Here is a 144,179-nt window from a genome sequence, read left to right as displayed (position 1 = left end):
CTCAAGTTTTGGAACTGTTCTCTCAATTCCTTACTTCCACAAGATAAAGTTCTAACCCAACCTGCATCTAATAAGTCTTTGCCTAGTTACAATTTTTTTTAAGTATCATCCATGCAAGCAAGCCTACAACACATCCTAAAGGGAAGAAAAAGCACATATATTTCCTGAGGAAAATGTTGCAAACACACACAAATCTCTTTTTTACAGATATTTAAGTGAAGGACTGTGGCAAGAATCAAAGACTCTAAATCAAGGTACCAGCTTCATTAGGTCACAATTTTCTATCAAGCAAGCACATGAAGCAATGAATTAATTCTACCCCCATTGCTGGAGATGGTGCTCCAATACCTACCTAATAAATTAGAGGTCTGTAAACTTCCAACTTAAAGCTAAATGAAAACGATTTGGATGCAGCTATCTGTGTAGAGCTCTGCAGTGAAGGGCTCAGGGTACAGTGGCCTTACACTAAGCACATTAATGTGGACCCACCCAAAGTGTACATTTGCTTTTTGGAGCAGTAGTCTGCTGGCTAACAAATATTAAGCCGTCAAAACAAGACAAGAGAAATCTTTACAGCTACGCACAGTATGCTGCAATCCTCCAGCTTCCTGCTGGACCAGACCTGTGCAGTAGCCACAGGCTGACGTGGGTTCAACCGCAGCTGCCAGGCTTCAGACAGGAGCATTCAGGATGCTAAAAGTGTGTTTGAGTCCAAGACTCTCAGAACAACATCAAGCCTTGAATGAACACACTCAAAAGATTTTACTAGCTAAACAAAGCTTAACTTGGCTTTTTGATAACTGATATCAAATAAATCAAAGTATCTGTGCTCACATGATGTATGAATGACTTTACAATGGAGTCTACTTCCTTACTAATAACAGAAATTCTTTCAGAGACCACATTTTCCTACACAACACTCCAGTTGAAAGCTCTTTTCCTTGAACCTGATATTTATTTTGTGACTGCCATTAAATAAAAGTCAAATTAAGTTTGAAAATAACATTGAATTGTTTATAATTGTAAGACCTTGTCATTGCTTGTGAATTTATAGTTATGAAGAAGCATAATTCAAGGAGTAGATGTCTCTTCCATCCTAACACTAGATTATTCAAAGTTCATTTTCAGCCTTAAATTACAATAAGAAGTTTTATACAAATGTAGGACACCTATGTTAATATGATCCAGCTCAAGTAAAGCCAGCAGAGCTTTGGTTATAGAAATGCATTTGCTTTTAAAAATTAAATCTTTCTAAAAATTTTCTTTGTAGCCATCAGAACAGTTTATTTTAATTCTCATATTGCTACCAACACCATTTCTAGAACACTGCTAACAATAACATATCACCTTGAAAGTAATAATATTCTTTTTGTAATTTTACTATGATTTTTTTAAATAAAAAATAAGTTTAAGTATTTTAAATGGATATATCTGGAGATGGTAGACAGAAATGACCTTTAGCAGGTTGATTTACACATAAAACCGATCCATTTACTATAGTTAGTACAAGTAAAGATTTATTCATTTACTATTGCATCTCATAATATCAAATAAATTATCACTTATGTAAAATAAAGCCAGTAAAGTTTTACTCATCAATAAAACAAAAAAGCCTTATTCACAGCAGGAAAAAAAATTACAAATTTTTCTCTTACTTAAAAGTAATAGCAAAGCAGCTTTTAAAGTTGGTGATCTCCTGAGCTGCACTTCTACTTAAATATTCTTTTGTTGGATCAGATTCTCATTGAAAGAGCCTGGGAATTTTTTTAGAAAAATATGTGGCTGCATAGTTGATAAGAAAAAAAATATTTTAAATGTTATTTAGATGAAAGAAGAGTTTAGGGCATATCTGCAGAATAAGAAACCAAAATTAGCACAGCACTCCCCTGAATAATACCTTCTGCTTCTCAACAGGACTATTTATCCCAAAGATTATGTGCTGTGATGCATCTCTAACAGTTTGATCATCTAAGCACCCTCATTCAAAGCTCTACAGGGACAGTGCCTCATGTTATGTAGATGCAGCCTAAATGTCAGCATCTGGAAAAGAGATAACACAATACAGGTGTTTGTAGAAAGAACAGCAGCTTCATCCACTGTGTTTTTCTGATAAACCAACACAAGGTTTAGACTGGAAAATACTTCTTTTTAAGAAAGCTGCAAGGGCTAAGCATAGCTATAGTCTCTGTTCTCACTAAAACTCCCAGTATTTATCATAGTTTTTTCTGTAATTATGCATGATGTAGCAAACAAAGTTGTAGGTTAACAATCAATAATTTTTCCAAATCATAAAATAGTAGAAAGACTGTAAGGCCTTTGGACATGAACCATTCAGAAGCAGAACAGTGGCTATACTCCAGGAGCTTTAAGACACCATACACAGCATTCCATTTGTGGTAAGAGAGCAAGGAAAACATTAAAACACATTTGGTATACTAAAGTATAAACAAATCTACAATAATTATGATACTGTCCACAAACAGCATATTTATCACCATGACTGAAAGTCATACTACATTACACTTCTTTACAAGCTCCTTTGATCAAGCTTATTTCTGTGACATCTTCTCTAACAGCCTGCAAATTGACTCAAAGCCATTAAATTGAGATCAATAACACAAGACCCAAAAATGAAGATATTTAGCAACGTTTGCATGATATTAGCTTCATGTGACAGGAAAAGCTCACCATTTTCCTACTCTACCTTCAAAGAATAGCAAATTTAATGTATACTTTCTAAAAATCATAGTATTTCCTAAATAGAAAATATTTTCTACCTGGGACAAGAAGCTATTTTGTAACTCTACATTCACTCTTGATGTTAGCTTCTGAAACAAGTATTTGGAATACTCTTTCAATTCTAGTATACATCTTTACAAGTGTGGCTAAGAAAAACAAAACACTTTTTTTATTGGGCAGAGAAGTTGAGGATTTCTCATCCTTAGAAGCGTTCAAAGCCAAGCTGGATGAGGCCCTGGGCAACCCTGACTAGTGGAAGGTGCTCTTGCCTATGGCAAGGGTGTTAGAATTAGAATCTTTTATCTCTTCCAACCCAAATCATTCTATGATTCTGTTGATGTACTTTGTGAGCAAACAGTTCACTGGATGCCATTCCCGTAAACCACTAGGATCAGTCATCAGTTTCTGAAGGTTCAGTCTGAACCTCAGACACAGTCTCTGGACATTAATGTAGCACTGGAACAGATTCATTAAGGTGGTCATGGAATTTCCAGTCCTCAAATTGTCCTGAATGATACCAAGATTTGGCTTCACCACGCAACAACTGAGCTGACCTAACACAGCACAATCCTACCCTGAGCATGAGCTCGGACCAGATGACCAGGTCCCTTTTAACAAGTCTTCCACAATCCTTCCAAAAAAAAAATAATTTGATGCAGAAAGGTCAATTTATGACGGACCTTATCCATGTTAAAATCTACTCTTGTCTTTAATTTCTGACCGGGTACATATTTTCAGCACAAGATTCTGCTCCCCCACATTAGCTTCCAGGCCTCTCAAGGGCACACAAGCCATTATCTCTTACTGTTCCAGCCAACTGTTTCTCCTAGTAATAATCATCAAGCTCCAAGAGACTGTTCACTATATTGCTCATAGTGTGAGTCTCAGTGGCCTCAAGGGCACGGGACTCTGAAGGGAAAGCACATAGATCTCTCGAGGGAAAATTAGTCAAGTGTGCAATGTTGCCTGGAAAAGCCTGTCTGGCACTTTTGCATGGGCAGCTAACCTTCAAATTCCACTTTGACGGGCAAAATACTTGAAAGAGGCTTTCCAACAAGCCACCTTCAAAAATTCTTTATCCTCTTTGAAACAAAGGTCATGAATCCCTTTCAAACCTCAGCTTTGATGGCCCTAGTCATCACAATCAGCACATCCTATTTTAAACTCAGAAACTGATAACTAAATGTACATGCACTCAGCTCCTCCATGTGAAGAAATACTGAATTTCAATAATTGCAAAAAAATACCAGCACATCTCAAATAATGCAATGTTTTTAATCTCTAAGTTAACCTTTACTTGGCCTACATTAAAGACTTGCTTCTACTATAAACAGGATTCATTCAATCTCTTTGTTGTTACCATCAATCATAAAAGCAGTCATAAATAAAACAGAGGTCAAAAAATTCTGTGTTAATTACATAAAAGAAATCCACTCATCCCTTTCTTTCAGAAGTCAGCTTTTACTTTTACAGAGTATCTCCAACACAGAGAAAAACCTTACATGCCAAGAGGAACATGGAGAATGTCAATCAGTGCTCTAGAAGAAATAGGCAGGGAAACAATACAGTTGTTCTACAAGTATTCTTAAGGCTGTATTACCCTTGCTGCCAGTGACAAAGAAAATTTTCAGTAATCTCTCGCTAATAGTGTGAAGAATTACATGAATGTAAAAGATCTGGGGAACGAGTATCACTTGTGTACCTGCTTCCTCTTATAAGTGAGCCTGCTGATGTGAAGCCAAAACTGCACAGGTCTGTAACAAGCTCAGAGAGACCAGAGGGACACTCTTAGCTGAACTTTTTCCTTTAGGCCTTCTAGCTTTCATCAGTTTAAGATAGCTAAGTGTCTCAAAACTAGATAAATCTAGAATCTTCCAGTTGCAACCTGCAATCCTAGAAAGATGAATTAGCATGACAGCATTCAAATAATGCAGATTTACACAAGGCTGGAATGAGTTCCAGCATTCAAAATTAATTACATCTCAACTATTACACTCTCTCTTTTTCTTTCTCCTTTTTGCTAAGAATTGCAAGACTATGAAAGAAAACCGCTCTGGAGCATTTAGAACTTGATAGATTCAATAAAAACAACCCTGTCTTCAAATAAAAATCCACTAACATTGTGAAAGGCAATGGCTACAGACTAGGACTTAAGGAAATAGCTGCTTAGCAGTATATATAGGCTCTTTTCATCATTGCACATGGGAAGGATTTTGCAGCCTAGCAGTCCAGATACTCACACAGAAGACCTATTTATGCTTATATTTGAACTGGCCTTGCATGGCTTTTAGTGAACATGAAGGATTTCCCTCAACTTCAGGCAATTTGTTGTTCAGAATCTAAATAGGGTAGATAAACTCAGCACCATTACTCACTGCCTGATTTTAAATTATTGAAGAAGTAACAAATGTCATCAGGAACCCCAGAGTGCTTTCATGCAACTAAATGTCACCTCTTCCCATGCAGTTCACACTCTCTCTCCCTCATTAGACAATCTGCTTTTCAGAAATGTTTCCTTGCTTTGTAATACCATCACTGCTAGCACCTCATGCTGTAGTTGCTTTCAAAAAATTGCTTTCACTAAGCCCACTCTTTGATGGCAGTCACAAATTAAGAAAGGCATTAAAAATAGGAAAAGTGTCACTCATCCAGCCTATATTTATTAGGGTCTTTTTCCCCAGTGGACATTAAGAATAAAACTCTAAAGAGAGCAAGGAATATGGTGTCTTCAAAAAAGATATCTTCTCTCTCTATGAATCAAACAGGCTTCTGGTTTAACTGGACTTGAAATTGTGGATTAAGTTACTTCTCAGTTAAATCTCAGTTTTTTAATATGAACTGCTCCCTATTTCTTCTAAGACAACTTTCCAATTCAAAATTAATCAGAACTAGGGCATCCATAGCAGGTGTTTCAGAACTGTATCTCACAAAGGGGAAACACTAAACTTCATTCCAGAGACATAAATAAAGCATCTTCTCTGATAAAACTTTGTGACCTAGTTCCTTCCCTGGCTAGGAAAGGACTTGTGAGAGGACATGCACTTCACTTTCTCATTATGAAGACAGTAATAAATTGTCAGTCAAGTTTCTAAATTAACAGATTTTATTAAGTTTGTGTATTTGCATTAACCCTTTGAAATACTTACCTGTGCAGAAAAAAGTCCTCAAAGCCTGACCCGGACTTCCTTGAAAAATAGTATTGAGAAGGGATACTAATCTTTAAAAGCAATAATTGCACTATTAGAAAAAGACCCAAGGAAAGATCAGCAATAAGCATAAAATTGAGGTTTTAGAGTATAAAAATGCTAATATACACATATATACATTAACTATATATATGGTATACTGATGTAAAATGTATATTAGACAAATAGAAAGCCTGTGATATAAAAATGCCAGATCTCAATAAATAGTATATTATAGTTACAATACACAATTAAACTGTGTTACAATGAGATCCTGTGTGATCTGTACCCAGACAAAACCAACTGAAAGAGCAACAAGATGTTTTTGGCAGGGTTTTATTTGAGATTCAACATCTAGTCCAGTTTTTAATCCTGTCACACTTTCAAGGCTCAGATACCAACTAGATTTTCAGATAAAGGTGCCATTGATTAGTGAAAACTGGTCCTTCACATATGTCTCAGAAGTCTGCTATAGGTCTTCTGATATCAGCATCACAACACCTATCTCTGTCACCTGACAGCAAGTCTATCACAATGAGAGGCTACAAATACTTTAAAACACTCCATTGATGCCTTCATTCACATTTCTATTGGACTGATAGCACATCTTTAGCATTTCCATATAATGCTTTTACCTTCTGGATAGGACAGTTGTAAGGGCTTTAAACCACTTTTATGGTTTTATTCTGGAACTCCTATGCACTTGGAATTTTTTCCACTTGTTTTTAACATTGTTTTCCTATTTAAACATAGCCAGTCAAGAAATGACACTATCAAAGCATAAAGATCCCTTCAAAATTCATTCAGTACAGATGAAAAAGCTTATGAACATACAAAACAAAAAATTAGTTCGGGAGCACTACAGGAGATCTGCAGATCCAAAGAATAAATCTTGGGACTGCCCTCCCCCAGTTCAGCATGTTCAAAAGGATTTCCTGCCTTTGCTCTCCATCTTATAGCAACAATCCCAACCCCTCTGGAGGAGCTCTAATTTTGCTGACAGCAAAGGGAGACAGTAGAAGGAAGACAGCAGGAACTTCAGTTCCCATTCCCTGTGCACAACTGACCTGAGCACCTGCACACCAAGCAGGAGAGGCAGCAGCTGCTGTTTCACAGGTGGCCTCTCACCTATTTCACTTTTTTACTGCAACACATGGTGAAATAACCTCCAGGGATTCTTACACCTTTAGAAAAGGACAGCATTCAAGACCAAAAATATTAAGGACATCCTCTAAGACTTCTCTGCTATAGCACATGCTTTCCACCTCAGTCTCCAGTTCCAGACATTCCAGGGAGAAAACTACTCACAGAAGATAAAAAGCATTTTGGGGGAAAAATTTTTTGTGGATTTTTATTTTCTGTTGTTCTTGGGTTTTTTGGGTTTTTTCCTAAACAAAAACTAGAAAAGTGAAAGCACAGATACAAGACAGCAAGTCAAGAGAAAGGGCAGCCTACATCACATCCTCACCATCCTTCCTTATTCATACATTCATAATGGTTTTAACATGTACATCTGAAAAAAACTGCACCAAGCAAGTTTCCTCCTCTCTAAATTATGTCTTACAGTAACACTCCTTCACTATACTAAAAGATGAATCTAAAAGCATTTCACACTCTGACTCAAGCAGAGTAGTGATGCATTTTCTACATTAAAAAAAAAAAAAAAGCTAATGGAAAGAGGCAAGCCTGCTGCTTTTAGATAATTCTATTTTTATTTCTTCTAAAAGTCCTTTCATCCATTTGACCCTTACTTGACTTCCACACAGCCAAGGTTTCTCCTTTCTTCTGCCTCCATGTCAAGTAGTATTTGTAAGTACTTTTGGAGACATCCCAGCCACAATGCCATTAGGCTATAAACATTTAACAGTTGCTCATACATTTCTGAAAAGCAGAATGCTGTTCTTGTTACCCAATTCTAATGGGAAATTTCTATCACATCACAACTTGTAATTAATCACAAGAAGGCATGAAACCTGCATTCAAATGGGAACTTGACCATTTACATTTTCTGCAAACTCAGTTTGCTTGCAGAAACACATTACACGTAAACAAAATAAAAACACTTTTTGAGATCACAAATAGAACATAAAATGACCAATATTTGATCCTTTCCCTGACTAGGTGTCATGGTTTAACCCCAGCTGACAACCGAGCCCCACGCTTGGTATGGTCTATGAGCTCTCAAAAAGAGCACAACCTCCTAAGAATATGGTGTATACATAGGATATCCAGCAAGAAGGAAGCTTCTTCAAAAACTGTCATTTAAAGAAATAATAGCAGCTGCAGTTGTACTAAGGATATAATGTTACAAGAGCTGATCATATCTAAAATTAGGTCATGAGCTCATCGCAACCAAGTCATAAATAAGTTCTTGGGAAAATATTGCACACAGTCATGGGTACAGCAGAGGCAAGGAGAACTAATTGCTCATTCAAAAGCAGCTAGGCATTGCTACTTAATTTTATTAGTCTTCAACATGATTCAGGACACAGCCATGTTAGGAATCCCAGACACAACTAAATAAACTCACCAGAGCAGGCAATCCACAGCAAAGGGAGTTGCTAGCTGCTAAGAGGGACTTGGCAGTAGTTATGGGGAAGATGTCATTCAGTTTTGACTAGAAAAATGCCAAAATTGTCATAATACTTTGTTTAGATTTACTTACATGCTGCACAAATCACTTTACATGAACACATGCAAACACTGCTACCTGTGAAGACAGACTGCAAACTTACCCAAAGCAAGAACTTACTGAAGGCAACTGTGGCAAATACCCACTAAAGACTACCAGGTGCAAATAAATGAAGGACCAGGTTCATGATCTCTAGTAATACATTCTAGGAATTCTGCAATACTACAGTTCTCCCTTTGTCATCATAAACCTTCAGTGAGCTCTCCTTCCAATTCCATTTTCAAAACACTCAAGTCCATGGATATCATCTGTGAAGAATAGCTTTTAGGTTAAAGTTAACAAGTCCGGTAAGAAAATAATTCTTTGATATAGCTTAAGAGAAAATGAGCATGAATATGTATAGCATAAATATAGCTCTTCACAGGTCTATAAGGAGAAGAATTTATGTTCCAATAAAAAAAAAATTAGATACAGCAATCCAAAATCTCTTTAAATGCATTTCCTGGGGTTTGATTCAAACCTAATAGTTAGTCCAGAAATTGCTTCATTCCCTATTTTAAAATGTGAATTCATCTATCCTTTCAAAAACAGCAGAAAATATCAGGAAGAGGTTTAGTCACTGGGAAGCCATTTCAAATGTAGAATGCAAGCACTGCTTCATACAACCTAAAGATTAAACTTGCATGATATTCAAATGCTATATATAACTGTAACAAAAAAGTGAAAAGAGAAGGGACACTTCATTTTTTTTTCCCCACACCTCTTTTTTAGTGCCTAAAAAATTGGAGGTTTTATGACAAAAAACAACCAACATGGAAGTTTAACTTTAGTTCTACATTGATAGGGACAAGAACTAGCCTGACAACTGATACTTCTCATGATTATAGGCATAATAAAAACTTAGTTAAAATATTAATTAGTTCTCAGATTACTTTCTTTCATAATGATTTGTTCTTAAGACACCTATCTTTTCACCCAGACAGTGTGTTTTGCTGATTTTTAAAACAAAGTCCTGACTATGCTGGACTATAGTGATGCAGCAGCTCCCAGTTGAAAAACTACAAGTCAAAAATATGCATTTCACTGTAAATAAGAGTATAAGTACTTCTCACCAGTTTATTTATAATGTACTAGAAGTGATAAGTGATTGCTTTTCCTGAAGAGGAACGAAACGCTAATTAGCACTTTTTAAATAAGTGTTTCAGTTTATACAAGTGTTTACTTGCAACAAAAAAGGATTAATATAACTCTCCTTTTCTACAGCTGCATTTAAATTTTCCACTATATTGTCTTTATACAGAACTTGTTTCTTCTTGGAAAGCCAAGTAGTGGTGTATGCAATAATCCTTCTAGATTCCTAACTCCTGAACAAAATGAGTCAGTGAAATCATGAATTATGCAATAGAGCTTAAAACCATTCATTCCTACTGATCTTCAGAGTTAAAATTCCCATTTTTTTTGCTTCCTTATCCAATAAATTGGATTGATTTTCATATCATCAGTTAAATAAGCACACAACCATTTTGATCTCAAGCATATTTTTTTTCACAGAAACTGCATTTATTTCCACAGCTATGACATTTTTCATGCTACTACATCTATAGCTCTCCTCCCTGTTCATGGACAGTTTTATCCACAAACAATTCCACCTAAGTGACCTCTTGATTGATATCCTGTTAAATATAGAGTGTCCCTGTCCAAATGTGCTACTTTCCAAAGTATGTAGAGCACTAGCTTCTCGTTTCTTTTTATTTCCTTCCTCCTCTTCAGCTCAGTAGGTCACTGTATTCAGCTCACGCTTGATTTGCACGCAAGCCATGTGCAAGGCACACACCATTTTCCAGACAGATGCAGACGAAACAATACAGGCATACCCCAAATTAACAATCTGCAGTCAGTATGGCAGGTGGCTTTGGACCAGCTATCAGAAACAGAGCTCAGCATGGCTTCCAAACCCAGTTGGTTTGGCTTGTGACAAAACTGGGGTGTCACTGGTCTACCACCACCAAGCAGCTGAAAAGTGAACCCCATTGCAGTGCCAGCCAGCACCCCAAATTCAGCTACTTACAACGTAATCCATGCAAGGTCAGGGAGGACTACTGCTTCAGCTCCAATTTGAAACAACAAAATAAAGTTATAAGGCTCTAAACCCTCTCAAATCCTACCTACAGAGATCTCACATTTATTTGGAGGCCCTGGCAGGACTGTGCATATGAGAGCTGTTCTGTCAAGTCTGTTGTTCTTTCCAACTCACTTCCACAGAGATTCCAGTTCACAGCTGACAAACCATACATGCTTTGGTAATCTGTCTTTGCTCTTAATCTTAAAAGCAAATCAAATAAAGTAACCCTTCAGCTCAAAAGTACACTCATTTGATCTCATAGGTTTCCCTACAGACAGGAATACTCTTTTTAATTTTCTAGTGGCTGCAGAACATTAAAGAAAATAACCCACCTACACAGCTTTCAGGTAGCAGTGTCACTGAGGCAGCATTTCATACTGAATATGAAATGAATATGGCTTTAAGATTAAGATTTCACCCTCCCTATAGGGAGAGTTAGTGAACTATCATGTGCAGCATGAAGCTGGTTATTTCCTCCTTAATGCATCCTTGACGAAAATCAGCATATCTCCCAAGAGGGAATAAAACTAAGCCAATATACTTAAAATTTTACTCCCAACATGCATTACAAGGCCTTAGAAGATAGAAGAGGTAAGTTTTAGATCCCAAGCCAATTTCAATTTGACAAAGACCACCTGTCTCAGAAAATGCAGGTCTCTTCAGGCTCAGGGAAGAAAGGTAAAAATCCAATTCTGTGCTCACCCTCCTTCCTCAGACACTAGGCTGACAAATTGAGGCTTAAACTCTGGTAGTTCCAATTCTTATAGGATTTTCATGCACTACCCCTTTGGAACATAGAAAGAACACTTTGGAAGGCAAACCAGTTAGAGCCATCAGGAATGAGCATTCACCAACAGACCTGCATAAAGAACTCACAATTGCATTTTCTCTTACCAATGACAGAAAAACAAACCTTTTCATTACAAACTCTGGATTTGCTGCACAGGACATGGCATACTGAGCCACAGCAAGGGCAAAAGTGTCTACGTTCATGAAATCTGAAGAAATAAAATCCAGACTTCACACAGAAGAACAAAAGAACACACAAAGTTGAGAACCACCTGAAATCCACATTACATCCTTGCAAATTTCTTTCAATTGTTTACCATAAAAATATTAAAATAAAAATCAAACAGTAACTACAGATTATTACTGTTGTAGTCCACTGTATATAGCATATTCATTTCACTCTTAAGTTGAATCTCAGTGCTCACATTTGCAATAAAAACCCACTTAGGCAAACAGAAACTCTGTTTTACCAGCTAGAATTCTAAGAACACACGCCAAACTTGAAAAATCAGAAAATTTCCACCAGTGAACTTGGCACAACATGAAACACACAAAGTCAAAATTTCAATTGCTAGAAGTGTGAGCACACCTACTGTATTCCAGCTCACACAAAATCATTTCTTTTTGAAGGAGCAGCTTTACCCTCAGTTAACTCACTGTTTAGCAAACAAGGTAGTGTATATTGGAGCCAGCACAATTATACCCTTCAACACTTACTCAAGATTTATATGCCCATTTATATCAAGACTAATACAGCCCTTAAATTTTCATGACTAGCTGCTTGTGATGAGGGCCTATTTTCTCTCTAGCTACACCACAATTCATGGGCTGCCATCTGGTCCTGTTAAAGCAGACTTACAGAGACAGAAATAACACAAACTTTCAGAGTTCATCCACATAGCAAGAATAAAAGTAAAAAACTGCTTATTCTACTCCTGAAGCTATTTTTAAGACTACTTATCCCAACTTGCAAGTTACTTATCATTTGCATGATACCCAACAGGCTTTATGCTGAAATGAGATTTTACTCTGTATTAGTTGATTTCATCTTATGCAGAATGCTTGCTGGCTACCAACAATTGTTTGCTATTCTGCTTTGAATGCTTGACTCAGTAACTGACATCAGGAGCATCAGTTTGACAAGAATATGTAGATATGTGAAAATCTGTGCTCAAAACAAAACAGACTATAATGAAAGGTCAAATTTGACAGCTGGAAAGGAGCCTTAAGGCTCCTCTTCAAATCAAGTTTAAGTTTTATTCAAAGGTCAATGTCACTGTGACCTATTTCAGTTTTCTTCACTAGAAGGATTCAAGAATGCTTTGAAATACAATTGGTCTATTCATTTGGAGAAAACTTAAAAGTTATTAAAGATTTATCACTGCATGACCAGCACAATGCCTGCTCAGCACGTCTGTTCTTGTGATTTAAGGGGCTTCTCTATATCATACATTTTTGCATCAAAATTTAGAAGCACTTTCAGTTTTAGAATGTTGCAAAATCACTCTATCAAAGTGGTCAGTCTAGTGAGTACTTCCTCAAATACAATATGCATCTTTCTCATATAATATTACTACAAGTAACTTGATTTCTTTTGTTTCAGAAAAGTCAGTGATTTTTGTACTGCTGGTGAATACCTGTCAATGGTAATTAGAGCTCTCCCATGAGAGTGATCAAAATGATACCTACTTGTGATTTTTTTCTCTCAGGAGACTTCCTCCAGTATCCTCTAAAGATGACATATCCTGTTTGTTCAAGTCTGATGTGACTACTGCATCAACCAGCACTGCAGATAAGATCCATAACTACCATCTAAAGGTACTAAACAAGACATTTCTTAAAAATGAGATGTGAGTGTATAGACCTGTACATTGTGTAAGACCTACACAAATGACTATATGAAGCTCATTCTTATTTCATATTTCAGGTTATTGCAGCTTTCAATTTAGATCTTGGGGTCCCATTTGATTATAGATGAATCCTCTAACTCTTTTTATTGGAGTTACTAACTGCATTGAAAGTATGCTAGAGCCATTGCTTTCCTTTAAATACTTTGCATTAAAGACCAGAAAAGGTTTAAGGGTAAGCATGCATTAAATGTCCAGCTTTCCCAAACAAAATTTTGGTCTAGCATTTTCCCTTCCATGGACCCTGTTTGAGAAGGCATCTAGACCAGGCAGTATTTCCAACTAGTTTCACATCTTGGAAGCACACAATGTCATAGGAGAGGCTATGGCAAGAAGCAAGATACAAGTTAAAGGGTTCTCACTTCACTTGTTGCAAAAATAAACAAATCTTGATAAGATAGCAACATATATTTTCCTACACTCCCTTCTCAGTACACAAAAAAAGCCAAAAAAAAAAAAAACACCACCACACACTTCTATGGCAGGTATCCCCTGATAGACCTAACATTTTCTACTTTGTTCTGAAGTTTAAAAATCATACAAGCAAGAGTTTAATGGGAAAATAATCTTCATATTGGAAGACCTACTTTTTGCATTAATTACCTCCCAAAAGCATACATGTGGATTTTCAGGGGAAAAGCCAAGTTTTGTATTATCAATATCACTACACATCACAATTAGATACCTTAATATAAGAAAATAAATGCAGAAATAAGCATCTTTCCAGATGCACTGACTGTGGTTCACCTCTGACTCTTAAAAAAATGTTAGCACTGCTTATACCAAAGTACTTCAATGCTTTGCATCTTCAGGGCAAGAGATGAACAAAGGGTGAAACAAATATTAGTTTTATGGGTAATTTAGCCAAATACAACTTAATGCAAGGCAGCTTTAGCATAATCTAACTCTTATAGACAGGGTGATATCTGAACAATGGCATCGCTCCCCCTCTCAGTGAGAAACTGGTTCTTTCAGCTAAGTACATCCAGAACACTTGGAGAGAGAACCTCTTTGCATCAGCACCTAGCTAATTTCAGTGCAAATCACAGCATTAAACACATCTTCACAGCAAGAGCATTTGTCTGACACCTGAAAGAGAGCCCAGTTTTGCTCTGCTCCAACACCTGTAGGGCGTACAGAGCTATTTTGCAGCTATAGAAGAGGTGTGGGAGAGGGCTGGACATTCACAGACAAAAGCAACTACGAGTCAGTTTACTGGAGCTGGAAGTTCTGCTTGCAACTCCCAAAATTCCTAAGTGCTACTATGTACCTTAGGGTTTCCATTATACTCACATAAACAACTTTCAGATGTTGTTAAGTCACCAATTGTCCTTCCATCAAGGGATGGTTTAAAGAGTTTTCACTGCACAGATGTTGAGCAACTCTTTCATCCAAGCACACTGTTACTCTATGGGGGTGTACCTTCCACAAAAGCAGAGGTCAGTCTTCAAGGAGCTGCTGCAAAAGGTAAACCACTATCTCTGCTCACTCCCCCAGACATAAGCTTCACTTGCTGTATGGCTGAGCAAGCAGGACAAGAACAGCACTTAGCCAGGATATTCCCCTTTCCAGTCTATCTCAGGGGGAAGTTAGACTTCAACACAAAGCAAAATGTGCTGAATTGAGAGAACAGTGAGAAAGAAGGACATAGAATTTTTATTTCCACAACCAGGTAGACATAATTAGCCCATCAACACAACTCAATGGTTACTAACTAACTTAAAAACCAAGCAAGCCCCCATTTCCCCTCACCTTCTCCTGACAAACGATCTGCTTTCTCTCCTGCCACATGCAAAGGCAGTGCAACCATCCTGGAGAGCCAAATTCACTTCACAAACCTCTCTGGTAAAAGGATAGAGACATCCAAGTTCACCTTACCATACTAGCAGCAAACCAGGATGCATGAGGTGTGCATACAGAGGAGGAGGAGATGGTTCAACACCTCACAATTTAAAGATATTTTCAATCATTAAAGACAAGTATTTTGCACATTAGCAAAAAGCACATCCACAGGAAAGCTTTTTCAAATTTGACTCCACTATTAGTGCTCTAGCTGCTGTAAGTAAAAAAATAACTACCCACACAAAACAGAAATATTACTCAGACTGTATTGCACACACCTGTATAGACTCTTTTTTTCTGAAGTAGAGCAATAACCTCTAAGCACAATCACCTGACAAAGGTATCAGACATCCCGTTGAATGACTCCTCCTCAGTAGCCACTTTACAAACCTTACAACACATGAAAGCACTTCCTCAGCCTTTGCATATTCCCATTTGACACCTGTGTACACCTGTAAAAGCAGGGCATTATGGAGTGAGATCATCCCAAGTGGAAAATCATAAAAACTTTACCCAGAAAGCTTTTTATTAAGCTCCCTTTCTCCTCCTTCCTCTTTTATTTCCATGGAAAACTCCTCATCACAAGACAGTAGATCACACCTCCTTTATCACCAATAAACTACAACTTATTTTCTCACATAGCTATACACTTAATTATATTTCTCTCCAACTTCTCCTAGTGGAGTCATGAAATCCCTCTCAATTTACATAAACAGCCAGGAACAGTCACAGAATATCTCTCCTATGTTCAGAATTAAAAATCCAAATATGCTGAAGCGCTGTATAACACCACAAACACAATCACACCTACAAGATTCCTCTACTCTTTTTTTTCTAACCCTACTTCCTAGAGCTTTTCTCAAAAAGAAATCCAGAGCCCTTTCCTAGGAACATTTGTTTGCCTCTCTTTCTTCCTTAGCTGTTGGAAAAGCAAATCACTACTTACCCTTTTATCCATCAATGTCCAGGGAACAAGCAGACAGAAACTTATAGCCCACTTAAAACACTTCTCATTAAAAAGAAAAACAAAAACATCAGTATCAGCTAAACAATCCTCCCATTACCTTTCCTGCTGCAAGAGAGGCAAAGAGCACAAAGTAAACCAGAGAAAAACACACGAAGAGCAGCCAAGCTTTCCTCTCCTTATTTCAAGGCACAGGTGTCCCTTGGCCTGCCCACTTCCCCACTGGAGCTGGATGGGGAACACCTGCTCCATGGGGCAGCAGGGAGGGCTGACTCTTTGCCATCACATGCCACGAGTCTGTGGCAGCTTTTATAGCTTAGAAAGAGCTGGAATGTCAATGGCTTAGTTCTTTCTAATGAAACCCTGCCCAATTTCCATTTTTACTTAAAGCGAGCTAATGGCACTGTTTTTTAAATAAAATTCTTGTATTGAGGAACTACTTTTCATGAAGTAGCAGCTCAGAGGGGCTTTTTAGCTTTCCTCAAATGATCTATGAAAATTGTTGTTTTTTGCAATCTGGAAAATATTTTTTTAAATCAAATACTAATTCACATTCATTTGTTAAAAAAAAAAAAAGTCTTCATTATATCTTCTGGACCAAATAAAAACAGGACAGTTATTCTGTGACATTTTTATGTTCCAGGAATTGCTGAATACTCTTCTTTTACTGATTTAAGCCTTTTGCAGATTCTGAAAAGCCAGACTGGCTTATAGTTTATGAATCTTGAGATACCAGAAAGGAATTGACTGAATAAGTCTCAACTACCAAAACATGATGTGCTAGCACCAGGGAGAGTTAATCCCAACCAAGACTAATCTTCTAAAACAGATGACCTGAGCCAGCTTTAACTTTAGCTGGGCATGTATATTATAGTCTCAGCTGAATTATGACTTTGTAGTTTCTCTCTTTACCCAAGGCACTAAAAGGGTCACATTTTATTTTGTGGCCTTCTCAAAAAGAAAAAAAAAAAAAAAAAAATTAAAAAAAAAAAAAAAGCTGAAACGGCAATAGAATAGCAGGCTCATGTTAAAAAAAAATTAAAAGCTTAAAAGCATGATGCTTGAACAGTGTGTGTTCCTGTCTCTGCCCCAGTTGTGCTTTGCCACAGGGGACCACTCTGGCTGCTGCTGCAGGTACAAATCCTTCACCTCTTGTCACCAATCCCAAGCATCAGCCCATCCCCAGCCCTGCAGTACAAACCATATCCCCTACTCTGAGCTGTGAGAACAAAACACAGCCCACAGGGGATCTGAAACCCCAAATCTGTCCCATAGCTGACAAAATGGGACCACCCAACAGGTGGGAATGAACCCATTCATTATCTAAGTGCTGGATCTCTCAGCATTAGGTAACATATATCAGGGGTTGCTGGGAAATGTTGTTTCTTCACTTTCTTGTAAGAAGCCTAGTTACTGTGTGTGCATCAAAGTTCTCTCACTGCCAGCAGCTGAAGAAATGTGGGTGCCAGTGTGTGAATGCCAAATAATAACAGAATCCCCAGGAGACATCTGATTCAATTTCCTCTGCAGTACAAGACAAACATGAAAATTAATTGTCTTGATTAGCTTTAGTGCAGGGAAACAGCTTTCACAGCTGATTGTAAATCTTCTGAATGATCTCATTTAGCTTTTAACCTTCCTCTCCTTTTCATCCCTACACAGACTATTTCAGCCCAGACATTCATTTATTTGAATAGCCTAAGACATGCATATGTTGTCTGCAGTCAGAATAAGAAGCCTCTAAAGTGCACAAATAATACTAAAACCATTATAAACATCTTTCTTAGTACAAATGCACGGTTCAGATCTTATTCTTAGAAATAAGAAAACTACAAGGAGCATCACCATCAAAGATAAAATACATCTACTTTCCTCAAAACTGCTTGTGTTAAAACTGGGGAATGGGCAAGCAGTTTAAAAACTGGCAACTGCCCCCTGTGTTTTAAATCACCTTTACAAGGACCTCCAGAATGACACGAAAGCCAGTAATGTGTGATAACAGAGCATCAGGGGGGTCACAGAAACAGGGGAAGAGTGTTGGGATCTAATGAGATGCTGGCAGCATACCCACATGGCTGTGTTATTCTTACAGTCACTGCCTCTGGATTATCTGTGCCAACTCTTCTGCTCCTCCATGGCTTCATCTGTGATGTTTCTGTTTCAGCTACCAAAGGAATTCTGCAAATGTCAAGAACTGTTATGACCAAGAGAGAAATCATTCTCCAGCATGTTTTTCCAGAATTTTATTAATGCAAATGATGATGGAAATTACTTATCTGCTTCCAAAAGGCATATGGGAGATTAAATCACAAACAGAGCATCATATCTCAATCTGGTTTGCATCAGTATTCATCCTCATAGGTCAGAAAATCTAAAATCAAAGCTGTTGCATGTTTCACAAAGCAAAGTATAAGAAATCAAGATCTCACAATATGTAGTCATATCTCAGATACTCTTTGGCCTTAACAACATTTTATAAACTTTATTTAGCTATAAATTCTATGGAATCTTCACAAAAAAATAAAAAAAATGTCTTCTCAAAGGTACAAAACGTCCATAAAAAATGGGATGTGCTTTCTCTCACCATCTTTTCCTAATGTAAGTAGGAGGCAATGAAGATCAGCAGGATTATGTTGTTTAGGTTTCTTTCATTCATACACATGTCCACAAGACCTTGGAAGAAAAATGAAAAGTTATGCTTGCCTTCAGATAGAATTTAAAGACACAAATATTCAGGACATCTCACTTTCAGTCTTCAATTTCAGACCTACTCTTAACTGTTTACCTCAGTTTCCTCCTCCATGGCCTGCAGGGAGAGATGGGCATGTTTAACCAGCTATTCAATTCATGCATCCTAAAGACTCCCAGGATGCAATGTAGAGGAGATTTTCTCTCATTGTGAATTATGACAGCCCAAATGATTGTTTAAACTGAATATCTGACTTTTTAGAAAACTACCCCACAAGAGTCCTACCTAAAACTCTTCCAGTTAGATTGTCCATACAAGCTGCACAGAAAACATTATAACAAACAAGAGCTGACACACATTATGTCCTTTCCCAGTTATTATCAGTCAATATTACAGAATAGCAATAGCAGAGAGTCTGAGGACCTGTCTCAGATATTCACCAACCACTGTACACCCTTGTCAATGCCAGACACACATCTGGTCAACCTCTATCAGGGAACAAGTCTGGAGGGACTTGAGTGAAGGCTGCCACCTCTTGGTGAACTAAACAGCACAAATTTTGGCTTATCTGCTGGTAAATGACACACCATAGGTATTGAGTTGAAATTAATTCATTCAAAAGTCAGCAATAGATCCTTTATGTCATACCAGTGTATGTTTTAATGTATGTTTGTATGACACTAAAGAAAAAACTAAATTATGCAGAGTCTTCTACAGAGGCCAAGGTCATAAAATTTAAACAATAAAAATAAAAAAGGTTTAATGAGTTTCAATTCAGAAATACACTTAGATTATCCAAGAGTAACACCAGTTTGGGTGGTGTCATATATTCTAAACAGATGGTATATCATGAAGAAAATTAAAATGTCCCCTTAAATACATAATGTGTCAAATAAATACTGAGACATGTTAACACCCTTTCCCCCCCCCTCCTACCCCTCCTACTGAAATGTAATATTGATTTGTAAAAAGTTGCCATTTTCTTTTTATTTTCTTCTGGTGCAATATCACAATTTAAGTACTCCAGGCTTTTTCTCTTCCTTGGCAATTGTTCTGTAATATTGCTAAAATCCCCAAAGCAACAAGAGCATCAGTGCAAGAGTTGCTGCTGTTGCTGTTGCTGTTGTTTTTATCACAGACCTTTATATTGAATTAAATCAAATGATGACTCTGCAAGACCTCAATAAATATCAGCATCCATTTGAAATAACATTTGTCTCGTAGTTTACAAATATTATCTTGTCCAACTTGTCCTCATGTCTTACATGGGACAGCAATCTGACAGTGACATCATCCACATATTTTTCTTCATGTAAAATCCTACAAGGTAAATATAGCATTTTGAAATGCCATTTGTTCACTTCTGTTGAATTTCTGTTTGATGAAGAACAAATATATTGGCTCCTCTGGCCAATACTACAAAGAGAAAAATTAAATGAGGAGACAGATTTAAAATGATGCTTGTATTTTAGTATGAAGCAAGCACACAGTGCATTTATTAGTATGTGAATACAATTACCAGGATGATGCTACTTTTACTGACACTCTGTATTTTATTTTTTAAAATCAGATAAAAGTAACCTTCTCCTGACCATACAAAGTAATGCATTTGTATACCCATTGCATTTCTACCATTGCAAGAAAAATCAGGAGAGGCCATTTTCTCCATGTGCAGTATTTAGCCTGGGTTTCAGGTGTTAGGCATGAAGGGAAGAGATGAGGTACTTTCAGACTTTGAACCAACATCCACTGCACTTAATGAGATCTTCTCAAAAGAAAGTCCCCTTCTTCCCCTACAGAGGAGCCATGGTTAAGTGGACAGTACATACCTAGTTAGTCTGTAATTCTGTTTCAGGTAAGTCTAAAGGGCACAGTCCCTGCAGAGGCCTGTACAGCTGGGGTTTGGGGTCAAGGCACAAATAGTGGGTGGATGAACGCTCAGAAAAGTGCTTGTTCTGTACAGTACCATATTCGCTGTTCTGCTGGGATCAGCACTGCTGAAAGTTCCTGAAACTTTTTTAAAATACCCCATTATAGGCGTTAAAGCCAACTACAGGAATCAAAAACTTTTGCCAGGTATCTGCAATGCTGACAGATCTTTTTATAAGCCCATAGAATGTGTTTCTAAAAGTTTTATCACATTAATTGCTTTGCAAAAAGCTCACTTTGACATTGCCCATTGGCTCCAAGTTTGTAGCTCACTGTCACCTTAGGCAGTATATCCACTTCAGTGGTACCAGATATTTATGGAATAAAGAAAAATATTTTAGTATCAAAGAAGTATTTAAGCCTTTAACAGGATGGATTACCAACTCTGTCTCTGAAGGGGTGTACAGACACATATAAATATTGTGGCTAAATTGACACTGAAGAATTACTCCCACAATAAGCATATCTCAGAGAACAGGAAATTAATTAATTTACTCACAGTGCAAATAATTTTTCTTTCTACTACAGACCTAATTTAAGGAGCACAGTAAGTTCTGGAGCCAATTTTTTACAGATGATCTGCACAGTATGCTTTAGCTTAACAGCATCAAGTTTGCCAATGCCTTTTTTTTTCCTCCTATCTTCTGCAGAGCATTCTGACTTCTAAACAAAATCCTCAAATCCAAAATTTTCTTTAGAGTAGAAAAATCATGAAAGAAACTTGACTGTCCACATGAAGAATTTGATTTTATAATAGCAAATGCATTCCTAGGAGAATGAAACATTCTTGTGGTGTGATGGTGTTCACAGGAGTTCTTGGATGAGGGAAGAGATGAGAATGTTGACTCCATGTTCAGAATGCTTGATTTATTATTTTATGATATATATTATATTAAAACTATACTAAAAGAATGGATGAAAAGGTTTCATGAGAAGGCTAGCTAAGAATAGAAAAGAATGATAACAAAAGCTTCTGTCTTGGACAGAGAGTCCAAGTCAGCTGACTGTGATTGGCCATTAATTATAAACAACTCTATGAGACCAATCACAGATCCATCTGTTGCATTCCACAGCAGCAGATAATCAATGTTTACATTTTGTTCCTGAGGCCCGTCAGCTTCTCAGGAGGAAAAATCCTAAGGAAAGGATTTTTCATAAATGTTGTCTGCGACATTGTATCCTCTTAAACTCTGCTTTTGGGACTTCTATGTATTAATTACTTCTAAAGACTGAATATCTCCCTAGCAGGCATTTTCATATTATATATGGATGGCTTGGTCTGTCCTGCTACAAACAGAACATACTCCAGAATATATTGAAGAAACACATTTTCCTTAGTGTAGAGATTATACATCCTTCCTCGTGGCTGATCTCTGAGCATTGTCTGTACCCCAACTCCACGTTCATATGTACCTACCAGAGCACGCAGTGTTACCACATACTAGATTTGGAGTCATCCAAGTACATAATGAAAAATATGACACAGTAAAAAAACCAAGTTGGGATCAAGCCAGGTTTTCACCTGGCCTTTGGCCTCCTTCATATTTGTCACTTGCTCTCTGGACACTAAATAAACCTTTTCCATCCTGTTCTGCTACCTCTTAATAAGGCTGACATTCTTCTCATAAAAAGCTCAAACACTTTTTCCTCCCACAGGAGAGCTGCAACTACCCTGTAAGTATCTGTTCTAAACAGATTGACATATTAGGGGCAATCTGAAAATGTGGCAGCCAGGGCATGCGTGTAGTTTTAGTCTAATCACTTCCATCAAAATTTTGCTCCAGTGCATGGACCTGTTCCATCTGGAAACAGATGATTTGAGTTTGGGAGGAATGGGTTGCTTCTAAGGGGTCAGCAGGTTCCTGGGTGGAAATGGGGGCATTTGGTGATTTGACAGAAGGAACTACTTTTATCTTCAGAACAAAATGAGTTTTCAGTGTAGAGATATGAGGAGTAAATGTATCATTCATATCTGAACAGGTGTTAAAAATCTTATCCCTCCAGCAATGCAGTAAAGTAGCTGTACTGTTATGTCACTGTGCTCCCACAGCAGAGTCACATCCATGGATGGTACGTCTGAAACGTTGCTATCTCTATTTTAAAATAATCTAGCATGGAATCAGAGCAGGAGCTCCAGACGTTGTCACCAACAGTTTGTGGTGTCTAGGTGGGTGAGTCAAAGATAATCCATATGGTGCTGATAATACAATATGGAACTTAAGCTTAAATCCTAACAAAACCTACAGTTATCTACTATAAGAATATTTTTAAAATCTGATTTTAGGTTCTTCAAGGAAACATGTTTAAATTATGGCCCCCACCATTTATAATTAAATCAATAGAGAATCATCCTTGTTCATAACATTCAGATATTCTGAATATCTGAGTAATCTGAATACTTTTTGTTGGACATTTCAAGGTTACTTTTCTCATAAAATTTGCATTTGATTCTGACTAGACAAAGGCATGTAAATAATAGTCATAGTACAGTGGCTTTCCCTATATAAAATATGTAAGTTGATTAAGTAATAACAGAGTCACCTCATGTATCAAGATAATTACATGATATACCAACACATCTCTGGTTGTCTTAGCCACTGCTCAGTAATTTTTAATATCAGCTTATCTCGTGCTTTGACTAGCTATGAGATGCCTGGACTAACAATAGTAGAGAGGATATTAATTTAGCACTGGAGATGCATGCTGTAGTTTGACCCAAATACATTCTATTGTTGAGGACTGCTTGGTGAAATTTTATGGCTTCTGTTACTTAGGAATTAAATTCAGTGGAAATGTTTGGATGAGTATTTGGCAGAAAATGTCAATGTGTGGAACACAGACTTTTATTAAAAATATCTTGAACTTGACAACCTTTTGCCAAATGCTTGAGTGTTCTAGGTCGTAGAGACTATAGCAGAATCAAAACCCCTCCATGGTGTGCCTATCCCCAGGACCTTCCCAAAGACAGGAGCACAGCTCTTTCAAGGTCCACATTTTCAGAGTGGATCTTTCAATAAACAACCCAAGACTGGCTCTGCAGTGGAGCTGGGAATTCAAACCCCTACCTCTATCCAACACAAGCCCTGCCATTTTAGATCATTCCTCAGTGAATTCAGCACCTGGCCAATATGAACTAGACAAGGGTTAGAGGTTCACAGAATATCTCCAAAGTGTAGCAAGCAATTTTAATATTGAAAAAAGCACAGATATTTTAAAACTATTTACTTTGTAACTTTTGAAAACAAGACTGCTCCAGTCCAGTTCTTATCTGAAAAAAACCTTCATCATCATATGCTTGCAGAGGGTAAGGACCCAGTCTTGATCAGTGACCTTGCTCACTAACACCATATTAATGCCTGCACATCTGTGCACGAGCAGCACATCTTGAAAAGCCTACATTTATGCCTACTTATCTGATGCTAGAGCTGAGAGCTTAAAGACAGATGTTTCCCACTAAACAGAGAGAGAGAGAGACTCTCCCTTTCTTCAGAGAAATGTCAAGGAAGTTCTTGCTAGCAGACAGAAGAGAAGATTCTTTAAAACTTTACAGCATGGATGTGGAATGGAAACATTGATCATTCCCTTATGATTTCATTGACCTTTCTGTCAGTAAGAGAGCTCTTAAGATGGAGATACACTTTAGTGAATAAAACTTGATTAAACTCTTTTCAACCCAACTGAAAAAAACGAAAGTAGAAGGCACCTGCAGCACCTTTTCTACCTCAAACAAGCACAAGATAATAGAATAAGTTAAGCATATTGATGCACTGAAAATATTACTTTAATCTGATTCATGTAAGGAAGTCAAATTGCAATTACTATGGTGATCCATCTGAGCAGTGACCTGTTTATAATGTGCATTTAAAATACTAGTTTTGGATTTGAAATCTGGTAGTACCTGCCTCTAACACAGACTTTCTCATCAGCTCGAGCAAACTAGTTGATACATCAATATCTCCTGTGCAGAATGAGGAGACTTACAGAAGTCACAGGAGCTCAGGAAAATATTCATTGAGAACTGCAGAGTGCCCAGGAAACTTAATAAATCAGCTTCTGAGTTTTTAGTAAATATGGTGGGGTTTTAATGAAAACTATCCTCACCAAGTATAATATGCAAGCAGTCTTACCAATAGCTCTTGCAGTTTTCATGTTTTCTATATTTAGAAATAATGTATCAAATTCAAAGATATTAAAATTTTAGGAAAAAACCTCAGCATTAGAAAAGAAACATAATGGAAGTAGCAATCAAAACAGATCACTTATGATTTTTACTTTTTCCCCAGTCTCACTGAGAAGCTCTGAAGACTTACTATATCTTATTTGAGGAATAAAAATGAAGCCTTTCTTCTGTAATTAAGTTCTGTTAGGAATAGCATTACAACTGCTGTAATAGTTTAAATACACAAACTATGTACATAAAAAATATTTCTCAAAAGAAATAGTTATATTCCACCTCCTCTAGAAGATCACAGTAATCACTTGAGGTTTGCTTCAGCAAACTCAATCCAACAAAAGTCTTCAATTCACTCTCCATCAAGACCAGATGTGCCCCCTCTGCAACATCTGGATGTTCCCAGGTTAGGTCCTCAGGCTCCCCTCCACCTTTCATCCTTCAAAGTGCTTTCTTTGCCTCACATCCCTCTGTAACCCCTCTCTGAGACCCTTCCCTTGGGAACTGCTCTGGTACCTTCCTGAAACTGCCTTTTGCTGCGACGTTTTTCAGCAGGGAAAGGAAAATTGTCTCAACCTTACCAGATGGGAAATAGTGGTGGGATCAGGACACGGCCTCTCTGCAGTTTCCTACACTGACTGTCACTGTGAGAGGGCGGCTGCTACATCCTGAGTTTCTGAAGGCAAAATACCTCCAGGAAATACTATTATAGATCTGTCAGATTTAAACAAGCAACAGAATACATCATTGACTTTCATTCACAACATAAGGGCTGTCTGTAAATAAGTTAAATGTTTCTGAGTCTGGACTGTGCAGCTCTTCCTACTCCTGTGCATTCAACCATCTTTCTCCTGCCACGGCCTCCTTCCTCCTCCATAACCTTCTCTAGCTTGACTTTGCTTGCTACTTTTTCTCTCTTTTTGTGTCTTGCCTTCTCATTGATATCCAAGGAATTGGTACTATCTTATGTGCTCAAATAAAATCCTTTAACTCTGGATTCCCTCTTCAGCCTTTGTACCTACTACTATCAATGAGTGTGACTCCTCTGCAAAAAGAATCAACCATACCTTTATGATTCCCCTTCATTTAAAACTCCTTCAAAAGGGTAACCTCTACTACTCTCCTTTATGTTGTTTTGGAACTTTTCTGGAATACATCAAGCAGACATTCAAGTTTGGTTGTGAAGAGCCATTACTGTTATACAAAATCACAGACCTCCATTTGATGAGCACTCAGTGAACATGTGTAAATACCTAAATGCCTGTACAGAAAAAAGTTGTGCAATGAAAATATCCTCCTCACCAAAATATTAAGTGCAAGCTTATGCTTGGTAGATCTCCTTATAATTTTATAGATATTTTTAAAGAACTTTCAGGAGATTCTGGATGAAAAAGCATTAAAAATTCCAGTTCATGGAATCACATAATCACAGAACAGGAAAGGTTGGAAGGGGACACTGGAAGTCATCCAGTGCAACCTCCCTGCTCAAACAGGGTCATTCTAGATTACGTTAGTCAGGACTGTGGGCAAAACCTGTCTGGGCAACCTGTGCCAGTGCTCAATCACCTTTAAAGGTGACTTTAAAGAAGCTCTTCCCTATATTCAGGTGGAACTTTTGTTCATTGGTTTGTGCCCACTGTCTCCTGTCCTATTGCCTGGCATCTCTGAGCCTGGCTCCATCCTCTGGACACCCTCTCTTCAGACACTTACACACGTTGATGAGGTCCCCTCTCAGTCATCTCTTCTCAGTGCTAAACACAGCCAGCTGCCTCAGCCTTTCCTCACAGCAGAGATGCTCCTGCTCCTTAATCGCCTTCACAGCCCTTCACTGCCTCTTAGACTCACTCTAGGAGATCCACGTCCCTCTTGTGCTGGGACCAGAGCTGGATACAGCACACCACATGAGGCCTCACCAGGGCTAAGCAGAGGCATCAAGCCCTCACCAAGAGAGGCTAGTAGCAGACACAAATGCTTTAAGAAAACCTGCCACAGTCAAGGACATCAAATTCACTTTGCTGAATGGTTCTCTTTATACCTGCTACCACAGCTTTATCCCAGAACTCCACAGCTGACAGAAAGCTCAGCTATCACACCAAAGGGAAAGGCAGCAACACACCCCAGCACATGGCACACTGTGCCATTGCTACTGCTGCGATCACCCCATGGGCCTGGAGAGCTTTGTCCAAGACATGATGCTATCTAGAGCTGGATGTAACTGCTGCTTCCACCCTCTCAAACGAGCACATTTAACTGTTCCTCTAGAAAACTTCTTCTATAGAAGATAGGACAGCCTGTGATATGACACTTGTTAAATTATGACTAGAAATTAAAGGAAACTAAATTAAGCAAAGTGTCAGATGAGACAGTAATCCACAGTTTGATCAAAAAATGCTGGAAAGGATCTTCATTCTCCCAGTCAGAATATGAAATAATATTATCTACTTAAGCCCATGACACAGAGTTCCAGAATGCACAATTCAGAAAACAAAAAAAGCTTGCTCTTTTTATTTTCTTTATTATTTTTATTTTCTTTATTATTTTTATTTGTTTTCTTTTTTGTTTATTTTGGACAATTTTGGGTTTTGTCACCCAGTTTGGTGGAACTACTGAAGCTTATGTTCTGTTCAATATTTGCCACTTTTTTTGGTCAGACCTAAAAATTACCAGCCTTCTTTGCAAGTACACAGGCTCCTTTGTGACCACCAGGACATCCAGGAGGGCAGTCACTCTGTGAAGGCAAGTGTCCAGTGTGATATCACTCATTCTGCTGTAGGGTGTTTGTTTCTGGAATGCTGCCCAGATACTTCTGACAAACTGGTTATGTTGCAAGCCCAATAATGTGTAGCGACACAAATAAAAATGAGGGGATTTTGTACCAATTTCTATTAATTTAAAAAGACTGATCCAAGTTGCTGTTTTTGTCTCTAAGAGAAGTGCATCATGAAGTCTACAGATTGTGCTGCTCAAGCAGTAGGTTTTTCCTTTCCTTTGGGCAACTGGCCAGGCAATGAAGAATTTCTTATCCAGAAGAACTAATGGCTGCCTCTGTCACCTTTTCCCTTCAATTATTTAGACTTCCTCCACACTTATGCTGGCTTCCTGCTGGCAGCAGTGTGGACTGTGTCTATTAATCATTAACTGTCATTGTGCTTTAAAAGAAGGAAAGTGAAAAGGTTTTTAAGAACAAAAATAGACCTTTTTTTCTCATGAAAAATAAATGACAGCTGTGTGCTACCTGGATTTACAATGTCTTCAAATACATTTTCTTTTTTTTTTACCCTTAAGGAATAATTAAAACCCTGGACAAATGAGCAGATTGGCTGATCCAAGGAAATACATATTCCAGGGTTTCCTTTTCCCTGTCATATCAAGCTCCAGTAGCCTCTGATAAAGCAAAAAAGTCATCCTCTGCCACCAGCTCCAGACAAACATCAGGAGAACAGGACTATTTCTCTATGCAGCACTGAAGGCTTAGACCATTAAATCAATGGAAAGCTGTCTCTTCCCAAGGACTCCCTTCCCTGCTTCTCAGGAACCCTCCCAACAGCGTGTGCTCTTTGTCCTCCTGTATCAGACTTAAAAAAATCATAATTCTTAAACACTGTTAAGATCACCAGAGGACTTTGCCCGCTGCAGCAAAGTGTGCAAAGAAGGAACAGCTCACTTGCACCACCAAAGCCTCCCCTCCCTGGGGTGTATGGATCCAGTGTGCCCCCTGGATTTTTGGGAAATTGGACTGTGAGCTAAGCCACCTGACAGGAACTTGAGATAAAACAAAGGTGGTTCTGTAGTCCAATTATCTCAGGTCTAAGAAGACATAAACAAGGCTTGGGGAAGCTAAAGCCCACAGACTCATTTGCTGAGTCTGGGTTTCCACACTCTTCCCCACAAAGCGAGAGGGAGCAGGAGAGTTTTCAGGGTGATGGCAAAACCTTTAGTCTGCGTAAAACAGAGGAAGTGAACATCCACCACCAGAGATTACAAACTGAGTTTTGGGCCAGATAAGAAGCAGAACCCACTGATGGTGCTTTTTATGTGCCAATTGTCTTCTCTTATACCAACTAGCTTTGTTGTATAACTCATCATCCCAAGGGAAGATGACATTCACATGAGAGGCATCTCTCATGTCTCAGAAGGGTGCACAAACCATCAAAGACCCCTGAAGGGTTCCTCAGGCACATTTCTGAGGCCTTCCTCCAGAGGACTGCACACAACCCACAAATGTTACAACAGATCCAGTGTGGTAAAACACAACGTCAAACTACCCCCAGGAAAGGTGCTTGGGCATTCCCACCTGCACCTGAACATATCCTAACTCAATGAGCTCTGAGTTTTGTGAGACTCTCACCACTGAGAGGACAAGAGGAGGACCAGTGGAACACTACTGAAACTACAGAAGCGGGAACTATCTTTCAACTTAATTTTGCTTTCTCTCTCTCTACCTCATATTTACTGTTAAATAACATCCTTACTATTGGCATATGGTCTTGTTTGCACCTTAATTTGCGTAGAGGCATCTCCAATACTTGCAATAATTGGATCTGAACAGCTCCAGCATATTCCCTGTCCCTGATAGACAGGATCCTCCCCTGCATGTCCTCCCAAGTGGCCTTCTCACTGAGGAGTCCACAAGAACATTCCAGGCCCAGATGATGTTTCTCTGAGCTTGGATTCCCCACAGCTTGTTTTCCTAGCTGTTCTTCCTCTTCCTCAGCTGTGTGCTACTCTGGAAGCCACAAGCAGAGCTGAATGCTGGCCTGTACCAGGCCAGACAGAACAAGAGCATTCCCCAAGCCTTGAGCTTTAAGAGCACATAAAGCTCAAGCCATGTTTGCAAACAGGAAAACAGCCCAACATCCCCTTCAATACATACTCTCAATTTTGCTTCTCAGAGACTGAAAAGCCACTACAAGCAGAAAATCACATCAAAATGCTGCTATTCACTGCACACTGTTCTTCACTGTTTTGAAATACACTACTGCCACATACCTGACCCAGTCACTCCAATAAATAATTCATTGTATCTCTCACTCCAGTGCTTTCCTACAGGGTCCAAGAAAAGAGGATTTCAGAGAAAATAGCATGTCCATTGAAAAAAATGGCCATTTGAGTGTACATAATGAAAATCCCCCTTGAGTTGTAGCACATCCTGACAGAGATAGAAGTCGGCCCCAGCTGAAGAGAGAGAATTGAGGACTGCAGAGAGCTGAATCTATATGGCAAAAAAAAAAAGTCATTGATCACCTTAATTTGTCCTGAAAACACAGCAAGACTCTGAAATGTAACAGCTATAAGGTGCCATCTGTTTCTATACTGTTTCAAAATGTCCCAAAAGCCCTTGAGAGTACAAATGTAAACAGCTTTATACATTTCACTGTGATACATAATTAAGTTTGTGAGACTTTACTATTGTCAGACATTTTCAGTGCTGTTTTCTCTGAACAATCATGATATTGCTGCACTCTGAAGGTACAGACAGTCATTTGCTCAACAAGTCTTTCAGAACTGTGCTTTTATCTTCTGAACAGCTCAGCTGCCCATCTCCTTTGGAAAGCAGCAAGCAACCTCTATGACACCTTCTCTATGAAGAATGAAACTTTAATTCAATCCTAAATACAAGTCAAGAAACCTCTGTGCTGCTGATGTCCCAAAATACTGCCAAGCAGTATTACTTACTCCCACATTAGTTGCCAAGCAGTGCTGCAGAGGTGGACAGAACGAGCAATGCAAATAGCCCCAGCACCTGTCTGAGCTGCTAATGTTTCACACCTCAAGGCTGTGTCTTCAAAGAGAAACATTCAGTCTTAAAAACTCAGTTTTGGTGTTGTACCTTAAAAGAAAAATTGAAAAAGGGACACAATACAAACACACCATTCCAGGATGCAGTGTTTGTGAAAAATTCAAAAGGTACTGCTGCTGAAGGGAACCATGAAGTGGAAATCACCAAGGAGGTGCCATAGTAACTTGTAACACCTACCTGCTCTCAGTGATTCAATGTCACAGGTTGAATTTATCAGAGAATGTGGATCAAAATGCCATTTTCCAGGCAAAGAGTTAAATGACATCTCGTGCAGTTGTGTTATGACAGTACCAAAAGTAGTCCTCTCAAGACTAGTAGACTCAAGTCCATTGTCCTGGCCAAAACCTGACTTGGTAAATTAGGTTATTTCATTTTCTTTTAAATAAAATTCTTGCATTTTATGTATCACAACTAGTGAAATTTGCAATGGACATCCAGTGCAACCTGGAGGGTCTTATGCTTATGTTTTTCTCATGATTTCTAATGCTTCCATCATTCCTGTGAGGCAAGGAGATACTGCAGCTTGTATCTTAGCTCTCTCACAGCTTACTAATGAGGAAATGATGCATATAAACTTACTGCTAAACCTAGTCAGTCATCAGCTGCAGCTTTGACTCCCTAGCTTCTGCATATCCCTGGAAATAATTATTTTCTAAGGAAGGAGGCTCTCAGAAACCATAAGGCTGAATGACCTAAATTAGCAATTATGGAACTAGGGATTCAGCAGTAGCCAAAGACACATCATGATCACCTGGAATTATATCCTTAAACTTCTCAGATGAGTTAATTAACTTTTTTAGTCATTTCAAATGTTGACAGGCCTTGGAGTTGAATCCTGATGCCTTGACCATACCTCATTCAGTAGAAAATTCCATCAGCAAGTTGAAGAGAATACATAACACATATTTGACGTAAAAAAACACCCACCCTAAAGGAAAACCATTGTTGCCATCTTATTTCAGGGGTTCCATACTGCTATCTCCTTATGGCAAAAGTTTCAGACCTTCTTGGTGCTTCTCCTGGGCAGGTCCTCAGAGCACTAACTCTTTCTTCTTCACAAAGTGACCAACCGACTCCAATTCCCTTCCCAACTAGCCACCCCTCTCTTTTATAGCATCTTCTTCTCATTGGTCACAGCTGTGGCCTGTTAAGGTCAGGCCTGTTCCTAGTCTTTGATGATTGGCCCAGCTGCAACTCCTTAGGGACAAGATTACTTTCTACACTATCTTTATTTTCTTATATTCTATCCCCCTACAACCATTTCACTTAGCAGCATATTATAATACACCATAACACATTTCAACACCCAGTAACAAACTGAAGCCTGCATACTTTGTCATGCATACAGCACTACAAAGACATAAAATTACTGTAGGCATGAGAATTTGTGGGGTAAATACATTCAATGCCCTGCCTGGCCTAGAGGGAATCATCTTCCTGACTCAGATTTAATAATTTGTTTAACTGTATGTGCTTCATCTCAGTTCTAGCTCTGCTCTGTCTCCAACTGAAATCACCAAGTGTGAGCACTCACGTCCTCAAAGGAAGGCACTTCTCATCTTTCATATTTTTTTTAGGCTTTCATGAACAAATTAACTGGGAGGGTGATAAAATACTTTCAATTGCTTTGATTCCTTTTTTTTTTTTTTTTTAACAGAAAAAGAGTAAAAACAGCCACCTCAACTGATACTCAAGGAGAATTTGGGGTTGGGTTCCCCAAGCATGCCTGAACTGTCCATTTCCATCTTCAGGCCTCACTTCTGTCAATAGAAGGCAGCTACAAAAAAGGCAATAAAGCAATTTCACACACTCTTACCGGGAGAACAAGCTCTAATTCTGAAGAAGGAGGAATTTATTATTTTTAGATTTTTTTGTGGGTAGTTGGACACCTTAAAGCAAAGCTTTTACATACTTGTTTTTATAAAAGATTTAAAGCCATCCAACTGGTTTCAGTTGGCATCCAGACAAACAAGAGAAAACTGTGTCTCTTGGAAGAGCATCTGCCAACTCTCTTACACAGGAAAACTAAAAAAGGAGAGATTGCACCCTTCAGGCAGCTCAACTGATAGGAAATATCAAATGGCATGTAAAGCACACTTACCTGCTCACAGAGAACTTGGCAAAGATTGAGTCAGAGGTTGGTGCCACGGAGTGTCCAGGCACTTGTCTCTGCCTGGTGCCTGCTGCTGCTCCCATCGAGCCCAAGGCTAGCAGGAACATTTTCTTCCAAAAAAAGGAATGCAGAAAAGGGGCTGGTACATCATCTTACCCTAGCAGCAACCTCGAGGACTTTAGAGCTAGGAGCCCTGATGTATTTTTGGTGTTCCTCAAAGGACAAAACCTGTCCTGTGAGGAGCAGCTGAGGGAGCTGGTTTTGCTTAGTCTGGAGGAGGCTCAGGGTGAACCTCTTTGCTTTCTACAAGCACCTGAGAGGAGGGTGTAGGGAGGGGGAGGCTGGTCTCTTCCAACATACCTACAGTGAGAGGAGTGGAGGAAATGACCTTAAGCTGAGACAGGGGAAATTCAGATTAGACATTAAAACAAAGGTTTCACTGTTTGGGTAGTCAGGCATTAAAACGGGCTGCCCATGGATGTGGTGGAGTCACATCCCTGGAGGGGTTCAAGACACATCTGGATCTGGCACTGGGCGCTGTGGTTTAGGGGTTACAGGGGCAGTGCTGGGTGGATGGTTGGACTTGATGACCTTAAAGGTCTCTTCCAACCCTGACGATTCTGTAATTCTATTTTTGCATCTGCTGGTTTATACACACCTACATTGATGAAAGAACAGACTGATGTAATTCCCTACAATAAGCAAGACATAGCTCATGGAAGAGAGTTACTGAATTATTTAAATAGCTCAGAAAATATGATTAACTGCCAAGAATAGACTTGGCAGTTATAAACTATTCTTGCCTCCATTAAAAATAAAAATTAAATCATTTTACTGAAGCAAAGAACCAAGTGACCAATTCTTTTTTGGATAAAGATTATTTTGAATTAAAATTCACCCTTGGATGATGATAGCTGTCTTCATGATTCTTCAGCAAATGTTTTTACATTGAAGCTGCCTAAGGGCCTTCACAACACTTCAGAGCACAGCACTGTACAACTGTGACATGGCAGGGATTGCAAAACATGTCTGTGGAGACATTTGGTAATAAGGTACTCTGTGCTCCATCAACTTACAGAAATCACTATTAGCAACAGCAGACTAGACACAGAAATCCACTGCCACCACTTCTGTGCCAGAATAATCAGATTCATGCAAAGACACTCCCTTTAGTTCTCACTGCTTGCCTCCAAGATTAGGTTCATTGTTCTGGACTTGGAAAGGTGGAGGAGGTTTCCTTTTCCTCCAGCACAGCTGCAGTATCAGTTCAGGATCCAGATGAAAAATGATGGCATATACTAAATAAGACTTTAAAAAGTGACAGATGCTTTTCCAGAACCCCTGCAGGTTAAACAAAGCTTAGCAAGTTTTTTTTTCTTTTTTTCTTTATTTTGTTCTCAGCACTAAGAAGACAAATTAATTTTGTTATTATAATCCTACTCCCCCAGGCCTTCATATGTCTAAAATAAACTTGCAATGTCAATAAATCCCATAAAATCACATTAACAATGGAGTGTAAATGGCATCATTTTCTATTAGTGCAAACACATCAGAGAGCAATAACTTTATTCTGCATGTAATGTGCACAAATAAATAAATACATACACAGAGACACAAATGCAAAATCAGATTGTTAAATTTTATTCACCAGCAACTTTGCAACATGAATATTTTGACTTATGCATCTAAAATCGACTTGCCACTTGTGCAGTAGGTGAAGTTCACTTAGAAGCAGAAAACACTCATGAAACCTGCACAGCAGATGGGCTTCTCTTAACTCAGCTGCAGACAGGCACATTCTCCCAGGCTCAGCTCTCCCTAATTTCTGTTTCAGATATGATTCCAAGATTCCTTGCCACAACAATCTATGCAAAAGCAGTGACACAGAAACTTGGACAGGCTCTCAGAGAAACATCTCAGCCTTCTGTCCCTCCTCTTCCTTTACTTTCTGGTTTGTATTTGGATTACATTTCCTCAGAGAGAGTGCAATGTGTATCTTCCTTGTTGCCATAAGCAACTTGTAGACCCAGGTGCCTTTAGGTCCATCTCAAATGTCGTCATCATGTGGGACTTTACCATGCTTGTCACCACTACCAGTACACATTCCAGAGGGCTAAAGCTCATTTTCACTGTCCTAGGAGAAGTCAGGGAGGAGCAGGGGCCACCCCACTGCCCTTGGTGAAAAGGAAGAATGATGTAAAACAGGGAACTGGGGAGAAGAGAAGCTCAAAACAGCTAAGGGAATCAGGAACTCCAGAAAGTACAGGGAGAGATGAACTAAAAGTGAATGGTTGGCTTGGCCAAAAACATGAAGACAAGGCAGGGAAGGGAGGGGGAGGAACAACAGACAGACACTCACAGAGCACAAAAAGCAGACTTGTAGCTAGAAAAAGGGAAAATCAGGTGTTGGACAATGGAAAGAGACAAACACATTGGACAGGAATCTGGGAGATGTATGAAAGAGCTGGTTAAGACAAGCAGAATGGAGAGTAGGGTAAAGTCCCTGGGGAAGCAGACACTCAGAGGGTGGGCTAAGGAGGGAAAGTGGGGCTTAATGAGTAAGTTAAAAGCACTTGGGTATTACAGAGACCTGGTTAGGGTCTCCATGGTGAGAGAGAAGGATGAGAATCTTCTTTCTTGATCAGAAGGCTGGATTTATTGACATATGATATATAATGCATTATAACTATACTAAATAGAATAAAGAGAGAAGTTGCAGAGGCTTGCTAAGCTAAGAATAGAAAAGAATCTATAACAAAGTTCTGTATCCAGGGTCTCTGTCCCCAGCTTGCTCCTGTGATGGGCCCTTAATTATAAACACATGGAACATGAACCAAACACAGGTGCATCCTATTGCGTTCCACCACAGCTGATAATCATTGTTTACATTCTTCTTCTGGGGCCTTTGCTTCCCAGAAGATGAACAAATCTGAAAGAAAGGATTTCTGTGAAAAAATGTCTGCGACACTTGGGAGCATATTTTGCCTATTTTATTGTAACTACCTTTAAGAATGATGCAGGACCATAAAATAAAGCAGATTGCAAATTTATTTTTAGCTGAGGTTAGGAATGGGGCAAGGAATTAAAGGAAAGAACCACTTTCACAGCTAAGAAAGTGAATATTGCAGAGGGGGAGGGATTGACATTTTGTCCTGGCTTCTACCCCAGACTTCCTATGATGCGAATTAAGTAATTTAAATTTTAAGGGGTGGTCATTAATTCTAGGTTCTTCATTTTCTGGGGACCTGACTTGGAAGTCCTAAGGCAGATACACAAAAACACTGAACACTCTCAGCTACAACTAAAGCTAATAAAAAATCATGCCTTTTACTCAGTATCTAATACAAGTTACTCTGAAAAAAATGCAGTCCTTGCTGTCTCAGAGAGGGCATCCAAAATTAATTGATACTTTAGGTGTTAATTTTCCTGTGCTTCAGTGGAACAAGTTTGCTTCAATAATGAAACACAAAACTTCCTCTGGCTTGGGTGTTACTCAGCTTTTGGAAATACTTATATACTCACTAACTTAGGAAATTATATGGGACACTTCTCAAGTTAAAATCCTGCTTCTAACAGGGTCTTCACAGTGACCTGCAAGCTTGCCTCCAAACACACCCTGACAAAGAACTGAAAACTGTTCATTAAATGAACACCCCTCTTTTCTGCACTGAGATATGAAAAGAGATTGTAAAAGAGAATGCTGGGTCAGTTCATTATAGGTTGCTATAACACTTATGTGCAACAGGGTAAATTTAAAGGCAAGCAGGCAAATTTGAATTTATTACTGCATACTCCGTGTGAATTTAGTTATGCATGTGTTCTTGTGTGCCTTTTGAGTGTGTACATGTGTGTATGCACCTATGCTTGGGGAGTGTACATCTACATACGTGTGCAAGAGAACTCTAACTCTGCATGAATTAAAAGGGCTTCTTTTAATCTTCCAGTAGAAACTAACACACACCCAAAAAAATTAATCATGTTATTTTAGGTCTGAAGAACCTTTTAATCAAGCGTGAGATGAAATAAAAGCATAGATGTGCTGTAGCCACTTACAACATTAGAGAAAAGGCTATGTTTGCCTTGCCCAGTTTCAAAGAAAACAGAAAATTTCCACAGGAGATTAAAAAAAAAAAAAATCCACACCAAAAAAACCTAAAGAAATAAACAAAAAACCTCAGGGTGCAGACCTCTTCAATTTCCAGTCTGTTGTCAAGCCAGGGGTCAAGGCAGATTCCCAGATGCCAGGATTTAGAATAAAATAACTGAAATTTGAAGGTGGGAATGAAGTACAGCTGTGCTTACAAAGGTACAAACCCAATCAGGTATAAACCTCTCTCTTCTCCTTGAATTATAGAATAATCTATGTACTGTAGAGGTGCATAATCACATTGCTTGACTGCTCCTGAAAGCCAGGATTGCTCTTATCCCTCCACATTGTAAATCATATTCTAGGCTGGAGTCCTCTCCTTAGCATTTGTGAAAGTGATTTGACAACCTAACACATATCCATTATTGCATATTCAAAAGCAAAATAACAAAAGTGAAAATTAAAAAAAAATCTTTATGAAATTGTACAAAGAACACAGAGAAGTTAGCAGAATTTTATTACGGGCTCACCCACAAGAAAAATGTATTCCTGGATTAAAAATACGGAAACTCAAACTTATCCCTGTTTTATGAAACCCAAGTTTAGCATCCTCTTTTGGATGAAGTAATGTAGATGTTACACAGCATAAGAACATTCCAATGGGCCAGCATGGGATAATCTGCTGCCCATAAATCTCCTTTTGATGACACAGTGACTGACTAAAGTTGCAAAGTCTAACGAAATGTGGTATGTTTTCCAAATTCTTATTATTTCTGATGAGACTAGATTGTCTCTTTTTTTGTAATCCATACACATTTCCTTTCTATCTATGACAGACCTCGATGTGTGGTGAAGGCTGACCTAGCAATGCTTTCAGTGCATGCCTTTGGATGGCACAACAAGCCAAATGTGAACCTAAAGCAAACCGATACAGTGTCACCTCAGCCCCTGCAGTCAGCTCACAAATCTCTGCTGCTCCAAGCAGCTCCTGTAAAAAGCAGTAGGGCAAAATGACTGTCATTCCTGACAGGGTCTCTGTTACAGCTTGTTAACCACGTGGTCAGTGGCACTGAAGTCTCCACCGAGTCTATCAGCAAAGCCTGATACAGCAACCTATTCGCAGCATGGAAGAGATCCATCCCAAAAGTCTAGAGGTGTCAGAGCACAATCAGTGGAGAAAAGGATGGAAACATTTTTAGCACCCAAAACTGGATGGAAAATGGAAAACTACATCAAGTAGTGTTAACTGAACCCTGAGATGGCACTAAAAGGTCCATATAGCAATCCAGTACCCATGTAAGATTTACTAAGACATGTCTTATTTCTTGCAATCAGTTTCTTGACATAAATATAAACTCAGTAAATCTCAGCAGGTTGTCATTCCTAATTTGCAAGGCTAATAATAACAAGGGGATATTTAGTGAAGCATGAATTTTGTGAGCTCTCTAGTCTCAGCACATCTGTCCCTGCTCTCCTGCCAATCTAACCATTTTGGCAAAAGTAATACAGCACTGTCAAGAAAAAGGAACAGAGGAGGAGCATGTAAAGTTTCTGCACTTCGTTTCAGCAGCAGCAAGTTGAAGCAGAGACAAGCACAAATAGATGGGATGTTCAGACAGCCATGGCCATGGCTCCTGTAGTAAGGAGTTTGCTCAGTCTCAGCACATCAGCACCTTGAGGGGAATGGTGCCTGGGGAATGCACTGAGTCCTCATTAAGCTGCCAAAAACAGGCACAGAGTCACAGGGTCTCGTTCTTGCTTAGAATGTGATTTTATTGCCTCCTTCTGTCTGTCGCTCTAGGCAACTGCCTTCATCGCCTGCTCGTAAAACTGGGCCAGCTTGCTGGGGAGCAGCAAAGTAACACTCAGCTCCGAGTTACTATCTCACCAGATGATGTAACTCTACACAGGAATCTTCTAATTTCCACACAAAAGATGAGATGCTGGTCAATTTGCAGGCCCTTAAACCTTGATTTTTGACCTGATCTTAAAACTTTGCCTTCCTGACTCCTGCAAATAGTTACTGGTTTGGAATGAAGACAATAGCAAGGTTGCACATGCAGCCCCTAGCAGAACCACGCTCTAAATATCTGAGAAGAACTGATGGGTATTTTAGGTATATATCACAGTGCCTGTATTTCAGTGCAAGGCAAAACACTTTACTTGAAAGATAAAAATAAAACTCCTCAATTATTTTGGCCTTGTCACATACTTGGTATAGGTTTTTCCAAAAGTGCCAGCTACAGGTATGGCTTCAAACAGAAGTACTGAGCCTGTCTCAGCATCAAGACTGAAATTGAACTACTACCAAGTGCTTTTGCACACTCCACAATATATATTAGAGTATTAGAACACATATGAACAAGAACTTAAGTTTAGCTTGCAGACAGAATAATTGTTGCTCACAGTTAAGTTTCCATCACAACACTACCTGTAGCATATCATTCAGGTTACTTCCCAAGCTCTTCAACATAGTAGAACTGATCTGTAATGCTCATTTTCAGACAACTTGACTCGGAAAGCTGGTTTTAATTTGCAGACCCTTATCATGCTGGGTTTAAGCCAAACAACTTGGTGCATTTTTTACTGACCACAATGGATGTGAATCAGGACTACGGAACTGTTCTTCCTACCTTCAGTATCTTACCATTTCCTGTGGCACTACTCAAGAAATAAAGCACCACTCTGTTTGAGTTACAGCAGGATCAGACCATCAGGAATAACTAGACTTCACTCATGTGTTTTACCAAGGAATTAATTCTGTAGCTCCACTTAAATGTAACTCAACTTGGAGCAATTAAGCACAGAAGGATAACCAAGAAACGTTATGTTGAAAGGGAAAAAACATACACCAAGTGCATATGGGCAAAGATTCCTTGATACTATGCAGATTTATTGTATTTCAGGATCAAGCCATGTTTAAATGAAGTGATTGCAGAATTATAGATCTGGTTTTACTCCTATTTTACACATGGAGATTTCCTGCGCTAACTTTAATGACAGATGCTGTAGATCTGCTGCAAGTAGAATAAAGTCAGGGTGAAAGTTTGGGGATCATGCCAACAGGCAATGCTCTACCATCTTCCACAGGACAAGAACCTCTGCCCAGGCAGCTTCCACATAACTAATGTGGGGACTCAAATACCGATTTTAGCATATCACTTCTAAATGAACAATTTAAAAAACTTGTTATTCAATATGAAACAGGGTCATTTTGGTGTATGCTTATAACAAACAGAGAAGAACCCTAGACACAATTTTTATTTTGTTTTACATAATGTTTTTTTGATACTGTTTTTATTTTCTGAATTAACAAAGTACGTATTCCTAATTTGCGAAAAGGTACTAACTAATCTCCCAACTGAGTTCACCAAGAGTGCTTTCATACTGATAAAGTCTCAGGTAAAGCAATAAATTAGTTTCTCTGTAGTCATTTCTTTATCCTCTCCATTTCAGCCTCACTGTACTTCATTCCCAGCATTTTATATTCACAGGTGCTAAAGCTTAGGACATTGAGCCCCAAACACAAACAGATTGACGCTGGGCAGCAGAAGAGATTACCACTCTGAGGCATCTGTCCATTTCAGCTTTCACAGAGGTGGCAGCTACCGTGACAGGAAGCTGAGTCATGCATAAGGCAATCCAGTGTACGGATCAAAACAGTAATATAGATCAGCACAGGTTCTGAGCTGCGCCGTGGCAGCCTGCAAGCTGCACGGACTACCTGCTTCATATGCAACACAGCTCTGCCTGCTGCCACCAGCCCAGCACCAGCCAGGCAGCAAACAGACAGGGTGAACAGCTGGAACTGATACGCCTGGTCCCATTGCATTCAGCCTGTGTTCGTGGAACAACATATTCAGTTAAAGCTGATGTTGTTGTCAATGCTGTCAAAGACGAAATTTCAAAAGAATTCAAATTATGCAAACTCAAGTTTTCAACTTAATAAAGATGACTGCCAAAAAGTCTTAGAAAAACGACCACATTATGGCTGGCATGGTAAAGGGGTAGATCAATGAGCCTCATCTTCCAAAGAAGCTGTCTGAGAAAATGATGATAACACTAAGGCAGCAGCAATATGAAGTGATAGTCTCTGCATCCTTATCAGGAGCTGCTTCCACAAGCAAATTCCTACCTAAGAACTGCCTAGTAGTTTATGCAGGAGAAGAAAAGGAGGTGGCCCAGCTGAGAGTCAGTCTCAGCAAAGTAAGTAAGATGTAACTCAGCCCACACCATAAATCATTTCCTTTGTGCACTCATTAACTGTCTGCAGCCTCAAGGAACTGCTTTTCATCTCTGTATTACAGAAATTACCTGTTCATGACACCAGCCAGAAAAAGGCACGCCTAAGCATATTGGCTACACAAAGGCTAAGGGAAGTGCAGATAAGACCAACACTCTTGTAGGCAGCGACACATATGAAGCCTCATTTCCTAGGGAACTGCATCTCATGACTGTCAGATTTTTAAACCGAATTATAGCAAAGCTTCAGGCTTGTCTTAAACAGAGCATCAGAGAATCCAGAGAGAAGATAAATATGCATGTCTACCATGACAGGCTTCAAGTGAGATTAGCTCCTTATTGGACACTGCTGAATCCTACAGGAATACATTTGGATTAAAAGTGGGATTTTTACAGTTCCTGGACATTCAGTTCCCAACAGTCCCACGACCCTTCCGCCCAATGCTGACATTTCAACATTAATGGTTGAAATATATCCTGCATATTTTTTCCTTTTTGCATGTAAGCACATTCTCCCTTGCCCAGCTATGTTCACAGAATTTAGAGGAATGTTCTGTCTTTGAGAACTAATATTTCAAAATATACCCTTCTGTTTCATTTGTTTGCAATCAGCCCAAAATTTATGGGGTGCAGAACTAACAAAGCAACAGCAAGCAAACAGCACCAAATTTACTCCCTTACACTCACATGCAAATACATACGGGATGTAATTCTGCATAAGCCATATTTCTTTAAGAATTCAGGATTTTTTTTAAACAAATCTGCTCATCAGTACTTAAGGAGCCCATCTGGCTGTCACCTTCGTTTCTGAAGCAGAGATGAGCAGTTTGCTTTCGCCTACTTTAGCAGCAGTGCCTCCGCGAAAGCCAGCTCAGGCTCCCCTGCTGCTGCCACAGCGGGCGACTCGTCCGCCGGGGACCACGGCAGCGCAGAGGGGAACGCGGGCGAGTACGGGTCTTAAACACGGCGTTTAAAAACACAGTAAGACTGTTTCGTGTACATTGTACATTTTGTATTGTATATCTGGAAATAGACAAATCAGCTTCGTATCAGTTACAGCGCATGAAACAGCGCATGGTATAAATACCACCCGCGTTAAAGACTTTTGTCGCCAGCCTTTCAAACACGGACAAACACCTGCAGAGTGTTTGACAAATCCCTCCGTCGAAGTCTCCATCCTCCCCCCTAGAAGGGATTCCCACGGCCAGCAGACCCACCAGGCTGTCGGCAGCCCCGCGCCCACCCCTCCCCGGCCCCCAGCCCCTCCTCTCCGCCGTGCTGCCATGTCCCTGCCTGCCCGCCCCTCCCGGGGAGGTTTCTAAACTCCGCGGCTCGCCCGGGGCCCGCCGCTCGCTCCGCGCCGCCCTCCGGCGGGGACCGGCCCGCCGCCCCCGCCCGCCCCCGCGCTCGGCGGAGCCGGGCCCGACCCCGCCGCCCTCCTGAATATTTCATCGGCGCTGCCCAACGGGATGCCCCGCCACTGACTGCTGCAAAGGGACCGCATCCCGCCGGCGGCGCGTCTCGCTGCTTCCTGTCTCTTTCATTCTTCAAACCGCAGCTTTTCATTTATTCCGATAAATAAATAACTGATTAAAAACATAGGAAAGAAAAAAGCAGCGAGAGCATCTCTCCTTTGTATCTGAGCAGATGGGACTCCTGTGCAGGAGATTACGGAACACAACGCAAGAAGGGCTCTGAACTCTTCCGAGTCCAAAGGATGAGCCGGCAGCAGTTTTCCTATAAAAATCCGATCCCGGGGCTGTGACACACTCGGAGGAGCGAAGGCGCCGTCAGCCTCACCGGAGGCGTCCCCGCTTTGGACACCGCAAACCCTCGCTGGCGGAGGGGGAACCGGAGCGACTCGCCGGCCAGACCGCGCTCCGGGCGCGCAGCCTCCGCCGCTCTCCGTCCGTGCTGGCCGCGCCCGGCCGGGCGGCGCTGAGGGTCCGGCTGCCGCCGCCGCGCCCGGCACCGCTCCGCCGCAAACTTTTCCGCCCGCGCCCTCCTCGCCGCCGCCCGCTGCAAGGGAGCGGCGCGGGGGCGGCCGGCGCTTCGTCTCCTCGCTCCCGCCGCGCTCCGGCGCCGGGCGGCGGCCGCAGCCCCAGCCCCCGCCGCACCGCTGCCGCGGAGGCAGACGGCGGCCCCGGGCAGCCCGAGGGTCCGCATGGCCGCTGCCCTTCAGCCGGCGGCGAGAGCTGCTGGCGCCGCCGCGGCGCTCCGGGGGCTGCTCTGAGCCGGCGGCTCGCCCTGCGGGATGTGGCCGGCCGGGGCGGGCGGGAGGCTGCCCTGCCCGCGGGACGCGGCGCTGCGGCGGGCGGCGTTCTCCGGCAACCTCTCCGCGCTGCCGTCCCACCTGGTGCCGAGCGGCAGGAGCGTCCGCGTCTTCATCAGCGCCAACCCCGAAGGTAACCGCGGCTGCCGCGCCCGCACCGCAGCTCCCCCTGCCGCCCGCAGCGCCCGCGCCGCGCCCGGGCAGCCCCGCTCCGAGGAGCCGCCGCGCCCGGGCAGCCCCGCTCCGAGGAGCCGCCGCGCCCGGGCAGCCCCGCTCCGAGGAGCCGCCGCGCCCGGGCAGCCCCGCTCCGAGGAGCCGCCGCGCCCGGGCAGCCCCGCTCCGAGGGGCCGCGGCGGGGCCGGGACCCGCTCCTGCCCCTCTCCGAGAGGGCGCCGGGCCGCGCCGGGGGCGAGCGGTGCGAGGCGGCAGCGGGGTTGTGGGACGGGCTTTGCCGGGTGTGGGTGTACGACTCGGAGCGGGGTTCGGAGGCACCGGTGTAGGTCGCTCCTTAAGTTTTATGTGTGTAAATGACACGCCTGAAAGGCACCGGGGCGCGGGGCATCCTCTCATTTTTGCGCTGTCGGAGCTGCAGGGCACACGGAAACGGGCTGCCTTCTAGCGAAGGGGAGCTTTCAGGGGGGATGTGTTGAAGAGCTCTCCTGGGGGGTCTGGTTAATAAGAGTTTCCGGTATATTTCGCAGCACCATGAAAGCAGGTCTTAGGCGGCTGAGGCTACGGCTAAGGTGATCCTATGATCTCGGCTATACTCTGCTTCCAAGGAAGCAAGCCTTGAAACCTGCAGTTTTAGCTTAATAAAGTCGGGGTCGCATACCCAGTATCTGAATTAATTAGGCATCCTGCTGTTTAAAGCCTATTTTTAAAATTACCCTTTGATTCGAGGAATTTGCATACATTCAGGAGGTGTCGTTCCCACTTGTAAGATAGGAGTTGCTGAAGCATATTCCCACTTGAAGCACGGAAATAATAAATTAAGCGTTCACACTTGTGACGTTACTTGTCTGTAAAAAAATGAGCCCACTGTATTCACAATTATCTTTCACACCACCACCCACCACCTTCCCCCCAACACTTCTAATTCAACAATACTGTCGCCTTTTATGCAAACATCAGAGATCTGAAAATCATGCCTGAAATGACAAAATAGTTTGAACTTTGAAGTGAAAATTGTCTTGGCACAAATACTTACAGGAGTATGAGAAATAGTGCTCACAAGCAAAAAAAATTGGCATAGTGCTGCTTTGAAGAACTCCCACACCTCCAGCACTTCTTAGTTTCTTTCAACACAAGGAAACTCTCTGGTCTCATATTCAACATCCCTGTTTGTTTAAAAAGATGACCTTCTTTAAGGAGGGCATGAAAATGTTTGCAGTTTATTGCTGCAATCCAACCAAAGAGATATAAAAATAGTGATAATTGAAAAAAAATCTATTTGGCTCTGAAAGAAAATTACTGGGGATTTTTAGTAAAACTGAAACTCTGGAAGAAAATTACTGTGGATCATTAGAAATGGATTTCTGCCAGCGTTGCCTTAACTGGGAAGCTGCTGATGCCTCTGCATTTGATGTGAATGGCATTTAGGGTAGCTTGGTATGTTAGCTAGTTATTTCCTAAAATAGAAAACCCACTAAACTCATTCTGAAAGTTGAGATTTAAAGCCATATATATCCATTTCCAGGATTTTTCCCTGGAATTGTCATCTGAAAATATCAGCTTTAAAAAAATCCCAACACTGAAAGAAAACAATTCAAACGTTTTAGGATTGTTTACATTATCTTTCTTGTAGTCTCACATGGTCACAATGAATAACACTCCTCATGCCAAGTGTTTTATCTGTGACATTGTTCATGCTTTCAAAATTAATTTAAAATTTAAAAATTTCAGAGTGGCTACAGGTTTTGTTTATGAACATTTAAGGACTCTCAATGACAAGAAACACCATTACTAGTTATTGGTGACAGCACTGTTGTTGAAGTATCACTGACTAAATGTGACTTTTGAAAAAGGAAACATGGGTCAACAAGAAATTAGCCTATAATGGGATTTAGACATCATCTAGTAAAGTACTTTGAAATAGAACTGTTGTTGGTAAAACATTTGAAAAAGTTCACTGTGCAAATATTCTGGATGAAAAGGTTGAAGTATTCCTACTCAGTAAACCTTTTAACACATTCAGCTACAATTTATATTTGCATGACTAGGGCCTCTTGTTAATTTTCAGCGTATCTACAGTTTATACCCATTCGTCTTGATGCAGAGCATTCCTGAAAAGGGCAGTGAGCCCCCAGACTCAGAGGTAGATTTGAGCTGTGGTGTCAGAGAAGCATGTGGATTAATCCTGCTAGCAGTCACAAGAGTAATTTATCTACCACTGAAAGTGTACAAGCCTAAAATAAGTTTTCTTGAATTATATTTAGTAAGTGTGTAGGGGAGAACTCTGGTAATCAGTGTTTGGTCTGTTCTTTGTAAACATACTTTAGTATGACTGAAATACATTATGTTTTTATTATGCAACTAAGAAAGTGATTATTTGAAAATTTTCTTAACTAGAAGTCCCTGAAAAGAAAAACTGGAGACAGTGAGCATGGGTAGTAGGAGCAAGATTGCATAATTTTGCAGTTTTGTTTTCTAGAGGAAATATTGTAGATAAATGAAACTGTGTTTCCCTCTACTAGTTAGCAGCATTGTCTTGCTCAAGTTGTTGTTATCAATTAATCCATCTTCACATCACTTAAAATGACCAGATCTTTACAAACGTGGAAGTTGTTCTATTATTTGAATACAAATAAATCTGTTTTCACATTTCAGTAGATATGAGCAATAAGCAATATTTTGAATATGCATTTAAATAGGCATTTTGGCTAAGAGAAGTTGAAGATTTTTATTGATTTTGGTTTTCTCAAGATATTTTCAGTATTTCAGAGTGACAAGAAAAGTAAGCCATTTTTGCCTGGTTATAATGAGTGCTTTGCTGTTCCATGCAGCAATCTGTGCAAGTCAGCTAATGACAGTTTCTCTGCTGCTCAGTAGTGCTTGTGTAGATGCCTGCCATGAACATACAGTTCATGTGAAAAACAACAGGTATAAACTCCCATATGGCTCCTTTACATGGAACTGTGGTGTTAGCCCTATATAGGTTCAAAACAGTCCAATGATTCTTGTCACTGCTTCAAACATAAAATCATTTGTGCTGCAAAGTTAGCTGTTTTGAGCTTGGTGGTGTAAGGAAATATTTTGAGCTCTCATGGAAACTGGTGCCTAAAATGGAGTTAGGAATTTGTCTTGAAAATGAAATTCAGTGAATTGAAACAAGCAGTCAAAACTCTGAACACTTTAAATCCTATTGGTTCTCCTAAAAGTGGGAAAATCAGCCCTTTGCTAGTTTGACTCAAAGTCTTGTTATTGTTTCAATTAGTTAAGGCATGGATAATTTTTTTTACTCTGATCTCTTGGAGTTTTAGTTGTGAAGATGCCTTAGTAATCAGTAGAAACAAATGAATGCACTGACAAGGGATGTGTATAAAGCCAAGTCCTGCACACAGGTGGTTCCATTGCAGACAGGATGATAATACCTTTATATAGAACCTGAGTGTGTCCTGACATAGGTGGTGTTAGTCAGCCTGATCTCAAAGTGTAAACAGGGTTGCACCTGGCACTTCACACGACAAGGATGATCCCCTTCCCCGCCACTCTTTCAGCTACACACTGCACTCTCCTTTGAGCAGCACCCATGCATACTTCCTGAGTTCCAGCACTGGATTGTTGTTACTGGATTTTGCTGGTTAATAGTTTTTAGCCAATTTTAGCCTATTAATACTCTCTGTTATACAAACAAACAGCTTTGATGAGATCATGAACAAGCTTTGTTTTAACAGCCCTGTTTAATTCCTCATGGTTTCTGTATCTTCAGTACCCATTTTTTAAAACCATTAAACCAGCTACTAGTTTTGACATCATTTACAGTCTTAAGTATGAAGTCCTATGTATACATGCAGAAATATAAAATTAAGATCTGATTGTATTAGAAGATACTACTGATGTTACCACCACTTTAATAATTCCATTGTCCAGCACAGTATAAAACCAACCTGTACAGCTGGAACTTCACCAACTTCCCCATGAATTGCCAGAGTGAGGTTTCCTTGTCTTACGCTGTGGAATGACTTTGAGTTTTCTTGATTTACTCTTCAGTTCTTCACCTTGGTTCATTTCCATTGACATGCATCATCCAGAACATTGCATTAATTTGAAAAACACTCTGTTTTGTGAAGTGTAAGTGTTCAATGCCAGCTTTTCTTATGTTCTCATGAAACTTGTAAAGCAAAATTGCCACCAGCAGTTAGTTCTGTTTACTAGAGAAGAATTAAATAATGACTGCAAAAACAAGTCTTACCAGTGTTTTCATTTGGACCTGTTGTTGTAGGCTGCTTTGCAGGAATTACATGTGTTTTTATCTATGTTATGTACATGTGAAAGAAAAGAAATTAATGTGAATTTGTAGTTTAGAACATGATGGTAGATAAAACAGACGAAGAATTATGGTTGCTTTATTTACAAAGTTATTGCCATATGTGATAGGCATAATCTGGCATTCTTAGCATGTTCAAGGTCTGTTATATTATTTTTACCTAAAATATTGTTTTCCTTAAAGAAAATATAATTGAGGAAATGTTAAAGTGGAAAGATATTCAAAAGCCAGAATAATGCTTAGTTAATGATGGTCCGTTGTGACCAGTCCCAAAATACCATATGGTGTCCCTACTTGGATACGTTACATGAAGATCTTTTTATAAAGACAATTTTATATAATCTGGGTGGAATTTATTCCCTAGCTAAAGAAAACCACAGATGTTCAAGTGTATGAAATTGCAAAGGAGGTGTTGCGGAGATGTGGAGACAAATAACTCCAGGACTTTTTTTGTGCTAAGTGTTAGTTCTGGTTACCTAATTTTGTACCTATTTATGGGTTTGTGTGACGCACATCACTGTAGTGTTTAAGAGTCAAAAACCAAGCTACCACTTGGGGAGGGGGGAAGGAGTTCAGTATCTCAGAGTCTGGGGGAGAAAAACCATTAAAGTACCCAGGTTTGGTGTAAACCTTGACTTGAAATATGTCTTATTTCAGAAGGTCCAGAGGTTAGAGATACCAACAGTTTATTAAGTTGGAAAGCAACCTGCCATTTCCAGTACTTCTGTTCCTATGTATAATTTTCTCTTTCCTCTTGTGCTATGAAACAACTCCATTGTTGGGGTAATTGAGAACAAAGCAAGATCTGACTTTCCTTGAGACTGTATGACCAAGTTCTATGTAGGCTTAAACTTTTTTTGCAAGGCAGAGCCAGCCAGTACAAGATGGTTTTTTGCTAAGTAGATCCTCAAGCCTTTGTTGCTGTTATTCTGTCACACAGATGAACTTGAAAAAATGTAATAATCTGACAATCTGTATGAAAATATCTGCTCTTCGTGTCCTCCTGTTCTTCATGTGAGTTGTTTGCTTATGTGGCCTGTGGACTGGGCTAAGGATTTCCTCTAAATGTACCAAATATGCAAATGGAAACACTGAGAACTTTTGTTTCATTTTCCACAAAATTTTCATTCATGTACTCAAAAGGTAGGATGTGCATTTGGCAACAGTACTATAATCAAGAGGTGTTGGGTGGGGGTATTTTAGTAAAAGAGCAAGTTATGTAATTTGTTGGGTTTGTGACTACTTCTTGCTATTTAGAAATAAGCAAAGTTACCTGAAACTCCTGGTCATCAATCATATTCCTGGTAGCAACACCTGGAGTTATCAGCTTCAAATGAATTAGGTATTTACGTTAAAAATTTTTGACCACATGTCCATTATTTTTAATATCAAAAATATTATAACTTTATGTATCTACAGTTGTCTGTACCCACATATGCACACATATATAAATTATGTAAAATACTCTAAACTGTACAGCATGGTATAAATGGATGTGTGACACTCTAGTCACACTGTCATAGAGTGTATTCAAACTTGCTGGTAGAGCTCAGTTCTCTTGTGAGAACTGAGTTTTTTCAAAGGGTATCACTCAAGGTTGTATTTCTAGCAGTACTGAAGAGCTGCCTAGATCCTGTTGACTGCTGTTGTAAAAGTAAAGGCTTTGCAGAGGAGGATGAATGCTTTACATAGCATTGAAAAAATAATATTAAACAAAGCAGAACCTACCTACAATTTCTTTTTTTTTCTTTCTAGCTTGGCGAATATTGCTTTATTTCTTTGGATGTATTTGCATGCTGGACCGTGCTTCATTCTTAGGGGCAGTGGCTGTCCTTCAGTGATGAAGGGGAGCTTCTGGACCCTTGACAGTTTCTAAGTACAGTGAGGGACAATGAAACAAGTGTGCGAATTTCATGTGATATTAATTTCTCAAATAATGTATTAGATGACGAACAGCTGTGGGGTTCAATCAGGTCTTTGTTGGGAATTGCTCCCTCAGCAAGGTATGAGACCCTTAAATGAGAGACAGCACCAAGCAGGCAGTGTCCCAGAGCCTTCTCCAATCAAGAGAGGGGAGCTTCTTTTCTGCCTGCTCAAGGGCAGTGGGGTGGCCTCTCAGCTGAGCAGCAGTCTGCTGAGCAGCCAGCTGAAGAGGATTTCCAAGGCTGTGCTTCAAGGAGGCAACGTGTATTCTGTGGTGGGATTTGTGTAATCACATAAGAGCAGTGGAGTACAAAAGGTACTTGACTGCATAACTTGGCATCCTATCTCTAAGCTCATGCAGCAAAATAATTCCTCTTAAGAAACTTGCATACAATGACTGTGTGGGCATGTGTCCACAGATTTGTGAACATGCAAGAGAAAATCCTACCTTAGACTTTAAGATTTGTTTGGACAATTTTAAAATATATGTCACATAAGAAAACTTCAAGGAGTTACTAAACTTCTAATTCAAGATATGAGTTCAGTGCCCAAGTGGTAATTTTGTCATCTAAAACAAATGAAATTTCTTTTAATTTAGCAGCTGAAAGAGTATTTTGTGCGCGTGCTTTCAGGCTGCAGTAATAATACATTAGTAGTATCTACCTACAGTAATTTAAGGTTTTAATATATTGAAGGTGGTAGATATAAATAGAATATCATAAATAGTCATGTGCATGGATTACAAAGAAATCTGGCAGATTTTAATATAGGCAGCACTGTTCAAGAAAACTGCTTTAGCTCCTTGCTGGAATTTTAATTAAAGAAGGATAATAATAGATAGAATTAGAGAACACAGTTTAATAATGGTTGTGTCAGTGCTCCTCTAAAATAAGGCCTGACACTATTCTTATTAATATGAGGTTTGCATCAGAGAGAAGTTTTTACTTAGAAAATCTTTAGTCAGAAGGGGAGTAGGGATAAATCACAGGTAGCTGAAAACAAGCAGTGTAGCAGAGTAAATGGTAAGAAGAGTAAAACAAGCAGAGTAAATAGTAAGGAGGCCCAAATCAGTGCAGCCTGCCATGTGCATGGTGCTGTGCTGGGTAAGGAGGCCATGTGCCAAATGCAACTTTTGTAAGCCGCCTCACCACCACCATAATTAAATGGCTCCATCTGTCTTTGACCTGGTCTTCAGCTCCCTCTGTCACCACCTGTTACTGCCCCCTGGAAGGGATGGGACACTGGGCTGCACAGACCGTAAGCCTGAGCAGCTACAGTCATTCTTGTGCAGAATAGAGAAAAAAAGTCACCTTTAGAGACTAGATTTATCAGAGTGTTCAAAATATACTTCCTGCCAGAAACTGGAAAGACTAGAAAATGGCAGGACTTCCGCACTGAACTTCATCCAGAGTCATGCTGTTGTGTGTATCAATAATTGGGACCGATCAAATAGCTGAAGAGGTCAGATTTCAAACTGTCAGAGCTGGTCAAATACTCTTGTTCAGCCTGCTCCTAGCATTTCCTGGGGTGGCAGAACTGCATTCTTCAGTACAGTAACAGTCCTCTGTGGAATGATTAAACCCTTAAAAACATTTATTAATAAGAGCCCATTTCACCCTCCTAGCCATTGAGTACCTTCACAGTCTCATCTAGGTTTTATGAATCTCCAAACTGAAACAGGTGTTGGGATAGATAGTTATTACAGTACATGTATAATACCTAGCAATGTTATTTGTGAAATTTTTACTTAGTCTCTAACTAGTAATGTTTTACAAAACATTAAGATGAAAGGAGAATTCATGACTAAGATCCTTATCTGGAAAGCTTTAGTTTCAGAGTTTAACTAAAGTTTAAAATACTAGATTAAGATGACTTTTAAATGATTGAGAACCAATGAGTAACCATGTGGGTTAAATGTTTTTAGATGAGAGGAGTTATCCATACTTGAAGAGTTATGCAAATCAGCTGTTACACACAAGATAAAGGAGAAGCAAATGCAGTAAAATCAGGCTTAGTGAGTTGGACCAGAGGAACCCAATACTCCTCTCTGACGCTGGCAATTTCAGCTGTATGATGAAAGAATAATAAATCACGGGAGGGATAAAATGATGAAGGTGATGTCTTTCTGCTTAATAACCTGTGAGGGCCTTTGCTTCCATGAATTTATCTAGTTCCTTTACTAATTAGTCAGTAGTCTTGGTAGTTGTGACAACCTTTCCAAATCTTGAGATGGATTATTGCCCAGTAAAATGCCTAGTCCTGCTGAGTTTATTGGGAAATTTTTTATGAACAAGACTGTGCACATTCACCAAAGAGGAGAGCTCAAAAAACAAACACAGGAGTATCTGTGGAGAAAGGGTACCTAGAAGCAGGTCTCCCTAAAAGAGTAACTTTATCCAAAACCATCATTGTAGTGATCCATTTTTGTGTATGTGTATATAGAAAGAGAGGTTAGCTGTGAAGGCCTGGGTACCCAAATGTCCTTATTCCTACAGAGTTATTACAATGGAGCCATAATAAGAAATAAGGAAATGACAGCATTCAACAATCTAAGGAGCATAAGGTATGAAGTCTGATCCAAAGGAGTGTTATGCAGGACTCTAATCTGAGGATCACCTAATTATTGAGAAATTTCCACACCTAATTAGGCCAACATGACACATCTAGAGGATCTTGCTTTACTGTCATAATTAAACATAAATCTTGTATGACCACTTTATAAGTGATTTTTTGAAATTCAGGACTTAATATTTTTATTTTTCCATACCTACTGCTGTGTAATAAAGGCCCCACAAATTCTAGAAAAGGAGATCAAAAGAAAAATATTTTCTTCCTTGATAATAGTTGTGGTGGCTAGATTCATAGCCTGTACTGTTCTGGCAAGACAAAATAATAAGTTCTGAAGAAAATTTCTATTTTTCACTCTATAATATTTCTGATAGCTCAGATATCAGTGAGCAGTAAGTGTTGATCTTTTTAGGAATGGTTGCTAGAAAACACTAGGAAAATTATAGGATCATATTATTATTTGATAATGGTCTTGTTTTATCTATATATGTATTGCATTACATTTAAAAGTGATGAAGAATTATGCAGTGCTCTTGAAACAAGTTATTGAAGCATTTCTGTTTGCGTGATCCCTGATTTGGTACATCAAAATGCAAAGCAAAGCAAAACACAAAGCAAAATTTGGATCATGATTTACTTTGAAATGCAGGTCATCTCTGACATGGGGTTATAAAGAACGGAGCCATCTGTGGTGGGCAGAGTTAGTGCCATTGAGTTCCGTGACATGGCACCTAGAGCAGGTGTGTGTGGCTGGCACAGAGTCCAAGGCACATTAGACAGATATTTCACTAGTCATTTTTTGTTGTGTAAATCACAGACTACAGGGGGTGCAAGGGACCTCTTGAGGCTTTCAGATCAGAGTGCTCCTGTCTGAGTCAGGAGCAAACTTACCTGTGCCATTCCTGGCAGATTGTCTCACTCTTCATGAGCTGCCTCCAAACTGCCTCCAGATAAGAAAATCCACACAAAAGCAGACTTTACAGTAGCAGTGGTGTGTCTTCAGTGGCACTGTGGTCATGCTTACAAGCAACATACAGACACAAAATAAGCTCATTAGTCAGTACAATTACCAAAAGTAAAAAAAAATTATTGAAAACTTCCTTGTTTAGAATGAGTTTCAATAACTTTCAGTAACTGGTATGTAATTATTCACAAATTTCTCAGATCCAGTTTCTCCCTCCTCATCCTTTTACCGTGTCAGGAACTCAATCTGAGCATCTGTACAAAAGATAGACAATAACAATCAATAAACTCCTGTAAGGATAACTTTATCAGGGATGTATGTCCTGCAGCGGTCTGCTTGTTTCAGGTAAAGCTTTTCTGGAAATGAAGCATTCATGAAGTGTCTGTAATTTAGGGCTCGTGTTACAGCTTTTGCTTTGGTGGTTTGTTTATGAATGGGAGACTCATTTATAGGATTTCTCTTATTTACATGGTGATTTGTAGGTCTGATTTGTTTAATGTCAGTTAATGTGTTAGCAATACTTTTCAAAAACAGAACAGAAGACATGTAGAAAATGCAGTTCATCATTTATTCCTCCTTTTTTTTTTTTTAAAAAAAGGAGATTAAAATGCAAATAATCTCTTTACACTCTACCTGTTTTAATTAAAACTGTTCTATTTTACACTTTCTATAATCAGCCATGTATAATATTATATAATTCTATTAAGCAATTCCACTGCTGGTATATTGTTCCAATGTTAATGCCACAGTCAGCTCCTCACAGTCATTATGTAAATTCAAAATAGTTTCAAACAAAATCTCCAGTTATAAATTCAGTTGCCTTTAACTGTGTGTGGCAATTAAAACATTGATTTTTTGTCTCTATTCTGTGGCCAAGGGACAGATACCCTTGCAGGCACTGAGAAAGACTGATACTGTCTGGCAGTGCAAGAAATAGAAATAAAGTCAAGTCCACCCTTTCAGCCAGGTTCTACACTGCCACTGAGACCTTAGCAGCACAGAAGATCTTTATCCTCCTTTAAAGGTAATTATAATTCATTGGGTATTATAATCAGGAAGAGTAAAGAGTTGGGGAGGTTGGTTAAAGTAATTTGAAAGTGCTAATCTGGGAAACATTCTGTAGTTCAGTCACTGATTAATGAAATTGATATGCCATTTGAAAGTTTTCTTTAAATATTATTTTCTGTATCATACTTGTATCAGGTATTTGTGAGAAATTAGACTTACTTGTTTCAACTACATCTGCTTGTCGAAGTGACTAGAACGTGTGTTGTCCTTTTTCAATTACTAACTCCTCAAGATTGTTAAACTGCAAATTTACTGGTACATGTAATGTTACATGTTTACACGTAATCATCAAAATGTGGTTAGCAAGCAGAATAAAGTAATCAAACCTAGAGCAAGAAAGCAATAGGAAAATCAAGACATGAGAAAAATAATTGATAAAAACAGGTATATTTTAGAATATCTTAAAAATAGCCTTTTCGACTGGATTATATAAACTTCTCTAAAAATAATGCTTAGATGAATCATTAGAATTGGAAGGGTAAGGAGAATAAGGTCTGATAAATCACTCTTCCTTTACATGTCAGTCACTGTTTGCCTCTCAGACATTACATAATCCATCAAAACGAGCCAGCTTTGTAAATTATTTGGCCATGCTCAATGAGTTTCAGTGCAGGCCCTACTTGGAATTCTCAGTTTAAGAACTGTTGTACCACAGGGCCTGTAAGTGGGTGTTAATACCTAGGTTGAAATTGCCTGCCACTAAGTGAAGTGGTCCTTAAAAATCAGTTGAGATCCTCTTCTTCAGGCAAGGCCTAGTAGAGTATCTGGCATCTCTCCCTCATGTAGTTCCACTGTCCTGGGCTTAATGCCCTCTTGCAGCTGCTCTCCTTTGCTGGGGTTGTCGTTTCATTTATTCATCTTTGATGGCAGTTTCTACAACAGCCATGAGCTGTTCTGACCGTTCGATGATGTTATTTAATCCTCTCCATTTAGCATCAAGAAAAAAATCTGTTGCAAAGAAAACTCCTACTGTATTGATGCAAACTTACTGCACTGATAGCAAGCAGCTGCTCTTATTCTTATGTGGGTGCTTCTGCACACCCAAAAGTGTCAGGTTCGAGGCTTTTTCATCTTCTGGCATAAAAGCCTTCACATCATTCACTTGAAGCCCACACATTTCTCAGTCGTGCTTTTCCAGTTGGCCCAACAGACCTCACCAGTTTTGTAGTGTCACTCAAATTGTGGCTGTATTGCACCAAATTTAAGGAAGAATGCAAGCTGGATTGGAACTACATGGCTAGTGCACTTAGAGCAGAAAATTTAGATCAAGAAAGGGCAACTTTATCCAGGAGCCAACAGTGCTTGCAGAGCTCTCCCATTGTTTAGCCGTATTGCCAGATGAAAAGTTAAATAGGACTTTTGAATTTCTTCAGAATGAGGTGTATGTGATGGTCCTGTACCAGGCTGTACTGTGAAATAAATGTGTGCTTTTATGAGACTGGCTTCCTCGTGGTTTTTTAGGGCTCTGCTGTGCTTTAGGCTTTCTCAAAGCCTGCAACATACTACTTCATTCTCTTCCAGCACTTGAACCTGCAGTTAGGATGAAGAATGTCTGTGACATCCTTTTGCTTTATTGACTGCCACAGCCTCATTACCTTAAATGCCATAACACACCCTGATGGTTTTCTCTTTGGTCTGTGAGGTGGGAAAAATAGTAGCAAAGCTCTTGCATTGCACATAACTTAATTGTTAAAAACATTTTCCAGTGTTGTAAGCCATTTTTCTGTTTTCTGGGAAATCCCATAATTTTTTGAAGTGTGAGTTGACACCTCTCAATGAATCAGTGGGATTTTTGCTCATAACTTTTGTACTGCACTGGTCTTTATTTGTGTCATCTGTTACTCATTTTCCACAACACATTCAGAACTCCTCTGTTACATTTTACAAGTTTTTTCTTTCACATTAATTTTGATCATAGTAGCAAATTCTTGTCCTAACAGGCCTTGTTGTTTTCCAGTGCTTATTTTTCATAATCTTTGGTGTTCTGCTGAGATAATTTTCAGACTTAATCTTGATGTTTCTAAATGTGCTGTGTCTTCAGTTTCTCCCGTCACATCATTTAATTGTACCACAATAATGGTTTGCAAACTGTCATGTTTTTTCAGGAGCTTTTCCTGACTGGCTTTATTACATGAAAGAATTAGACTTTTTTGAGTCCTTCCACCTGTGCAGTCTGCGGAGTGCCCGCAGCTCTTGCCCTGCAGAGGTGCAGCCTGGGTGTCGCTGACGCTCCTGAGGTCTGCGCCATTCCCGTGTGTGCCTCAAATCGCAGTCAGGGGACACCAGGACACCTCTGCACCCAGCAGCACTCTAGGGGCAATGTGCAGGTTTGCAAATCTGCACCTATGCAGGCTTGGGGCAAGATTCCAGGTCAACCTAACTCCTCTTGTTTTATTTAGGAACATCTATCTATAGGGGTGCTGTGTTCCCAAGGGCTAATGTGAGGTTAGTTAATTAGGACACGTCTTGTGAGATAAAATTCTGCTTCAGAGTTTTCATCCATGTCATCACCACTAGAGTGACACAGGAGTGTGTACTGTTTATTTAATGGTTGATTGATTTATTTATGGATTAAGAGATTTCATGCAGACTGTGGAAGTCAGTAAGGTATCAAAAGATTTAGGCTTTCAATGCATGCCAAATGTAGAAATTCATTTAAAATCTGCTGAGATTAGCAGATCTTTCCACTAACTTCACCAACTTTTGCATCCAAATCCAAATTTGTTTCATGTAAGCATGCTGCACATAAAATAGAACTGTAAAAACCAACATTTGTTTCAAATTGGGAAGACAGTCATGAGAATAATGAAAATTTGAATCTTGATATTTGGATATAGGAACCACTTTTCCCCTTCTATCAGTATAATACTGATGTTTCCCCTAAATTCTGTATTTTAACATGGGTCTGTATCTCTCTGATTTTACTATCCAACCATTTTTTTTTTAATTGTTTGGGTGTTATTGTTAAACCAATAGGTGGCACTGGTTAAGCATATTAGTAGTCAAGATGCAGAGTATTTTATAAAATGACACTGTGAAACCTGGCCATTATAACTTTAGAAACATAATTTTAAAAATACACGTTGGATATGATCACTTAATGTATATGTGTTTTTTATATTTGTCATTTTACTGAACTGACAACATGGAACATTTCAGAGAAAACTATGCCTCATATTACCTCATAAATCAGGTATTGTTTGATTTGGGGCTAAAAAAGAAGAGGTAATTGCTGCAACTAGAAGTTTTAGGCTTATAATTACACCCTACATTTTGAATTCTGCCTAGTTAGGTCTTTTGTTTTGAAAGTGAGTTTGAGTGTTCTGGTGTAGATCACAAATTTGTAATCACATCCTGTCATTTCTTCCCGCTTGAGAGACACATTTCAGAATTGCTTACCATCTTAATGTTATTTTTCATTATTTCTTCTGACTTTCATGACAAGCAGACATTCCTTTGGGCTGAAATGCTTAGTCCAGTCTTGTATTTATGTTTTTTAAGAACTGAGAAGGTTGAGTCACACAGACTTTGTGCCCATCTCCTGAGAGAGCTCTGACCATCAGGTGGAGTAAGGACACGCAGCTCTGTTACATGACAGTAGCAGTGGTTTGCTAATCAGGATTTATTTCGATGGTTAGTTTTTTGGGGGGTTTAGTTGAATTAATGAATGTCTTCAGACTGTCCATTTTCTTATTTGCCTTCCAGAGAGCCAGCAGAGACCTCAAGGTTGGCATTGTTGTTTGGGGGAGGGACACTGGGAGAATTGACTCTGACCAACCTGTTCCCATTCCTGGTCTAGCTAATCTTGGGAGGCTTTGGATGACTATTCTAATGCTCTCTCCTAACAGAAACTCCAAGGGAAAAATGGCATCACTGTCTATGGAGCTCATTTTCTAGGAAGGCAAGGGTAGTAGGGAGTCCAAGTCTTTTTTCCCCCTCTCTTACCTGCTACATGATTCTAACTCACTGCTTGCAAAATGCTCTGAGATGAAAGGCACTATAGAAATGAAAATTACTTCTTATTATGGTATTATTTTCAGAGACAAGTTTTCCATAATATTTAGAGACATGTTAGCTGCTAGTATTTGAAGTTTTAGCAGCACAGTGCTGTTGTGCACTATCAGTGAAAAGGGCAGTTTAAGAGGAATAATTCAGTTGAACATTCATATGAGTCAAGAACATACTAGCATTAAGAGGCTTGGCAGCCACTTCTTACTTGGCACTGCTGCTAAGTAATTTTTAACCTTAGATAATTAAAGTGCAGAAATTCTCACTGCTGTTAACAGACAATGGTTATAAAATACCCACATTTTTAAATATTGCAATGCATTAAAAAAATCCTACGGTAGGAATCTGTTCTACTCTTCTATCTAATCTAAGTATTCAGAAAACTTAGAGAAAGCAAATAGCTGAGTATCTTAGTGGACATGCATTCAGGACTAGATGAGAAGTTCACTGCTCATCCAGGGCTTCCACAGTTGCACAAGAGACTCCAACATTATGTGCTAATAAATGTAATGATGTGAATTGGGCAGGAGACTTTGGCAGCAGAGCAGTGGGCTGAAAGGCATGAGGTGAAAACCTCCAAGTTTTCACCTCATGCCGTGTCCTGACCCACGGCAAAGCACGAGATCACCAAGAATGGAGGAGGTGATACAGAAATTGTTTCTTCTGCCTGTGCTGGGAGGAGCTGCTCTTTCTTGGGTGACTGCCTGGAGATGGCACCTGTAGACAGCTCTGTGACCCCATATGACATTCGTTTCTGTGGTGCCTTGAACAGCTGCAAGAGCAGCTTTTTTCTTTTTTTCTTTTTTTTCTTTTTTTTTTCTTTTTTTTTCTTTTTTTTTCTGCCTGGGTTCTTCCAGGTTCAGCTGCCTGCCTCAACTTGTTATGTCAGTCAGCAGTTTTCCTGCTGGCTCTCTCAAGCTGGGTGTTGCAATGTTCCTCTGTCAGTCAGAGTGGCAGGGCAAACACCCTCCCTGCTTAGGATTTTCCTCTGCTTGAGGGCCTTAGCTTGCACCATGCATGAGTACTCACAGGTTACTTTTCCATGAGCAGGTTGAATGTTCAACTTGAATGTGCTGCTCCTTTGAGCATGGTGAGCAGAACCCACATTGGCACCTCCTTCACAACACACGATAGGAGAATGGGGCTGAGCAATCTCCTTGTTCTGCTGCATCAAGCCTTGACTGGGTAGAGTCCATGTGTGACTCCAACCCACATACATGAAAACAGCCATCCACATCACTGTGGCTGAACTCAGACCAGTACAGCACCAACAAGAAGATAAACTATTTGGTTTTAGGACAGAATAGCTGGTGCTTGAAAATAGGCAATTTCCATCAGGCCCATGTTAACTCTTTCTCTTCACTCATATATACATTTTGAAATTTCTTCAACAGGGCTGTGTTCCACGACTTATCTTATACCAGAGATGAATGTTTGGCAACTTTTTGTAAATACGCATCATCTGTTTACTAATACAAAAATGAAAAATGTATTTGCTCTATTGAAATAAAATAAGTGACTTTAATAGCAGAACAGCTTGTGTTTGAAGGTCAGACTTTGGCATGGGAATAGTTCACGCTGAGAAGCAGCACCTTGGCACACTCTAATGGAAACTGGCAGTGATTTGACTGAGCCACAAGCCTTCAGAAATCACACAGCACACAAACAGTTCTGTTTATTGGACAGGATGGATGTAGATGGAGATGTGACTAATTCAGTTCAGTTCTCAGGATTACCCCTGGGAGCAGGACGGTGGGCTGACATTCTCTGTCAGTTCCAAGTGTAGGGGTGTGCAGGACAGTGTGGGTATGGAATGGCTTAGGAGGGAGCCATCTGCAAGAGATGGCTCTTGTATGGAAGATGTGCACTCAGCGAGTCCCTGGCTTGTGGGTTTGGGTTTGTTTAAATACTGGAAACAAGTTTAGGGTTGGGGGGGATTTTAAAGTTTTCTCTTATGTTTTTTCAGATGTAGTTTCATTCCCAGAGTTTGTGAACTATTATTTGTATTTCTGAGTATCAGAATTAACATTAAGAGTTGTAGTAAGCTCATCTCAGAACTACTGTCTCATTTTCACTGCTAGAAGAATGTAATTTAGTTAATCTGTTCATCTGCGGCAGCAGCCTGGAAGGTGGAATTTGCCTGTGTGACGTTGTTAGGAGCTGCCAGCTTCACAGATTTGCCATCACTTTAAATCAAGTTTAGATTATATTTAATTAAAGCAGCTTATCTGCCACCCATACTAATTACCAGAGTTCATCTTAACTATATACACTTCTGTTTCCTTAAAGTTTCAAAGCTGATTCCAAATGCAGGAATTCTTAAAATTAATTAATATAAGCACCAGACTCAAATTCCAATTAGATAAGCACACTCCATTAGATATGAAAGTAGCAATAAAAATACAGAATGGATATGCCAAGGGTCTTATCCAGACCACAGTTCTAGTTGAAGTAATGTTTTATCTATTTCATTTCTAAGATATTACTCCTGCAGTGTGTTCTAAAACTAGAGCCAGCAGGGGTCTGCAGTATAAATCCTATGGGCATAAACAAAAAGTAGGAGAACATGGTTTTACCTGTTGTAAACTTCAGGCAAAATATTTCTATTTATCATTTACAATTCTGCTTTTTTCCAGAAAAACTTCCTTTTTGTTGTTGTTTCTGCAACTTCACCTGTTTTATATCCCTAAGACCATTCTGTCTGCTGTCACATTTAAGTAACTGCAAACAATAACGGTGGATTGTTGCTTCCTTAATAACCAAGCTGTAGTCATGATTGATTTCCATTTAAAAATGCAAGAATCATTTTGGTTTATCTCAGTAATTGAGTAATAACTCCGTTTTCAACAGAGTTTATTCTACTTGATCATGAAGATATGATGCTCTGTGTTTTCATAAACTTGCATGCCAACATTAACATGTGTTAAGGCAAAAAAAAATAGAAGGTAAAAAAAATGAAGTATTTCAAATAAGGCAAACTACACATTTAGCTTTTATCACAAGGTACAGCAACACCATTGCTTTGGAGCCAAAATAATATTGCTGCATTGGCATTGTGTGACCCTCTGACTAATTAGCCTTGTTAGCTGTGTACTACATTCTGCAAGGAAAGGATGACTTAAACACTAAAGTATGAGAGAAAATTAATGACTGTGGATCCTAAGGAGGGAGCAACTCATCCATCCCCTTTATGTACTGACACAGGCAGCTCTAAGCTGAGAGTGCTGGTTTTTTTCACTCTATTCCTAAATATTTGTCTGTTTTCAGCCAGATCTGCAAGTGAATCTCTTGATCATCACTATGTAATACGCTTTGACTCACATCACAGGGGTGTCTTGGTGGGCATGGATTCTTTTTTGATAAAAAACAGGAAGATAACTCTAGGTTCTTACCAAATGCATTCCAAATGTTTGTGAGGTTTGAGCTCAATGTAAAGTAAAATGCCCTGAAAAATATATGGCATCAACATTGGGTCCTTGGGACCAGCTGCATTCCTCTACAGCTTTGCTCCCACCAGCCCAGACAGGAGCCAAAGTCTTTCCAGGCAGTGTCCAAGCAGCCTGGATAACCAAGCCAAACCTGCACGTTCTCCTGAGGATTGCTGCAGGTTACTGCAGGGGAACTCAGGTCAGGTCATGGGCTAACCTCCCTCCTGAGTGCTGTCAGCAGAAACTTGGTCAGCCATGAACTTGCCTAGTTCAGTCTTGAAGAGCTCCAAGGACAGAGGAGCTTCTCCTGGTGCCCAGCCCGAACTTCCAAGGTGTAATATGTTATCCTTGTCTTTTTTGTACTCTCTGGCGTGAGCACCTTGGCTCCATCATCTTTGTAAATGCCTTGGATGTAATTGTAGGCTGCGCCGGCTCCCTCTTACACTCTCTGCTGGACTAATCATGCCCGGATCCCTCTGTCTCTCTGTGTAGGCCGTGTGCTTCTGGCCTCTGTCTCAGAAGCCTCTCCAGTTTCCTCCCCATCCTCCTGATTTGGGGTGCCCAGGGCTGGGCACAGCGCTGCTGGTGAAGCCAGGGGGTGTCAGGGAGAGGAATGACTGCCCCAGAGAAACTGAGGCTGCACTCATCCAAATGTAGCCCAGAGCAGGGTCTCTCATTAACAGTGTTCAGATTGGATATAAAAGAGATCTACACTTTAGATTTAGAATCTCACTTTGCATGGCGTGTGGACAGTCAAATGGAAAGCTTGTGATGTAGCAAGGACTTCAATGCTGCTTAGAACACATAAGCATAGTATATTTTAAAACATTAAAGCATAAATGCATTGTATTACATTATTCCACTTAGAGGGGATGTCTTCTGAAAGCGTCTCTGACTTTTTTCCACACGAAAAGTTTGTGAAGGAAGAACTGTGGTAATTCAGAAAAATTGAATTAAACCTGACTGTACTTTTGAACCTTTTGTTACAGACTTTTTTACCTTGGTGAAGATTTCAGGAGAAATAATTCCCTGGATGTTTCTGGATTGCTTTCTTTCATGAAAATAAGTGGTAATTATACCACACATTTGTGTAATATTTCTGAGATACACTTAAACAGCGAGAAGGATATTCATTTGGTATAATAAATTAAATTACAGATTTCACACTTTCCTAGATTTTTTAGATGAAAACAGTATAAGTCTGTGACCATGATTCTATGAACACACATCTGACTCAGGTATGTCAACTGTGGCTCTGATTGTGGCTCTAAAGCATTGTTAGATTTGCATATATGTCTCTTCTTTTCAACAATATGGCAAGCATCAAATCAGTTGTAATCCATTGTTTTGTTTCAGGGCAGTTACACAAATAATGCATTACCTGCAGTAGAAGTTCCCCATCATTTATAAGTTAACACTTCATTTTTCATCACATGGCACTCAGAGTTAGGGGTTTACAACAGTTCTATTTTTGGAAATAGCTTAGCAACAGTGCTATCTCTGTGTGTTCTCAACTCAGTTACAATGTAGCAAAATCCATCACATATCATAGTCTTGTGAAAGATAATTAAATTTGTTATCTGTACAAAATTTCACTACTAACTGAATTTACTTCACATTTGACTGTATGTGCAAGTGGTATATTTATATAAATGTGTTGAGATTTACTTGGACATACTGAACTTAATAATAATTTTGGTGTCATTGCCATATGGTACTTAATTATCAAAACATGTCATTTTGCATGGTAAGAATTACATGATATCAGAACTGGGTATTTGGTATTATAGGAGGAATTACCTGGGCAAAAGAAAAATAATGCTAATAATGATGAATTATGCTTTCAGGATACTATTAGATTAAGGATGATGAAGAAAGTGATACATTTGTGACAATGTTGTTAGTTCATGTTATTGATTTGTTTCTAAGTCATGTGATCTCTTTCATCTTTGCTATATCTCTTTTTTCCATGGTGTTTCTTATTTGTAAAATTCAGCTTTCTGGAAACTAAATGGAAGTCAAAACAATAAAGAAATTCTGACTGCTGAATTACAAAATGAATTCAGCTCCACTGAATTATAATATGCTGCCACATTAGAATGTGTATGAAGCATAATTTTGACACATACAAACATACTTATGTGATTTTACACATATTTACACATGCTAATACTTCCCTGTGTTGTACAACATACAGTTTGGGGATTAGATCCCAGAACCTGATTTTCATTGGCGCTCTGTGTGTGTCAAGGATTCATTTTTAAGTGAAAAATCTGTATCCCTGACTAGAAGAAGAGTTTGTATAAATATTGTTAATAGCATATTTTTCCACAACACAGATACAATAGCAGAAAGGAGAGCCTTAAGAGAGCATGTGTATCCTAAGCTGAGAGAATTCTGCAGAGAAAACTATGGCCTGGAATTTCAGGTAGGTTTTGTTGTGTTGAATCTTCTATTAATTTGCCTTGAAATTAACTCTATTTAGAACAGATAACATTTTTAAATATAATTGGTAAAATAGAAAATTACAAAAACTTTAGTTCACATAATCACATGCAAAATTGTTGGGGTTGGAAGGGACCACTGGAGGTCATGTAGTCCATTCCCCCTGCTAAAACAGGTTTACCTGGAGCAAGTTGCATCAGATTCCATCCAAATAGGTTTTGAGGACCCCCGGAGAAGAGGACTCCACACCCTCTCTGGCCAGCGTGTTGCAGTGCACTGTCACCCTCACAGTGAAGAAGTTCTTCCTCATGTTTAGGTGGAACTTGCTGTCACCAGTTTCTGCCCACTGCCTCTTGTCCTGTTGCTTGGCTCTATCAAGAGGAGCCTGGCTACTTCCTCTTGACACCCACCTTCAGGTTATTTGTGTGCTTGGATAAAATCCCCTCTCATTTGTATCTTCTCCAGGCTAAACAGGCCTAGCTCTCAGAACTTTGATGTACTTATTTTACAGCAGATTTGAGGTAAATTCTGAACAGACGAAAAAGCATCACCTCTCTTTTAGGTATTTAGAGTACATAAGAAGAAATAATATTACATCTGAATTACTGTGTTGTGTTTCTAGAAACCATATTTAAGTTCCACTGTAATGTGGAAAATAATTTAACCAGGTGAATGCCAAAACTGATTACCAAAATGAATTTAACAGGGTGTCTTTTTATTGTGATTATATACTACGGAACTTGCTTTCTTTAATGTCAACTGTAGCATTCCCATTGCTTCAATAGGTTTGTGTTTTCCTCTCTTTCTATGAAAGACATAGGCTCATACACATCTTTGGCAGGAGCCAGTTGGTAATAAGAGTTGTATTTGATTTAAAACAGGTGTGTTTGGCATCACTGTTAAAGTCACTGGTACTTTAAATCTGGTATGTCCTAATTCACAGTCCTTCATATGTCTGCAGGCCTGGAACCATTTCTCTGCTAGTATAAACAAATACAGCTTGTGATGTTGCAAAAATGTTGTTCAGTCTTCCAAAAATTCTGGCTCTGCATCCACAAATTTTCCTTGCATACTTAGTGACCCCAAAAATTCATCTCTCCAGAGTGTAGCTTGGGAACAGCTAATGCCTTTTATGCAACATCCTGTTCCTCCCAGTGTATTATTCTTGATGCACATGCAGCTGGTTTTTAATCAAAATAACAAGTTCTTAAATTAGTATATTTGGTTTTAATTCCCTGAGTCACAGTGGAGTTGCTGAATCTGCATGATGGTAAATTCCAGTGATTTTTGATTATGGCTATAAAAGAATTTCATCTGAAGGTCCTAGCTCATCAGCTGATTGGGAAGTCCCAGCTGCAGTGGTACATGAAAAGAATAGCAAAAGATATTTAAATAATATTTTTCTTGTATTACTACCATGTGGCATTCATCAAAAATATCAACCCCTTATTTCTGTTATCTTTGAGGAGACTTCTTGGTGAAGCAAATGTCTCTTCCAAGTAGATCATAATCTACTGAATTCTTTGTGAGGGGACGCATGTCTTTCTTCAAACAGATTGTAATGTAGTCTCTAGGGGACAAACAATTAACTTTACTCTAGTTGATATTCATACTCTATTTGATATTCATGGAAGCAAATTATTTTATTATATAGTTTCAACACCATCATCTTTATGTGATATGAGGTCTGAATGACAGCTCTACTGACACAGTTTGGAAAACTGCTAGAAAGCTATCACATTTCTGGGGAAGCAAAGTAGGAAGATGTACAAAAATAACCAAGGAAAAGTAGCAAAGCCTTTTGAAAGAGCCTCTGAGGTAGACTTTAGTAAGACCTTTATTTTTTCTTATTCCGATACACTAAATTTCTTAGCTTAGCATGCAAAGTCAAGACTACAGTTTTACATGCAGTGTTAAAATATTAGGTAATTTTCAGATACAGGGGTAAATTTATATTTCTCTGTACGGAGCAGAGCACATAACTTTTCATCCTGGTATGTAATCTTCTACAGACCAAGCAAGGACTACCTCACGTGTGACTACCACAAATGCACTATTCAGGACACTCTCTACCTAATAAATCATGACCCAAATGAAAAGCATTTGAGTACATGCATTACTGCAAGTTTCACTGAGTCACCTGGCTGCACTCCAAACTGTTTCAGTTGTTGCAAAGCTTGAGATCTGTGAGGTGCCATCAATCTGGTGGGAGCTCTTACTGGACATAATCACCACATGAGTGGAAGCAGAACTGGCTATCCTCAATCACACTATGAATTTGTTAGCTTGATGGCCTTTTTTTTTTTCATTGTAACAGAAAATATTTCAGAAAAATACGCAAATATTGGCTAAGAAAGCAAATAAGCTGAGAAAAATCCTTCCAGAGCTCGTGGTAGTTTTGACGTGAAACACAGTACTTTTACAGGAGAGGATGGAGAGGTTAAAGAAAGCAGTTGTAATTGAAAATTCTGGGAGGCTAACCAAACATAGTTAATTAGCAACATACTCTTCTTCAAAACAATGAACTGTTTCAAATAATTTTCAACAGCATATATATGGTAGAAGGAAAGTAGAACTCTGCATGAATGGAAATTGTAGTTCTTTTTTAAGCTCTTGGAAGTGATAAAAATGAAATAATTTTATCTCCTAAGCAAAATCTGTGAAACTGTGGGATTGGTAGGACAAAAGCTAAAGTAAGCAAAAGGAAACACTGAATTATGAATGAAGAGTCTCTTGTTAGGTGACTCGTGTGGGACTGAACCAGAGCAGTGTCAGTCCACGGTGGGTAAGGAACTCTTGCAGAGGGCTCTAGTTGTCATATGACCTTGGCAGCCTTGCTGAGAGTTTGATTGAGTGTTTGGCACACAGTTCTCCAAATAAAAGTAAAAACATGCTTCAGAATCAGATATAACTGCCTCCTTGTTCCATTTCTTTAATTTTGTAAATCCTATTTATTTTAGTTAGCATAATGATCAACTGATGAGACCTTACTTAGAAATTTTTGGTGTCTTCAGGGGTTTGTTTGGTAAAATATTTACTCTTGCAGGATCAAATTGTATCATGTTAAGATACTATGCACCAAAACTGATACCCCATAAAATAGCAAACAGCCGCTGAGCCCCTGCAATTGTCTGGTACTCCAGGGAGCTTCTTCTTCACATTTTCAAAATTAATGTGATTTCTGAACAGTTAATTAAAATAAAAATTGCTTTCACATTTCAGAAGAACTACAGCAGCACAATAAATTCATTCAACAAGTAATTAAAACATTTTTTACTGTATGCTAAGATTGGTATCTGAAGGATTTTATAATGAGAATATTTAAGTTTTATCATACATCACGCAAGTAATCACAGATTAATACAATGTGAAGTTCGATAATAAAGTTGCATTAATAAATAACAGAAAGTAGAGAGGAAGAAGGGAACACTTCTTTTTCCTAATGAGACTAAAAAGAAAGGACAGAAAAGAAATCTGTGCAAGTGAGGGAAATAGGAAGGTTATTTGAAATGCAGTTTTGTAGAGCAGAAAATGCATGTTCCTGCAAAATTTTTCAACAGTGTTTCTGTAAAAAGTAAAGATATTGAGTGTATTTTCTTGGCAGTGTAAGCTACACTTAGACTGTCAAGAAAATGCACTCAATACCTTCATTTACAGTCAATGCATTCCATACCTGGGTTTTTTCACTCCTCATGAGTCACACAGGACACTACCTGTCATGTTTGGTAACCTTGTGCCTGCTGCAGCCAACACTGACATGAGTCACAAACTTTTAAGGCAGAAATAATCAATCAAACTATTGATACTGCAATTACACATCAGCGTAAATAGCTCTAGGATTTGGTCTTACACTTTGGTATTGGTAGGAGAAAATTCCCAAGATTAACCAGCTGAAAAACTGCTGAAATTTAGTTTTACATCAACTCATTATTAGTTCTCATATTAAATCTTCAGACTAATTTTATAATCTGTTTGGACAACAGCTAACCATGTATTAACACAATTTTGATTGGGTTTTTTTTAATTATCTATTTAGACTTTTTTTGTTAAAATTGCATACAAGATGTTAAGAATCAGTAGTAAATGAGAGATTAGTGGCCTGTACCATGAGTTTTGTTCCAAAAGTAATTCATACATATGATCACTATCTTTTTAAATTTGATTTCCCAATGTAAGAATTTAGCCTTTTAGTTAAAATGAAATCACAAGTCATCACTTAATTTGTTCAAATAAGTATAATATGAATCGTTTCTTCCAGGAGCCTGTTTGTAACTAATTAGGGTCATAAATCTGAGTCTGTAGCTAAATATGAAAGGCTGGACAGCAAGCTCTCTGCCACTGCATATCTTTACAATCTCTGCTTCCAAAGTGCGAGGATCAGCTAACTAAGGAAGTATGATAATGTGAAACCATTGTTATTCTTTCTTTTGAGCCATGTGCACAGGATGAGTTTGTATCCTGTGGATACAAATGGCACTGTGTGTCAAGTCATGATCTTGACTGTGATTCACAGTGAGATTCCCATTAATTTTCATGGAGCCAGGATTTTTTTTCAATTCTTTCTCATTATTCTTATCTACCCATTATATGCAATCTAGTACCAGATAAAAGGCTGCATCAAATCAAGATCTTGTCATGCTAATCTCCACATGACTGTGAAATGAGAGACTGTCTCAGGAGGGACTATCTGGGAGGGAAAGTAAGAGGCTGGAATTCTCATTTGTATGAGGAAACCTTGCCAGTCTGTGTAAGGACTGGATGTAGAACTCATTGCATTTTACCACACTGAAGAGCAAAGCTTAGTGCACAGGATGTTGGCAAAGCTCATTTTCAATGTGATTGGTAGAAAGAGCATATGATAAGTAACTCTGTTGCATTCTGTTTTCCAGGTCATAGACTTATACTGGGGAGTTGAAGCAGATGAATGGGACAGTCCTGAGCTGCAGAAGACTCGCATGAAGCTGCTTGAAGATTGCTTGAAAAGTTCTGCAGGTCCATGTTTTGTTGTGGGTATAAAAATAATGTTTTACCTTACAAGAAAAATATAATGTTATCTGTCCTAACATGCACGATTCAATAACAAATGCGTGATTTTCTTCTTTCTAAAATACTTTATGATCGTTGCTGTGCATTTGCTGTGCAAATATTTCCCTATGCAGCTCTGTAGATTAACAGTGATTACTCAGTATTAGTGGAGAGGAAAGAAGGATCTTTAATGATCAGTCCTCATAGCAAGATGGGTATGACTGTACTTCTATCACAACAGAATTATTGACAACTTGTTTAAGGAGTTCACAGTTAATTAATTCTTGGTACTTCTCACACATGCATTATCAGCTGGCCTAGAAAGACTGACAAAAAAGCAGCAGCAGCAAAGAACTATCTGCTCTGATCAGCATTTGCTGTTTCATGTCACAAACCCAGGACAATTTAGTATGGCAGGTATTAGAGGCTGAAAAGACTGGAGGTCAGTGACAACCTGAGGAGGCTCTGAGTGTGTGATATCACAGAATCACTAGGCTGGAAGGGACATTCAAGATCATTGAATCCAATCCATGCCCGAACACCTCAACTAAACCATGGCACTGAGTGCCACATCCAGTCTCTGTTCAAACACATCCAGGGATGGTGGCTCCACCACCTCCCTGGGCAGACCATTCCTGTACTTGATCACTCTTTCTGTAAAAATAATTTTCCTAATATCCAACCTATATTTCCCTTGGTGCAGCCAAGGACACAGAACATGACTGTGTCCTCTGGTTCTGTCAGTTGTTGCCTGGAGAAAGAGACCAATCCCCACCTGACTACAACCACCTTTCAGGAAGTTGTAGAGAGTGATAGGGTCCCCTCTGATATACTGATGTGCAACTGATTATTCTCTCCATGGTCACTTGCTAGACTTCAACGCAAAACAGTCTTAACACCATGCTTTCACTATCCCAAATTTTACTTTCTATACTATATTTGCCAAGAAAATACTTTACAAAAAGTACAAAGTTTTTCTCATTTGTGTCTAAACATAGCTAAGTCAGCTCTAAATCTTAGTCTTGTAATAGTAAGGCAGAGAAAAAACTGCAAGTCCCTGATTATTTTTTTAAGTGAAGAATGTTAAAGATTTTGTGAACTGTATCCAGTGGGATGGAAAGGATACAAATTGTGTCACAGCAGGACACATGCCTGCTGTGAAGGCTGGAGATCACTTCTCTCCATGCCAAAGATCAGACAAGGAACAATCTGTAGCACGTGTCATTCTGTACCTCTATCACACCCTTACAACCATCTCTCTGGCTCTTATTCATTCACCTGATTGCCTCACTTTCTTGTTTAGCTTTATAGCCCCAGAGAACAAAGGCTTCACCATAAGAACCCAGCATCTGGAGTACAGAGTCTGGGCTGGGTTTGATGCTGTCATGGCACTATTTTTCACAAGCACACACTGGCCCAGATCTCTAGAGAGTTTGGGTAGCTTTCATCTTGTGTGACTATATTTAGTTTTCTGGGTTTATTTTTCCACTTTCTATCTTCCCTTTGATGAAAAAACTAGAGTTGGAACAGAAGGGCATGGAGGTTCATGTAGCAACACCCAGTGTCCTTAGACATGATTTGTAAAATCTCTGATAGTGAAGAAAACCTTGTCACATACTATTGCTGCATATTTTAGCAGCTCAGAGTCTTGAAGCTCTTAAAAACTGCCTGCCTGATATTGTTGCTAAAGAAATCAAGCTGAATCAGAATTTTTAAACAGAATGAAACAGTTAGCAAAGAGGTTGCAGTAAGCCAATGACTTCAATGTTTATTTCAGTTTTCCAAGTATGGGCCAAAGTAGTAGCACTCCCAGTGACTAGACTGGCAAAACCACAGAAATCTGTTTATGCACATTTCTTTTTCTCTCTGTTGTACCATAGTGAGATGAGGCTTATTTCATTTACAACAAAAATTGGAGATGATTCTATTGCAGCAGGCATAATTATTTTTAATTTATAGTAACATAATGAAAAATTGACTTTGGCACTGCAGGCTTTGGGCAACCTGCCATTTCTTGAGAAAGTTCTATAAAATGTGCCACTTCTCAGCTGGTGGGGTTTTTTGGGTTTTTTTTTTTTTTGTTTGTTTGGGGTTTTTTTTGTTTTTTTTGTTTTGTTTTTTTTAGTTATCAATTACCACTTTTTCCACTTTTTGAATTGAGACACAGATCTGGGATTAAATGGAACTATTCAGAATTAGCTACTTGATATATACTGATTTTAGAAAGTGGTTTTTTTATGGCAATTTTTGCCTGCATTGTAATATCGAATGGAGAGAAAATGAAATTCAGTCCTTAAATTAGTGCAGTGAATGAGTTGGAAGTCCCAAGCTTTTCTCCAAATATGAAACAATACAATCAAAATTAACACATAAGCACAAGGAGGAGACTGTTCTGATAAAAATACAAAACCAATTTCCTGTCAACACTGATTTTGGGAATGTACAGTTCTTCCCTTAACTGCTGCCTAACCTCTACTAATACTTGATTCAGGTAAGGGAGAGGGAAGTTGTTTGGATTTTGGTTAAGCTGGGGTTATTTGTTAGGTTGTGGTTTTTGTGTAGGGTTTTTTCTGCGTATAAAATCAGTGCCTATTATATTATCATTTAAATTATTTAAATACTCATAGCTTTTACTGTAGGTAAATACATATTGTGCTATTTTTGATCTACAGAATAATTTATGAAGACTCATTTATGAGTGGAAAATACTTTTTGTACAAATTTTATGCAGATTTCTTGTCTTTGGAATCTACATGGGAAGACTGAAATGCAGTATATTTATTAAATTGTGAACTGTTTAAACTCTATATTGCACAACAATACCAAAGAAAAAACTGATTTAGCGCATCACTGGAACCTTTAAATTTACATACATCCTGAAAATTATAAACATAGGTGCTTTTCCATCTGCCTGAACTGCTGTCCTTGCATGACTATGTCCTGAAAGACTGTAAAATGAAAAAGATAAATGGAAATTAAAGGTCAGTCTGTTACCTGTAAAGGTTTGCTCAATTAATGCTTGGGATTGTGCAAACTTTAAAGGTTATCTCCACCTATCATTTAAAACATCTGGGCCAAAGAATATTAAAAACATTCTCAATGTACTCTGAACAGCACCTGAAATTTACATTAGCCCTCTCAAATTGCCAGCAGCTTGTTCTTAATCTGAATCTGTTCATGGCATCCGTAACCAGTTCTCTTCCTTGTTTACTGATAGAGAACAGGTGACCACTCCGAGATAAAGAATCACCAAATATTTTGAATTGGGTCTCACCACGTCCTCAAGAGATGCCACATCTAAACAAATGTAACCTGAGCTCTTGCATCAAGCTTTGTGATTTCACTGGTCTGCTGAGGTACCCACAGAGAATTTCTGCAGCTCCTCTTTCCACAGACCTATTGGGGATGTGTAAAAGCTCTTTTCTGCACTTTCAGTCTAGGGCAAGGGCAGGAGGAAGCGACTGACAGGCCTGAATTCAGGAGCAACACAGGAATCCCTTCCTGAACAGCTCCTAGGGAAGCATAACACTCTTTCAACTTCCACAGACCTAAAGAATCTATCATTATAAATTTGGAATTTCAGTAGGATTTTAAAAGAATATTAGCAATTTAAAATATTTGGCATGTCCTTAAATCACACTGAAATTGAAGAGGAAGTACGGTAAATTATGGAGTGGCATGTTTCAAGTGTTTGTGTCTTTGTGTTCTTCAGTATAATGCATTCTTTAATTGTTCCATGAAATATATTGCTGCTGTCTCTCTTCTTAGTACAAATGGTTGATAATTAATTTTGAGTGCATTCCAGATCAGAGAAAATTCCAAATTATATTATTACTGCTCTGCTGGATCTCATCAACTCCAGTTTCAGTTCTGTTGTTACTTTAAGGTTTATTCCTAATGTAAAAACTAAGTACACACAAGGTCTGGAATGCCTAAGTTTTATTTTGCTTTTGCTTTCCTGGGAAATTCTCCACACACTTCAAGTTAGGGAGGCAAAAGTCAGTCAAATGTATCTATAGTAAAACATACTGTTCAGGGGGTTTGCTAAGGACCCAGTGCTTTTGGGTAATTCAGCACAAGTTTTCTGTGCTTGGGCATTTCAGTATTTAATTTTCCCCCAGGACACAGATCTATTTATTTTTATGTGTTTGTTTTTAAGTGAATGAGGATAAATACGTGGAGCCAGACATGGCAGAACAGTCCACTTCTTCCAGTAAAGTAAATTCCAAGAAAGAAATACCAAATTATTACTTTTCCTCTCACTCTGTATCTGATTTTAAAACCATCCAAGCAAGAACTCCCTCTAATATAAGTGGATTTGGGGTCATATCAGGAATGGCTCCATAGGACTTCTTGGCACTGATCTGGAGTAAAGTACATGTCTGCAATATTAATCCTGCTTTAGATGGACTTGGCCAACAGGAAAGGTTCTTCTGTAAATAATCAAAGTAGAGCTTTGTGTATTTTGAAACCCTTCAAAACAAAGTGATCAGTTTTAAAGACAAAATATGCACCTTTCCCCCCAGCAAACTTTGCTCTTCTTTCACAGCCTCCAGACTAAAAGGCAAAGCATATCTACCCCTTTCCCCATAGTTTGGCTCTGAACAGCACATACACACAGAAAGTAAAATCAAGCCTGAGGTGGTATTACATGATTAAGCTATTGTAAGTGAATTCCTTCATCTGCTTTAGGGATGGGAATGTATTTTCCTGTGAATCATCTCTGATTCTCTAAATCTTAAATACTTAACCATTTTTTATACTTGGCCCATTGGAAACAGGTACAAGATTGATCAGACAGCTTTTCCATGTAACACAGAAACTGCATGGGTTTTTATGTAGTCTAAAAATAACTTGCATTTTCAGTCAGAAGACTGCACATATTTTCTACTAAGCCACTGTACTTCCTTTTCTTGACATAAATACAATTTCTGGTGCTGCGTTCCAGAAAGGTTAAGTATTATATTTAATATGAATGACCACATTAGGCAGAATACGATTAACATGAAGTCATATTTCCATCATTCTATGTAATGTGTGGAGGGAGAAATAGGCTGCGTGAGATTTATGCAATTTATTTTCTCATGACCCTCAAGAACTTTGACAAACCATCTTCTGAGGTAGTACTGTAATCAGTTAAATGTAATGATCTGCCCTGCAAATGAATCTGTAGGTCAAAAATCCAGCATCAGCTATTCTGCAGAAATGAGATGGAGGGGATTCTAAACCTTGTAATGTTATTTCTGTGTAAGGAAACAGCATACTTTACAATATTGAGCAGGCAGCTGGTAAGTTCAAAGAGAGATATTAATAGTGCTGCTAGTACCTAGCATATATTAAATTAAATCTGAGGTCTTTTAAGCCTGGTGCTAAATATAAATGTCAATATTTCACTTTTTTTCTTTATGGGTCTCTTTTGTCTAAAGAAGTCTGATCCACTGCATAGTAACATACATTTTATCAACTAACACATGTTACTCACAGAGTAACTTTTTATATCATTCCACCTTGAAAAAATGAAGCACAGAGTATTTGCTTAGAAAACCAGGGAGACTGCAATTATTGTGAGTAAATTACATGTTCTTTTCTTGTTAGCTCTTTTGCATAGTGCAGAAATTACTTTAATGCTTGAAACAGTTTTAAAATGCTTTAGTACACCAGTGCTGCTCATGGCTGGAAACACAGTTCGCCATCTGGCCACGTGCTTTGGCTGTCTGTATCCTCTGCCTCTCAGTCACACAAGTACATGGCACAGGCAAGACAGTGGTTTCATTCAGGTGAGTGGCATTTATGTACTTTTGCTGGTTTTTTTCATTTCCATGGACATCTGCTGCAGAATTTTTAAACTTTTGGCTAATGATCTGACCCATTACCTGCAGGGCAGTACTTAACATTCACTGTTTGTATGCTTACCATTAATTGTAAGTCAAATAACCTACTATGTAAAAATTAGTGTTAGAAAAGTCATTAAGATATCCCGATAGAAAGGCACTATTTCATTTTTAGCTCGATGTAAGCTCTTTGCCTCACTGTTTAATAATAAATACCATTTCAAAATGGGAATGCAGAAACTAAGCCACCTTTTTGATAAATTAAAGAAAGAGCATATTTCATAGAGAATAAAAGATACAACCCCTTCTTGCATACAAAGTATTCCAAAGAGGGCAGTGAGAATGTGGAAGAGTGCCAGGGTTTGGGGCCCAGAAGCCAGTGCCCTGCCCTCCCAAGGACTACACTGATGGGCTCAGAGCATCTTCCTCCTTTCTGACTCCATGATATCTGCGTCCCTGGGTACTCAGGAGGGCACATTAAACAGCAGTAGGAGGAGAAGCTTTTCCATTTCCCTGTTAGCCACTCTTTGCCTGTGAGATGCAAGACAGGGTTTCAAATCACAATTCTTTCTGGCTTAGATGAGTTTGTGATCATTTTACAAAGCAAGGAAGGTTACACCACTGTACCTTCCTCAAAAAGACAATATTGATCTCCTTACTGTTTCCAACAAAGGTGCATTCCCCATTCTCTGTGATTTCCACAGACAAGGTTATTGACTTCAGTCTGGGCTATGTGCACCAGTCTTTTAGTAAACCTAACCCTTTTGATTTGTTTTTCTACCCAGTTCCACTCTTGTCAAGTGTTACAGGACCTGTCAGAGAGTTGACAGAAATCTGGACTGTGGTAGGAATTACCTGCAAGGTCCTGAGCTTTATTTGAAAGGAAAATGTACATGCCTGTCAAGAAATGTCCCATGCAATTTCAAAAATATAGCAAAGTGAGAATAACACATTTGTTTGGAGGAGAATCAGAGTGAGTGAGCACCTCAGATCTTAAGGCAGAGGTAGGCAAAATCTCCAGTTCTTCCTCTATGCTATCTTTAGTCACTGACCTCTTCCCTAATTATAATTTTTTTGACTGATTTTCTCACCTGCATCTATGCTCAGGCTGATCAAAGACCCAGCAATAATAAGCAGAGAAGGAAAAGGCAGCAAAATTAATTTGGTGCTGCATGATCCTGTAGAAGACAGGGAGATTGTGGAGAAAGACCATAGATACTTTCTCAGCCAGGAGAGAGTTCTGATGAAGCAGACTGTATCAAGGAAGTAGGTCATGAATTTCTTCTGAGGAAGCACGTTCACTCTGTATGATAGACTGGTAGCTCCTACACACTATGTCCTGAGAAATTACTCATCCTTATTTCATCCCCACCATGAGGGAAAGCTTTGAGATTTAAAAATACGGCACTGTGGGTGAAGTTCAGAGTTGAGGGAATTGGCTCATTTACAGCCAAGTTTTGCCACTCTAGTTTTCTGAAAGACAGGTCAAGCATCAAGAAACTTCACCATCATTTTCTTCTTTTCTACACCTTTTATGTCCGGAACTGTACTCACAGCAAAACGCTTCAGCACTTGCACCTCATCCTTCCAGTCCCAATTGCAGTCAGTTTTCTTACAAGGTAGTTCAACAATCCTTTTTGTTTCTCATGAAACTGAAACCAAGACCTGTCTTGAATTTCTCATACTCATATAGTCCCCCCCCAGGGTGCTCCTGCAGTGCCTCCAGGGAAAAAGGGAAAACAGAAATTAGGGCAAGGTTCTGTGAAATAACACACTGCAATATTTCTCAAGCCAGGGAACATAAATATATATCCGGGCAGGTGGAAAAACAATTCTCAGTACAGAAACGTCTTTATTATGCCTTCAGTTTCCTATTCACTTCAGCAACTTCAATTAAAAATTGTATTTCTTGTGTTTTCTCCAGTCAGCTGAAGTTCTAAAATTAATTCTATTTATTCACAGCTTCAACCTATCTCCATAGGTTGAAGCAAATGAAATGAAAAAGCAAATGAAAATGTTTGATACTGCCTATGGTATAATTTTTCCCTTAAAAACTAAAAAGGACAAACAGTGTAAAATAACAGTTCCATCACTGCTGATACATAAATACACATCCTTTGCATATCAAAATAGAAATACTCAAAATAAAAGGCTTATTTTGCAAGCTATCACTAGCCTCATTTTATGGATAAACGGTCTGAGTCGGTGGCAAAAGTATCAGGAACTTAAAAGTTTCCATACTGAGATGTAGTAAAAGAAGGAAAGAGGATTTAAGAGATCTGCAGCAGCTCTAATATTCTGTCTGATTAGCTGCACTGCCTTACAGCTCTTGGCAGAGAAGAAAAATGCTGCTCTGAAAGACACTTTGACCTGTACATCCCAGAAATCAGACTATGACATTTTTGTGGTTTTTTCATATTTTTAATATCTAGTGGTAGTATTTTTGGGAGACTTAATACCAGTGCAAAATAACTTTCTACCTTTGATAGGCAAGAAGAGCCATCAAATGTATTTATTTATTTATTTGGAGGACGTTTTCCCTGTGTTTCTGTCATGAGGTCTTTGCACTGTACCTCATTGCAGCTAGAAGTACAATAAAAAGGAGTAGAGGCAGTTATTTTCAGGACATCTCCTGGGCACCAGCTACTCTGGAACTCCAGCTTCCTAAAAATTGGCTTTGTTTAAGCATAATATTACAGCTTTCTTCACCTTAGTTTCAGTTTCTGGTACAACAGCTTGGAGTTTGCCCTAACAAGCAATTAACATGTACATTCCATTGAGATAAATTGAAGTAAACATACTTTTCTGGCTTTAGATCTGATGATTCACTATTGTTTAGCCATTAGCATTTCTGCTTTGAATTTTAAATAAGTTGGCTATTGTTCCTTTAAGTTATAAAAAAAATAATAAAATAGGACATTCTTTTTTGTTTTTTGGTAGTAAATTCTTGGTTTCGAGGCCTGGCAGGCAAAGACCCAGCTAATCCTGTTATTTTAATTTTCTTTTTTTTCCCCAAAAAATATGTCTGGCTAGACCTGCACATTTTATATCACATAAGTGATTTCTACAGGATACTGTTATAATATAGTTATCATAAACCTGCAAGAAACCAGAAAGAGCTATAGTTGTACTAAATTTCCGAGGATGGGATGTTAAATAAAAGGCCCTTAAAAACTGGTATACTGACCATTTGTTTCAGATTTTCTAAATGTGGTTTACTGTATATTTGGTTATATTGGCTAATCCCACATTTTTGCAGACAAGGAGGGTAAACATGCTGACATGTTACAGTTCTGTGTGCCTTCCTTAACTTGAATGGCTTCCTGGGCAGGTTTGCACGTGCAAACGTGCTGCCTGACCACCTCCAAATTCAATATGAAGGACAAGACATGGAATGTAGCCAGCATGCATGTAAAGAGTAAGATTTTAAAACAATGGAGTATCTCTTGTAGTGATGCTGAAGTGATTCTGTCTCCATACATACAAATATAGCAACTGAAAGAAATTGAGGGGTACTGTAATCTGATTACAGTGAGTATGCTTTTTAGAAAAAATATTTTGATTAAATCTGAGGTCCTTTAAGCCTGGTGCCGAATATAAATGTCAATATTTCACTTACTTTTTTTCTTTATGTCTCTCTTTTGTCTAAAGAAGCCTGATCCACTGCATAGTAACATACATTTTACCAGCTAACATGTGTGTGAACATCCCTGTAAGCAGTACAGCAGTACAGCAGTACATCCCTGTAAGCAGAGAAAAAAACGTATTTGTTTGAGAAAAAATGTCTATTTGACTGAAATGTATGGCTTTAAAGAGGAAAGAAAGGTTTTATTTCATAAAAGAAGTGTTGCTACAAAAGGGAGGAAGCCCAGAAGCAAAGGCTGAGGGAGTTAGGTCTCTAACCCCAGGATAAACAGAAGGCAATGAATAGTAAGTGACCTAAGGGAGAGAGGGATCCAGAGGACTTTGTAGCCCTTGTTAGTCATGCAAACTGTGGAAAGATAACATTCACATTTCTGTTGCAGTTAATATTCAGTTGCTAATGTTCAGTGCTATGAGATTGCTTGCACAGAAAGGAGCTGCAGTAGCAGGGTTTTGATGTGTGACTGTGACCCCATCAACACGCTCTGAGGCCTGAATGGGGTTTATACCTGGTGACCACAGACCTGTCCTTCTTCCCCTTCAGGGGACATTTTGAAACTAGGCTTTTTCACCATGGATGTGCTTTCTTATTTCATGCCTTGCTCCAGGTGGTTGCCCACAAGCTACACCAAATTTCTGTGTGAGGCTTCCTGCTGAGGCATAGCATGGTCCAGACTGCAATCCACAGCTCTCCTGGGAATGGTAGAAGGACACCTCTGGGACATCAGTAAAACCAGCCTTTCCCAACCCCTGACAACAGATGAATTTAATACCCCCCATGGCGTTTTAAATCTCTTAAATCCCTCCAAATCTCAGCCCACAGCGTGAAGCATTGAGCACCTCTTCAATAATGTGAGATACTCATTCTCCTAGTGGAGCTGTTGCTCTTTGAATAAGTGATCTTAGTCTAAGCTTGTATTAATTGAGCAGGCTGAAATGTGAGTCAGTCAGGATGTCATCACAAGGGGTCAGGGCTTTCCTCCTTCATTAGTGAGCAGTTTCTGTAAGAAGGACAGAGCTGAGAATTAGGAAAACGTAGCTTCCACTATTGTGGTTATGACTGACCATTGCATACCTATCCCAGCTCTGGGTCCCGGCCTAGCCGTAATTTCCTCCACTTAACTCCTGTGTTGCATGGGGAGAGTGGTACTTGTAATTTCTCATGGATCTTGCAAAACCAGATTGTTTAAGGAGTGCTTAGCACTGTACACAAGGAAGTATATTAAGTTTAAAAATTAGCTGTGGTTAGATTTGATTTGATTCCTTCAAAGATAATTTCTTGAATGCCTTTGCTTCAAAAAGCTGGCAATCCAGGACTGCTCTGAGAACAGACAGAGAGGCCATAGGCATGCACTTCAGTGTCACATCTTCACAAAGACCAAGACAAAGGACTGGTTCCAAGTAACTCAGCAAAAGGTCATTGGATCAGATCTCTGTTGGCAAAATGGCAAAAAAAAAGTGTTGCTCTTAAGCTGTCAAGCACCTGAAACCAGTCCATAAAACATTACTAATCTGACTTCTCAAATGGCTTCATTTGCAGATGTCAATATATAATTTTGTAAAAAAAGATTAATTAAACCAATCAGTTATTAATACAATTTGCTGTTATTTGACAGTTGTTTTTTTATTAAAATTACCACCAACTATCTTAGCTGGAATTAAATATATCTAAAATTTCAGCTTGTTCTGCTTTAAGATAATGAATGGCATCAGAATTCATTAATATTTTAGTGATGATGTCTGAACTAATCATACTACATGCCATGTGAATCCCTCATACCTCAAGATCAAATCTAAATCTTCTTTGTGTCCTCCCTTTGGTCATTATTGTGACTGCACCTATAATTTCAATCTCCTTCTACACCAAGAATATTAGAATGAAAAATACTTCCCATTGTACAGACAGTAGTTTTTTAACCTTCATTTAACTGTGATTTCAGCCTCAACAAAGCGCTCCTGATGGGAACAACAGTGGATGCTGCTCTGAGCAGCCTTGTCTGTTGGAAGGTGTCCCTGCCCAAGGCTGGGGACGTGGCAGTAGATCATCATTGAGGTCCCTCCCAACCAAACCCATTCTGTGATCCTGTGACGTCTAACAAGGCTGTTGCTGAGGCTGCTCTGTGCTAATTCTGTAAAGTTTTGTTAGACACAAATGGTTGCTGAGGGTTTTATACATTTGTCAGCCTGGTCGTTTTATACAGTTCAACCACCTTCAATCACATGAGTTTTAATTTGTTGTTTTACTATTAGAGGAAAATGACTCATCAGGTGGGAGATTTTGGTTCACGAGCCTGCATATAAAACTGTCTATTGATAGTGAACACAGCATAAACATTACTGTTCCCTTTAAAAATAATTCCCTATAATAATCATCAAAATGCTGCAATGTTGTTATCACAAATCGAAGTTTTGGGTTCTTACTGTTGAGTACTATAATATATTTCAAAAGGATCTGAAATAGTGGTAATTCTTGTTTATAGACTAAGTATGAAACAACTTGAAGATTGTGAGAAATTCTGTTTACTTTCAATCCTGTTGCTTAATTTTTCTTCATTTTTCTAAGAAGAAATCTATATTTACTTGAATGTATAGGGAAATGGAGATGGGGCAGATATTTCCAGAGGCTGCTGCAAGCCTCTGGCACAGATGCAGTTCAGACACTGAAGCTCCTGAAGGAAAATTGCAGTTCAGAGCTTCTCATTGAGGCCTCTAAGGTTGGGGTGGCTTTATGGTACCCTGATATATTACATTTATACAGATAGATAGGAATTTAACCAGAATGACACCAAAAGAGTGAAGGGAAGGAGGTCCTTCCAAGCCTTGCTTCTAACATGGGAAGGTACAGTGTTCCCAGCCTGTGCCTGCAAATGCACCCATCCTAAGGCTGTCATGCAGCCTTAGAAACAAATAGTGGATTAAAATTCCAATAAATACATATAATTTGTTTGTAGCCCTTAGTCTTTTTCTTTATTTACTAGTGCCACTGCTAATGGAAACCATGCAGTGCATCTAGAGAAGGTGCGTTTGGGTGAAGAGCTGTTCCCCAGGAGCCTGGTGTGTTTATGTAGTGTAACCCAGCATTTGAACATTAGTTTCTCAGTAGAAAAAACAGCTGCACTTACTCAGCATGCCTCCTGCTCCCAGGCTGGGCTGTGATACCACAGACCTTCAGAAAACCAGTGCTAGTCACTTCTGTACTCTCCAGTAAAACAGGGTTTTGTTTCAATGCCTCCATTAAAGGGCCAGTAAAACTGGGCTGAGGCTGGTGGAGGCTGGTCTGAAGTTACCAGAAAACACAGGAGTGACTCCATTATGAGTTTTCTACCTCATAAAATTTTCTACCAGAATATTCTTCAAATGATCACACTGAGTCAGGTATTAATACCAGAACCTCAGGTAACTTCTGTGGAGCACAGCTGCAGTGCAGTGCCTGGGATGACCCTGCTCTAAATGATACACCTGCTCAGCACTGTATTTAGTTTGCTGGGTTTGCTGGATCATGTCAAAGTTCTTTTTTATTGTGTTTTGCTCAAGTAGTCATGAGGATAATCCCTAATACAAGATTATTTACATAATGTCTTTTGAAATGACAGATGAGAGGTATAAAAAAAGTCTTGTCTTTTCATTTTAAAGTAAAACCAGTCATTATTTAACTATAGTACAGTGAAAAGAGAACAGCATAACCTGTACCAGAGAAGCAGAAAAGTACACAGAATAATTCCAAAACAAATTTAGTTGTTTAAATGCAGTGCATTAAAATCAGACATAATAATGTTGACATTTTAGTATTGTTAATGAAGGGCCCAGTTATTGATCTTTGCTGAGGGAACTGTCTATTGAATCCACTGGACTTACATTTAGAAAAAGTGGAGCCTAATGAATTCTAAGTAATAGTTTCTAAACAAGGTAAAAGCTCCTCTGAGAGAAATGTATGAGATTTCTATGTCAACCTGAATGTGAAGAGGCTTTCCAATTCACCATGATATAAGTTATTAACCTCACTTGAATGAAGAAGGAAAATAATACTATATTTTGTTTAACCTCTGCAGCTTCAGAGTTCCAAAATTACAGGGCTCTATGAATAGATCAGAACAGTAAAAGCTTTGAAATTTTCCCCATCCATCTCATTATTTGAAGCAACATAGCCCTCTCTGAAGGGAGCTACTAGCTGGAATGATCACAAATCAAAAATAAATTTAGATTATAGAAATACTGGATAATTTTATTTCATTAAATTAATTATTATATAATTCTAGTTGCTGAACACATTCATTCTGTTCTCGTGACTCCTTGATGTGTGCCCTGAATGGAGCCACGGTGGGATCTGAATGGCAGCCAGGCAAACTCAACTTTCCCCCAAAGCCTCTCTACTGGAGAAGCTTCTTGAAGGATTTGGTTGCTGTGACTTGTCAGAAACTGGATCCTGGGCTGTACGAACTATCACAATTCCTACATTCCTTTGCTCCTCCTGAGCAGTGGCAGACACTGACTGGTTCCTGTCCACCAGCTCTTTGCCAGTGCTCCTTTTTGGAGGGTGCCAAGTGACTGCCATCAGAGCCAGCATGGTGGTTCATGACCTCTCCCTAGTCTGCTCCAGGCAGAAATCCGCCAGGTCCGTTTGCACAATGCCAGGTGTGGTCTGAGCTGACTGGTTTTCCCTGGAAGGATTAGGAGGTGTTGGTGCACTGCTCTGATGCCTGCTCTGGGCCTGCAGCATCTGCCGTGGTGAGCCACTGGAGTGCTGTGTGCCAGCATAGCTGGCTTCAGCAAAGTGTCCTGCTGCTTCCTGCTTTTATAATCAGTGAAGCAGACTTATCCTCATCAGTTATTGATTTTCAGGGTGTTCTTCTGCTGGAAGAGTTTAAAACAGCTTCTCATTATGACAAGTGGTTTAAAAATAATGAATATTTAGATATTATTTACAAACATGCTCACTTACATTTTTAGGGCACTACTATATTTGCATTAGCATTACTTTTCCAAGACATCTTTCTGATTCAAATCAGGATTATGATACTGTTGGTTCCTCTCCACATTAAGTACTCCTTCTCCTTAACACGAGATTTTTGCTGAATACATTTAAAATGAGGAAAGAATTTTTTAAAATCATATTTTAAATTAAGTAAGAATTCTCACTGACTTCTGTGGGCCAAGTCTTTAATGCAGAATTGATCTGATGGTCACAAATTTGAAAAAAATGTCAAAAGATTGCAGTAATTTCTTATAATACTATTGTCTATGAAGTTGTAGGACATTACATTCATATTTTTACAAAATATTTGCAAACAGTAAAATACAGAAATAAATTTATTTTAAAAGAGTATATTTAGAGCATGACAACCAGTATTATAATCCTCATTTTTTAAGGAAAATGTCTCCTGTGCACCAGTTTAAGAACTGACTTCCACAAACCTTTACCTTTATGCAGCAGTACTAAAATTGGGTTTGATCAATTTCTACTCAGTAGTTGCTTCTTCCTTGCCCCACTGATCATTCAGTGGACAGCTACTGGGGCAAAGACAACAAGAATAGAAAACAGAAAAGCAGCCTGGGGTTCTGCAACACTGATCCTTGCTGGTATAAGCCACAATGTCAATTTGCTTTTGCATGTGAGGATAATCTCAACCTGTGACTGGTGAAACTCAATAATACATGAGTCAATTCCGTGCTAAGTATACTGGGTATTTTTTAATTATTTCTTTTGAATGCCTTCTTTGTAGTACTAAAAATACTAGTAGTATTTTTACGACTAGTGAGTACCATGAGAGACAATGCATCGACTTGAAATTTTCAAAGTCATCATAGTAAAATATAGCTCAGTACAGTACCCTTAACAGGAATTCCTGTCACACAGTATCTGTTTCCCTTCCTAGTAATTTCAAAGTCATGACCAGACTTACTTTTAGGAAATTCAGATCCCAAGGATGCTTTTTGCATAATAAAAAAGAAAAATTTAATCCCTGCTTTTCTGTAACTACATAGGGCCTATTGGGAGAGAAGTATGGGAACATCCGAATACCAGGGGAAGTTGAGTCAGCAGAATTTGAAATGATCCTGGATGCTGCTGTAGAGGCCAAGCTAGAGACAAGGATTTTAGAAGAGTGGTACTGCAGGGATGAGAACGCAGTGCCACCAGCATATTACCTCAGACCAAAATCAGAAATGCTGAAGAACTACCAGAATACGGTAAGTCACAGTCTCCTGCTCATGAAATTTTTCTCAATCCTTTACAGTGGCAGGCAGTCCCCAAGGCCAGGCACTTGCTGTTGTCTTTGAATTAGGTTCTACAGCCCCGTCCACGCCTGAACAACTGCTACAAGTGCTGCTGTGGTGCTCCTTTCCTGTACACGGGGAAACTGCAAAACACCGAGGAGCACAACTCCTGCATGGATGTGCTCTCTGATGGCTAGAGCAGCCAACTTGGGTCATCTGTGCCCTGTTAGGGCTGGTGGGACAGATGTCTCTTCCCCGATGTTGTAACATGGAGAACTCAGGCTCTTCTGCTTTTTACTGTGCATATGCTAGACTTCGATGAACAGGACTTGCAGAGGAAATACACATTTTCCCTTCTATCCCCATAGAAGAAAACCTGTCAAACAAGTACTTAGCACTGTCCTGAGTCAGGTGTCATACTTTTAACTTATCAACTGCATTATAAGATTTTTTTCAACACTGTTAATTATAATTTTTAAAGCAGGCATTTGTTTTTAATTGATGATGATAAAAACTGTATCTATTTCTCAGGGCTCAGTTCTACCCTCCTACACATCCAGTATATACCTAAGGACATATTTTATTGTATAAAAAATTAAATCCTTAAAAGAGTTTTCACTTCATTTTGAGTGCCATGTTATATTATTAGGGGTTTTTGTTCTTAAATCTTTGTACTTTTCCTGAAGCTACTGACTAACATGGGACTAAATGAAAATATGTCCATAACTTAAATTACTTAATATTCATAACTTAATTTAAAAAAAGATGTTCATAACTTAAAGCTGTAACATAGATGTAACATAACTTAAAGATGTAACACAGAGTTACATCTCATAAACTTATAGAAAGTATTAAAAAATACTCAGCTCTGTCAAGAAAGAGTTGCTAGGGAATTTATTCTGGAGATTCCACACTCCAAGAAAACTGGAGACCCCTGAAATATTTCACCAGCAGTAAATGAAACATAGCTGCTTTAGAGAAAGCACCAGCATGGCATTTGCAAGATACCATCTGAAAGGATTAGTGAATTTATATTAGAGTTCCTCTCTGATGACAGTTAAGATTAGTGTTACTATAGCAATGAATGAGTGATCATAATGTCACATGTAATCCTGTATTTTTAAAATATGGTAGCTAATAGAAGGCACTTAATTATAGGTACCAGGAACCCCATTTTCAGTTTTGAGATCCAAGTTTAAATTTTTATCATTATTACATCTCATTAAAGGAGCAATAATTTTAGCAGTATTGCTGCTACTTTATTAATATTTCAGGCTTGGTTCTCAAAATTCTCTTTCTATAAAGGTGTTATTGGCCTTATTCTTGAAAAATATTGCATTAGCTGCCTACACTAGAGATTTAGAAAATACTCCAAGGAGCTAACTCTTAAAATTCTAGAATGGAATACAGTATGATCATCTGCAGTATGAAATATTTATCTTTTATTGATTTTTGTTAGTGTATGTGTTTCTCTGTTACCATGTTATTTTTGGCTTTGAATATTAGACTTCTACTTTCTGAAGTTTTATATGTATGTATTACACCTTTTTAACTTTTACTTTTTAACAATGGATATTTTTAAAAGATGGAATCTTCTTCAAATTCAATGAATGAGAACAAATGGCAAGATATATCAGAAGAGATTAAGAAGATTTTTAAGACTGCTGTGAAATTGCTGTATGAGAAAGGAAAAATGAAACACAGCCAGGCAAAGAGATATCTTTCCTCTGGTAAGGTTCACACTAACAATTTCTATGTTTTCATTTATTGTCTGTCCTGTCAACCTTTTCACAAATGTGAAAATATATTTCTGTTGGCATTTCTCATATAATTAAAGGGGGGAAAAAAGGTTTGTTGTGCTTGCTTGAGACTAGAACCCATACAAAAGCACTCAGCAAATTCTCTGTCTTTGTTTTTTTCTGTTTTTACAGAGAACAAATGCAATCGAGTCTGCCTGTTGGGGGTAGGGCATGTTCTTGAACTGTTTATAAAGAAAAGTTGACAGAGACTCTGTGTTCTCTTTTCATCCCCAGCTATTGAAGATGAACTTGATTTTGCCTTGGGTAAACAAACACCAGCTTTCCTAAAGAAGTGTGTTTGCTACATCCGGAAAATTGCCAACATTGAGCGTTTCGTTAAAATTCCAGAGATGGGAAAATACATGGACGTGGTCCATAAAGCTGGGAAGTTCCTACGAGATCCTGAAGCCCATGAGAAACTGATCAAGCTCAGGGATGAATTCATTCCTACCATTGTCGCATCGTCCAATCTGAGAGTGTACACCTCCGTCACCCACTGTGACATGAAACTGGGCTACTCCCAAGAAGTGGAGAGCCATTACATTGAAGGACTTGGCAAACAGTTCTATGAAGACATGATTGACATAATCCAAGCTACAGTGCAGCAGAATTTTGACACGGAGACAGACGTGCTGTATGATGAAGTCCTTCAACACTCATCGCTATGTAAAACGTACTCCACTTTTTATGAATATAGATGTGAGGCATTAAACATCGTTCACAAATACGTTTTACCTAGAAAAATAGGACACATTAACCCTCTTATCATATATGGAGGACCATGCACAGGGAAGACTCTTCTGTTAGCTGAAGCAGCGAAGAAGGTAAATAAGTATCTTACATCCTGAGGTCATGTTGAGAGCATTACTGTGTGTAAAGGCCAACTTAATTCTTTCTTTTCTCAACAGATCTATCAGCCCTCAATACAGAAAATAAAAATAATAACATGTATATTCAGCATATTATTGTACACATGTGCAGAAAAATATTACCTTTCAATTATAACGTAGCTGTATCATGTGCTTAGCCAAAACAAATATAGTTTATTAAAGCTCTCAGAAATCTAATAGGAATCAATATATTCTGAATTAACATAATTTAGAATGATCTCTTTCCTTCTTGTTCCTCTGAGGCCCTATGAATCCACAACCATCTAAACATCTTATTCTGATTTCAGTCTTAAACACAAATTGCAGTACGTCTTTCCAAGTCATACCATCTCATGTTCTCATAAGAAACTATTCCAGAATTATTCTAATACACTGGCTACAAATCTATATGGAATAAGCTGCAAAAATACCCATACTTACTTATCTGGAATATGCTGTTTAGGTCATTGAGCTGAGTACTACAGGGAAATGAATGAAACACTTTGTGCAAGGCAGGACAAGATGCAGAGCAAGCCTAAGCTGGCATCACCAGACCTAATTCTGCAGATGACAGTCACAACTTTGAGATCCTGGCAGGGTAGTCAGAGAATTTAGCATAGTGAGCTGGGAAAAAGCCATATCAGCCAGAAGGAAATGAAGAAATGAACAATACTGTTTAAAATCCCTGTCTCTACTTCCTGTGGAGTCACATTAGCTGCATATATGAAATTGGGAGTTGCAACTCAAGATCTCATTTCATATCTGAGTACATAAGTCAGCCTAGAGACTCTGGTGCTGCTTTTCTTTTAAAATAGTGTAAAATACATAAAGTGAGGTGAAGAGATGTAGAACTGAGTGTGTTAGCCTGCACAGACTGGGAAGATTTAAAGAAGTTAACATTCCTCACTAGCTTGGAGTGCTCTAACCAAGAAAACTTCAGGAGACAGACACCTTTTCTTTTTTGTGGCAGTGTTTTAGAGTAAAAGTCACAGGTACACCAGGGCAAAGTGTAGTCGCATGGGCCAGGGATCTGTACTCTGATCCGTGTCCTCTAGAGACATGTCTTTTTACTCAGTCAGAATCAATGCTAAACAGGATTAGGTAGTAGGCTGGTGTGGCTGACCAAGGATGACATTGTGTAATGTCTAAGGAAGTCTATTTATAAGAGATTCTATCTACACACTTTCAGAGGTGAGACTCAGATTTTGTGAAGAGTACCCTGGGATTTATGGAATACATTCTAGTCATGTCCCCTTTGATGTAAGCCTTTTTGTGCTAAACACAGATGATACATGATTTGAATTTCATTCAGTGCACCCGCCTTGAACTCTGCCAGTGAGAGCATTTCTATTCAACCAGTAATATTTTTAAATGTTTATTCATATGTAGACTATCACTATTAATAAACTCTGTTACTGTGCTTCATTGAGATATAAACTAAATTAAGCTCTGTATTCTAGGCCTATTCCTGGTTGCAAGAAGAGATGGGACCAGATTCTGACCCTGTGGTAGTTATAAGATTTTTGGGATCTACGGAAACAAGTACAGACCTGAAGAATATACTTCAAAGCATTTGTGAACAACTAGCAGTCAACTATCGCTGCCTCGTACAAAGTTACCCAAAAAAGATTCATGACCTTCGGGACTTGTTCATAAATCTCTTGAATGAGTCTTCATTTCACAGGCCACTGGTGATTATATTTGATGCTTTAGAACAGCTAACAGATAGTGATGATGGTAGAAAGCTCTGGTGGCTTCCCATTCACCTTCCACGTTCAGTACGGATAATTTTGTCAACACTGCCAAACAAGCATGGGATCCTGCAAAAACTGAGGTGCCTTATTCATGAAGAAAGCAACTACATTGAGTTGACTGCAAGGGACAGAAAGATGTGCAGTCAAGTACTGAAACATCAGCTGCTGCGAGTTAAAAGGAAAGTAACATCAGGGCAACAAATCTATGTCAATGAGGCATTCTCCAAGTGCACACTGCCTATGTTTGTGAACTTAACCTTCAGAGAGGTCAGGCACTGGAGATCTCACAAGGATGTGGATGAGTCCTCCCTCTGTGTTACTGTCCATGAAAGCATAGAGCAGTTGTTTTGGTCACTGGAAAACAAGTGTGGGTCAAGACTATTGTCAAGAGCACTTGGCTACATCACTATGTCCAAATCTGGCCTGAGTGAAATGGAACTGGAGGATATTTTAGCCCTTGACAACAGTGTTATGTATGAACTGAATGAGAGAGTCAGAGAAAGTAACCCATTGAGAATTCCATATATATACATTGCAAGACTTAAGGAGGGCTTACAGGGATATTTAATAGAGCGACAGGTGAAAAATGTAACGCTGCTTCTTTGGGCAAATAGGCACTTGCAACTGATTGCCCAGAAACTGTACCTGCACAATGAAGAAGACTTGCGTGAAATGCACACGGTCATGGCAGAGTATTTCCTTGGCGTTTGGTCAGGGGGACGAAGAAAACCTTTTTACAGCAATGATCAATATCTGAGTGGTTGTCCTGACCACGCCAGTAGAGGCCTGAACGAGGATGAAAAGCACTCTATGGATCAGGCAGCTTTTGACAGGCAGGCTCCAGATCAGCCTTGGGTCTTTCAGTGTAACCCACTGGAACCTGATATCTTTTTTATTAATCACAGAAAAATGACAGAGCTTATTCATCACTTAACAAGATGTGGAAGAACTGATGACCTTCTGTATGGAGTGATCATGAACTTCAGCTGGCTGTACACCATGATTAGAATAGGGCAGTTTGATAAAGCACTTTCTGATATAGAACTAGCTTACACTTACTCTCAAGAAAAGGAGCTGAAATTTCTGGCCAGTACCCTCCGCAGTATAAAGTTCAAAGTAGTAAAATACCCAGGTTCACTCTCAGCTGAATTGCAGCAGAGACTTCTCCCAGTAGTAAGCTCATTGCCCAAACTCAGACATCTCCTCCTAGAATGTGACAAGGATGGACCCAAGTACTGCTCTATTGTCCCTTTGCACTCCTCCATGGATGTGACTTACAGCCCCGAGCGCCTGCCGCTGTCATCCAGCTGCATGCATGTCACTGAGATTTTGCCTACATTTAATCCCAGCACAATTATTGCTGCTTTAGAAAATGGCTCCATTAGCACTTGGGATGTAGAAACCCGCCAGCTACTAAGGCAAATTACAACAGCTCCATCTGTTATCTTAGGGATGAAGCTTTCTAGTGATGAAAAGTATCTTGTAGTAGCTACAACAAACAACACTCTTTTGGTATATGATAACATAAATTCCTGTCTTCTTTCTGAGGTGGAAATTAAGGGGTCAAAACACTGTGGAATTGCAGGGGACTCCAGTTTTATAAATGGATTTACATTATCGGTCAACCATGCTCTTGCTTGGCTGGAGGCCAGTAAAGATGTTACTGTAATAGATCTGCTTTACGGTTGGCCTCTCTATCAGTTCCACTGCTGGTACGAAGTGACCTGTGTGCAGTGCTCTCCAGATGGAGTTTATGCATTCTGCGGGCAGTATTTGAACACCGCAACCATTTTCCACTTGGGCAGTGGAGAGAAGCTGACCACTGTGACCTCTGAATTTTCAACTGGATTTGTGAAATTCCTTCTCATTTTAGACACAGCCCAAGAAATGGTGATGGTGGACAGTGAGGGTAGCCTCTCTGTTTGGAATACAGAGGAAATTGCAAAGCCTCAGCTTACAGATGACTTTGACTGCAGAAGAGAAGACAGTGAAGTTGTCAGCATAGAGCTTTCTGAAGACCAAAGTGCAATTTTAATTTGTAAGGCTCTCAGCATTGAACTTCTTGACACTCGTGTGTGGAAGGTGGCTGAAAAGTTTAGAGCTAAACACAATGAGCGCTTTATATCTGCCGTGTTGTCCAAAAATGGCAACTGTATAATTGCTTCAATGGAAAATACCTCAGCCATTTTTGTTTGGAGAAGAGATACTGGACAGTGTATGGCAAGCTTACAGGAAATCTCAGGAACTATAGTCAGGCTAATTAAATCAAATCATCATAACATGCTGCTATCCTTATCCACCAGTGGTGTCCTTTCTATCTGGGATATAGACATCATAACTGCTATGTCCAATATTGACAAATCTGGCAAACCCATCCAAAGACTGGTGTTACCAGCCAGAGGTGAATTAATATACACGTTGGATGGATCAGATTCTGTCCATAAGTGGAACTTCAGCACTGGATTTATTGAAGCTGTGTTCAAGCATGAAGGTATTGTTGAAAACTGTGTGCTGACCTCATCTGGAGAGATAATGGTTACATCAGATGACAAATGCAGCCAGTACGTATGGCACACGGTCAGCGGTGAAAATATCTTTCGCATTAATGGACAAAAAATCTCAGAGCTAATGATTACTCACAATGATCAGTTTGTAGTCTCTCTCTGTGAGCAAAATGCATCCAGAGTTTGGCGCCTCGCTACAGGACATAGGGTTTGCAATATTTTAGTTGCCTTACAGAATGCATTTATAACAACTGCAAACACATTTGTTGTTGGAATGGCAAAGAACAAAGTTTTGGCAGTGAGTCTCTGGACAGGCAGTATAACGAAGAAGTTTTGCTGTGATGATGGTGCAAGCATTGTGGATATTAAGTTGATACCAGACTGCCCAGATATTATAGTATTTATAACATCTACTGAAAGTGTGAACATCTGGAGCCTAACAGAGGAAGTCATCTGCAGACGTGTACAATTGCCTACCAATTTCTTAAAAAAATTGGAAGACTTTGAAATATCTCCAAACGGGAAGCTAGGAATTATAACTCGTGGTGATGAGAACATCAATGTGCTTGATCTACACAGTGGAAAACTCCGTGTGGTTCACGCTCCAGGTGTCATCTGGCGGCAGAGGCTGTCTCGTGACGGCCGCTACCTGGTCTACATTTGTTGTCGTGGGGAGGAAGATGATGACAATGGTGCAGTCTCTAGTTTAATTGTAATGAGGCTAGCAGATGGCAAAAACATCGGTGCCTGCTCTCTTTATAAAACTCCCACTTTTCTTGCACTCTCACAGAGACATTTAAACATTATTATTGGATTTGATGATGGAAGTATAGGTACTTACACTGTAGTGGATCGAGTTGATGCTGCACTGAAAATCAAAATTGCTACTTCAAACAGCCGTCAGATTTTCAACAATGCGGCACAAGTGATTAGGCCAAAGTGTCACAATTATAGTTTCAAAGTGACTGCAGACTGCATTTGGAGGGAATCAACAGAAGTGTTTGCAAGGGATAGCCCCATTACAGTTACAGAGGCTGAGGTGAGTGAAGCAACACCAACCAAAAGGCACAGCTACTGCTATGAGAAAGTGTGCTCAGCCATAGATTGCAGACAAAGTTTTGCATCTGACAACTGAGCAACCATCTGGGCGAGCTTATCTGAGTAGTACACGTGCTTAGGTATGTCTTCTGAATTCATGTAAAAATCAGTGCGTTTCTTGGAAGACAGATAGAAACAGCAGAGGGCAGACAAGCTGTTTTTTCCTGTCTTACATTTCTGTAAACATAAAAGCAAACGTAAAGCAAATGGGCTGCAGGGTTTTTTTTAATTTCGGAATACAAGGTTTAGTCCAGAATTTCACCAGGGCCTTGATTAAAAATTTCTAGCAATACTATCAAAATTGTTATGCTATTACAGAAGTTAGGTGATTCTATCTGTGGTTGACAGACTGTTTTAACTAGAGCCAAAGCTCTAAGTGATTGGTGAGAAGTCAGACCACTATTTTATATTCCAAGTCACCTAGATGGGTCTATAGCTAACAGTCAATTTTATACCCACTTGCAAAAATGTGTTTTTCTGCTTGATGGTGCAATGACAAGATGTCACCTGCCAACCTGGAACACTTGATACATTCCATCATCATTTTAAAAATATCTACTTTTATTTTTCTTTTTAATTGGGTTTAATCTTTGGGCTGAAAGGAATAAGTGCCAGTCAGCTGCTAACATGTCAGCATGTGAGGCAACAAGTATTTGTTCACCTCAATGAACACAATGAGAGCTTTTTTTTTTTTTAAATTGCATGCAGGGATTTCAGGTTTCTGTATTGTGATAAAAATTATAAAAGTCCTGAGTTCTAAAGGAAGTATAGGGATTGGGGTTTTATTTTTGGTTTGGGGAAATGTTTTGTCTTCATAGTGTGTATTAGTACAGGTCGTAATGAAAACTTTTCAAAGAGAAGGAGCATTACTGATGAACACTTAAAGACATTAATTTCTTTATATTAAAATATTGCTGTCCATTTTGTTGTAAGAAAGTCTAAAGTATCTCCTCTGTCTCCAAAGTAATCCTCGTAGTTTTCAAACATGCCATGTATTAGTCCTTATAACATTTGCCTTAGTATTGTTTCTCTTCTTTCCCATGATAAATACCGATCAAATGACCAAACACTCTGAGACTGTTTGTGTACCTGCTGAAATATTCCACTAAATGTAAAGGCTGTCAACAGGTCCCTTCTTAGTCCAGTTTGTAATGGGTTTTTCTTACTCTCACATGCATACAACCTTCACTTTCTGCTTTAGAAACTGCTCTGAGCCTTTTGTACAGTTTTACCAGTTTCAAGGCAGAAATTGTGAAATAATGAAAAATGCTGTAAAAAAAATTACATTTTCCTAAGTAAATATACTGGACAAGTTCTGAAAGCATAAGAAAATTTTCCCTTACTTACATATCTTAAAGATGGCATACCCATGGAAATATTTTCAAATTATTTAAACAGAATAATCTTATTTTTAAAATCAGAATTCCATACCACAAATTTCCAAGAAATGAATGCTAAACTAGAAGTTAATGTAGTGTGTGAATGTTTAATGTACAAGCCAATATAGTATATTAAGTGACTTGAATGATTTTTCCTAACTGGTTTGCAACTAATAGATCATATTGAATGTTTTTATGTAAACTTTGTATTGTTGGGAGAACCTACCCAATCAGAGATTTATATTTTCATAAATGTCAAATTTAGTTAAATTTTGTTACAGAGTTGTTAAATTAGAAATCTATTGCAGTCTTCAAACAAATATACAGTCTTGTGTATGCATTGTTTGTACTAATAAACTGTGGAAGCAGACTTGTGTGTGTCCCTTAATTTTGTGGAAATTCCACTCTGACAGAGGGACATGTGGCCTTTGCAGCCTCCTTTGGCCTGCACATAAATAATTTTTAAGGACAGTATTGATAAGGAAAAATTCCAGTGTTTCTCCCATTGCAGGTAACTAAATCAAGCATTCAAAAAACAATGAGATTTGCAAAAAAAAAAAAAACCCACCCTTTTTAGATGATGTTTATGACTGGATTCCATCCTGACAGTGTGCAAATCAACAGACATAAAGGCTTTTGTGACCAAGCCAATAAAAAGCACAAAAAAGGTGCTGAAACCCCACTCCAGTTCAGACCCGTGAAGCTATGGGAAGAGGCACCACAGTTCCCAGGATCCTGTCCCAAAAGAGGCGGCTTCCACCTTCTCTCAAACACACTGCATGACTTGTGCATTTTGGCCATGAACTCCCTGTCCATAAACTGTGTAATATTGGGAAGTAAGTTCTTTCATTATCTTGCAAGGGTAAAATACATCCTCTGTCTGCCAGGAGAGCGGCTGATTTAGGGTTAATAATGGAGTATAATGTAATCACAGAATCACAGAATATTCTGAGTTGGAAGGGACCCCCAGGGATCATCAAGTCCAGCTCTTAGCCTTGCACAGGACACCCCCAAGAATCACACCTTGTGCCTAACCTATCTCATTCAGCTTGCCAGCTTTCTGTATCAATTTCTCAGGGGTCAGACTCCTCACATTGAGCCTATGCAGCAAACACAGGGTTCTGAGTGGCTTCAAGCTGCTGATACTTGCTACTGCAGGAGTGACTGCTCCACAGCCATTCACACATCTGTCCCCAAGTATGTGTATCCAGTGGTACTGAGACAGTACTTTCTCCATAATGAGCCATCCAAATACCAAGTGCTGTTCTACCCCTACATAGGAATAGTGCAATTTACTTTTTGGTAAGAAGCACTGTTGGCATCTCTAGAACAAAGCTTTCACTTATCATTTAGACAAAGTGCATCTATAAACAAGTTCAGGTGGAGTCTGTATTTTCTGACACAGAAGATTCTAGGAATAGGCTGTAGCTGCAAGAAAGCTTTAACAGGGAATTAGCCGGAAATTCTTAGGCAGACAAAGGTAAGCCAGAGGTCAGCTAGAAAAAATATTTTTATCAGTCATTTCCTTTGCACCACAGCTGGGGAATGCATGGCCCGTGACTTCATTTCAAACAGCCTGTGGCCATTCGACTTTTTTTCACATTATTATCAGATAACATCAGAATGTGAGTTAACATGTAGCCTGGAAAAATTTGCATTCAGAAGGCATTCAGGTTTCCCCAGCTCTGATTTTTCCATGAGGAACACTCAAGCCCTTTACCTGCAGAAAAAAAAGTATTGTCCATTTCGCAATAAGAATTTAAAGCAAACATTGATTGCTGAAATGGGATTTGTATGCAGAGGGGGCTGTTTCAGCTTAAAACCCTGAGAGTTTACTCTTTGTCAAAAACTATTAATGTGTCTGCATAATTCTTCATAAAATGGGTCCTCTGGGGCACTTCCATAAAGCTGTTAACAACAATCTGCATCGTTTCATTTTGTTGATTAAAGATTTAAAAATACCTCTTTTAGTATAAATATTAAGACTGCACAAGGACAGACTTCTGAAATCTATTTTTATTTCTTCTATTTTTTAATGTAATATTTTTAATATAATCATTGCATTTTTAATATAATCATCAAATTGATCATGTAGTCATCCAAGTGTGGACTAGGGCCTCTGGATAGGTTTCATTAACAAGGGTTTGTTACTAAGAATCGTTATAAAGTATTTATGCTACAAATATAACCTACTTCAGGTTCTTGTAACCTGTTATGGACATTACTCTTCCTAGATCACCACATGGCTGCAGGGAGACCAGTGAGCTACATTTTTTCCTGTGGTTTACCTTTCCAGCCTGGTTACAGAACACCATTCCTTGCATTTTGGAGGTAATCTCCTGACTTTTATGACATGAACTGATGCTCTCAGTGTGGGTCCAATTCATAATCTCAATTCTCAGTTTCAACAGGAAGGTCAAAGGCTGCAAGAATAGTCATCATGATCCTTCCCAAGGCAGGATTAAGCCTTTTACCATATTATTTCTCCAGAAGGAGCAGTTTGAACTATGACCCTTCTGTGAAAAGGGGTCTTTCACAATCAAGGACAAGCTATTCAGTGCTCAATGCACCTGAAAACAGAGGCCAGTAAGCAGAAGAGTGTGAGGGAATGTTTTCAGTCCAGTATAACATGCCCTTAAAATCACACCTTTCCCCAAGTGACTGTTGAAATCTGCCCCTACCAGGGTCTTCTCCCTGCCTCTGCTGTCCTGTCACCCCAGACCTGTGCTGCCCTGCTTGGGTGAGGCTCCATCCCAACTCAGCAAAGCCCCTGATGTGATCCCAGCCACAGTACACTCTCCATTTGCAGCACCTGCTCTTTTGGTGGCAGCTCACTGGTCTCCTCTCCAGCCTCAGCAGGGAATGTACAAAAATGGATTTAAGGCATGTTCACATGTTCCCACTGTCAGAGCTTTCACCACATAGTACTGTATAAATAAAATCATCTGCCTGCTCTCCTACTACATCTCTGATTACACGTGCATTTCAGTGCATGTGAGAAAGCTTCTAGACTAAAATAGATCTAGTTAGCATATTCAAAGTGAAATACACAGAATTGCAAGGTGAGAGATGCAGCAAAAATCCAGACATGCTGTAGCACAGATGAGAACAGAACATCCCTAAAGCAACTGGATAGTTTACTGCCATTTGTCTGCATTACCCCATTGCTTGCTAGTAAATTGCCCAGCACTTCCCACTGTAACATCACATTGACAATAGCACATGAAGTCACAAAGTTACCCTTTTAGGCTGCACTTTTTTGAGGCAGCCTTCTATCTCAGCAGGAGCATTCTCCAGAAAACCACAACCAAAACAGTGGACTAAGGTACAAGAATGAGATTAGAGGGAAAAGAGGATTTCTGGAGGCTGAATGTCTCAACTACTTTTCCTTTGAAAAAGTGTCACACCCGTGTTATTGAACAAGCACTATGGATTGGTGAGACAAGTGATCGTTTCCTGCAGGACACATCTGTGAAAACCTGTCAGGCAATCAACCCAAAAGGATCCCAGCAGCTTGCACATACTCACAGAAAACAATAGGTTTCAACAGCACAGCAAGGTTGGGATTGCAGGGGCTGCTCTACGAGACAGGAATACCGGGTGCTGGTTCGAGAAATCTCAGAAATGAAAAGTCTGTGGAACAAAAAATAGAGTAGCCATGGAAGGGGTCTGAAAAGGATGCCAAGCAGGAGAGGGGGGAAGGCAGCTTCACTGTGTTTGCTGTGAGTGGCCTCCTGGCTTAAAATGCAGCTTTTTGACTGGACATATCTCAGCCTGCAGCCCACCTCATTAACCAGCAGCCACAAGAACAATGTAAAATACCACTGAAGGCAAAATACCACAGAGCTGGCCATGGGGTTACTCCGGCTGGGCAGGACTATGAGGCCAGTCCAAGCACACGCCATGCACAGGGCTGCCCACAGCTGCAGATCCACAGCCCTCGCCTCTGTGCATCTCCCACCTCCATCACCCTTCCTCACAACCTGGGGATATGTTAGCCTGCCAATTCTTTATTTACTGACCAGAAAGCCTTTGGAGGGTTTAGCGAACGTTTTGTATAAAGAAACTTCCTGCTTCAAGTCCATTTTCAGCTAAAACTAATTGTTTGCAGGAAAAAAATATTTAAAATGTGCCAAAGACCTGCTGCAGAGCTTTGCAGCACGCTAGCTCATAGCCTGCAAAGGGTGCTTGGTCTTCACGTTATGACTTATTTGTCTGCTTAAAATAAGACTATCCAAAGCAGCTTTTATTGATTTCCTTGCTGGCAGATGAAATCAATGTGTGCTGGCTCCTGCAGGGGCCAGGTGGTGCATCCGAGTCCCTGCTCCGGGCAGGCACCTACCTGCCCCAGCCCGCTGCTGACAGCAGACTGACAGCCTCGGCTCCAGCTCCCTGCCGGGATACGGGGGGAAGGAGGCACGGCAGGGCAAACCAAGCCCTTGGTGACCTTCATCCAGCACCCTCCTTCCACAGGGAAGGCGAGGATGCAATCCCTGCAAGACAGGGAGGCAACCGCGAATCGGGCATTATTTAGAGTGACAACAGCACGCCTACTCGGTACAGCAGCCAAACTTCATTTCAGTGATTCCATGAGGCTTAACACCACAAAAAAAAAAAAAAAAAAAAAAAAAAAAAAAAAAAAAAAAGAAAAAAAGAAAAAAAACACCAACCCCCACCACACCAACAACCACACCCTAAGGCATTCAGTTATGGAAAAGGCTTTGTTAGCCCTGCTTTGCACCCCCCAGCTTTCCAGGAGGTTGTTTTACAGTTTCCAGGTACACCAACATATGTTAAAGATCACACACGACCGAGGTGCTTGCCTAACTTACACCTCTCCTCCTGTACAGGGAAAACTCTCTCAACTGCTTGTGGCAACAGAACATCTTTTCTATCACTTCAGGAAACACCACACTCAAATCAAAATGATTCCAGGAAAAGTCAGCACCTTTCAAAGGTAAATGTGACACGATGCCTGCAAATACATCTCAGAGCTGAATTTCTCTTTAGAGAATCACACAAAACAGTGGGGAATAAATGTCATTGCCAGGCAACATGCAACAGAGGAACTTTCTGCCAAATCCCTCCAGCACTGTTTGTGATATAGGGAGATTTAATTTAAAGAATACGCAAATGGCAGCGTGAACAGGCTGTCAGGCTCGGGCTTTGTTGTGGTCGTTGTGACTGTCCCGGAGGAAAGGAATTCCGTGGCACGTGTTCTTCCGCTTCTCCTTCTTTTATCCCTGGCCAGAAAACGGTGAGTTCTATCAGGTTTTTATCCAGCTTGCAGGTAAAGGGTTACAGATTCTAGGAAGTATTAAATGCAAACTTTAAAGGATTTTATTTTCATCTACAGTCACATGATGCCTTAATACCCAATGACACTAACTACAGTGTCTCATTAAGAGGTCATGCAAACTCTCAAGCTAAACAAGGCATTCTTACATATTTAACATTCAAATGCAGAAGCCAAGCTAAGCCATGGAAGATTGTAATCAGGAAAAGCTACACTTCCTGATCCTCACAAAAGCTACAGGTAGGAAGAGTTCTTTTAAACTTTTATCATTGTGCTTTCTAGAGAAACTGTTTACAGGGCATATTTTGTATTCTGTTTTCTACCTTTCAAAACAGTCTAAGAACATTATACTGAAAATATCTGATCTCACTTGTTCCACCTGTTGTAGAGTCAGGGTTGTTTTTACACTCAAGAAATAGACTTGGCTCAGTGAAAATCCAAAGAAAACAGTTTTTAAGCCAAACCTTAAAAAGCAATGTTTTTAGAGATCTCTTAGTTGTTGAAATGGTTGAGTTGTAGTATGTGAGGTAAAGGAGTAGTTAATATGTCTTTGATGTCTGAAATGAAGGGAATTAGAACTCTTTTAACTTCCTTATATCGTGAATTGCACATTGTTTCACCCACACCAATCCTACTGTATTTTTATGGATTTTACTTCCTCAATGAACTTACATGATTTCTAAATTACCCTCCTAGAATTTGGTACATTTAAAAAAAAAATCTTACAAAAGCAAATGAAAGATAGATGCAGAGTACTACAGTGTACCACAAAAGAAGAATAAATAGCAAAATACAGAGTAAGAGGAAAGTCAGTGAAAACCAGTTTATTTTAAATTGAGAAGTTAAATTGTATTAAAGCATATCAGCTTTCAAGTGGCACAATGAAGCTTCACTGACAATTACTGTCAATATTTCAGGAGTTAAGTTTTTTACTTGCACTGAGTTCTCCAGGCTACAGCACTAGCATTTTTATCACAAAAATCTTTTCCTCGTCACAATTTTTGTTAAACTGTAATTGTTTATAGACAGTGTTGTAAATACTCAGTTTTTTAATACCTCTATAGGAATTTAAAGACTGTATTCTAGATGGTTATACAATCCAAATTTACTAAAGATCTCTAGTGCATCAGGATTGCCACATCCTGAGGATTCCCACTGCTCAGAAGCAGCAAGTGTTGTTTATTGTTTTCCTCCTACAATGGTTGGGTCTTGATTGCTGGTAATGTCATTTTTCCACAGTCCATTCTATAAAACACCTCTCTTTTTGTTGTTTCTACATAATGCTAGGAGGTACTAAAAGAAGTGGAGAATAATACTATCTAAAACAACTTGCTTCAGATAAGCGCTCAGCTTTCTTTACCAGTATTTAAAATAAATTTGAGTCCAAACAAGTTTGGACACTTAAAAAATTATCATTCACTTTCAGGGTGCCTATCTTGAAACATAGTAGGTCTCATGTTGAGGAGGGCTAAGATGAGAACACAGGCTAGATCAGCCTGAGCCATGAAGTATCTCTTCATCAAACTCATTGTACCAACATCCTGACAGAGCAGCTCCCAACTGTGCCGATGGGAATGCAGCAATAAACAAATGCACTTCAAAGGACTGCTCTGAGTCTACTATAACTGACTTCTGAGCCTATATTATTTACAAAAATCTATTTAGAAACTGTTGTAGATAAGGGGCTTATTTGGTAAGCTACATTTATATCTCAGGAGAGGAACACCGCAGCCTCCAAATCAACCGGCAGCCACAGGCTTTCACTGAGAAGAGCACTGCATGAAAAGCAGCCTGCCCTGGCCAGTTTTTTCTAAGAAATGTTTGTACAAGCTGCATGTGTCATGGTAAACCAGCTTAGTAGCTCAGTAGTTAAATTTGTTGAACATTAATTACACAAAGTGTGTTTATAGGGTGGAAGGTACAATGCACACTGAAGTTACTCTGTGACCGAAAAGAGAGTGGCCATTGAATGAGAGAGAGCTTTCCTTAACTTCCTTCCTAAAGAAAGGAATACAAAGCATTCTAGTAGTTCTGATATTTTTTTATGCCCACAATTTTACTCTTAGCACAGAAATTTGTACTGCTCTAATTATTACCTTTCATTCTTTTCTGATGAAACAAAGGAACCTATTTTCTTGCTTTGTCACATCAATATAGACCCAAATGTAGTGTTGTTTCGCAGGGAAGACACAAAACAAATACTTACTGCTCATAACCAAAAGAAGAGAGACATTCATGGAAAATGAGATAATTAGAAACCTAAGGGAGAATTTTTCTCTAGAATTTTGGGGAAAGCCAAGTAAATATAAAAATCAAAACACTGTCAGAAGTTTAGAATAGTTTTCTCTTTACCCCAAAGTTAAGACAAACATTGATCAAAAGACCATCCAGATCTTCTGCTTTGCAGATCTCAGGGGACTTGTACCACATTTAAGGCAAGTACTGAAAATCAACCCAATGATTTTTGCACAGCTCTGGGTAGGTGGGAAGACAGGGCAAATCTTCAAGTGAAGGGAATCGTGACTTCCTTCCTTGGAAAACCTGGTTAAAAGTGGTTCACCTTGCAAGGCAAACATTTGTGACTGTTGAGGCCCTTCTCTAACTACACTGTTGTTTGTACCCGACCTCAAGGAAACAAGCCTGCTAGAAGTATTTGCTCTCAGACTTTACTGAATGAAAGCTAAGGAAAGCCTTTCTTCACCTCTTTCAGGAAGGGATGGTCTTTTGCTGTGTTTGCACTGTATCCAGTTCAACACAGCCTCAGCATTGTCCACATCTTTCACCAATACTGTTTCACAAAGGACAGGGGAGGGGAAACACTCAACCCACTGAAACATGATGAAATGTAGTCAGGCAATAAATATTTGTTTGGAACTTAAAATTTCTCCTTCAGACCCTGCCTTTCTGAGGATTTTACATGATCACCTGTCAGCAGAGTATGCCCATGCCTTCCACACAGCAGTGATGATGGGGAGGGCACAGCTAACCAGAGCAGGTGACCAAATCCCACCCCTCCTTAACCAGGAGCACCTCACTGAGCACCTGATCATGCTGCAGTCCAAATCCAGCATGATGGCAATACTTCATGTCCAAGCAATGATGCATGAAAATTGTTGATTTTTACTGACCTACAGAACAGGGCTGGCAAGCAGGATGTATTGCTAAGGAGAACAGGCACAAAACACAATGTAATTTTACTTATTGAATGTTTGATATCAAAATGGACAAAATAACTGAGTTACTGTAGAAAGGTCAAAAAGGATTGCTGGAAAAGGGGGAAAAAAGGCAGCAATTTTCCTGTAAGTTCTCCTCTGGGTCACTTTCACTTAGACATATGGAGGGACTTCAAAATTATATTAAGAACTGAATACATTGCGTGGATACCAAACCTTTAATCACTTACAGCAGGAGGCAGGGGGAAAAAAGGCCCAAGTTGGTTTTTTTTCTGTGTGACTTTTTTCCTGTCTGCCATTTTCATACAAGTTTATTTAACTCTTTTTTTTTGACTTCTATCACAGATGTTTGCTGCAAAGGCACAGATGCTTTCTGGTTAGAAAAACTTTTCTGGTTGAATATTCTATTATTAATTCACACAAGTTACTTTTCCATTTAGGACAGCAAGGAAAGAGTAAGCCTTCTCATTGGGGCTTACTCTTTTTAATGTTACCAGCTTGACCTTGCTCAACTTTACATCACTTCCAGCTCTTTAATATAGTTATGTTTTTCTATTAAAGAGCAGTTATTTGTATGAATTTGTGTAAACAAGGTCCAATGCCTTGCTGTTGCAGGCAATCTGCTTTTCTGAAGGAGCTTAATAACAAGCACAAGTGTACCCCATGTCAAGAATAACACACACCCAATGACTAAAAACCCTTTCAGTATGAAGTCCACCCTGGGAACTCTTCTCAGTGGTTCCAGTAGGGTCAGTATCAAATCCTCATGTTGCCAGCAGAGGACAGGAGAAAAGAAATAACGTGATGCAAATGGGGCCAGTGCTACCCAGCACAGTGCTGCCAGCAGAAACAGCATGGCATCAGCACAGGTTTGCCTGTGCTGGACAGAAACTCTCCAGACCATAACAAAACATTTTATTTCACATCTGTCCAATCTGCCATGCTCAGAGCAGGCGCATCTGGATGTTAAGGCCCTTTTCCAGGCAGGTTAGCATTGATGTGCTCTTATGATACACTCTGATGCAGAGCACCTGACAGCAGCCTTCAGGCAGGAGAGGCAGGGAGTGACCCAGATGAGCCATGTGGAGCCACAAGTCCTGAGGGCACACCAGGCTGCAGGTCTGTTCCTCCCCTACTACCTACCCTCCCCACTGAATTTATTGCAATGACTGTATGTGTAGACTGGACTATATTTCTTACACTCACTTCCCCCTTCAACCCACAGCCACTTTAAAACCCTGTTTTATCAGCAGTAGATTTGGGAGTGCCCAGCTTTACCTACCTTATTAAGCACCTGAGCTTTGTGCAACAGCCCAGGATGCAGAACACCACCTATGCCCTGGCACAGCCACCCAGCAATTTCCTCCTCTCCATTCTGGCTGTGTGCTCCTTCCCACGGCCGAGCTGGTGCAGGAATCCCCCCTCCAGGACCCAGGCCCGCTGTGCAGGGGCAGCTCCCAGTCCTGGCCCTGCAGCCAGTCCAGGCTCCCTTGGCAGCTGCTCCACTTGCCCAGGCAGTGGCTCGACACTGTCCCACTGCAGTACAGGCAGTTTTTATTACCTCCAAAAAGAGGGTTGTCCACTCTTCCTCTCTTATGGCAAGTAAGCTTGATAACAATCACACTAACATGACTTTAGCACTGCACATTTCCTTGGAGCTGTTCTTCTCATCTACTTCTGGTCTACTCATAGAAAAAGAAGCCTAAGTCTCAGGCTAATTCATGCTTTTGAAGTTGGCAGTCTCGTTCACCTACAGCCCAGTGGAAAACACGCAGCTGCTGTCAGCTGTCAGGAACCTGAATCAAGCTTTGTTAAGGCCTCCTCTGTCTCTATTTCTGGTTTGGGTGTGGCATGGAAAAAACAATATTTACCATCTCAGTAGCTGTGCCCTTTGTGTATTTGTTTTTATATTCCCTTTCCCCATGTGAATTTAGCAGATGTTGCATGGCTGGGGATCAGCCCTGAATTCTGTTGTCAGAGTATGTGCATGTCTCCACTGAGCATTAGCAGTGAGTAGGCAATATCTGCACAGAAAAGATGATGCAGATTCAGCTGCCAGGCACCATTTCAGGGGCAAATGTAGATAAAGAGATAAACACCAAGAATACCATAAGATTTCATTTTCAATGTAAATGAATTAAAAACTACAGCCATCAGCCCTGAATGGAAGGCTACCAGGGGCCTGAGGAGCTACCACCATATGCCATGGCCAATTTTTGCAATTTTTGTCTTTTTAACATCTCTTTTTAAGTTATAATCACTCGGGAGAGTTTTCCATTGCTTTGGATGAATGCACACAGATTGCTAAAAGGCTAGTTTGTATTTACTAATATACTTTAAAAACTAATGCTCAGTGCAATTGTCACAATAATTACCTTCTATAAAACACTTTCATTCAATTTTGTTTATATAGAGTAAAAACATAGGGATTTGCTAGGGTTCAGATGATAAAAAAGCCTCAAAGACAGTTTAAGAAAACAGAGGAAAGCCAAGGGCAAAAAGCTAGATGGCAGGGAAAGGTCAGCTTGCTGTTTTCACAGCCAATTACCAGCACCTGGTATCCATCAAACTCCAGCCTCAGCTTGCCTTCATTTCCCTGCCATCCTTCCACAATAAAGCTTTACAGGGGCACCACAGAAATCAGTGTGGCTGGTCTTTCCTCCTGGAGAGTGAAACTATTTGTCTCAGAGCACATAGCTACCCAGATTTTCCATGTGGGGGAAAGCCAGGTTGGAGAAGCAAGGAGGGAAATCAGCCCCCACCTCCGGGTAGGAGGCAGAATTTGAACCCAGTCTCCCAAATGCCCTGACAGCCAAATCTGCCTCTAGAGACTAACACTCTTTAAAAATCCAACCCAGTGACTTTTTTGTCACAAGGCAATACGTCAGATTGACCAATAAATAAAGTTCCAACACAAGCAGCAGATATTTGCTTTATGACAGTGTGACCTGAGACACACCATTTACAGTCCCTGGAGCAAGGAGTTCTGCTGGAAATGTCAGCCTGGTGTACAGCATCATGAACAACTTCACAGACAAAACATACTCCAGCAAATTAGACCTGATTGAGCAATCTTCATTGATAATTTTGGTGAATATAGCCCATTCTTTGCCACAGGATTAAAGGAAGAAAAAATTACTAAGCTGTCTTGTTGCCAGACAAACTAAGTCTTTTAAGGCAATGAATCCTTTCCTATAGTTTTCAAGTATTGTTTTACTGAGAGACTAAAAAAGGTTGCAAATGCAATCAAGATCAGCAATTCAATAATATTTCAGAAATGCAGCTGTATTTCACTGCTATCTCACCATTATCACATTTTAGCAACATTCAGACCTTTTTCATGCAGTGGTCAATACTTTGGATCTGCCTTGTTCTGAGAAATAGTTATTGCAATTATAATGTAAGAGCTCTTTGCTCTTGTTCATGAAATTGTTGTGTGTAATCATTCCCTTAGCCACCCATCATCACTCAATGTCTGTGAAGGAAATTGGTTTAAAATAACCAAATGGAAAAGTTCACCTGCACTCTAAAGAGCTCTAGATTAAATTGTCTCTATGCTTTACACTTTAATCTGAGCGATGTATTTAAAAGCAAAGAAAAGTTCATTGAATCAAAAGGAAAGAGAAAACGTCATAAAAGGCCTTTATTAAAATATTGTATCAGAGTCATTGCTTGAAAATTTCTGAGTGTGAGTTATAATTGTTTTGAGTATTTTTCTGTTTTAAAAGGTTTGTTATCCATTGTCACAGTCTTCTGTAACTATGCTTTTCTACTTCTCTGACCAATCCTTATGTCAAATGTTCAGGAACAACAAGGTTAAAAAAAAGCATCCTGGTATTTTTCCCACACTTGTTATGTAAAAGCAGCCTTGTGTAGGAGAGCATCTTGAGCAGTGAATCTGGGGGAAAAGACACACCCTATTCCACCATCACCACACCCCCCCAAAAAAAAAGCTGAAAGAAAAATAAATGCATAAGGTGTTTTAATGTCTTTCAGACTGTCTGATCTGAGAGAAGACACAGATAAAATCTGATAAGGAAGCTGAATTACATAGCTTATACTGTTTTAGAAGGATTCCTAATTTTAGCGCACATACTTGATTCTTCACAAGCAGCCCCAGAGGTGTCTAGGTCGAAGCAGTTCTAGATTACAGGCTGCAAGATTGTCTCAGAAATAGCAAGCCAGGCACCCCAGCCTCACCACTCACTGAAATGCCTGATCACAAACAATTGCTGCCCCTAACATGCCAGGCATTTATGTGAACTCTGGACCACCAATACCTGACATAATCAACAATATTATTATTTTGCTCACAGAATAAACTAAATTTGCTCCCACAACATGTAAAATTCTTCTTATGAGGAAAGCATATTCTCCAGGTGTCACAATGCAAGCCATATGACTTATCTGGATTTCATGTTATGACCCAACTAAAAAGCAACAAGAATAAGGAATAATTAAGAAAATGATAAAATTATTTTTATCACTCAGTGAGGTTTGTTTTTTGAAATGAGCAAAATAATTTTTTTATTTTAAACCTGACTCTTCTGCACCAAGTATATTGTTCTCCAGGTTTTACTTTCATTTCTCAAAATCCATTATTCTGTGTATGCCTTAGCCCACACATCGTGCCTGTGCATAGCTGATTCTCAGACCGGCTAGGATCGATGAATTTGGGCAGGTGGCCAAGCTGTTAATTCATCATCTTCTGCTTCAGTCTTGCCAGGAAAACACAGGTTTTGTCTGAACAATGAATTTATAGCATGTGCTTTGTGGGTCATACCTACTCCTTTGTGTAGGACTCACTTTGGGCTAGCAGTGACAAACCAAGGGTGTAACTCTGCAAACTCAAGCTATTTATAGACAGGTTCCAGTCCCTTTTCCTTCTGTTTCCATTCCAATTTGAAAATCCAGTTATAACTTGAACTCTTACAGCCACAGAAAATGCAATTTTTTCCATCTATCATCTATTCCAATATAAATTTTCTTTGAAATAGAGAAAGCAACATTGACTCTTTTCGCTGTGGGTTCTATTTGCCCTCCAAGAAGTTAAATGCTCATATTTCCCCCCAAATCTGCTGATTCTTCACCCTGTTAAGCTACTACATATGTTAAAATTGCCTCTGTCATGCAACTATGATGTTTGTAAACCACTGATTCTTCTTATTTTTTGAAATTCTTTTTTATTCTCTATATCATTCTAGCTTGATGTAAAAAAGAGAAATGTGCAAAAAAATGCTTTACAAGGCCAGTACTTGAGATGCACCCCAGGAGCATGGCTTATTGCCAACCTGTGCTTTGCACTGCTGTAACAGCTGCATTAAATGAGTGTTTGTTAGCATAAACTTAACCTGACTGAATTTCTCTGAAGTGCATTTAGGACAAAAAATCCAGCAGTGGTATGCTCTGTGCTGCAGGGCTTGTATCATTCAGTATCATGCCATGAAGGAGCCTGGATTTGTATGTTCTGCTCTTGACGTGAAATAAAGTTAATAACAGACTGAGATTTCTTTGTTCAGTACAACAGACCTTTTTCTGGCCTGTACAATTCTAGTTTATCTCACATTCCTGCAGCCTGCAATATTGCTCTGAGCACAGAACTCGCTGTGCAGTGCTAGCTCGGGTGAGCAGCTCACCCAGAGACTGGCACAGACTCTCTAACCCAAGGACTGAGTCCACTGAGAGCTTCCTGTTTTCTAGATTTGATCTTCTGTTTCCCAACCCTGTACAAGTATACTGCCACCCTGCAGGATTTGTTCTTTATTCAGGTTGGTTTGGTTTTCCTCATCTCCATGGCATTCCCAGTAAGGAGCATAATATTCAAAGATAGATTTAAAAAAGCATTTTGTGCTCCATACAGAGTTTCCTAGTAAGGCTCTGGAAAAGAAAGTTTCTTGCAAAAGAAGCTACATGAGTAAATATACTACTGCCCAGGAAAAGTCATGCTCCTTCTCCCAAACAAAATGGAAAGGTTAACTCCATCAAGGCCTGCAGATTCTGGAGTCCTTCATCCCCAAAACATCCTCTTCACACAGCTTTTGCAGCTCCTTTGACAGAAGGAAAATTAAGTTTAAATTGGCAAAGACCCTATGCATTTATGCCAGGAAAATCCCACACAATTTGAAATTAATCAATAGCACAGAAACCCCCTCCCACCCACCACATGGAGCCCAGTCTCCAAAAATCTGCAGCCTCTCTCTAGGCTGGTATTTGAAATAAGCATGTTTGCAGAACTAGCTTCACCCTCCTCCCATGCCACCTTCCCACACAGAGACACCTTTGATACTTTCCTCCCAAGGGAAAAATAACACACCTATGCGGAAAACAAAGGCTAGAAATGCCTGATTTGAGAAAATCTTACTGAACCAATTCACTTTTCTCCCACTGAGAAACAACGTATTTTTAGTCCAGCAAAACACAACACAAAAATGATTTAGCCTTCATGCCAATAAACCTTTTTGAAAGACCTGGTAAGAAAGGCTTGCCTGAAGCAGAGCCTGAGCTCTACCCTACTTTTTCCAGGCCCTTCCTTTGCTTTCCAGGAGGCCTGAAGGGCTCCTTACGGAGGAAAGACAGCAATTGATTGCCACAAAGCTTTCCATGGATGGCCTTTTGAAGCATCAGGGTGAGACACCTGCAAGACTCCGAGGTGTTTGTTACTCCCAGGGTACCATTACCCAGCTCCCACTCCGATTTGAGGTTTTGCCCCTCCCTTCAAGCAGGGTTTCCCCTGGCAAGGAGGCTCCGGGTGCCTTGGCTCTGAGCTGCCATCAGGGCTTTGCAGCAGTTCCTTGTTTGTGCCACAGCAGCATCTACAAGCACCACAGGGGATAAAGGCCTCACTGCTCTGGCTGTCCCAGACACACCTCATAATACTCACCATATTTAAACCATTTTTAATTTATAGATTACCAGACTGTTCCAGATTGGATCCAGCCTTCCAGCACATCCTTGCTTTAGGGAGAGTAAGGAGGCACAACCCAATCCCATCTTGCTTATTGTTAAAGAATACATTATCCCTGAGAAATAAATGCTCTGGGTTTTAATCCCTTTGGGTTTGGGAGGCACATAATTGCAGGTACCTGAAATCCCATATGATGGGTGTCATCAGGAGGTTATTGCACAGCCTGTGGTGACCACTGCCTCACGTGGCTTTGGCAGCAGTGGGTTCCAGTGTCTGCACTGGGCATGAGGTGGCTCAGAGCTCACCCAGAGCAGCAGGGACTCTCCAAAGTCAAAGAAACACCAGCTTTGTGAGCTTTAGGTTGCTTTGAATAATGTAGCTGGCAAACTGCCTTGCTCAGATGGAATGGATCTGCCAGTGGCATGCTGCTGTCAAGCCCAGTACCAGGATTAAAGACAACTAAACAGATTTTGCTAGGCAGTGTCTCATGCATAAAAAAACCAGATATCCCATAGAGCTAGGCAGGGAATTGTGAATTGTTCTGCCATGGAATGGCACTGGAGTGCAGCTGGAGCTGAACCAGAGCCCTCCTGCAGTGCACACACATCCAGAACAGCACAGAGCACAGGCAGGGCCAGCAGGAAGCACAAACAGATTGTTGGGAGTCAGTCAGGCCTGTTCATCACAGAGCTGTCCTCCCCAATCATTGCTCCACCCAAAACACACTGCTGATTGTCCTCATATTAATGTTTGCCACTTGTTTCCTTCTTCTTAGGCTTTGTCTATGGAATCATCATTTCTCAATTTTCCACACTTCTTTCACATTTCAAAAATTTTCTACTATCTTAAAAGGTAATAAATGAAAAACAAAAACCCAAACCCAAACAACAGATCTTTCAATATGGCTTGAACTAGCCAATCTTTGTTCCTTTGGCACAGCATCACATGCAGAGTGTTCCTTTCTAGAGGTAGCAATTTTGAAGGGTTTTCTCTCTCTTCTCCCAGTTCAGGCTTTAGCAGTGCTGGTGTTTTAACACCATGTCACAAGTACAGGTATTGCAGATAAAACCACAGGCTTGTTTTGCAAACTCTCGTGTTGGTTTTTGTATAACAAACACCACCTGAATAAGGAGCTGACTAACAAACACAACCTTCGTTACAGGAAGAAAGGAGGAAATCAGCAGAGAGCTGTCTCACCTCTGGGGAAAACCTCTCCTCTCTGTTGCCAGGGGCCACTTCAGTGCTGCACCCAGGGCCAGGGGTCACCCTCACTCCAGCTGTCTCAGGGCAATGCAATGCTTTCTGCAGGGGCCAAGGCCTCTGACCACAGCCTCTCACCCTAAGAACTCGGGTTAAACTCTAGCCACAGCAGACTGCTGTTGTTTTCAGCGCTTTTGTTCATTCTGAAGCTTCAAATTCACTTTTTCCTATTGAATACATGCAGCACAAGGGATAGGTGAGAAGAGGGCCAACTCTTGGCAGCAGTTCAGCATCACAGAAATTTAATTGTGACAGGAAACTTCACAGCAAGTCACTCATAAGTCACTTTTGCAAGAACATTTTGCCACAGAGAAAATAAAAGCATACAGCTTGATACAATTAAAGGATTTCAGGAGGTAATATGCCAGATAGAACAGTGTGAAAAGGCCTTCTTTCCTGTAAAGGACAAAAATATCTTATTCCTTCAGACCCCTTCCTCACCTCAGCACAGTGAGATGTATAGACTGAAACTTGATCCAATAGCAGAAGGGTTAGGAGAGCACTGACTACATTTTTATGCAGGTTTGTCTGTCCATCCTAGCTGAAATGAATTCTGATGTCTTTTTGACATGAACAAGGCAGGATTTGATAGAATCTAGCAGCTATCTGGGTCTCCAATAGTAACTCACCCACTTGCCTGTCTCTTCATCATCTCATCTTTCCAGCACTGTGATCCAAACTGGGACAGCAGCCCAGTTCTTTGGATATCAGACTGGGAAGGAGCAAAAAAACTAAGCTCTGATATTTTTTCCAGGGGCCCAAGGACCTCAAGGCTCTCTCAAATAGGTAAAGACCATCACAAGGATCATGCTATAAAGGGGAAATGGTCTTTTCACAAATAATTTTAAAAAGAAACCACAAGAAAATTACATTTTCTCAACCAGAACAAAGCTACATCTTTGTGGCTTTTGTAAATCAGACTTACCTTTCCCTACTCATCCTTATTAATACATGCCATTTGAAAAAAATCTGTAATAAATAGGAATGCCTCTAGATGTCAAAATCTGGAAAGTACAGAGAATCACCACAAGAAAAGACTTAGAATGCTGCAAGGGACAGCACACACCCCTACAGGCTCCAGTCCCTGGTCCACACAAGCATCCCTGTCAGTAGAACCTGAGAAAGAGTTTAAACAGCTGAGAGGAAAAAAAGTTCTTACTGGAGGTATTATTTATTCTTAGTTCCCATAAATCACTTAGGCCCTCAGTTAAATGTGATTTGTAAAAGAAATGCACTCTATCAGTATTTCCTTTGGATGTATACTTGAACTCCAGGATTTTAACTGATTTTAACATCAAAGAATAGGTTTTGTCAAAGCTGAGGGATCATCCATTGACAGAATGAAATCACATGACTGAAGGACTGATATCAGTCATCTGTGACTGCATTGCAGAAAAAGGAAGCCTTTGCTAGACTTAGATATCCTCAGCAATGTCAAAATTTTGATAAAGCTCATTCAAGATGTGATACATCCTGAAAAAATTCAAAATTTTACGGTTTTGGATGTAAAATCAAAAGAAATATTGAGTAATAATAAAAACTTTTCATTGTGCTGTCTGCTTAAAATTCCTGGACTACATACAAGTCGCACCAGTTAGTCAGTTAAAACTACAACAGAGAAATAAATACCTGAATTTCAAACCTTCTTTACATATGAAGTGAACAAAGACTGCAGGCAGGGAGGATGTCTCTCAGCATTTAAAGGTATCCCTTTGGTTTCAGTCCCGCATATGCATATTGCAGGCAAATCCCAACACCTGCCAAGAAAGGCAGTCTCACAGCAGCACAGAGCAGGGGTCTCCTGGCACTGCAAATGTGACAACCCAGCCTGCATTAAATGCCACAGCAGCATTGCTTCAGCTGCAAAACCATTGCCAAAGCACCTTGTGGAAATATCAATGAGTACTACTCACAGCTCTAAGAAAAAGGGTGGTGCTGGACTAGCATAGTTAAACTGAAGCAATTCTGTATAAATAATGATGTGCTGATTTAAATCTGGATTACTTATTAGTTTCTTTTGCTTCACAGCAGCGCCGTGTCTGTGGCCAAATTAGGCTTCAGGCTTAAACAGTTGCTTGGATTGTCAGTCTCACAGGATTAGTGATTTTAGATTAGGGAATGGGTTGCAAGAAAAAGTAATTTCATGCTTTGAAAAGAACTTTTATTTATTTCAAAGGCTTGGAACCTAGAACCATCACGCCATAATCTTATTCAAATGTTGATGTCGTCAATGCATTTTAAATCAGCATTTAATTAGGTTAAAGAAAGAAAACAGAAGCTGCTGAAGAAAGCCCAGTAAGAATTTCTGTTTCTAGATTAAGCTGCTTTAAATGCATAACCAATTCTGCTAACTGTGGGATGTGATGCACACGACTGAGTTCATAGGTGTTTAGTGAGAGTTTGTGCCACTCAGTGTATCCCTGTGAGCAGCCAGCACAAAGAGAATTATATAAATATAGAAGAGTGGGCCTATAATCTCTACTTTTAATTTAAAAACTACATTTGCCCTGGACAGCAACAATGCTTACTTTCCTTATAAAAACTTTCATCTGCCCAAATCCAAAAAGTCCTTTTTAAGTTTTTTAGCTAAAATGAGCATACAGACTAGGCAACCTTTAGGGAACATTTCCTGTGTTTAAACTCTGTCAATTAACAGTGCTGTGCCCAAATCTCTTCCAAGCCATAACATGATTTGAAGAAAACTAAATTTTATCAGTGTGGAAACCTGTAGCAGAAAGACAAGAAATAGAAATTAGGTCAGTCTAATTGAATTGCAGTAGCTTGTCTGAAAAACACCTTTGCTACCCAGTTTGAAAAGGCATTAGAAACCACATAAGGGAACTGTTTTCATTTTGAAAATCTTCTTCATTACTGCCTGCTTTGCTGAAATGACTTTCAAAATCATCATCTTTGCTACTCCTGCTTTACTTAGAGGACTCACTGCTGATGCCTCCCCCTGAGCTTTAACTTGTCTGGAGGATGAAAAGAATGCCAACATTAAAGCTAGAACTTTCAAATGGCTGAGGAGAATCTAGCTTTGGCAGGATTTTATGTGCGTTTTAGGCCCTTATGTGAACACTGAATTTTAACCAAAAACTCCTATGTTTCTCACCCAGAGGAGTTGCCCCACCACAGTCTGGTCTCTGCACACACAGACAGCAGCAGGAGAAAAGGGTAGAGCTATTGCCTGTTTTGGCAGTGGGGTTTTCTGGCCTTTGGGTACAGATTTACACCTCCCATACATGAGTTGGGGAACTTCAGGAAAGGCAGTAAGCACTGAGTAAGCCTCATATTAACCATATTAACACTTCACCTCACTGGCACCTGCTCCACTCCTGGCTCTCCAGGACCAAGTGCTCCTGCTGCTCTGATGAGGACACCAGAAAGTTGTCAGCCAAACTCCCCTGTACTGCAAACTCCACCCCATAGACAGGCGTGTTCACATTGTGGGTGCAAGAATTTCATAACAAATCATAAACCAAATATATGTGTCATTTTTAACAAGGGTTGATTACACAAATTACTGATGTAAGATGAGCTACCTAAATGTACGTCAGCTGTAGAATAAGGGCCCATCTATTTGTTCCACTCTTCATCAGTGGAACAGTATCAGTATCATAATTCTGAAGCAAGACAAAATCTGGTTCCACCCTCCCAAGACCAACTCATTCACAAAAGGAGGATGCACTCTACCAAAAGCAGGAGGAAGAAGCAGAAGCAACTGCAGACACACAATCTTTCTAGAGGAATGTACATTATTAAAAGTTAAATTTGGTAGTGAAGGACTTTCCACACTCTAACTACAGGGAGTAGGATTATACACACACACAGAGATATATAGATAGATATATATAGAGATATATATATATATATGCATATAACAAACTGATGAGGAGTACTTGCTCCCAACTCAGTGTTTCCTAGCACTAAGGATTCAAAATGTCATCTGAAGCACCTCTGTTTCACCTTGGCCAATTCTTAAAACGTGTCAGTATAATATTCACACAATTACAAATTATAATGAACAAGTCCCACTCTGAAATCTGAGCCCTAAAGGCTACATGTGTTATCCAAATATATAACCAAATGCTAAGCACATTGGGATACTTTGAACAACAAATTTAAGTAATTATGATTATTCCTAATGCTGGAACAGAAGTGTCATGTGCAACTAATTATAGCTCAGAACACTTTTCTACTACATCTCCTGGAAAAGAAATACCATTTTTCAATGTCACCCAATTTTCATAGCCTTAAGCAAAAGACTTCAGCTAAATTTCTTACCTATGTTAGCACAATCTTTACTATTAAGCAATTTGTGTAAGTTAGTTTTTGACTGACTCTAATCTTCTGACTGACAGAATTATAGACAAAATGTGTTTCCTCAAGGGATTTTTCTACTTACAGAATCAGTCTGCAAACTTCTCACTGTGTGAATTATAGCCCATGATTTAATGTCAACCATTTCCACATCCTCAAAAACAAAGGAGACCCTATTTCTAGAGGTGGCTCCCCATGGCTCTTTGCCAACAAAAGTGCTTTTGACAGTGAATGACACTCTTCAGAAACCTTACTGATTTTTGTAGCTAAATTAGACCTTGCTTTGTCACCACTGCCTGAAAACAGTGAGAAGTGGGGACATGCCTGGGTGTTCCTGTTTACAGAAACAAACCCTAAGAAAGATACCTTCAACCCAGATAAAAGCTGGCAAGACTAGCTAATCATAAGGATATATTTGCATCAGGTAGTATGTGCCACATCAGACAGTCTTAATGAAAAAGGCAGAGGAAAGAGGCACAAACAACACACACATCTCCCCTTCCCCTCCACCAGTAAATACCTGATTTGTGGTAAGAACACAGACAACACAAGCTCCTCAGTAAGGCAAGCAAAGAGAAGATTCACAGCAGGTCTGCAGAGAGGGCCTGCAGGGAGCAGAGCATCAGGGAAATTTGAGGTCAGGCTTACAACACAGCCTTGCCTGTGCCTAGCTCTAGGTCACCTCTTACTGCTTGCTGACACCACAGCACTGCAGGCAGGCACTGATCCTCAGTGGTTTCCCCTCCAGCACAAAGGCTGGAAACAATCCTTTCCCCCAGGGCACCCTCACGAAGCTCCTGGCAGGGGGAGACACAGGTGAGATTGGCCCAGCTGGATACAGCATGGTGCTAATGCTGCCAGGGCTCTGGGTTCAATCCCTCTATGGGCCATTCACCTCAAAACTGGACTCAATGAACCTTGTGACCCCTTTCAACTCAGAATATTCCTTGATTCTGTGAACAGCTAAACTCAGGATATGATTGTGGATAAGGCCTTGCCTTTAATTTGTCAGAGGCTTCAGCAATCAGGTAATAGAACAACAGAGATCACTCACGTACGAGTGATTCACAGTTCAGCTTCACCAAGTTTAAGGACCAAAGAAGTTTCTTCCCCTTGAAAGAAGGCCACTGCCACAGAGAAGACACAGCAGAACACACAGCAATAATGGCTAAAGAGCAGTAAATTACAGTTTGTATTAATACATGCTGCAAATCTAGGTAAAAAGGAGTAGAAGAAATGCAGCCTCTTCTACATTCCCTATACTGAAAAGGGCCTTATCCAGTAATGCAGGTGGGATGATGATTTACTTTTCCAATCACCCCTACATAAGACCTCAGGGCGTGCAACATGGCCTTTTCACAAAGTTGTATTTGATGAAATCAGGATGGTGAATTCTTTTATGCTATAAAATGCTGTCAGATATAGCTGTAGTAATAACTTCAAAAAATATCAGTCTTCAACTGACCATGTTATACACAGAAGAGAAAGGTAAAATAGTTGATGAAAAATTAGATGAAAAAATGTTCTCTTATAACAAACACAAAGAGTAGTTGCTCAGTGCCTGGCATTCTTTGTGAATATTTCCTGGAATTTCTGGTGTCAGTGTCAGGTCAGTGCAGCTATAGGTGTGTTTCAATATTTAAATGTAGAAAAAAGCATTTTTTAATTTAAATTGTTGTTGGATAGTTTTGGCACAAATTTTTAAAAAACAAGGATCGTGGATCTTGCCAGGATATGAGCATCATAGGGAAAGGAAGAGAGATTTGAGGATTTTGCCAGATTGAAATGTTCAGGGTCTTGCACTCCTAACACTTACTCCAAATCTTAACCTCCATGTAAATACTCATAAATGCATTCACCACAAGTCTGGCAATGTTATGAATTTTAGAGGCCCCAGATAGATCCTTTCCTAGAAGACTCTCTAAGCAGCAACAAAAACAAGAAAATAGCAAGAACTGATACTTTTAGTACAACATCACATGGTTCCAGCAATCATAGGAGGGTGAATGCCATTCTGCACATATACACAGGGCACAGGGCATACAAAACAACATTCAGCCTTTTTTTTCAGTATATTCAAGCTTATTTTCCAGTATTTGAATAAAGAATCACTATTTTCTAAGTTACTCGGGTATTATCACCACATCTACACATCCACACTAACCAAAAGTCCTAATCATATAGAGGAGCTCAAATAATGTTCTATTTTACTCCCTCTTATTTAAAAAGGCCACATTTCTTAGTACACATTTTCCAGGTCCTCTAGATATCTAGACAATGAAATCCTACACGTTGCAGACTAAAAGGAAAATGTTTGCATCTTCTTACGTAACATCATAAATAAGGGGGAATATTCAGCCAGGTCAAAAAGGGCACTAGCACAGGAGCAAAGAACATTCCTCCTCCAGCATAAATTGCCATCTATAAATTTCTTACCAAAGGAAAGAGTACAATGAGTTTCCATAGAAAAAAACTTAACACTGTCCAGCATCACAGCAGTGAACATGACAAAATCAATTTTAACTTTTAACAAGTTAAATGTTCTAGGAGAATGCAAGTCTTCAGACACAAGAGATTTAAAGCCATGATTGATGTGATGTAAATGTTATGTAATCCCAGTTCCCCATAATACCAGGGGTGTTTGCACAATCCCTTCTGAGGTACCTGGTGCTGACTACAGCACTGAACTGGGGTCTGATCCAGCGTCACAGTTTCTGAGTCTCTTTGCACTTAACAAGGTAGAACTAAAAATATAATAAAAGTCAAATAATGCAGAGACATTCCTGGTGATCCATTGTAGAGACAGTTTTTTAAAGAAAGAGATTATCCTTTTTTTTTTTTTTAACCAGGGTCGCAGAATAAATCTACTTGGTACTTTTTTCATACTATAATTGAATTGCCAACCATGGAAAACAGACAAACTCACTCTTTCTGCTTTCCCCTGGAGTTTTCAGCAGCAGCCGTTACTAATGCCTTTGTTAGGCAGAAGTTGGCTGGAACCACGAAAACAGGAGCTGACCTGCTGCTTCTCTGATCTGGGTGTCACAGAACAAGGATTTGTTGCAGTCATTGCTTTGCCACCTGCCTGAGGCATTCAACTGTATCTAGCACAATGATGCTGGAAAGCATTCAGGAGTAAATACACAATAACATTTGTATGTTTACAGCATCTGTGAAAGGTGTGGGTAGGGTGAATTCTCTGCTGTGTGTTTCCAGAGCAAGTCAAACCCATTAATTAAATTCATGCTCTTGTCCTGCTTCAAAAGTAAAAACAGAGATGATTTATGGGCACTGACAGCTGCAGGAACTGGTTTTGCTCACTCCCTCTCATTAATTAATTTTGAAGCATCTGGATAGGTCAATTTCTTAGATTCTAAACATACAAAAGGCTGTGCACATCCTCAGTTTCTGCAAAGAAAGAAAAATACCTGTTCCCTGCAGAGAGCTGTCTGTCATGGTTTCTCAGTGCTGGCTGAATAATGCCTACTGAAACTGTGTAACTCAACATCCCTGTGCCTGCCCAGGCAACTTGTAGGATAAAGCTGTAAGAGGTCCCAGTCACAAAAAACATTTCTTATCCAGTAATTATTTTACTTGTCCTAACAACAAAAACTCTAAAATGAGAAAGTAGCACCTGTAGAACAGTGTAATCTACAGTAACAAACATTTTTCTCTAACAACAGACCCAGGTAAATTGCCACAAACACTCCCTTCTAGAGGGAATATCAATGTCTGTATATTGCACATAATGATATATGCAAATATAAAAATAGAGCAATACACCAACATGTTTATTTCTTCTTTCTAGGTTCTTTAAACAGGAGGCAGATTGCTAGCATTTGGGGCTGAAAGGTGGAGGTAAACAATCAGAAGACATTTAACATACAAGCTAGGAACAGGAAATTGTTACAGAAGTGGAAAATTTTGGGTACTGAACTTTCACCCTCAGCTCTTGCAAGATTTTTTCTAATAAAGAGCTATACAAACATAGACAGATTATATTGACATTGCATTACCTGCCCAGTAGAGCCATATGCTGCTTCTGCAGACATGGCCAAAAAGATCAAAGCTTCCCATTCATTAATGAGCTAAACCTGGGTGTTGCATGTTTCATATCATGCTGTAGACCTATATTGACAGAGTGAAGGGCTGGGCAGAGCTCTGGATCTGTCTTTCAATCAATTATTTTATGATTCTGTACAACACTTTGTAAAGCATAAAGCAAATTTATCTTGTTGTGATTCATAGCCCAGACAGCAGAAAGCCTGCCAGGAACAAGGATACTGCCATCTAAAGCAGCTCATGATCCCTAGTCACCAGGAAGAAATAAAAAGTTTCCAGCATGGTCTATAAAAGTGGTGGAGCAAACAGAACATAAAACTCTCTGCCAGTGACCCAAAGGGGCCTCACTAACAGATGACTGTGACTGAGAATCTCTATCTAGGCATGAAAGGGCACATGGTACTGGGTTACAGAATCAATGGACAGCACCATCTCAAGGTGCCTTAGCTAATAGAAAGATAGTAATTCTCCAGAAAACTCTTGTACAACTGGCAAGACCACAGAGCTCTTTCAACTAGCCTATTTTCAGCTGTGAATCAAGATCTCTCCTTTTGTCAGCTGGTTTTTACCACTCAGGAAACAACCTGTGCCTTCTGAGTTACTGATGAGGTGCTTCACAAATCAAGGAGATCTGTCAGATTTCAAAGAATTGTTAAACAGTGTTCATTAAATGTTAGCTGGTGCATGGCATCTTACCTGCTTACATTCTTCATGTTGTTGGTGACAAGTTTGATATTTACAAGGAGCAATGTGATGACAGAATTCAAGAGCTGACATACTGATATATTTAAAAAAAATAAATTCAAGAGAGCTTGACAGAATAAATAACCTCAACATGATTATAATTCATATGTACTTTTTGTAAAGAAAATTGAGTATTCACGTCTCTTGCTCCTCAATTCCTTCAGGAAACCAAGACCCAAGACAACCCTAGTTACCTACATTTCCTTCTTCTCATCCCCATAGAATCTAAGAGAGAATTGTGCAGTTTGATAGTTGGAAGATTATTTTTTCACTCCAAGAATTCATGGAAACAATTCAGGATTTTCAAATTCTGCTTTGATTTCACAAAACTGCTCCTTTTCCTAAACTTAGAACAGAATCTTAAAGGCTTTGAATCCATTCCTAGCAAGGTTAATCAGTTTAACCATCAAAACGCAGTGAAAGCACATTAATACAAACCATATGCAAACAATCCTAGTGAAACACATGGGCTCAATCACAAAGAACGCATGGAAATCAGGTTTGTTCCACTGAAAATTAAATTGCAATGAAGAATTGAACTCACCAAAAAGAACTCGCAAAAAAAGTTATTGAACAACAGACATTGTAGCAGAGAAAACATTTGAATGGTACAAAAAGCATAAGGGCCAAGGTTGATAGAGAAGGGAAGGAAACTGTGAGGGAAATGCAAACCTCAGGGCATTAGAATTAAATGGGAAATCAAAGCCACTATTGATAGCTAAGCATTTGATGAAACTCTAGAGGACAGCATAGAATTCTAACACTTTTTATTGACAAAGGAAAACACCTAGTGTCTACAACCAAGTTATCTTGGTTGGAAGACCAAGTTATGATTTCCAGAAAGAAAGAGTTAAGCCTTGTATTGTTTGAGTAAACTATGTGAGTTCTCTTTGATCCTTAGGGTGAGGGAGACCTTTCTTACCAAAAGCACTGATCAACTTCACACACTGAACAGAGAGAGGCTCTGTGTTGTGCTTGAGAGCTTTGAGGCGGGAGCTCCTGATGGAGCACGACCACAGGTGGATGAGAGTGACAAATGTCTGCTCAGAGAATGCAGCACCCCATGCACCTTCCCAGTGGAGGACAAACACAACTTTTAAAACCAAAAGCCTAGAAAGGGATTCTAGTGCAGCACAAGAAGGTGCTCAAATAACTGTGTCAAAAAGGTTAATTTTGTTCAGCGTGAAACACACACAGGATCTGAAGCATATCTATGGTCTATGTCAAAGCAGGTTTAGATAATTTTATTTTCATTTTGGTCTTATGTCTTTGAGATAGCATGTTTTCAGCAGCTAAATGAAATGGAAAACACCAATATGAGCTTCTGAGAGCCTAAAGATTTTGTTTAAATTCCAGATTATTTTGGAATGTGAAAGCTACTTGCTGCTTGGATCCATGACAACCATGTAGACACTCTTCACTCTAACAATCTTCACCAGCATGGTAAGTCATACTCCAAAGACTGAGTCTCAGTGGTGATTGTTAAATGCAATAAACTGCAGTGACTAGGTGTATAAGGCTTCATGCTTCTGGCTCAAAGAGAGTAATATAAAAGCTATTAAACAACATAAGCAAGAAGGATAAGGCAGCATACCTTGATTTACGAACACTGTTTTACACACCAGACAAGTATTAAGTTTCCCAGAATATCTCAGAAAGGATGTTGCTAAGCAAAGATGATGATAAAAAGAGTACTTAATTAAGATGTCTGAATGCAATTTATAGGGCTAACAGCCATGCTCCAAACTATTACCAGCAAGCAAAAAAGGAAAAAGGTCCAAATACAGTGAAAAAAAAAAGCTACTTCAAACTCAAGTTTAAGAGCAAATATAGAATGTTTTGTCTACTTTTGGATCAAAAGCCAATTACACAGGGCATCAGACAGAAGTTGACAGACAAACCAGTTGTCATTGGACATGATATAAGGAGTGTGCTGACAACTAACCAACAGCTGTGACACCCAGCAGCTCTCCTTTTTGGCATTTTCATTTTACATTTCTACTGAATTATAGGAATTTCCTAGAGGACTCAAAATAAACAAACAAAACCCAATAGTAAATTAAAGGAAAACCCTGTAGCTGACCTACTACTTCAGAATTTGTTAAATAGACAAAAGGAATTTACATACAGCAGTTAAGAATGCACTTGAAAGTTTAGTTAAACAAGGTACCTGCATCCTTTCATAACTAGACGGTGGATTTTATTTTTCATTTCTTTTCACTGTATGTGTAAATGTTTAGGCCATGGCTTACACAAAACAAATAAGGACATCAGGACCAAATTACACTGCAAGATTGTTAGAGATCTGAACAAAAATTAAAAGGAGGAATCTTGTAACTAATAATGATACCTATATTTAAAAATAAAATAGAACGCAAAAAGGACATAAAATGACCGCAGTAAAAGGTTGCATAAAAACAGGAACACACCATGACTCATTCTTCATAAGCTTTATTATTCACTTCACATAAAGTACTGATCACACCTTTAACAGATGCACAAAAACATTCAGCCCTTTGCAAGAGTATAGTAAGATTGAACAGGGCTATAAATCTTCAAAGTGCAGTACAAACATTAAGCTCTGAGGAGGATATGAAATGGTGACATACAGGACAGCTTAAGTGACTTGCTCTAAGGGCAACAGAGCAGCGCAGTGAACCGAGGCTGAATGAATCCCAGGTTCTCCCTAGCAACGAGCCACATCAGATACCCAGGCCACTTAAATTTGCATTTAGGTTTCAATCATATTTCAGGCTTTTAATAGAAAGTCCTCTAAATGTCACCCGTGGGTCAGACACCATGCAATGTTGTTTTCCTGTATTTGCAGGCAAACAGCAGCCATGAAACTACATATATACAGCCAGGGGTGCTTTCAAACCTGGAAGCTAGATAGTGACATTTTATAAGAAGTTGTCAGAGTTTACCCATAAATTATGAAAACTATAACTGCAAAGAATATGTATGCAATGAGAGTATAGCAAAGAGAGCAGCAGCAGCAATGAGCTTGTTGATTGTACTGTCCTTGTTGCCTTGTACTTTCCTCCTCAGCCCCACTGCCTATGGGTGCTGAATCCTGGACCAAACTACCCTGGCTTAGATCCTAGGAGTGCTCTGCTGAAAGGGATCTCAAGGACAACATAAACTTCACTCTTACAAGAAAAACCTTGCAGGTTTCAAGAATGGTGCAAGCAAAACTCTGTGTGGATTTGTTGTTTGTAATGTAAGCTACACTGAGATTTTTCTAGTTATCACTCATGCAGAGATGCTGAGAATGAAAGAAAGCACATGGCCCTATTTCTAAAACCCACAGCAAAATACATTGCCCATTCCACAGAAATGAACTTGACTTGGTGATTCATGGTCATCATAGGCTTGCATGCATGCACAAGTCCTCATGGGCTCACATTTCTCTCACTACAAGAAATACTGAAAATATTTGTATTTTTAAAGGAGGAAAAGCATCTGCATTGCAGTATTGTTGTACTCTAAATCTACAATTATCCCATTAATTTATCTTTTTAGAAATTCTTAATACAAAACACTTTGCTGCGGTTTCCATCTAGCTGGAGCATGTCTGAAAGAACAACAGCTTTACCAATATCTAGAATATTATTGCAATGCCAGAGACATCTAAGTTTCAACGTTTGTGAAAATCTGAAGGGTGAAATTCTGACAAGCACACATGAAGTTTTAATGGATACTACAAAGATCCTGGCACCCAGAAAGAAAAAAAGAAAACACATAGGAAAGAAAGTCCCATAATACTGCATATTTGAAAGTTTTCTAATTTTACTGCTGTTGTTGAAACACTTCACATGAGTCCTAATCCACTGTAGCAAAGCTTATGCTCACTTTAAGCAGGTTAGCATTCCAGTTCAGCTCAAGGGGATGAGCATACTACTCAAGTGATTTATTTGATCACTGTCTAAATTTAAAATTCACAATGGTACCAAGAGGAGGTTGTTCTATTTCCACATTGTTTGCATTAGACAGTTAATGCCTCCTTCTTACATATGTGTGCATGTGAAGAAACCACTTGCAAAGTGTTTTTCTCTTGTAGAACCAAGACATTTAAAACAAATCTATGAAGCAGTCGATGGAGTGCAATTGGAAAGGTAGGATTATTTTTTTTTCTCCTTGTGTATGTTTAAAAATTACTGGCCATTCACTATTGTAACTTCAGCATTCCACAACATAAACCATCTCTCCCTAGAGTACTCCACAGTATTTTCTAATGACAACACTCAGCTGCCACAAGCACTAGTGACAGGACTGTTTCTTTCCAACCCGTAAGTTTCCTGATGTAGCAAATAAAAGCTTGCCAATTTCCACTCTGAAGTCTAGAAAAAGACACTGTACAGAAGAAACACAGGAATAAAACATTGAATCAATCTAAGACAGTAAACATAGGTGAAAAACGGCAAGAAAAAAATGCGAAAATGCAGGCAAATCGTGTGGAAATAACAAGAATGGGAGGCAAACAGAGGAAAGAGGGGGATTTGGGAAAAGAGAACCAATTGGAGAACATAAGGATTAATTTTGTTTGAGAGGGAGAGCACACTGACTTCTAACAGTTTCCCTATTAAAAGCTGCAGGTTATGCCATCAAATGGTCAAACACAAAAGCACAACTTCCTGACAATGTTAAGGAATCTACTTGGTCAATGTGTTGGATTTTGGGGGGGTTTTGTTTGGGGGTTTTTTGGTGCTGGTTTCTTTTTTATGGGGGCAAGGGTGCAGTTTTTGCTGGGTTGGGTTGTTTTCCTTTTGTTTTTATAAAAGAGAATCATTGACTTATTCTAACTGCTTATGGCTTTATCCAATTTTCTTGTTATTAAGAGAGGCTGATGTTCTGAGCACAACAATACCACCACGATACTTGCCACTAGCAATATTTCATATGATATAAACAAATCAGAAGCATCTGAAATATTCAGGACAAGATGATTTTTGGGCACACTAAGCTACAGCTGAATACCAGTGCTGAGATCACATATCCTGCCTGGCCTAAATCCTGCCCAAACACATATACACAGCCCACTCCAATCCTGTATTTGAAGCAATCTCCATGGACATCCAAGTCTATTTTCAGAATATTGCTCCCTGAAGTAAAAATGTATGGCATACTTAAAGTATAAAGGCCTGCTAAACTCCAGCAGTGTCTCTTCATACCCTCTTACAAAGAATCAATGGGGAAAAACCAATCAAACAAAGAAGCACTGAGCCTTTTCATCGAACTGGTGTGCAACCAAGAGTTTTCAGTAAGACAGAATGACAGGATTACAGGAGTTAACCTGCTTAGACTTCATTGCTGATTTCCTAAGTTTTATTTTCTTATTTTAACTTAAAATAATTTCACAGTGTCTAAAACATATGAGATCTCCACCTCTTCTCTCCTTTTCCATCTTACTCTGTTCACCAAGGTCACCTAAAGATTCAAAGTCTTCCAACAGCATATTTTAAAGGTTCTTTTATCTTTGGCCCCAAATTTTGGAAGAAGGTCAATAAATTATTTTTGCACAGAACTCACAGGCAAGTACAAGAGGCAACAGCTTCCAGCAGATGGGCCAACAAAGAGCTTGATTTTGGAGTGTACAGAGTGCTGCCATGCTGCTAATGAGTGGCACTGTCTGGCAATGTACAGGGCACGACCATGCAATCACAGAATAAGCTGAGTAAGAAGGGCCCCACAGGGATCAGCAAGTCCAGCTCCTGGCCCTGCACAGCACCATCCCCAAGAGTCACACCGTGTGCCTGAGAGCATTGTCCAAATGCTTCTGGAACACTCAGACTTGCTGTTGTGACCTCTTCCCTGGGGAGCCCATTCCAGGGCCCAAACTGCCTCTGGGTGAAGAAACTTGCCCTAATATCCAACCTAAACCTCCCCTGAAACAACTTCAGACCATTCCCTCTGGTCCTGACACTGGTCACCACAGAGGAAAGATCAGTGCCTGCTCCTCCTCTTCCCCTCACGAGGAAGCTGTAGACTGCAATAAGGTCTCCCCTCAGTCTCCTCCAGGCTGAACAAAACAAATGACCTCAGAATATACTTAGGAAGCATTCTGACTTGTCAATTTTTTCTCACATACTAAATCCTACAGCAGCAATGCTGTAGCTTTCATGCTCACTGTCTGACATTGTCAGTTTTTCTAATGTCCCAAGTAGGATTTCTCATTGATAACAGCATCCATAAAACTGCATGGAATTATTCCAGGAGGCTAAAAAAAAAGCCTTTATACATATATGTGCAGTTGAGAAACAATCTGCGTCTAGAAAGTACTTCTATATTTAAGCAAGCTTAAAGCAACTGATTCTGTAAATGCAAAGTGACTTCCAGGCCAGAAGACAGCACCCACATCAAGTCCCAGTCAAAACCACAGAGGAGGCAGTGACTGCTTTACCCAGTATTCAAAGAGTTAGAGAATTCCCTCATAAATTAGGATCCCCACCTCAGTTTGACCCTCAGTCTCTAAGACACATTCACAGCTTTCAGAATCATGTCTTTGATGGCTCTCAAGCAGGCTGCTCAAGCCTGACATCGGGAAGAGAGCAAAGTATGAGCAAGGGAACTTTGTGAATTGTAGACCCATGACAGCACCATCTCCAGACCCAATTCTAGAGCTGGTTTTATATTATATATTTTTAAAAGACATTGGATACAACCAAGGATTTCCAGGTGAAAGGCTGGAACCCAAGAATCCACCCTCCAAAGTGAGCAGTTGTACAGAATCACATAGAGACATTTTAACCTCTCAAGAGAAATGACATTTCAGACACAGTCTCTCTGTTCCATAAAAATTGGCTACAACTAATTTGAGGCTCCACTTGTGTTGCCAAACACAGACCCCCACTCAGACCTAGCCTAACACAATTACTGACCCAAATAAAGCTCCTCTGCTGATTGTTTCTCTCACATGCACATGAACATCTTCTTCCCATTTTTGCCTTGTCACACTTTCAGACCATGAAAGCCTTGGGAAGGAGCACATTTCTATGTTTGCCTCTATACAATATGGGACTAAACAGGACTCAGGGTTTTAGGCCCCACTATTAAACAAGCTATTATATTTTATGGGATTGATAATTTTAAAAGACAGGAAACAAACTTCATTAATTTAAACACTAGACTATGTAAGTTTGGAAAAACCAAATGTAGAAAACAAGCTTAGCTGAAGAGGAAATGCGTGGGTTTATGCCACCAACTATATTTGGTTTTCCTTTATGTAAACTGGCTAATGATTGTGAGAGCTGTATCCTTTTCCCCACTTTTCCTTTTACTCCTTAAACATAAAACAATCATTTTGTATGGTAAATAACGTGGGTAGGGAAATGTTCCGTGACCTAGTGCTGTGAATGATGAGGAACTAGTCCGAGAGAATGTATTTCCTTTTAAGCATCTTATAAATATTTTAAATCAATTGCAAAGAGCATAACAGGAAAAAAATTACATGTTCAGATCACCTCCAAGTTGTAGCCCTTGTGTCCTCTAGGACACTCTGCTACAGCAAAAACACCCCACAAAAAGGTCCACCTTCCATGTGAGCTGGCCTTACTCTCTCAACTGTTTATAAAACAGTCAACAGCTACCAAAGATAGGTATGTGAATGAAATAATACAAGAATGTCTTTTTAAAAACAAAGCAACTAACTAACTAAAAACAGAACAAAACCAACAACAAAAATAGCACAAACCCCAAAACTGTCAAGGTAGAAATAAGAATCTAGTATGAGAATAAAACATGGCACTTCGTGTGCTGACTAACACAGTCAGGAAGCCACCAGGAGTAAGTGGAAGATCTGGCTGACCTTACTGGTTTGAAAAGAAGGACATTTTGAGGAGGAGCCTAGCAGGATTTAACATAGCTATGTATATTATTATCAGCTTACACAATGACCAACAGTTACAAATCAAAATAGAACACCCTTTGTAAAACTGATAGCATCTACTTTTCATTACCTTCCCCTTCAGCAAACACACTCACAAACAACAAGTGCAGGTGTGCTCGAGCAGTACTGGTAACACCCCAGCTTCCCTGCCCTGAGACCTGCCCACTGCTGCCTCTTGGTGCAAAACAGCTGCAAGGAAAAGCAAGAACGTGAAGGGGCAATGTGGGAGCAGAAAACCTGCCAGCATCTGATATAAACACAGCTAGATGCCTGCAGGTATGGGAAGAGAGCAGCTGTAAAGAAATGGAGCATTTCTAACGCTGCATTTGCATCAATGCAGGTGCTCCCCATTGCAGCTGAAGGATTCACACAGGCACAGAACAATTAGCAGGTACTGCCATTGTACTGTACAACTGGACTGGTATGGCTTCGGGGCAGTACAACTACACATATGTAAGACAATTAGCATGTATTTTTCTATTATAAGCAGAGCTGACTAAATGTGACCTTTTCTCTGCATTTGTTGAGAAAACAAATGTAGCCAGACACTTCCACTGCTCTGACCATCCTGACTGCCAAAGCAGCTTCTCATCAGATCACAGCCAGCCATCAGCTGGCAGGATGCTCTTCCCTGTGCTGAGCAATGTCACAGCATGCACCCACAATCAGGGGGCATCACTGACCCCTGCACAGTAGTCACACACACCCCTCAGCTAGGAGACTGTACTCTAGTTTGGATGCTGTTATGAACAATCCAAAGATATAATACACAGTTTATTCTATTAGAGTACTATTTCATGTACATGACAATTAGAGGTGACTGCTACTGTGCTCCTGGAGCTGCAGATTTTTGTCAGCTATTACTATTGCAAATTTCCTGGAAAAACACTTAATGCTTGCATATCTTTTCAGATGACACAACACAAATAAAGGTTAAAATCATGAGAGCATAGTGATTATTTGGTGAGTAGGCCATACTTTGGTGATTAGTTATGCCATATTGATGGTTCATCTGGCAAATATAATTTGTTATTTGGGTATTTGATATTCATAGAACCACAGAAAGGCTTGGTTTAAAAGGGACTTTAAGGACTATGTAGTACCAATCCCCCTGCCATGGGCAGGGATGCCACCCACTAGACCAGGTTGCTCAGGACTCCATCCAACCTGGCCTTGAACACTTTGGGGAATGGGGCATCCACAGCTTCTCTGGGCAACCTGTCCCAGTGCCTCACCACCCTCTGGGGAAAGAATTTCTTCCCAACAACTCATCTAAATTTCTCCTTTTTCACTGTAAAGCCATTCTGCCTTGTCTCACTACTATCTACCTGTATTTAAAGTTGTTCTCCTTCACTTTTATAAGCCCCCTTTGAGTACTGGAAGGCCACAACAAGGTCTCCCCAGAGCCTTTTCTTTTCCAGGCTGAACAACTCCAGCTTTTGTAGCGTGTCTTCAGAGGAGAGATCCTCCAACCCTCTGAACTTTTAAATCACTTTCTTTCTAATCTCCCAAAAAGAGTGTGATTCTGCTAGTTAGAAACAATTCTGCTTAAGTGTCACTTAGTTTGCTTTGCCTCTCGCTATGACTGCTCACATACCTTTGTCATTTAAGGATTCAGTTATTCTGCTATGTATCACCTTGATGAAACAAAATCCTTTTGTGACATCAGACCTACTTCCTCACTAATGAAAAAACTACTCTATGTCAGAATACAAAGCATCCAAATTTATGAGGCTGTAACTGTGAGATTTCTTTAATTTTCCAGATAACAAGCAACACGTGCTTCTGATCAATGAGACCCTCCAGACTGTGATAACTGGACTGATTAAAACCACTTTTCTTCTTTGAAAAAACTACAAGTCTAAATCCGTTTCATGGCTTTACTATGAAGAAGCCTGAATTATACCACTAAATAACACACATAAAACAAACATCATCTTTCATGTCTTGCATAGCACACACAGAACACATCAAATTCTTCCCTCACTGAAATAAATAACCATTGTCTGTACACAGCATCTGTGGGTAGTATCACCCAGAAGTTTGACACTTTAGTCATGGAAATGCAAAATATCAGGCCACCTTGTACAATGAACAGTCCATAGGCTTAATTCAGCCTGGTCAGGGAGAAAGGGGGAAAAAATCACTTTAAAAAATACATTATCACTCTTAACAACTGATGACAGTATATGGATTATTTGCATTCAAACAATGATCATTTTTATCTATAAAAAACAGGGGGTTCAATTTGAAAAGGAACAAGCCTAGGGTGGCAATGGGAGCCAAACATCCCAAACTGACAGCCATAAGTCACCACTGAAGTTAGGCTGTGGCTCAGGAAGTTTTATACAAGTTTTTGAGGAGTCTCCATGTGCCAGCTTCTCCTGTCCTCACTGTTAGCTGCACTAGAAATACATGCAAGCTGTTCAGTAGGCAAATAATATTCTCAGTGGAGAGTAAAAGTGGCTGACAGACCTGTGCAGCTCCTCAGCTCTGTAAAATAAAGAAAAATAGGACAATCAACAGTAACCTTGGCAATAACCTTGTGCTGGCTGGATAGCATGAGGCTCTTTCTGTCACACACTCACACACCTTATTCCCAAATATAGAGCCTGCCTCCCTGAAAAGAGGAGAGCAAGCTGCACCAGAAAAAGCCCTTGCTCAGTTTTCTTTCCTTGCAGAGCAGCACAGATAGGAAGGACTGCAGGGTGACTCAAAGTCAGTCCACAGGCCATTCTCTGCCAGCAGGATGGCACAGCCAGGTGTCTCTCTAGGGCTGGACTGCAAGATGGCTGAAGCACAGGAACAACACCTCAGCGCTGCATTTTGAGAAAGGGTGAACAAAAAGAATGAAGTCAATTCAGCTAGCAAAAAACAGACTAAAATAGCCTTAAAATAAAATGAGGTGGGATCTACTTCCTATAAGGGGCCATATTACAGTTCCTCAGTTTAGTTCATTTATTTTAAATTATATATGTCAATTGAGTTATTCCCTGAAGTACTTTTAAAATAAATTTCCAGATTAGGATTCAGTCCAGAAAAATGAAATTAGATTTTGGTCCAGCTCTACATATTGGTCTCAGTGAAGATTTGAGCACAGACTGTGCTCTCCACAGACCATGGTATAATAATAGAACAGTTTGGGTTGGAAGAGGTCACCTAGCTCATCACCTCTGCAATGAGCAGGGACATCTTCAAGTAGATCTGGTTGTTCAGATCATTCTGGGCCCAGGATAGTTTGGGTTCTCCTACTCCCCAAGCCTGCACCTGTTCTGAGCCCCTCTGGTCTCAAAACAGGTCAGGAAAAAGCCCCAGGATTTGAAGGGGTCTCTGTATTTTATGTAAGACAGTTCTTACACATTATATTCATCCAACAGTACTGATTAGCCTGCACAGTGTGTAGCTAAGTTATGCTCCTCATATTTTTTCCTTTACATGGTTTTTCCTGTTATTTTCTCTCCCCCTCTAGCACAGGCTGGTAATTTTTTCTACTGTATGTTTACTAGTTTTCTAAATTTCTAAATATAGTTCCTCTCAACTCTACCACTCCTCCTACAGTTTTTCTGTGCCTCTTTTATATTGCCTGTCATCCAGATCAATTATTCCTCTGGCTCCACACCTCAGTAACACAGAGGCTCACAGAATGGATTGGGTTCAAAGGGAGTTTAAAGGTCATCTCATCCACCTGCCCTGCAGTGAGCATGGACATTGCACTTCCTTCCTCCTGCCTGGGCACATCTGAGCCTCTGTCAGACCCAGCACATGCTGGGAACAGTCTCTGAAATCTTCTGGGAGATGTGAATGCCTGCTTAGCACAGAAGGCAAACTGTGAGAAGCTTGTTAAGTGCTAGAGCTCTCTAAAGCTATTCCCACCCCACATTCTCTGTATTTCCTCTGCACATATTTCTATGCAAACACTTTCTCTTGCCACACTTGTTTCTGTGCATATGACTCCTAGAATTTGGCATCTATGTTAGCAAAGAAATACCAACAAAGACAATTGTGTTTGCATCTCTAGTGAGGCAGACAGACTTTATTTTGATGAACAAGGATTTCTGTCCGTGGCAAAGAGACTGGAACCTCAGGGCAGTATCCTCAGAATGGATGGGTTTTACTGAGGAGTGCAAAACACAACAAACTGATGGGGAAGACACTGGCAAGCTCAAGTCTGAAAGATGCCTCTACCAGAAAAGTCATCAGAAGGAGGTGCCTTGGGTCCCTGGGAGATGCATCACTCAGGCTCAGCCCAGATAATACCCATGTAGGAAAAATCTCCTTACTTGCTAAGGTCATCCACAGTAGGATAGGATGGAGGAGAGTTAAAGGCAAGCAATAGAAGCATCAGGGGCTGTGGGATGAAAACTCCAAACAAACTAAAACAAACTGGATTAAAAATAATGGTCCAAAAATCAGTTTATCGGTTGAGATCTACTAGAGCAGCTATGTTAATATTGTCTCCCTCAGCTTTCTGCCTCTGCTCCTGGAGGTGTCTAAAAGGAATTTAAAAATAAAAATCAAGACAGAAGACAAAATTCACCATGAACAAAAGTAAGACTGACCTTTTTCTGTTTCCACGTAAACTTCCAAAAAATATTGAGAAAGGTGCCAAACCATTTTTATGACTCAAAAATATTTCTTCTTCCCTTTTCATGACATTATCTCTTGTTTGCCTTTTATTTACTCATAACACAGCCACAGTTTAAATAGACAATATGAGTTATGTAATAACTTAGAGTCAGATACCTTGTGTTTCTCAAATCTAATAAAGAAAAGCAGACTTCTCTTAAAGCACACTGTGGCTTGAAACACAAGGCTGTGGGTTTGGAGTCAGACATTATTCTTGTATCTTCACCAAGGTCTCACACGTGAAAGAGAGTTCCTACCTCATTCTCTTCGCTGGCACCACCATAAGTGTTTTTAACCACCTTCCCTTTTTCAGCAATTGTTTTACTGATGGGATACATGTCCTGCTCTCCTCAAACTAAACTCCTCCTTCCATTGTTCAAATTTTTTCCAACTTTTTTTTAAGAAGTTGCTCTTCTATATCATATTGCTTTAAAGGATCAAAGTCAGTCATTCATAACATCAGGTCTTCCTTGTCTCTCTGTGAACACCTCTTTAATACACTGCAAGCACATTATATCTAGACTATCTTTTGACATGGTCAGCTAAAGGTCTGCTGGGGTGGCTGGGGTATACACACAAAACTGAGCCTCTTCCATCTCTTTCACTGAAGAAAAGAATAATAACTTTAATGAAACAAGCATTGATATTGAATATGCAAACCACAAGGCTATTCCACACTATCACACTGCAAGAATCTGATTATTTTGTAGAACCTGGTACAAGCTCATCCAGAGTGACACACTTCAGGAGATCCAGCAGCTATTAAAAGCCGAAAAATTCAAGTTCAAAATTTGAGAGAGTAAGAAAATTAATTCTAGGCCTCCTTCATTTCTTTTCCCTCAACAGCTCCATCTTATTCCTGCAAATGCTCCAAGTGGTCCAGTCTTCACCTAAAAAAACTTCTAAAAAATCTCTACTTAATATTTTTGCAGAGCTTTAATGTCAGGTGATCTATTAGTGTTCAGGATTAAGCAACTGCATAATAACTAATGACAGACATTTACAGGCCTTCAGAAATTTCATAGTCAAGACAGAATAATATCCAGGATTAATGGCAGTTTGATCTCAATTCTGAGAATGTGAATGTTAAAGCCAAGGATTTTACTGCCACTTTAGACAGGCAGCCTTTTTCCAGAGGGAAAATAGCCCCCAAAGTGTTCTACAACACAGCATCTCCCATCATGTCATGTTTTTCTGAAATTATCTCATCAATTTAGCAGCACAGCATATCTGACAGAACAAACATTTGATAAGGATGCAATGTTTCTAAATTCAGTTAACATCCATCAGTTAACATCATCCATTGTACAAGTTGCAAACGCTCTTTTGTTTCAAGCCTGTAGCAATTGCTTGACTCAAACTGCTCCAGACAGCAGCTTATTAGTATTATTTATCCATTAGCACAACTATGAACAGCACACAAGTCTTTAGAGCTCGGTATCTAAAACAAGATAAGTAGGATTAAAGCATGATTTTTCATGCTATAAAAGCAATTTGCTCCCCAGAATTATTTTCCAGCTTGACTTGAAAGATTATCATAAATGGAAGGAAAGGGCAAGGGAAAAAAAAAAGCCAGTGTTCAGACAGTGACATTGTAAAACTATATTCCTATTTCAGGGATGTGAAATAATTCATAAGATAATACAATGTACACTGCTTTCCATATGTAATAGTTTATTCATGCCACAGGACAGATCCCATTGTAACTAATCAGTGGAAAAGCATAATGCAGCAGCTGCAGAGAAAATTCCAACAGCAGCTGTAATTAAAAAAATAAAAACCAAACAAAACAAACACACACCAAAAAACAGGAAAGTGCTTTCTGTGAAAACTTCAATAGTAATTTCAATTTATAATTGCCTTCTATGATGATCACAAACATCTTTACAACAAAATAAAGGCCAGTAATTAGGACTTGCCAATGCTTAAAACCTATAAGCAGTATTTTTTGCTTTAAAAACAAAAAAATTTGTGAATAAAATCCCTGAGTAGGAAATCTGTCTGATAAATCTCTAAGCAGAAGCACCCTGACTTGAAATGCCCACTCTCAGCTAGAAGCAATATCTGTTGTTGGAGCTGGTCTACGTACAAATCAGAACTGGGCTCACCAAACCTATAAACTTGAAAGTCAAGCCAAAGGCTGTGTGGGCATTTCAGAGGGCAATCCTCTTCAGACAAAAGACCCTGTATCAGAATTCCTGCTGTGATGCTGCTGAGGTACGTGGGGTGAGAATGCACAGTACATGGTCTGCAGAGATGGGGAAAGGAGTCTGCAATTCAGGGAGAGAAGCAGCTGGCTTGAAAGCCATTCCAACAAGCACTCAGCTACATCAAGTGGCTACTCCTGATAGAAATTTCTGCTTCAGAACAGTTCATGTGTACACAAAGGCAAAAAGCATAGGTATGAGCAGCTATACCCTAGGACAAACCCAGCTGCTGCATGACTGTAGGCCATCAGAGGCTCTAAGAAGGAGACATCTGACATCAGGTATTTAGTTCAGTGCTAACACCAGAAGTACTCAGATTTTAGAGGGGAACTGTTTGGATTTACATTTCTGCTAGCATAATTGCCAGTTCAAGCCATGCCTGAGAAGAATAAATCAATACTACTTTCCTTGGATGTTTTGTAAATAAATTACTCCAGAAAATACCCTGACCTTGCTTCATCAATTTCTGTTTTATGGGAAGTGAGCCACTGTCCTTAGGCATTGGCAAAAGTATGTGAGTTTGTAGAGAATCTCAAGAGAACAAGAAAGAGCCTGAATAACAATGGACAAAACATATTAAACAACCTGCCCTGACTTATTACCTTGAAACAAGATAGCCACCATCCATAAAGAATATTGGGTGTTTTAGGGGTTTTGGATGTTCAGATCTGGGACATCAGTTTAGGTTCAGAACAGCAATGTTCTCAAGGGTCCATTTCTTCTCATAATAGAAGACTTTGGCATAAGAACCATATAATAGATGGTTCTTAGCATCTCACTGGGTCAAGCAATAGTGTAGCAAAACACAGTCTGCTAGTTCTAGTGAAATTCTGAAATTTTACTGTAGTAAAATGGAGGTGAAACCTACTGCTTATAACAAAATGCCCATTCCAGGAATTTGTCTGTGCCTCACTAAGGGAAAGTTCCACAAAAACGTCACCTCAGTGCTCAGTGGATGTCACAGGGTCAAGTGAATGGAAACAAGAAGATATTAGGAAAGAATAAATTTGCTTCTTTCAGGTTCCAAACACCTTGAGAACTCTGCATTTGTAGCTCCCACACTTAATTTTAATAAGATGTTAAAATGCAAAAAGACTCAGAACACCACAAGGACAGTTCATAGGCACAAAACAATGTCAGTATGAGTAATATTTAAATAGATGAGCACTGAAGGAACAGTACAGGACCTCTCCTATGGTGACAATAGGACATGATGGTCACTACTTCTTCTAATACAAGAACTACAAGGCTCCAAGTACTACAAGTAAAGAACAGGTTCAAATCAAACAAAAGCAGGCAATTTCTCACACAGGCAAGGCTGGTCTGTGAAATTGCTGAGTAAAGGATGTGGTAGATGCTAGCCAGTTTACTGTTTCAAAAAACAGCTGGGCAATTTCATGGCAGAGAACTTGACCAACAGGTGTCAAGTGGAAATAAAATAGAAAAAAAAGCCCAATTAAACAACAAACCAACAACTCACATCCCATACACTGACTTGCAATTCTCCCAATCATAAAATTGCTTAGGAAACTACTCTGAGAGTACATCACTAAGAATTGTTAAATTCCTCCCCAGATTTTTCCCCAATTAAAGACCATTGCCAATGCACAACAACAACCTACGAAGACCTTGAACAGTGCTCCATCCATTATTGTGTAGACATCTCTTTTTTTAGCTAATAAACCCTTCTAAACACGAGCATCATTTTCAAAGCAGTTGCTCACATTTTAATTTCATAATGCTTCACTCACTCTGTCTCTCCCTTGCCCTCCCTTTCTCTCTTTTCAGGTTAAGGAAAATCCAGATGGGGTGCAGGTGCTGCAAAATGATACAAAGGTACAATAGAACAAGAGTGTCTTAGACTGAATAAAAGAAAAGCATTAAACCGTGTCTCTGTGCTCCCCCACACCTGTTGCTTTAATTAACCACTGTAAAAGGTTACAGTTTTCTCAAAGTTTACAGCATCTTTAGGTATAGGCATGCAGATTTCCTATGAAAGTCCTTTTCATTTACTGTAATTAAGGTCCACTTCTATAATACCTATCCCACAAAAGGAATTGTGTTGCATTGAAAACTCTTATTTAGTAAAGTTTTTTCTAATTTAAGTAGCATGGGCTTCCCCCAATTCAGGAGGAGCAAGGAGCACACATTAGATCAGATCCTCCCTTCTCCCAAGCAATGGAAATGAACAGCAGTTCCTGGCTTCCATCATAGCTGTTAAATGTTGTTAGCTGGGGAAGAATTCCCATATTAAAAGTCTCCCTAGAGAGGAGGACTAGCTAGTTTTACAAAGAGCACATTTCAGCCCCACTGGAGGGTCACTGCTGCCCCTTGGCCACATCTGTAGAAGAGGTAAGGAATGGGGAGAAAACAGTACTATGAGAGAAAAAAGAAAGATAAAGAAAAGAGAGAGGCCCTGGGAGAGGCTAGTCAAGGAAAATATAGAGCAAGAGGATGAAAATTAATCAGGAGTGGGGAAAAAAAAGGACAAAAGACTTGAAAGAAGAACACCAGGAAAAAAATGAAGATATTTTAGCAACTGTATGAGGACATATTCATTTAAAATCCAGGTTATGACTACTCATTGGCTAATCAGCTCCCCAGAGAAAATAAAAAATAAGGCTGGAAACAAGTAATGAGTAGCACACAGTTCTCCAACATCCTCCTTATGCTCCTGGTGAATCTCAGTACAGGGGTTAGCTATGATCAGTCCCAGGAGAGAGCAGCCAACAGCACATTCAGCATTTCCATTTGGTTTAACTCATTCTCAGGACCCAAGGTAAAGTTCAGTGACACTCCTTCCTCAGGACTTTCAGCCCAAAAAGGAAGTTTAATCTTTTTTACTAATTATATTGATTAACATCATAAGTAATATTTCTTTACAAATTATTTCTTACAAATTTCTTTACAAATTTTTCTTACTCCAGCTATATCTTTGATCCAGAAGAGGTACAATCATCTGGATGCATTCATGAAGTAAACAGCTATAAACACAATGAACAAGGCAGCAATAAAGCAAAATTCAAAGAAAACAGTGAAAATGAAGAACCCAAAAATGAACTCCAGCAGGATGAGATAAACAAAACAGAAAATAAAAATCCAGTAAACAGCACAACAGAAACTCTCAGGAATCACAGAGGCAATGATTCTCAGGAGGATGGCCTTGTGAAGTGTGCTGCAAAGCTTGATGTTGCAGTCAATGGTGGCAACTCCTGTGCTCAGCACTCCATGCTCAACCCCAACACAAGCCCAGTGAAAGAATCCAGTGAAAAGGGAACCTCCAGCCAGTCAGAGGCTTCTCCAGCCAGCAACAGAGACTTTCACACCGAGTCAAATAGGTCTGGACAAGAGCTTGACCTAGAGAGAGGCAGTCAGAGTAAGGCAGCCAGCAACGTGCCTAACAGTATTCCAGACTCCCAGTCTGCAGGAGAAAGCATCTTACGCAAAGGAAACTCAACACTGGAAACAGTAAACAATACCATAAAACTGCCAGACATTGATTATCCTCAAAATGGGAATCAAACTGGGAACTGTGTTGAAAAAGACAGCTTTTCAGTCAATTGCATACATTCAGACCAAAACACTGGTACTTCAGCAATACGGGACCAGGACCTTCATGCAATCCCACCCTGGCCTGTGAAAGAGAGCAGTATTGAACCTTTTAGAACAGACTCTGCAAGTTTGAGTGAGAGCCTTGCTGCTGGTATCACTCCAGTGGCTGCTACCAAAGTCCCACAGGCACCCACGCACACCAACAATAAAGAGGCCAATGGAGGAATTGAGGAGGAAGATGCAGAAGTTGCAGCAGCTCTGGCTGCTCTGGAAGCTGCAACAGCAGGAGAAGATGTGGAAGATGATGATGAGTACTAGATGGTTTCTTTCTAACACAGTGGGTAAGATCCAGATGTTATTTCTGGATCAATATGAACAGATATACAGCACACAGAGCTGTTTTGAACAGCTAATATAAAAGGAGGTGGGACTAAACCTGGGTCCCTTCAGCTGCTTTATACAGCCTTTTAATTTCTACTGCCTGAGGTACAGAAGAGCTCCCTTGACTAATGGTAATACTCTTCTCAATGGGCCAAAACAGGAGGGCAAACATCATTTTGTCCACACAGAATATTCAGTTGTACACTCACCTCATCTGCACTCATGCAAGTGTTTCCTTTCTTTCCTCATGAGGGTCTGTGCACAATGCATGTTCCAGGTAAACTCCCATTATTTAAAATAGCATTATTGAAGCCATGGAGTAAGAAACCACATATTTTCATCATTAGCAGAAAAAAACTACATAAATTAGCCAAAGTTCTATGATCTACTGAAACATGAAACAGGGAAGGCAGCTTGGACTAAACTTTACTGTGGCTATGTTTCCATTATGGATTAAGCCTAAATCTGTGCACGAGCACCTGGCACTGGAATGATAACATCATTTTTCCCCACACACCTCTCCCTTGACTGTGTTTGATACCCCAAGTGTTGCTGCTTCAGTTCCTTAAAACAACAGAAGCCCAGCCAAATCCAAGAGAGTGGGTAATTTCTGTTGGTTTAATGTGCTAAAGTAGCTCATGTAAGAACTTCACACCCACTGTCAGAGAGGCCAGAGAGATCAAAATTCACTCCCTACCAGTTTGGACAGATTAAAACTATTGTAAAATGACAGCCTGAAATCTCTGAACTCCACTAAGTTTTCCAGGTGCATGTCACCTGTCTTACCAATACAATTTTCAAACAGATTGTGTCTCAAACATCCCCAGCAAGATGTGTTTTGTTTATATGAAAACAGCAGGAGCCAATGTGGACTCCTCAGCTCTGCTGAAGTCCCTAAATTTACATCAGGAAAGGGACCAAGCTTCCAAGCTGGATTAAGCATAAAATCAGAAAACAGTTGCATTCTTGGATGGCTGCATTTCTAATGGGAGGGGAAAAAAAGGAGATAGAGACCAATTTGGTGCTGCCAATTCAGCAAAAGTATGGTTGAAGTAGAACATGCTTAACATTTTATACTGAAATTTTGTGGTTTCAAAGTTTTTGTTATAAACTCCTAATAAATTTTTTAACCATATGAAAAATAATCTGGTGGGTTTTGTACTTTATGCATTTTCTGAATATAACTTACATTTAAGAAGTTCAATAAGATATAGCCCTCATTAGATACACGAAAAGCACCAACAGTGTATTTGCCTACAGTATATGCTGATTTTGATTTCTCAAAACATTAATGAGTAGGGTGGGTACCTAGGAGCACTTATGGTACCCAGGAGTACCTAGAAGGAAATAAAACAACCCAAAGTCTCAGCTGCTAGAGAACTATATCCAGCCACAGGCAAGTGTCACAACATTTTATCTGTAAAATAAAAAGCTTTATATGGTTTTAAAGTATTGTAGCACTGTTGACTTCTCTACCACTTTCCTATTTTAATAGGCCCTTCTAAGCCTTCTCCTAAGTGCATACAAGTTTTACAGATCCATTTGTCTTTCTAAGACAATGACAATTCTGAGAGTGGGTGGAAGTGCCGGCACATTGCCAATACCGAGTTATGCTCAGTGTCACCAGTCCCGCTGTCCCTGCCCGCCAGCCCAGGGCTCCCCCTGCCCTGCCTGGGGCCCAGGAGCCCATTCACCCCCGGGGTCAGACCTGCCAGCCCAGCCCTGGGCCCTGCCCCCTGTGCTGGGGCTCTCCTGGTGCTGTTGGCTGCCCCACGCTCTGGCTGGGGCAGCAGGACAGACTCTGGTGTGGGATCCAGCCTGCTATCCCCAGGGAACCCCTACTGCTCCCCACATCCCAGCCCCAGGGAGCCAGCAGCCCCTTGCTGCACCATGATACAAACCATGAAAAACAATTCAAGCAAAAAGGACATTAAAGAAAGAAATGCCACAAACACCCCAGAAAACTTACCTGATTTTTTTCAATATCCACTCATTTCAATTTTTCTGAGCTCCAGCTCAAACTTCAAGTGCAAATCACAGCAAGTTTCTCACCTTGCTCCCCAAGCATTAAAACAAATTAGAGGAGAGCCCAGATGCAGCCCAGACAACCCAAACCAATCAACTCTTCCATGGGCGCCTGCAGCCACGGGCCACCCTCTGCACGAGAGCAGCTGAGCCACAGACAGTGCGTGTCTTGCAGCCCAAGGTCTCATTGTCACAAATACAAGAGGCAAAACCCAGCATAAAGCAAGTCTATTCACTGCATTGGAAATAACTGGTCAGGGTTCTCTCACAGAATAAAAAAAAAAAAAGAAAAGTCAGGCATCAAACTTACATCATATGGAAAGCTTCCATAAAATAAACCTGTGAGGTAACACCAATATTCAGACTTTTTTTATCTGCTAAGTTAAAAGTCCCAGTGCAGTTTTTAAATTAAAAAAAAAAAAATTGTATGCATTTTATATTTACATATGTGTTGATAGACTTTCAATCCTACCATGACACCATTGAATGTTAGGAATTCTTATTTTTCAGATTACAGTACAATTTTCACAATAAATGTGAAAGAATCACTTATGTAAGAAATAACTTTTAAATGCCACACAATTTCCTCCCAAAAATTGGATTTTAAATAATTATGCGAGAACCAGATATTACTCAGTCCATCAGATGTTGATTCAAATAAACACAAACAACACTGCCAGCTTGAAGAATCCATTTTGCTCAGGGAATTGTGAGAGAAAAAAAATCAGTAACTTGAGAAAGCAGAAAATCACAGAGAAAAAATGCTACTGGACGCAAGAGTAAACTATTTTAAGACTTCTGTCAAAAATTACATATTTTTTTAAGACACCCAGACACTGTAACTTCAGCTACAAATCAACTGTGTTTCCTACATTCAGAGGGGTCAGTTATGAAGTATCATTTAAGTCTTTCAGTTCTCCTTTGATTAAAAAAAATAATAATACGGATGATGGTTGGCCAATATCTAATCATTATTAGTGTTTCTGCACTCGATGTAATCCTTTATAGGTAAGTGTGAAGACATAGGTAGCAATAAAAAACAGGTAACAGGATGGGAAACCATTATAAGAGTTGGTATTTCTATGAAAGCTTTTGCATCTTGGAAGCTCCTGGTTTATTTGTTATTCTTCAAAGTCAGTAACAACTTAAAGGGAATTTGCAGTCTTTCAAAAGCAAAGAGACATTGAGGAAGACTAAGTTTAGCACCTTCACATTTGGCAGTAGGTTTGGATTATTAAAAAAATCAGGTTATTGGATTATTTAAAAAAAAGGATTATTAAAAAAATTAGATCACTGCAGAGATTTCACATACAACTACAGGAGTGGAAAACAGCCCAGTCCACCCTCAAGGAAGTTATTTCCTAGAGAAAATGCAGCAAGAGTAAACTTCCTGCAAGCAAACTTGACACTGCAGAATTCTTCAACTCAGCAAACAAAGTTCTAACAATTAAGCAGGAACCTGGAAATAGAAAAATACGAAATAGATAAATTCCACAAAGATGTGTTGTCATCTTATTGCAAAAGTTCCAACACCTTCTTGGTGATTTCTCATGGCCAGCTCCTCCTCCTCCTCCTCTCCTCCCCCCCACCACCACCACCACCACCACCACCACCACCACCACCACCTTCCCAGCCCAGCCAACAAACTGCAATTTTCTCCTCACCCAGCCAACCACTTGTCTTCTTATTGGACACAGCTGTGGCCTGTTAAGGGCAGGCCTGTTCCTAATCTTTGGTGATTGGTACAGCTGCAGCTCCTCAGGTGTGAGACCACCTTCTGCACGATCTTTATTTTCTTACATTCTATCCCCTCCCAAAGATGGAGGTGTTTCCTCCCCTTTTAAAGAACAAAGGTAATTGTTTGGGCAACTGTTGCTATGGAGATTTCCCATTAAAAATTGAAATTCAGAAACAGAAAATCTTATTTGCCTAAAAGATATTTCAGATTTGATTGTTTCTGTAAAATATCACTTTAACCATCATTTGAAGGGTGAAACAAGAAACCCTGAGTTGGGAATAAAATTTTAAAACTTAATCTTGACTTTATGTTGTATTTGTAGTTTCAATTTCCTAAATGTGATTTAGTTTTCCAAAAGATTAATTCTTACCAATGTATCTCATTTTGCGAAATGAGAATACAATATCTCAACATTTACTAAGGTCTCTGTACATGGTATTCCACCTATTTATTCAAATGCTTATATTATACGTTTTAATTACATTGAAACAATGATCTTAACAGATTATTTCTCTGGAATTTTGGTATCTTTCCCTGCATGTAGATGAAAATTGGAATCCACTAAATTGTACAAGAGCATCACTTCAAAATCAAATGTATTAAAACTTCTTTAACACACTGAATATACAAAGAAGTTAAATTATGAAAGTCATTCTACATTAAAAGCTATTTTTAAACAATTCTGTTAATAAGACTTTCTTTCCAGACATTTTGTTCTACAGTTTAGAACAGAGATAGGGCAAAATGTTTAACAGTAATTGTTAGAAGCAGATTAAAATTTTTTCATTGATCTTTTCAACATAAAATGCCCTTGGCAGAGACTTTTTTCCTTACCATCATTAAATCAAAACAGAAACTCCCCAGCTTATTCCCTTGGCCAAGCTCTTCAAATTTCATACATGCACTGCTAAAGACATTAGTCTTAGGACTCTCTTCTCCATTACCAATCTTACTTGGCATCTCCAGGAGGTTTGTTTTTAAGTTTTCCTTCATCTTGAACCTTCACAATCCTAAACTTCAGCTCAGACAATCTTTGAACCAAACTCATTGAGTAAACAGAAAGCAGGAAACTCTGCCTGCCCCTAAAAGGTACGACTGCTGACCACTTCTGCAAATTCTGTCCCATCTCCTTTGGGACTTTTTCCATTTCAAACTATGAACTGTTGAAGGTTTTGAAGAATCTAAATGTGCATCTTGGACTCTGTAATACAAATTGAATTAGATTATAGCAAATTAATGTCTTAACATAAGCAGCAATAACTTTTTAAATGTTTTCTGTTAAATGCTTAGTCCAATTTCACAACAGAATTTATTACATGTAGCTACTCCCCCACTCCCTACCTATTTCTCCTTTAGTCAGAGAAAATAAATAGTCCCTTGTACAACTTAGTTTGGAAAACAGGATTCTCTCAAAGAAGCAGGAAAAACATCACCTCTCTTGATTTTGTTTCTAATTCTGTTGTTGAAATACACATCCTAAGCAGTTACCTCACAATGACTGTGATCAAAGCTATCAAGG

The 144,179-nt window shown here is 39.5% G+C and overlaps 2 protein-coding genes across 4 annotated transcripts; both read left to right on the top strand.

The window, feature by feature from the left end:
• Window positions 1–43,465: 43,465 nt before the first annotated feature.
• Window positions 43,466–94,857, top strand: NWD2 (NACHT and WD repeat domain containing 2). The gene is made up of 7 exons (XM_063157443.1): window positions 43,466–43,616; window positions 64,268–64,356; window positions 69,263–69,379; window positions 84,854–85,057; window positions 86,670–86,814; window positions 87,118–87,707; window positions 89,213–94,857. The coding sequence occupies exons 1-7, from the start codon at window positions 43,466–43,468 to the stop codon at window positions 93,143–93,145; spliced, it is 5,229 nt and encodes a 1,742-aa protein (XP_063013513.1). The 3' UTR covers window positions 93,146–94,857.
• Window positions 94,858–99,868: 5,011 nt separating this feature from the next.
• On the top strand, window positions 99,869–139,888 carry C5H4orf19 (chromosome 5 C4orf19 homolog). 3 transcript variants are annotated; one of them, XM_063157441.1, is made up of 6 exons: window positions 99,869–100,023; window positions 119,249–119,298; window positions 121,603–121,689; window positions 124,307–124,361; window positions 136,753–136,800; window positions 137,892–139,888. In XM_063157441.1, the coding sequence occupies exons 5-6, from the start codon at window positions 136,769–136,771 to the stop codon at window positions 138,832–138,834; spliced, it is 975 nt and encodes a 324-aa protein (XP_063013511.1). In that variant the 5' UTR covers window positions 99,869–100,023; window positions 119,249–119,298; window positions 121,603–121,689; window positions 124,307–124,361; window positions 136,753–136,768; the 3' UTR covers window positions 138,835–139,888. The 3 variants fall into 3 exon arrangements, with proteins under 3 accessions (XP_063013511.1, XP_063013512.1, XP_063013510.1); XM_063157442.1 differs by lacking the exon at window positions 119,249–119,298 and having other exon boundaries at window positions 99,873–100,023; XM_063157440.1 differs by lacking the exons at window positions 99,869–100,023; window positions 119,249–119,298; window positions 121,603–121,689; window positions 124,307–124,361 and having other exon boundaries at window positions 136,145–136,800.
• Window positions 139,889–144,179: the final 4,291 nt, after the last annotated feature.

Source organism: Melospiza melodia, chromosome 5 (assembly GCF_035770615.1).
Source record: "Melospiza melodia melodia isolate bMelMel2 chromosome 5, bMelMel2.pri, whole genome shotgun sequence".
Classification (NCBI taxonomy): domain Eukaryota; kingdom Metazoa; phylum Chordata; class Aves; order Passeriformes; family Passerellidae; genus Melospiza; species Melospiza melodia.
The sequence above is the reverse complement of the archived record's forward strand: the minus strand, read 5'-3'. Positions and strand labels throughout refer to the sequence as shown.

Coding starts and splice junctions, on each gene's coding strand:
- NWD2 (XM_063157443.1), top strand. CDS start 43,466: ATGTGGCCGGCCGGGGCGGGCGGGAGGCTGCCCTGCCCGCGGGACGCG. Junction 64,357..69,262: donor ACTATGGCCTGGAATTTCAG/GTAGGTTTTGTT, acceptor TCTGTTTTCCAG/GTCATAGACTTATACTGGGG. Junction 86,815..87,117: donor AAAGAGATATCTTTCCTCTG/GTAAGGTTCACA, acceptor TTTCATCCCCAG/CTATTGAAGATGAACTTGAT.
- C5H4orf19 (XM_063157440.1), top strand. CDS start 136,703: ATGCTTCACTCACTCTGTCTCTCCCTTGCCCTCCCTTTCTCTCTTTTC. Junction 136,801..137,891: donor TGCTGCAAAATGATACAAAG/GTACAATAGAAC, acceptor TTCTTACTCCAG/CTATATCTTTGATCCAGAAG.